This window comes from Lolium perenne, chromosome 3 (genome assembly GCF_019359855.2).
Source record: "Lolium perenne isolate Kyuss_39 chromosome 3, Kyuss_2.0, whole genome shotgun sequence".
In the NCBI taxonomy this organism is placed as follows: Eukaryota; Viridiplantae; Streptophyta; class Magnoliopsida; order Poales; family Poaceae; genus Lolium; species Lolium perenne.
Window position 1 is genome coordinate 276,957,887 of NC_067246.2, and position 141,471 is coordinate 277,099,357.

At 44.9% G+C, this 141,471-nt stretch overlaps 11 protein-coding genes across 15 annotated transcripts; 5 read left to right on the forward strand and 6 right to left on the reverse strand.

Annotated features, from left to right (window-relative positions):
* Positions 1-1,396: 1,396 nt before the first annotated feature.
* On the reverse strand, positions 1,397-5,830 carry LOC139838182 (uncharacterized). Its single transcript, XM_071827555.1, has 4 exons — positions 4,717-5,830; positions 4,117-4,386; positions 2,546-3,891; positions 1,397-1,876 (listed from the first exon to the last, which is right to left on the reverse strand). The coding sequence occupies exons 1-4, from the start codon at positions 5,828-5,830 to the stop codon at positions 1,397-1,399; spliced, it is 3,210 nt and encodes a 1,069-aa protein (XP_071683656.1).
* Positions 5,831-20,831: 15,001 nt separating this feature from the next.
* LOC127340026 (uncharacterized mitochondrial protein AtMg00860-like) lies at positions 20,832-21,272 on the reverse strand. Its single transcript, XM_051365811.1, has one exon. It carries the CDS (start codon positions 21,270-21,272, stop codon positions 20,832-20,834), a length of 441 nt encoding a protein of 146 aa, XP_051221771.1.
* Positions 21,273-45,209: 23,937 nt separating this feature from the next.
* On the forward strand, positions 45,210-47,850 carry LOC127344438 (laccase-8). The gene is made up of 6 exons (XM_051370709.2): positions 45,210-45,335; positions 45,426-45,577; positions 45,648-45,895; positions 46,330-46,452; positions 46,542-47,459; positions 47,544-47,850. The coding sequence occupies exons 1-6, from the start codon at positions 45,243-45,245 to the stop codon at positions 47,672-47,674; spliced, it is 1,665 nt and encodes a 554-aa protein (XP_051226669.1). The 5' UTR covers positions 45,210-45,242; the 3' UTR covers positions 47,675-47,850.
* A 15,509-nt stretch (positions 47,851-63,359) lies between these two features.
* On the forward strand, positions 63,360-65,896 carry LOC127344439 (protein FAR1-RELATED SEQUENCE 5-like). Of its 2 annotated transcripts, XM_051370710.2 has the most exons (5): positions 63,360-63,465; positions 63,585-63,719; positions 64,309-64,512; positions 64,600-64,825; positions 64,919-65,896. In XM_051370710.2, exons 1-5 carry the CDS (start codon positions 63,452-63,454, stop codon positions 65,606-65,608), a joined length of 1,269 nt encoding a protein of 422 aa, XP_051226670.1. In that variant the 5' UTR covers positions 63,360-63,451; the 3' UTR covers positions 65,609-65,896. The 2 variants fall into 2 exon arrangements, 1 of the variants encoding a protein (XP_051226670.1); XR_011754273.1 differs by lacking the exons at positions 64,309-64,512; positions 64,600-64,825; positions 64,919-65,896 and adding an exon at positions 64,139-64,277.
* A 5,009-nt stretch (positions 65,897-70,905) lies between these two features.
* LOC127344440 (heme-binding-like protein At3g10130, chloroplastic) lies at positions 70,906-71,864 on the forward strand. The gene has a single exon (XM_051370712.2). It carries the CDS (start codon positions 70,997-70,999, stop codon positions 71,696-71,698), a length of 702 nt encoding a protein of 233 aa, XP_051226672.1. The 5' UTR covers positions 70,906-70,996; the 3' UTR covers positions 71,699-71,864.
* Positions 71,865-76,637: 4,773 nt separating this feature from the next.
* On the reverse strand, positions 76,638-78,714 carry LOC127340025 (uncharacterized). The gene is made up of 6 exons (XM_071827556.1): positions 78,526-78,714; positions 78,272-78,445; positions 77,810-78,178; positions 77,514-77,729; positions 77,324-77,445; positions 76,638-76,644 (listed from the first exon to the last, which is right to left on the reverse strand). The coding sequence occupies exons 1-6, from the start codon at positions 78,637-78,639 to the stop codon at positions 76,638-76,640; spliced, it is 1,002 nt and encodes a 333-aa protein (XP_071683657.1). The 5' UTR covers positions 78,640-78,714.
* Positions 78,715-78,753: 39 nt separating this feature from the next.
* On the reverse strand, positions 78,754-79,700 carry LOC139838183 (uncharacterized). The gene is made up of 3 exons (XM_071827557.1): positions 79,114-79,700; positions 78,858-79,020; positions 78,754-78,762 (listed from the first exon to the last, which is right to left on the reverse strand). The coding sequence occupies exons 1-3, from the start codon at positions 79,665-79,667 to the stop codon at positions 78,754-78,756; spliced, it is 726 nt and encodes a 241-aa protein (XP_071683658.1). The 5' UTR covers positions 79,668-79,700.
* Positions 79,701-89,411: 9,711 nt separating this feature from the next.
* LOC127344436 (uncharacterized) lies at positions 89,412-92,299 on the forward strand. 3 transcript variants are annotated; one of them, XM_051370706.2, is made up of 2 exons: positions 89,412-90,150; positions 90,540-91,167. In XM_051370706.2, the coding sequence occupies exons 1-2, from the start codon at positions 89,482-89,484 to the stop codon at positions 90,966-90,968; spliced, it is 1,098 nt and encodes a 365-aa protein (XP_051226666.1). In that variant the 5' UTR covers positions 89,412-89,481; the 3' UTR covers positions 90,969-91,167. The 3 variants fall into 3 exon arrangements, with proteins under 3 accessions (XP_051226666.1, XP_051226667.1, XP_051226668.1); XM_051370707.2 differs by lacking the exon at positions 90,540-91,167 and adding an exon at positions 92,011-92,299 and having other exon boundaries at positions 89,413-90,150; XM_051370708.2 differs by lacking the exon at positions 90,540-91,167 and having other exon boundaries at positions 89,413-90,401.
* A 1,802-nt stretch (positions 92,300-94,101) lies between these two features.
* On the forward strand, positions 94,102-100,403 carry LOC127344435 (fructokinase-like 1, chloroplastic). Its single transcript, XM_051370705.2, has 3 exons — positions 94,102-95,085; positions 96,223-97,051; positions 100,042-100,403. The coding sequence occupies exons 1-2, from the start codon at positions 94,189-94,191 to the stop codon at positions 96,913-96,915; spliced, it is 1,590 nt and encodes a 529-aa protein (XP_051226665.1). The 5' UTR covers positions 94,102-94,188; the 3' UTR covers positions 96,916-97,051; positions 100,042-100,403.
* LOC127344434 (O-fucosyltransferase 19) lies at positions 97,496-101,962 on the reverse strand. Of its 2 annotated transcripts, none has more exons than XM_051370703.2 (8): positions 101,233-101,961; positions 99,701-99,764; positions 99,526-99,596; positions 99,348-99,436; positions 99,140-99,272; positions 98,792-99,021; positions 98,218-98,694; positions 97,496-98,143 (listed from the first exon to the last, which is right to left on the reverse strand). In XM_051370703.2, exons 1-8 carry the CDS (start codon positions 101,626-101,628, stop codon positions 97,939-97,941), a joined length of 1,665 nt encoding a protein of 554 aa, XP_051226663.1. In that variant the 5' UTR covers positions 101,629-101,961; the 3' UTR covers positions 97,496-97,938. The 2 variants fall into 2 exon arrangements, with proteins under 2 accessions (XP_051226663.1, XP_051226664.1); XM_051370704.2 differs by having other exon boundaries at positions 97,883-98,139; positions 101,233-101,962.
* Positions 101,963-109,314: 7,352 nt separating this feature from the next.
* Positions 109,315-116,673, reverse strand: LOC127344433 (putative ataxin-3 homolog). The gene is made up of 2 exons (XM_051370702.2): positions 116,253-116,673; positions 109,315-110,308 (listed from the first exon to the last, which is right to left on the reverse strand). The coding sequence occupies exons 1-2, from the start codon at positions 116,520-116,522 to the stop codon at positions 109,583-109,585; spliced, it is 996 nt and encodes a 331-aa protein (XP_051226662.1). The 5' UTR covers positions 116,523-116,673; the 3' UTR covers positions 109,315-109,582.
* Positions 116,674-141,471: the final 24,798 nt, after the last annotated feature.

The following is a 141,471-nucleotide window of genomic DNA, read 5'->3' on the forward strand; positions in this document are numbered from 1 at the left end:
GGGCAGCCTGGGACTTACCGGCGGCGTCTGCTTCCCGGCGGCGAGGTCGAGGGTGGTCGGCGGCGTCGCAGAACGGGCGGGCGGCGCCTTCTTCTATTCCCTGGCCTCCGGCAGCACCGTCCTCTTCACGGCGTCCGGCGGCAGAGCTTGGAGCGGCGGCGTCCGAGCGTCCTGGAACGGCGAGGGAAAGGTCAGGGCGACGTAGAAAAGGGCAGGGAGGGGCTGAGCGGAAGAAGAGAGGGCGGTGGATGGAGCTTCTGCAGCACCTCCCCGTCTTCTCCGACGGCGGTGATCACCAGGGCAGGGCTTCGCCGCTGCAGCGAGCAGCAGCCTAGAGCAGGGCCCTGGGTGCTCTCCTGAGAGCTTGTGGGGGTGGAGAGGAGTGTGGAGTGGGGTGTGAGGGAGAGGCAGGGGTGCGGTGCCCCTTTTATAGGGGAAGGAGGGCAACGGGCGGGCGATGGGCGGTGGCCATGGCCAACCAGGGCGCGCGGGATGGCGTCAGCAGGGTGGGGCCGTGGTGACGTAGGGCGGGATGGCGTCAGCAGCGAGGGAGTCGAGGGGGTGAGGGCGACGATCGAAGCGTCGGGAGGCAGTCGAGGCGCGCGCGTGCGTCGCCCCGCGCGGGAGAAATTCCTCTCTGGCGCACGCGTCCTCCAGGCTAGGGTTAGGGCGGGCTGGTTGGGCTGCTGGGCGTTGGGCCAGAGGGAGGGAGAAGAGAGAGAGGTCCAGGGAGTCCAACAGAGAGGGAGGGATGCGGGCCAGGCTGAGGTGGGCTAGGTGGTGGTACATGGGGCACCAAGTCCCGGCCATGCATAAGAGAGAAGGGAGAGAAAAAGGAAAAGAAAGGGTGGTCTCACACCCGGCCATGTACAAGAGAAAAGAGAGAGGTAGGAGAGGGGGTGGTGTCCCTCTAGGGTTTGCAAAAAGAGAGAGAAAAGAAAGAGAGAAAAGAGAGGGGTGCAAAAATGGAGGGGTCATGTGACCATGGACATAGGAGAGAAACCAATGTTGAGGAGAAAAAGAAAGGCTTTGGTGAGTGGAGGGATAAAAGGTGGCATACAAATGGATGTGCATAAGTGTGCTCCCATAAAGATGAAAGAGGAAAAACTTAGGAGTTGCCTTACTAGGGTGTTGAGAAAAAAAAATTCCCTCTTCTAAATTTTTGGTACTTAACTTGACACTAAGGGTAAGTAGTGATCTTAGTGGGTAATGATCCATGCACATACACATAACCAACAAATTTGAGCAAACCCCACTAATTATGCAACACTAGGTGGCAATTTAAGAAAAGTTTTTGTTGGCCCAAATTTTCAAAACTAGAAAATATGCAGGGTATAAAAAGTGGGTTGTGACAGACCTTCCCCCCTTAAAAGAATCTCGTCCCGAGATTCCGGATCTAAGAGCTGAAGAGATATGGGAACTCGCTCCTAAGATAATCCTCCCGTTCCCAGGTGGCTTCCTCCTCAGAATGGTTACTCCATTGCACCTTGAAAAACTTGATCTTTCTTCTACGAGTGACCCTCACGGCCTCTTCCAGGATTCGGAGTGGTTTCTCGCGGTAAGTTAAATCCTGGCTTAGGTTGATAGAGCGGTGGTCGATGTTCTTGAATACTTCGGGCTTGTCGGGTACTTGGAGGCATTTCCGGAGTTGGGAGACATGGAAGACATCATGAAACTCTGACAGTTCTGCGGGTAGCTCTAGTTGATATGAGACTTCTCTGCGGCGACCAAGGACCTTGAAAGGACCAATGTACCTTGGTGCCAACTTGCCCTTGACATGGAAACGTTGCATTCCTTTGAGAGGGGTGACACGGAGGTACGCAAAGTCTCCGCTGTTGAATGTCACTTCTCGACGTTTGGGGTCAGCGTAGCTCTTCTAGCAGGATTGAGCAGCCTTCAAGCGATCTCGGATGAGTTGGACTTGTTCTTCCGCTTCTCGAAGTATATCAGGCCCGAACACTTGACTTTCTCCAGTCTCGGACCAATTGAGAGGGGTGCGACACTTGCGCCCATAGAGTGCTTCAAACGGTGCCATCTGGAGGCTGGCCTGGTAGCTGTTATTATAAGAGAACTCCGCAAAGGGGAGACAGTCTTCCCATTTTGTCCCATAGGCTAGAACACATGCGCGGAGCATGTCTTCCAAAATCTGATTCACTCGCTCAGTTTGTCCTCCGGTTTGTGGGTGGTAGGCGGTGCTGAAAGAGAGTTTGGTCCCTAAGGCTTCATGCAATTTGTTCCAGAATCTAGAGGTGAATTGTGCGCCGCGATCAGATACAATTCTCTTGGGAACTCCATGGAGACTGATGATCCGAGAGATATAAAGATCTGCCAAGCGATGTCCATTGAAAGTAGTCTTGACGGGAAGGAAATGAGCGACTTTGGTCAGTCGATCCACTATGACCCAAATAGAGTCATGCCCACGGCTGGATCGGGGAAGTCCAGTGATGAAATCCATTCCTACTTCTTCCCACTTCCATACAGGGACCTTTAATGGCTGAAGCAAACTTGCCGGGCGTTGATGCTCTGCCTTGATTCGCTGACATACATCACACCTAGCGATGAAAAAGGCAATGTCGCGCTTCATCCCATGCCACCAGAAAATCTCCTTGAGGTCCTGGTACATCTTGGATCCGCCAGGGTGAATGCAGTAAGGAGTATTATGAGCTTCCTCCATAATCAGGTTCTTCAGTTCAGGGATAGTTGGTACACAAAGACGTCCATTGTACCACAGGATTCCTTCTCCGTCCACGGAAAATCCAGCCACTACCTCTTTGTCCATACGGCGTTTGATACCTTCAATACTCTCATGAACTTTCTGAGCTTCCTTGATTTGATCCCGGAGGGTCGGCTTAACTTCCAATGTGGCTAGAAAACCATGGCTAACTAGTTCCAGGCCGAACTCTTCAAACTCTTGGTATAGCATGGGTTGTTCAACTTTGAGACGGGCATTCAGCGAACATGGTTCGCGACTGAGAGCGTCGGCGACTACATTCGCCTTCCCCGGGTGATAGTGAATACTCAGATCATAGTCCTTTATCAGCTCTATCCATCTCCTTTGTCGCATATTCAGCTCCCTCTGAGTGAATATATACTTGAGACTCTTGTGGTCGGTGTAAATGTCACACCGATTTCCGATGAGGTAGTGACGCCAAGTCTTGAGTGCATGAACTACGGCGGCTAACTCCAGATCATGGGTTGGGTAGTTCATTTCATGTGGCCGCAGCTGTCGGGAGAGGTAGGCAATAACCTTCCCTTCTTGCATCAGAACACTACCAAGTCCGAGCTTGGAAGCGTCGCAATAAATTACAAAGTCCTTGGTGACATCAGGCATGGTGAGGATAGGGGCAGACACAAGACGCTTCTTGAGTTCTTGAAAACTGGCTTCACATTGTTCTGTCCATTCAAATTTCTTACCCTTCTTGAGCAACATGGTCATGGGCTTGGCGATACTTGAGAACCCTTCGACAAACTTGCGGTAGTAGCCTGCCAATCCGAGGAAGGATCTCACCTCGGTTGGGTTAGTTGGCGGCTTCCGATCCATGATAGACTTGATGAGAGAGGGGTCGACGGAGACTCCTCCAGCGGACAGAACATGGCCAAGAAATCCAACTTCCTTGAGCCAAAACTGACATTTGCTAAATTTAGCATAGAGTTGGTGCTTTCTCAAGGTTCCCAAAACGAGTCTTAGATGCTCTTCATGTTCTTCTTCACTCTTGGAGTAGACTAAGATGTCATCGATAAATACTACGATGAACTTATCGAGATAATCCATGAAGACTTTGTTCATGAGGTTCATGAAGTAGGCTGGAGCATTGGTTAAGCCAAAGGACATTACGGTGTACTCAAACAATCCGTAACGGGTGGTGAAGGCTGTTTTGGGGATATCCGACTCTCGTACTTTGAGCTGATGGTAACCAGTACGGAGGTCAATCTTGGAGAAAACTCGGGCTTCATTCATTTGATCAAACAAATCTTCGATCTTGGGAAGGGGATATTTATTTTTGATGGTCACCTCATTGAGTTTTCGGTAATCCACGCACAGGCGGATGGTACCATCTCGCTTGTCCACAAATATCACGGGAGATCCCCATGGCGAGGCACTAGGTCGGATTAGACCTTTACTCAACATATCGTCCAATTGTTTCTTGAGTTCAATCAGCTCTTGGGGGTTCATGCGATAAGGCCTCTGTGCTATGGGTGCTGTTCCAGGGATAAGTTCGATGATGAACTCGATATCCCTATCAGGGGGCATACCGGGCAACTCTTCTGGGAAAACATCTGGATACTCACAAACAATTGGGACAAGATCGATGGGGGTTCCAGAGATACTTTGCTTACAGAAGGCTTTAGATGATGGCATAGAAGCGGTGTATTTTATTTGGATCCCTTCACTATTGGTTAAGGTGATAGACTTATGGGCACAGTCAATGTGGCCTTGGTATTTAGTCATCCAATCCATTCCCAGAATTACTTCCAATCCTTGGGCTCCTAGGACGATGAGGTCAGCTTGGAAGGGGACACCTAAGATTTCTACCGGAACTTGTTTACAAGATAAGCGAGTTTTAGCGGTGGATCCAGGTATTTGAACTAACATGAGTCTATCCATTAGGGTGGGTGTCATTTTACTTTTCTTGACAAAGGGTTTGGTAACAAAGGAATGTGATGCACCGGAATCAAAAAGAACTCTTACGGGGGTGAAGTGGACTAGGAACGTACCCAGCACAATATCAGGAGATTCTTCAGCTTCTTCGGCATTGACATGATTCAGGTGTCCTCTAGCAGTATTTGCCTGCTTCTTTGGTGGGGGCTTCCTCCCAGTTGCAGCACGAGCTTGGCCTTGATTTGGTCTTGGTGCATTGGGGCGTTGACCCGGGTTCATCTTAGAGGGGCATTCACGAGAGAAATGTCCAGGCTGTCCACAAGCGAAACATCCTTCTCCTTGAGGGCGAGCATTCGGGTTGTTGCGGGGGTTGTTGTTGAAGTTTCCTCCTCCAGAACGAGGCTGCACAGTCTGGCGGTTGGTATTGTTGTTGGAGGGGCGATAAGCGGGGGCTGGTGCTCGCTGAGGCTGGGGCGCCGGCCTTGGTGGAGGCTGGCCGCGGAACCTAGCATTGCTGGGTCCACTCTGCTGCTGCTGCTGCATCTTGCGCTTGCGGGTCTCATAGGCTGCCTTGCGCTTTGACTCCACCATGATGGCGGCATCCACCAGAGATTCCAGATCAGGGTAGGGAACGGCCACGAGAATACTCTGAATCTCCTCATGAAGACCATTAAGGAAACGGTCCCTCTTCTTCTCATCAGTATCAGTGTCCTGAGGTGCATATCTAGCCAAGGTGTTGAACTTGTCCAGGTAGTCGATCACACTACCATTGTTCTGCTTAAGGTTGAAGAACTCATCTCTCTTGATCTTGATTAAACCTGAAGGGATGTGGGCTTTGCGGAACTTAGCAGTAAACTCCTCCCAAGTGATCACATGATCTTCAGCTTGCATTGCCTTGATATTCTCCCACCAAGCTCTTGCGGGTCCGGCGAGAAAGTGAGTTGCAAGAACCACCTTCTCATTCTCGCCAACAGCCGCGACTTCCAAATTGTTCTCGATTGTACGGAGCCAATCGTCCGCATCAAGAGGGGCGGTGCACTTGGTGAATACTGGTGGATTAGTATTCTGGAAGTCCCTAAGCTTGGATCTTGGGCCGTCTTCACCATCACCTCCATTGTTGTTGTTTCCTGCGGCAAGCTGCGCAATATTCTGCAGGGCCGCAATGTTTGCTTGGCTTTCAGCGCGGGCGGCTTGACGGTCTTCCATAAGGATGCGAAGGATTTGAGCCATATTGGGTTCAGGTGGGGGTGGAGGGTCGTTCTGGTGCGCTCCGCGGCGAGTGTCAACCATCTGATGAGATGAAGACATGAGACAAAAGGGAACAACTTTGATAGGCGAGTTCTTTCTAAGGGGGAGGGGTGACATGATGCATAAAAACTTGTTCAAAAACTCGAAAGATGAAGAAAGCATGAAACCAAAAGCAACCATCATCATAACATAGTCATCACCAAAAGATCAAAGTTCACCACATCAAGGTCACCATAGGACCAACATCGTTCTACACGATTACATAAGGGGCATCATACATAACTAGCGATGGTGCGAGTGCTCAAACTAGTCGTCGTCAAGGATGATGGTGTCATCCTTGGTCGGCGGCTCCTCAAACGGTGGCTCCTCGGGGTCTTCCTCCTCGGACGACTCGCGAGGGGTAGAGGGTGCTGGCTCTTCTGGCTCATCATTGATGAAGTTCAGGTCATCCTCATCTTCCTCGCTCGGGTTGTTCCAATCATAACCTTCCTCGTCCATATAGTCATCATCGTCACTAAGGAGGGCAGCATTCTCCTTACGAAGGTCCTCGCCATCATCCTCCAGCTCCTCTATCTTAGTTTCAGCCTCGCGGAGCGCCTTCTTAAGGTGTGCCACCTTCACCTTAAGCATGTACTTGGCCTCTCTTGCCCGAAGCTTGAGCTTCCGCTGACGGCGAGCTCTCCTCCTCATCTCCTCAAGGTCCGTCTTGGTCTCGTCCAACTCGTGCTTCAGCATCTCCTGTTCCATCCGGCTGATATCGAGGCTGTTCTGGGTCTTGCCGAGGATGAACTCCATTTGGGCAGCGTGGCGTCCGAGGGGGCAGACGTACGGCACGATGGTGGGAAGGCCCTCCTCGTCACGCCACCCAAAGTGAGCATAAGGGAGGTTCTTCTCCTCGAGCTCGGCATGGTGGTGGTAGGTGAGGCGTGCCAGAGCCGCCTGGAGCGCACGGATCAAACCGTCCTCCCATGTGCGCTCGAACAGCTGGATCTCGAACTCCGGGAGCTGCTTGACGTGGGAGCCCCGGATGGTGCAGACGATCATCCAGGACAAGTCCCCGTCATGAGGCTCCATCTGCCCGCCCTTCACCTCGGGGCGGAGGTGACCGACGGCGTGACATACGTCGATCAGGGCAGTCTCAAAGAGGAACAAGGGCTGCGACTCTCCCACCTGACGGCTCCGGGTGTACATAACTTCCTCCATCTACACAAAATTTTAAGGTTAATACAAGTAGTAATATGTCAAGTGTGCAAAATTTTAAGGTACATAATAATAAACAGTTTAAGATTAATGCAAGTAATTTATCTCTAAGGAGAAAAATTTAGGGGAGAGACAAGGCATTCTTTCAGCTTAGAGTCATCTCGTTTTTGATATTGAAAATAGTTTTGCCCTAACATTAACGTCCATGCTAACTAAGGCTTTCCCTAGAGTCGGGATGGCTCTGATACCAGCTCTGTGGCACCCCGGACCAACTGTCCGAAATACCTGTTATGCATTCACTCATGATCCCATGATCAGTGTAACATGAGCACATAACCGAACTGATAATCAGAGTTACAACATCCACTACATAGTACCGACACAATAAATAGTCTTACAAACGGTCTCATGACCAAGTCTTACACAAATGGCCACATCGGGCTGAATTCAAACATCCAAAAGCAGCGGATACAAACAACTTCGTCGGGCCCAAGTCATGCCTTAAACCCTACAGGCAGCTGACCGGGAAACGTCCGAAGTCGCATAGTCGTCCTGATAACCTCCATCATCTTCAAAATCCTCCTCATAGTCTGGCCAAGTAAATAGCCAGGGACAAAGCCGTGAGTACATTTTGAATTGTACTCGCAAAACCATTTACAAAGTAACATAACAAGGAGAACAAGGTACCGAGGCCTAACTAGGAGAATCAAGAGGGAATGACCACTTATATAACAAGAATATGTTATGGAGACGAGAAGAAGTGTTTTAGTGGAGTTAGCATCTCAACTTCATGGGTGAAGGAGATGGGAGAATATATCTTAAGACATCACTACTAGACTTAATTTAGGAAGATCTTTCACGACATAAACACTTAGGAAGGGTAGACCTCAATTTTTATCAATTCCTCTACGACCACCTCATGGTGGTCATCAACCATTCTTCCAGTACTCCAAGTACTCCAACACAAATCCTGTTTCTTTCCTTTGTCAAACATTTTCATAAACAAAACACATCAGGCTAAGCAACAGCCAATCCAACCGTCCATGACCGCGGACACGGCTATTCGAATAGATTTAACTCTGCAGAGTTTGCGCACTTTACCCACAAGATCTGATAAATCAGCCGGGATCATCCCCGGGCCATCATACGAAAGTATGTGGGTATCGGATAACCAGTCGAAGCCTTTCGCCCATTCTAATTAGCAAGAGGTCCTACCCTATGGATTATGTACCTCCCCGGCACCGTGGCAGCTCACATCCTTTTGAGCGTGGCTCCACCGCCAAGCCAGGAGACCCATAGTGTCTTCCGGATGGGTCAGCCCCGAAGGCCTCCCGTTATACTATTGTCCCAACCTCGACAACCCGGACTCGGGGGTAACCGTACCCTTGTATAGTTATGCGGTGCCTCATGCTAAAGAGAACAAACGTCGAGCTAAGCCCCGTGCCCATGTTGGAGTAATGTGGTTGCGCTAGTTTGTTGTCATGGGTGAGTACTTAGGCGCCAAAGTTTTCGTAATACCCCAACCACTTTATCACCCCCACCATTTTTACCAAATCCTTTCCTTTCTCAAATTCTCACTTGGGCATAACATTATACCCAAGGTTTAATAAAAACTTTTACAACAAGGTAAAACCTTGAGGGTTTTCCCAACCTAAAGTTTATGTGTGAACTAAGATGTATAATAGCATAATGATTGCCATCATAACATGAAGGGGTGTCAAGGACATCCATACTCCAATTGAGCATGAATGGAGATAATCAAAAAGTAGGGCAATTTTAATGATATTATCCCAAGTGTTTACTAGAATTAGGGTGTCAAAAGGTGGTGAAACGTGATTCACATACTTAGAGTAAGTACGCAAAACATCGAGAGGGGACATTACACACTTGGTAGCAAGTATGTAAAAGAATCAAATTAAGCAAACCCAAGGAAACGCAAGAAATCAAGAGACCAAGGATAGAAAGCTCTCAACCAAGAACATGGAATCAAGGAGTCAAAGTAAATGGCTTGCCTTGGCCGGCTAGTCCCTGGTCTTCTTCAACACCTTCTCCAAAATCTTCCCCTTCGGCTTCTCCCACGTTCGTTTCTATCGTTCGTAAAAATAAAAGAGCAACATACAATCAATCACATAACTCAAGAGTCAAGTTTTTAAAAGAATAAGGTATGCAGGGGCACATGTTGTATTAGGGTGAAAACATGAATTGACCAAATATTTAAGAAAAGGTTTGGGGTGGAAAATAAACACAAGTACTAAATGAACAACATTTTATGTGACATAGCCAATTTTATAAATGGAGTAGAAATGACATGGATAGGGACCAATATTATTTTTCCTAGATGGACATTGTTAAAACAAAAATAACACAATTGGAATTAGTCGAAAATATTAATTCTAAGATTTTAAATCTACCAAATAGTGTGCAGAAAAGCAGCAACTTGATTAATTCACCATAAATTGCAGAAAAATCCTAAAAATAAGGGACCGGTGGCATATGAAAGGTATTCAAATTCTCTTTCTAACGTCACTAGTTTCACTTCATTTGGATTTATAAATCTCGAGATAAAAGCAATTTGGTGCACAGGTGTTAATAGAAACAGGAAATTGTTTAAATAAAATATGAAGGGGGAGTTTGGGCGGGAATCGCTGGGCCGTTTTTCGGAAGGAGATGGGCCGGCCCAGGGAATTGCCACGCGGGCTGAGAGAAAAAGAAAGGAGGAAAATAAAAGGAAAAAGGGAGAGGGCCCGGGGCGGGCCAGGCCTTGCATGGCCACGTTGGCATGCATGGGCCATGCAAGCGTCGGATGGGGATCCGATGGCCCAAGGCCATCGTCTCCTCCACGCGAATGCGCGGCGCGGCCAGGGCGGCCGGCTCTGGCAGAGAAGGGGGTAGGGGCGGCCTGGGACTTACCGGCGGCGTCTGCTTCCTGGCGGCGAGGTCGAGGGTGGTCGGCGGCGTCGCAGAACGGGCGGGCGGCGCCTTCTTCTATTCCCTGGCCTCCGGCAGCACCGTCCTCTTCACGGCGTCCGGTGGCAGAGCATGGAGCGGCGGCGTCCGAGCGTCCTGGAACGGCGAGGGAAAGGTCAGGGCGATGTAGAAAAGGGCAGGGAGGGGCTGAGCGGAAGAAGAGAGGGCGGCGGTGGATGGAGCTTCTGCAGCACCTCCCCGTCTTCTCCGACGGCGGTGATCACCGGGGCAGGGCTTCGCCGCTGCAGCGAGCAGCAGCCCAGAGCAGGGCCCTGGGTGCTCTCCTGAGAGCTTGTGGGGGTGGAGAGGAGTGTGGAGTGGGGTGTGAGGGAGAGGCAGGGGTGCGGTGCCCCTTTTATAGGGGAAGGAGGGCAACGGGCGGGCGATGGGCGGCGGCCATGGCCAACCAGGGCGCGCGGGATGGCGTCAGCAGGGTGGGGCCGTGGTGACGTAGGGCGGGATGGCGTCAGCAGCGAGGGAGTCGAGGGGGTGAGGGCGACGATCGAAGCGTCGAGAGGCAGTCGAGGCGCGCGCGTGCGTCGCCCCGCGCGGGAGAAATTCCTCTCTGGCGCGCGCGTCCTCCAGGCTAGGGTTAGGGCGGGCTGGTTGGGCTGCTGGGCGTTGGGCCAGAGGGAGGGAGAAGAGAGAGAGGTCCAGGGAGTCCAACAGAGAGGGAGGGATGCGGGCCAGGCTGAGGTGGGCTAGGTGGTGGTACATGGGGCACCAAGTCCTGGCCATGCATAAGAGAGAAGGGAGAGAAAAAGGAAAAGAAAGGGTGGTCTCACACCCGGCCATGTACAAGAGAAAAGAGAGAGGTAGGAGAGGGGGTGGTGTCCCTCTAGGGTTTGCAAAAAGAGAGAGAAAAGAAAGAGAGAAAAGAGAGGGGTGCAAAAATGGAGGGGTCATGTGACCATGGACATAGGAGAGAAACCAATGTTGAGGAGAAAAAGAAAGGCTTTGGTGAGTGGAGGGATAAAAGGTGGCATACAAATGGATGTGCATAAGTGTGCTCCCATAAAGATAAAAGAGGAAAAACTTAGGAGTTGCCTTACTAGGGTGTTGAGAAAAAAAATTCCCTCTTCTAAATTTTTGGTACTTAACTTGACACTAAGGGTAAGTAGTGATCTTAGTGGGTAATGATCCATGCACATACACATAACCAACAAATTTGAGCAAACCCCACTAATTATGCAACACTAGGTGGCAATTTAAGAAAAGTTTTTGTTGGCCCAAATTTTCAAAACTAGAAAATATGCAGGGTATAAAAAGTGGGTTGTGACATGGCAAGTGGATCTCACTCCTGGGCCCTTGAGGGTTTCTATTTGTCGCATGAGCATTGGCTTGCCCTGCATACCTTAGCATTGCCTGAAAATTTTGACAATCCTTCTGCAGGTGTCCTGACTGTCTCTTTCCGTTGCTGTCGAGATAGAAGTGCATCTGACACGGCCCGTTCATCATATCCTCGGGAGACACGAAAGGTCTCTGGAACCTTGGTCCACTATTTTGCCTGTTGTTTCGGGAGTCATCTCTATTGTCACCTCGCTGCTCGTTGCTCCTTTGATAGTCATCTCTATTGCTTCCTCCAACGCTTGCTCGAAATCCAGCCGAGATTTGGCCAGGAGCATCGTAATTCGAGAATTGCCGAGAAAATCTACGTCTATTTTGATAATTTCGACCACGGTCATCCTCTGGTGACCTATGTCGTTTGTTGTGAATAGCATCTTCTCCATCTGCCCATCTGTTTGCTATCTCCATCAACGCTGATACTGTCTTTGGGTTGGTTCTCCCCAAGTCCTCGACAAAATCTCCTCGTCGGATTCCTGCGACGAACGCATCTATCGCTCTCTCGTCAGATATATTCTCTGCCGAGTTTTTAATGATATTCCACCTTTGGATATACTTTCTCATTGATTCATCCTATTTTTGTCGACATGCTCTCAGCTCTTCTAACGACGCAGGTTTTTTGCAGGTAGATCGAAAGTTCTTGACAAACACGTCCTCGAAACTGTCCCAGCTGTCGATAGAACCCGGAGGAAGCTTCTTTATCCAAGATCTCGCGGCTCCACTTAAATGCACTTGGATGCTCTACATGGTTGTTGCTCTAGTTCCTCCTATCAGCTTCATCATCTCGAGATAATCGACTAGCCAATCCTCTGGATCTTGCAAGCCGTCGAACTTTTTGAAGTTATCGGGTAATTTGAACCCTGAAGGAACTCGAGTTTTTCGGACCCTCCTTGTGAAGCACGGTAGCCCACACATATCCTCGTCATCTATCTCCGGGGAGTGCCGATGTTCCCTTCTGCTTTGTCGTGCTCTGTCCGCCTGTGCTTGAGCTGCTGTATCTCTTGCTCCACTTGCTCTCTCGGGAGCTGGTGCTGCTGCAGCAGGTCGTGGACTATTTTGCCTTGCTGATCCTTCGGGAGGCAAAGTTACGAACGCCGTCCCAGTGGCCCCAACTCCTGCCATGGCCATGTTGTACAATGCTTCTCTTGGATCTCCAGGAGGTGGCTTCGATGCAAGGATAAAGGCTTGCGTCGCCATATACCCAGCTTCCGGTGTCTTAGGGATAATGTTCCCTCTCGTGTCTATCGACATAAAGGACATATCGAGGTTTTGAACCAAGTTCTCCCTATCAGCCTCAGGTATGTTTTGCAACCTAGATCTTGCTCTATTCCGAGCTTCTCTATGGCTATCTCCCGAAGTTCCTGAATGTCGACTTAACTCCGCCCTTCGCATGCTTGATGCGGAAGCTGCCTCCCTTCTTCTGTTCAGAGCAGCTGTCTGTTTTTCCAATTCCCTTCCAGCTCGGGCGAGCCTATATTGATATGCTTGCAACTCTTCCGTCGTAGCGGTTGTGGCCATTGGTTCTGAACCATCCATAGCTCTTGCGGCTCTATCCCATGCTGCTTGTGGAAGTTGAACTCTAACACGTGGTGTAGGTCCGACATATTTATTGCCTAAACCTCACGTTAGGTCAGAGGAATCGACGTATGGATTTCCCAAATCGTCGAAAGCCTCCGATGTTTCCTCCTGATCGCGACTTGTTTCTCCAATGGCATAGATCTGATGATATTTTGAATTTTGAACCTTGATGGGTTTGGTGACACCATCATAGAGATTGGTGAAGACCTTGCCAACGGTGGTGGATCTGTCGATGAAGTTGAAGCTGTCGATGCTGCTCGAGTCATCGCTTATATCGGAGTCCGCAGATGACTCGAAGGACATGTCGCTGAAGATCTTGGCGAGCTTTTCGCTTTCGCTGGTGCTGATGAAGCGTGGCGATGAAGTCTCCTCGTCGCCTGACTCGATTGATGATTTTGAGCTCGAAGAATCGGAATCGACCGCCGATAATCCCGACGAGATCGGAATTTCGAGACGATACGCTCCTTCTTTCTTGACGCGAAAGTGGAACCTTCCGAACGTCATCTCCATAGGCTCCTCCAGATACGCATATGCATCCAAACGGGAGGGCGGGTGAGGAACAAAATCGACAGGGCCAGTTTCGATCTGTTTACCTCCATCCATCGGGTTGCTTGCTGTTGACGAAGTCGACGATCTTGAACGTGCCATTGAGATCAGATCCTTGACGCCTCTAATCCCCACAGACGGCGCCAATTGACAAGGGATTAACTTGTCAATGCCTACGGGTTGTAGACTAGGGTTTTAGTCGGAAGTAGAGGGCAAGTAGATCTCGAAGGTTTCAGCCGAAAAGTGCTCGACGATATGAAAACTAGGGTTTGTGAGACAATGAATCGATGCTTTATTTGTCCCTCGACTCCCCCTTATATAGGAGGTGGAGCCGAGGGATTCGTGATACACAAGTTACAGAGTTCGGGAGGGTTTCCAACTCATCCCGCAATATTACAAGTGTTTTCTCCTAATACAACTCTAGCTTTCCTTAACTAGCAACTTGGGCTTCCGATTCTTCTTATCCTTCGGGTCGTGGGCCTTCAGTAAACCCCGGGTACCATCTTCGGCAGGCCCATTGGGGATGCCTATGTCACTTTCCCCACAAGAACTGACAAATCCGTCGGGATCATCCCCGGATCGTCATACGAAAGTATGCGAGTCTCGGATAATCAGTCATAGTCTTTCGCCCGTCTCCCTTGACATGAGTCCTTCCCTGCGGGCTTACCCCTTCCCGGCACCCCGGCAGCATACCTCCTTTTGAGCGTATCTCCGGCGACATGACAGAAGACCCTCAGTAATCGTCCGGCTATAGACAACTACAGTGTATTGCCTCCTCCAGAGCGCAACCCGGCGTCAGAGGTCGTCGTGACCCTCCCTAGAAAGTTGTGAAGGGTGCTCATGCCAATTTCAACAGACTACGGACTAAGCCCGTGCCCACTTTGGATAATGTGGTTGCGCGAATTAAAGTTGGGACGGCGAACACTTATACGCAGTGCTCCTTTGAAAAACAAAACCCACACACTTCCATTGTTTACCAACAAACCACCATATTTCTCCGAACAACCTTGTTGAAAACCTTTGCTTTTCCATCGAAAACATACACTTGGGTAGAGTTAACTTACCCAAGGTTTTCGTAAGCATTTACAACAAGGTAAGCCTTGAGGGGTTCCCAACCTATAGTTTCATGATTTTAACTAATATTGCACTATGGCCGAGATGAGAGTCATCACGCCATAGATGGTGTGAAAGGGGGGTAATGGAGTGGATCATACTTGCTTAAGGTAAGCATGTATTAAGACAACATAAGGAGGAATGTATTCTCAGATTTGAGGGGCTAATCATCAAACTTAGCTAATGAAGTATCACTATCCGACATACTCTCCCATGGGGTACACGGCATACTCCTCTCAAGTTGAGAATACACCAAGATCATGACATTGATACCTTTATACAACAAAGGGAGTGGGTGTGGTGTAAGTCACTATCTTGGAATGAGACATGCTCATGTTGAGCATACAAGATAACCAAGAGGAATAGCATGACCACGATGCCATGCATACCAAAATCACAAGGACAATAGTGGGGTATCACCACTAGGGAGTACTCCACTAGCAACCATACATAGACAACAAATATAGAGAGAATAACACACATAGAATCAAGGTGCTTTGGGGATCAACAAACGACACCCAACTAGACACCAAATCAGAGATCAAATATGGCTTGCCTTGGTTGGCTTGTCCCTGGTCTTCCTCAAATCCTTCTCCAAAGTCCTCCCCTTCGACTTCTCCCTCGTTCGTATCTAGCGTCGCAAAAGTAAATGATGCATACAATCAATAAGCAAATTATGAACCAAGGATAAATAAATAAAATGTGAAAATATGCAGGGGAGTTGTTTGGCAGTAACAAATTATGGTTGGGCCATTTTGATAAAAGAAAAGTAACAAGGTTTAATTAAAACAATCAAACTTTAATCCTATCATTGCATGTGACACACATACAATCATAACCAGAGACAAAATATCATGAACAGAGACTACTGGTATTTTTCCTAGATGCACAGTAACAAAACAAAACCAACACAATTGGATTCATTCAAAAATATTTATTTTTCAATTTTAGGAATTAGGAATACTAACCAGAATACAGTGATCATGTTTTATTTATCAAAAATCGTAGAAAACTCCTAAAAATATGAGGCCAGTGGCATCTTGTAGATATTTTCAAACTAGTTCTAATGCAATTGGAATCACATCAATCGGAGCTACCAAACTAATTTTATTAGCAAAATAGTACACTGGCAGATTTCAATTTTTATTTTCTGTTTTATCAAATTTTAAACAAATATTTGGGCGGGAATGCTCTGGGCCGTGCGGGTGTTGCCAAGATGGGCCGGCCCAGTGGGGCTCTCCGGTGGTTGGAGAAAAAGAAGAAAAAGAAAAAGGGCCGGGGCCCGTGGCGGGCCAGGCCGGCGGACGTGGCCATGCACGCCGACGTGGCCGTGCATGCGCCATGCGCCCATCCGATCTGGATCCGACGGTCCAGATCCGGCGCGTGCTCGACGTCTGCGGCGCTCGCCGGCGCAGGAGAAGAAAGGGGCGGCGCGGCGGCTTACCAGCAGTCAACGGCGACTCGGTGGCGTGCAGACGTGAATACGGCGGGGTCGTGCGGCTCGTGGTCATCCAGGCGGCGCTCGGACACGTCATCGTCACCTCGTTCCGCGGCGTATGCGTCACGGGCGTCGTCGTCGCCATCGCCTCGCTGCAGATCTGCGTGGCAGGGGCAAGGGAAAAGGGTTTGGGTTGCAGGGGACGGTGTTGGCGATGAGAGAAAAGGGAGGGAGGCGTCGCTGGCGTCGCGGCGGTGACCACCTGCGCGTCACCCGCGCGGTGACCGCGCTGAGCGTCTCGGGCGGCGGCAGCAGCAGCTGGAGCTGCTGCTCGAGCAGCCAGGCGAGAAGTGGAGCAGCCTAACGGCGTGGTGAGTGGGGAGCTGAAGGGAGAGGGGTGGCGCTCGGGCGGGTTTTATAGGCGGAGAGGGAGGGGTAGTGGAGTGGGCGGTGCGGGTGGCCAACGGGCGCGCGAGGGCTGGCGTCACCAGCCGGCCCCACGGTGACGTCGCCCTGGTGGCGTCAGCAAGGGGAGGGAGTCGAGGAGGCGCGCGGCAGACTAGGGTGATGGCGCGTCGAGCGAGGCTCCGCGCCATCATGTCCCTGCCAGCGTGGCGTGCGCGTGCGTTTTAGGGCTAGGGTTTTGGCGCGGGAGAGGGGGTGCTGGTGGGGTTTGGGCCAGAGAAGGAAGAGGTGGAAGGGGCCAGGGTTGGGCCAGGGTAAGAGAGGGAGTGGTGGCGTCGACCTCGGCCCAATCCAGGGAAGAAAAGAGAGAGAGTGGAGAAGAGAAAAGAGAGGGGGAGGTTCCCCTCCTCTTTGCCTCTCGGCCAATCTCCAAGAGGGAAAAGGAGAAAAGGAAAAAAAAGGGGTAGGGGTGAAAAGAAAGAAGGGAGCCATGCCAAGTGCATGTGCCAAGTTTTGGTACCAGGTGCATTAGCACATGTGTTGAAGAAAATAAATGGATAAATAAGGGGGTGTTGGTGTTGGTGGTGTAACCCTAGGTGATGAGGTGGCATCAACCAAAGAAGAGAGGGGAGTGTTCCCTCTTATCAAGATGGTGATGATCAACAAGAAGAACTAGGGTTTTTATAAGTGAAGAGAAATAATTAAGGATGTTGTCACATACATAAAAGGGCAAACCGTAATGATTCTATGTGAGGTACTAATATAACACTCAAGGTTATTTTCCAAAGTTAAACTCTTAGTGAAAATTTTAAATCTAGACCAAGCATGAAACACAATTAAGTGCTCTCACAAACATAAAATGAAAGTTTTTGTTGGTTCAAAATTTTAAGCAAGAGGAAAAATGCAGGTTCTGAAAAATGGGGTGTTACAGACCTTCCCCCCTTAAAAGAATCTCGTCCCGAGATTCCAAGGCTAGGAGCTTGAACAGATAGGGAAACTCCTGTCTTAGGCAATCCTCTCTTTCCCAGGTGGCTTCATCTTCAGAGTGGTTACTCCATTGGACCTTGAAGAACTTAATCTTTCTCCGGCGGGTAACTCTAACGGCTTCCTCCAAAATACGAATGGGGTTCTCTCGGTAGGTTAAGTCATGATTCCGATCGATTGCCCGATAATCGATATCCTTGAAGACCTCTGGCTTGTCCGGTGCTTGAAGACATTTACGAAGTTGAGAGATATGGAAGACGTCATGGAACTCCGACAATTCAGGGGGCAGTTCAAGTTGGTAAGACACTTCTCCTCTTCGGCCTAGTACCTTGAAAGGGCCAATATATCTTGGCGCTAGCTTGCCCTTGACATGGAAACGTTTCATTCCTTTAAGGGGTGTTACCCGAAGATAGGCGAAATCTCCGATGCTGAAAGTCAATTCCCGACGCTTGGTGTCGGCGTAACTCTTCTGGAGGGACTGTGCAGCTTTCAGACGGTCATGGATGACCTGAACTTATTCCTCGGCTTCTCGAAGTATATCAGGCCCGAACACTTGGCTTTCTCTGGTCTCGGACCAGTTGAGAGGGGTCCGGCACTTCCTTCCATAGAGGGCTTCAAAAGGTGCCATCTGAAGACTGGCCTGATAGCTATTATTATACGAGAATTCGGCGAATGGCAGGTGATGTCTACGCACGCTTCTATTCCTGTAGACAGTGTTGGGCCTCCAAGAGCAGAGGTTTGTAGAACAGCAGCAAGTTTCCCTTAAGTGAATCACCCAAGGTTTCGAACTCAGGGAGGTAGAGGTCAAAGATATCCCTCTCAAGCAACCCTGCAATCACGATACAAGAAGTCTCTTGTGTCCCCAACACACCTAATACACTTGTCAGATGTATAGGTGCACTAGTTCGGCGAAGAGATAGTGAAATACAAGTAATATGGATGAATATGAGTGGTAATAGCAATCTGAAATAAAAATGGCAGCAAGCGAACATGTAAAAGAACTTGTTGGAAACGGTGTTTCAATGCTTAGAAACAAGGCCTAGGGATCATACTTTCACTAGTGGACACTCTCAACAATGTTATCATAAAGGAATATAAATATAAGCACTTCACTATGCTATTCTGAATTACTCTCTGGCAGGATAACGAACACTAATTCGCCGTGTAGGGCTGCAAAAGCAAACCTTAAAGATGTATTCCCAAGTACTAATAAACACCCCACACTGTCACTATGAGCATTCATAGGAGGTACTAACACACCACAATTTCATAGAGACATCCAACTCAAATCATAACCCAGTGAACAAGTATTCTGTGAAATATAGCCTAAGAGACCCACATGGTGCACACACTGTCACCTTTACACACGTGGGACAAGGAGTCTCCGGAGATCACATAAGTAAAATCCACTTGAATAGCATAACGACATCTAGATTACAAAGCTCATCATATGGGTCTCAATCATGTAAGGCAGCTCATGAGATCATTGTATCGAAGTACATGGGAGAGAGAGATGAACCACATAGCTACCGGTAGAGCCCTCAGCCTCGGGGGAGAACTACTCCCTCCTCATCATGGGAGGCAGCAACGGCGATGAAGATGGCGGTGGTATCGACGGAGATGACTCCGGGGGCAGTTCCCTATCCCGGCGGCGTGCCGAAACAGAGACTTCTGTCCCCCGAAACGGAGTTTCGCGATGGCGGCGGCGTCCCTGGAGTCTTTCTGGAGTTTCGTCAATCCGTGTCGAAGATTTAGGTCACGAAGAGTCTTATAGGCGAAGAGGCGGAGTCGGAGGGGGTCTGGGGGACCCACACACCAGGGGGGCGCGCCCCCCCTCTGGCCGCGCCGCCACCATGTGTGGAGGCCCTGGGCCTCCCCTCTGGTCCGTATTCGGTGTTCTGGAAGCTTCGTGGAAATATAAGATCGTGGGCCTTGATTTCGTCCAATTCCGAGAATATTTCCTGTGTAAGATTTATGAAACCAAAAGCAGCAGAAAATAGGAACTGGCACTTCGGCATCTTGTCAATAGGTTAGTTCTGGAAAATGCATCAAAACGATGTAAAGTGTGTATAAAACATGTAGGTATTGTCATAAAACAAGCATGGAACATCAGAAATTATAGATACGTTGGAGACGTATCAGCAGACAATCTTCCCATTTGGTTCCATAAGCAAGAACGCAGGCTCGGAGCATGTCTTCCAGAATATGATTTACTCTTTCGGTCTGTCCTCCGGTCTGAGGGTGATAGGCGGTGCTGAAAGATAACTTGGTTCCCATAGCTTCGTGAAGCTTTTGCTAGAAACGGGAAGTGAACTGAGTGCCTCGATCTGACACGATAACCTTGGGAACTCCGTGAAGACTAACAATACGGGAGATGTAAAGGTCGGCTAACGCTCTTCCGTGATCGGTGGTCTTGACAGGCAGGAAGTGAGCGAATTTTGTGAGACGATCGACTATTACCCAAATTGAATCATGTCCACGGTTAGATCTGGGAAGGCCGGTGATAAAGTCCATTCCCACTTCGTCCCACTTCCACACCGTTATCTTCAAAGGTTGCAGAAGTCCAGCAGGGCATTGGTGCTCAGCTTTAAACTTCTGGTAGATATCACATCGAGCGATAAAGAACGCAATATCCCGCTTCATTCCGTGCCACCAAAAGGTGTCTTTCAGATACATTTTGGTCCCTCTAGGGTGAATAGAATAAGGAGTATTGTGGGCTTCCTCCATTATTAGGTTCTTTAGAGCAGGAATGCTTGGTACGCAAAGGCGTCCGTTGTACAACAGAATTCCCTTAGGGTCGATAGAAAATCCAGCTACTCCTTCCTTGCTCATAGGGCGCTTGATTCCTTCAATACTCTCATGTCCCACTTGGGCTTCCTTGATCTGATCTTGTAAAGTAGGTCTGGCCTCCATGACAGCAAGAAATCCGTGGCTAACCAATTCTAATCCGAATTCTTCAAACTCTTGATATAACAAGGGTTGTTCGACTTTCAGTCGGTTGTTGAGGGAACAAGGTTCTCTGCTGAGGGCGTCGGCGACTACGTTGGCTTTTCCAGGGTGATAATGGATACTGAGATCATAGTCCTTGATTAATTCAATCCACCTTCTCTGTCGCATGTTCAACTCTCTCTAAGTGAAGATATACTTAAGGCTTTTGTGATCAGTGTAAATATCACACCGATTTCCAATGAGGTAGTGGCGCCAAGTCTTGAGGGCATGAACTACGGCGGCTAACTCCAGGTCATGGGTGGGGTAGTTGGCTTCATGAGGTTTAAGTTGTCGGGGGAGATAAGAGATTACTTTACCTTCTTGCATTAAGACACTTCCAAGACCAAGCTTGGAAGCATCACAATAGATCACGAAGTCCTTGGTGACGTCGGGCATGGTCAAGATGGGAGCTGAGACAAGTCACCTTTTTAATTCTTGCAAACTCTCTTCACACTTATCCGTCCATTCAAACTTCTTATCCTTTTTTAGCAGAAGAGTCATTGGTTTGGTGATACTTGAGAATCCTTCAACGAACTTGCGGTAATATCCTGCCAATCCGAGGAAGGATCGTACCTCCGTAACGTTCTTAGGGGGTTGTCGTTCCACAATGGACTTGATCAGGGAGGGGTCAACAGAGAGTCCTCCGGCAGATAAGACGTAGCCAATAAATCCAACTTCCTTGAGCCAAAACTGGCATTTACTGAACTTAGCATAGAGTTGATGTTGCCTAAGGGTACCTAAAACAAGTCTCAGATGCTCTTCATGCTCCTCTTCAGCTTTGGAGTAAACCAAGATGTCATCGATGAACACCACAACAAATTTGTCGAGGTATTCCATGAAGACCTTGTTCATGAGGTTCATGAAGTAGGCGGGGGCATTGGTGAGTCCAAAGGACATTACGGTGTACTCGTACAATCCAGAATGGGTAGTAAAGGCAGTCTTGGGAATGTCTGATTCTCTTACCTTGAGCTGGTGATATCCGGTGCGAAGGTCTATCTTGGAGAAAACCTTGGCTCCATTCATCTGGTCGAATAGATCATCAATCTTGGGCAGGGGATACTTGTTTTTCATGGTGACATCATTGAGCCTCCGGTAATCCACGCATAAGCGAATGGTTCCGTCTCTCTTGTCCACGAAGATCACAGGTGATCCCCACGGTGAAGCACTAGGTCGGATCAGACCTTTCTCTAACATGTCATCCAATTGTCTCTTTAATTCAATCAGCTCTCGGGGGTTCATACGATATGGTCTCTGGGCTATGGGTGCGGTACCCGGGATTAGCTCTATGATGAATTTGATATTGATACGTCTCCAACGTATCCATAATTTCTGATGTTCCATGCTTGTTTTATGACAATACTTACATGTTTTGCTCGCACTTTATAATGTTTTTATGCGTTTTCTGGAACTAACCTATTAACAAGATGCCACAGTGCCAGTTCCTGTTTTCTGCTGTATTTGGTTCCAGAAAGGCTGTTCGGGCAATATTCTCGGAATTGGACGAAATCAACGCCAAAGATCTTATTTTCCCCGGGAGGCTCCAGAACACCGAAGGGGAGTCAGAGGGGAGGCCTGGGGCCCCCACACCATAGGGCCGCGCGGGCTGGCCTCTGGCCGCGCCGGCCTATGGGGAGGGCGCCCTGGTGCCCCTCCTGCGCCGCCTCTTCGCCTATAAGACCACTTTCGACCTAAAAACGCGATACCAATTGACGAAACTCCAGAAAGACTCCAGGGGCGCCGCCGCCATCGCGAAACTCCAATTCGGGGGACAGAAGTCTCTGTTCCGGCACCCTGCCGGGACAGGGAAGTGCCCCCGGAAGCCATCTCCATCGACGCCACCGCCTCCATCATGCTCCGTGAGTAGTTCCCCTATGGACTACGGGTTCTAGCAGTAGCTAGTTGGTACTCTCTATCCCATATACTTCAATACAATGATCTCATGAGCTGCCTTACATGATTGAGATCCATCTGATGTAATCGGCGTTGTGTTTGTTGGGATCCGATGGATGATACATTATGATTAGTCTATCTATAAAGTTTGTGAATTTATTGTTGCTGCAATCTTGTTATGCTTAATGCTTGTCACTAGGGCCTGAGTGGCATGATCTTAGATTTAAGCTCTATATTATTGCTTAGATTGTATCTACAAGTTGTATGCACATGTCTATGTCCGGAACCAAAGGCCCCAAAGTGACAGAAATTGGGACAACCGGAGGGGAAGGCGTAGGTATGAGGATCACATGTTTTCACGGAGTGTTAATGCTTTGCTCTGGTACTCTATTAAAAGGAGTACCTTAATATCCAGTGGATTCCCTTGAGGCCCGGCTGCCACCGGCTGGTAGGACAAAAGATGTTGTACAAGTTTCTCATTGCGAGCACATATGACTATATATGGAAAACATGCCTACATAATTAATAATCTGGATGTTCTGGCTTAATGCTTTATCAATCCTGTCAACTGCCCAACTGTAATTTGTTCACCCAACACTTGTTACTTGTTATTGGAGAGTTGCCACTAGTGTAGATCGCTGGGAACCCCGGTCCATCTCTCATCATCATATACTCGTTCTATATGTCATTGGAAGTAGTATCAACTATTTTCTGGTGCCATCGCCTCTGTGTTCATCATTTCTTTGTGTTACTATTACTATTGCTCTCATATTACTGCTGCTTTCACATCACCCCTGTTACTAGTGCTTTTCCAGGTGCAGCTGAATTGACAACTCAGTTGTTAAGGCTTATAAGTATTCTTTACCTCCCCTTGTGTCGAATCAATAAATTTGGGTTTTACTTCCCTCGAAGACTGCCGCGATCACCTATACTTGTGGGTTATCAAGAATGTTTTCTGGCGCCGTTGCCGGGGAGGCATAGCTCTACTCATAAGTTCACCTGGGTAGTACACTCTACCTCTCTCTCTGTTTTTGTTTTATTTTATTTTGTTTTGCTTAGTTTACTTTTGTTTAGTTTATTTGTTCTTAGTTTATTTTTGTCTAGTATTACTTTGCTTAGTTTCTTTTTGTCTTGTTTTACTTTTCTTATATACCCAAAAATCCATAAAAATTTGAAAAACCTAAAAATTAAAAACTGCTGTTATGGGAGAACCTACAACCTACTTGGAGCTTATAGAATATTATAATAATTATAGAGAATCAAGAACTGGTAAAGTAATGAGTGCTGTGATAGAAAAATTGAATACAATTGCTAAAATTTTGCTTAAACGCCATGATATAAATTGTTGCTCTCGACAGGATACTAAACATCTGAAATTTCAATGTCGCTTTAGTGAAGAAGTTTTAATTAAGAACTATAATTGGAATAGCTATATTCATCTTGGGTTCGAAGAGGTAGAACAATTTGTCTTATTTATGGGAGCCTCTGAGATAGAATCCTTCATGGCTAAAAATTATGAAACTTGTGTTGTTTGTAAGGACCTTAAAGATTATGTCTCTTCTATCCTTAATTTTTGCAATGAAAGTTACACTGATAATCCTTATATCATTGATTATAAATAGAGACTCATTAATGCACAAGAATGCACTCACAATTTGCAGGAACCTGTGGAAGAAGAAATTGATGAACCTGAAGGCTCATTGGATGAAAAAGAGGAGGAAATTGATGAACCTGAAAGCTCATTGGATGAAAAAGAAGAGGAGAGTGATGAACAAAAGGAGGAAGAATGGATTAGCTACCCATGCCAACCTTCTAATGAGAGTAACTCTTTATCTCTTACACTATTTGATTGTCCTCCATGCTTACCGAAAGAGGTTGAATGTTATGTTCCTGTGGATTCTCTTGAAATACTACCTATGAGTAATACTTGTGAGAATAATTATGCTACTGTTATCTATGATAATCCATGCTACTTTGATAAATCTTATGATAATGCTTTGTTTGTGCCTGATGTCGAAATGCATGGTACTAAAGAGTTTTGTTTCGCAAATGTTTATGATAAAGCTCTAGATGATGGTCATATGTTACTTGATACTATTAATTGTACTACTAATGAAAATGGGATTGGAGAGTTCTTGACTTCATGTATGAGTCCCATATCTCTTGAGATTGATCAATCCTCCTGTTATATTATTGATAAAAGTGGATTTGAAAGTTTTAATCCCACTATTTTTGAGCTTGATAAAAATTATATGTCTATGGATCATGAAAAGAATGCTTTATGTGATAGTTATATTGTTGAGTTTGTTCATGAAGCTACTGAAAATTATTATGAGAGAGGAAAATATGGTAGTAGAAATTTTCATGGTACTAATACACCTCTCTATATGCTGAAATTGTTGAAGTTACACTTGTTCTATCTTCCTATGCTTGTTACTTTGTTCTTCATGAACTTGTTTATTTACAAGATTCCTATGCATAGGAAGTGGGTTAGACTTAAATGTGTTTTGAATTTGCTTTTTGATGCTCTCTTTTTCTTCAACTCTTATTTCTTGCGAGTGCATCATTAAAACTGCTGAGCCCATCTTAATAGCTATAAAGAAAGCACTTCTTGGGAGATAACCCATGTGTTTATTTTGCTACTATTTTGTTGTGTCTTGGAAGTTGTTACTACTGTAGCAACCTCTCCTTATCTTTATTTTATTGCAATGTTGTGCCTAGTGAAGCCTCTAATCGAAGGTTGATACTAGATTTGGATTTCTGCGCAGAAACAGATTTCTATCTGTCACGAATCTGGGTTGTTTTCTCTGTACGTAACTCAGAAAATTCTGCCAATTTACGCGCGTGTTCCTCAGATATGTACGCAACTTTCATTAGTTTTGAGTTTTCTTATTTGAGCAACGGAAGTACCTCTTTAAAATTCGTCTTTACTGGCTGTTCTGTTTTGGCAGATTTTGTCTCTGTTTTTTGCATTGTCTCTTGTGGACTTTAAGCAAGGCTTTCTAGACGTGGAGAGCTGTAGCTAATGTTTTATTGAGTTCTTGCAATGTGTCACTATAGGACCAAGGTGGATTCAAATTTTTTGAGTACTAACCCCTCTAATGAAGTTTATGAGAAGTTTGGTGTGAAGGAAGTTTTCAAGGGTCAAGAGAGGAGGATGATATATGATCAAGAAGAGTGAAAAGTCTAAGCTTGGGGATGCCCCCGTGGTTCATCCCTGCATATTTCAAGAAGACTCAAGCGTCTAAGCTTGGGGATGCCCAAGGCATCCCTTTCTTCATCAACTTATCAGGTTTCTTCTATTGAAACTATATTTTTATTCGGTCACATCATATGTGCTTTACTTGGAGCGTCTGTGTGTTTTTATTTTTGTTTTTGTTTGAATAAATTCGGATCCTAGCAATCCTTGTTTGGGAGAGAGACACGCTCCGCTTTTTCATATGAACACTTGTTCTTCGTTTTACTTTTAATGTTCAACGATAAAAGTTGGAAGCTATTGCATTTATGGTTATTTGGTTGGAAACAAAAAATGTCTCATAATGTTTTGAATAATTTGATACTTGGCAATTGTTTTGAGCTCTCAAGTAGATCATGATTAAGTTTTTTCATGTAGTTTAAACCTATTAGTGAAGAACTACCGTAGAGCTTGTTGAAATTGGTTTGCATGATTGTTCTCTCTTAAGGTCTAGATATTTTCTGGTAAAAGTGTTTGAGCAACAAGGAAGACAGTGTAGAGTATTATAATGCTTGCAATATGTTTTTATGTAAGTTTTGCTCTACCGTTTCATACTTGTGTTTGCTTCAAATAGCCTTGCTAGCCTAAGCCTTGTATCGAGAGGGAATACTTCTCATGCATCCAAAATCCTTGAGCCAACCACTATGCCATTTGTGTCCACCATACCTACCTACTACATGGTATTTCTCCGCCATTCCAAAGTAAGTTGCTTGAGTGCTACCTTTAAACAATTCAAAATTTATTACCTCTGATTTGTGTCAATGTTTTATAGCTCATGAGGAAGTATGTGGTGTTTATCTTTCAATCTTGTTGGGCAACTTTCATTATGGACTAGTGGCACATCCGCTTATCCGATAATTTTGCAAAAAGAGCTGGCAATGGGATTCCCAGTCCCAAATTAATTAACCTAAATGGACACTCCTCCATGGTATGTGATTGTTGGACGGCACCCGAAGGATTCGGTTAGCCATGGCTTGAGAAAGCAAAGGTGGGGAGGAGTGTCATCTAAATAAATCTAAAATAAAAGGGCACTCCTTCATGGTATGAGATTGTTGGCAGGCACCCGAGGATTCGGTTAGCCATGGTTTGTGAAAGAAAGGTTGGAAGGAGTGCCACCCAAAAATAAAATAAAATGGGAGCCGCTCTTTGAAGGTTTGTCTGGCAAGGGGGTTAGAGTGCCCACTACCATTCGTTGACAACAACAAACACCTCTCAAAACTTTACTTTTATGCTCTCTTTATGTTTTCAAAACCAAAGCTCTAGCACAAATATAGCAATCAATGCTTCCCTCTGCGAAGGGCCTTTCTTTTACTTTTATGTTGAGTCAGTTTACCTACTTCCTTCCATCTTAGAAGCGAACACTTGTGTTAACTATGCATTGATTCTTACATACTTGCTTATTTGCATTCATCATATTACTTTATGATGACAATTATCCATGAGATACGCATGTTGAAAGTTGAAAGCAACTGCTGAAACTTAAATCTTCCTTTGTGTTGCTTGGATGCCTTTACTTTGAATTTATTGCTTTATGAGTTAACTCTTATGCAAGACTTTTGATGCTTGTCTTGAAAGTACTATTCATGAAAAGTTTTGCTATATGTTATCTATTTGTTAGCAACTATAGATCATTGCCTTGAGTCACTTCATTCATTTCATATGCTTTCTAATAGTATGATCAAGGTTATGTAAGTAGCATGTCACTACAGAAATTATTCTTTTTATCGTTTACCTACTCGAGGACGAGTAGGAACTAAGCTTGGGGATGCTGATACGTCTCCAACGTATCCATAATTTCTGATGTTCCATGCTTGTTTTATGACAATACTTACATGTTTTGCTCGCACTTTATAATGTTTTTATGTGTTTTCTGGAACTAACCTATTAACAAGATGCCACAGTGCCAGTTCCTGTTTTCTGCTGTTTTTGGTTCTAGAAAGGCTGTTCGGGCAATATTCTCGGAATTGGACGAAATCAACGCCAAAGATCTTATTTTTCCCGGGAGGCTCCAGAACACCGAAGGGGAGTCAGAGGGGAGGCCTGGGGCCCCCACACCATAGGGCCGCGCGAGCTGGCCTCTGGCCGTGCCGGCCTATGGGGAGGGCGCCCTGGTGCCCCTCCTGCACCGCCTCTTCGCCTATAAGACCCCTTTCGACCTAAAAACGCGATACCAATTGACGAAACTCCAGAAAGACTCCAGGGGCGCCGCCGCCAACGCGAAACTCCAATTCGGGGGACAGAAGTCTCTGTTCCGGCACCCTGCCGGGACGGGGAAGTGCCCCCGGAAGCCATCTCCATCAACGCCACCGCCTCCATCATGCTCCGTGAGTAGTTCCCCTATGGACTACGGGTTCTAGCAGTAGCTAGTTGGTACTCTCTATCCCATGTACTTCAATACAATGATCTCATGAGCTGCCTTATATGATTGAGATCCATCTGATGTAATCGGCGTTGTGTTTGTTGGGATCCGATGGATGATACATTATGATTAGTCTATCTATAAAGTTTGTGAAGTTATTGTTGCTGCAATCTTGTTATGCTTAATGCTTGTCACTAGGGCCCGAGTGGCATGATCTTAGATTTAAGCTCTATATTATTGCTTAGATTGTATCTACAAGTTGTATGCACATGTCTATGTCCGGAAACAAAGGCCCTAAAGTGACAGAAATTGGGACAACCGGAGGGGAAGGCGTAGGTATGAGGATCACATGTTTTCACGGAGTGTTAATGCTTTGCTCCGGTACTCTGTTAAAAGGAGTACCTTAATATCCAGTAGATTCCCTTGAGGCCCGGCTGCCACCGGCTGGTAGGACAAAAGATGTTGTACAAGTTTCTCATTGCGAGCACGTATGACTATATATGGAAAACATGCCTACATAATTAATAATCTGGATGTTCTGGCTTAATGCTTTATCAATCCTGTCAATTGCCCAACTGTAATTTGTTCACCCAACACTTGTTACTTGTTATTGGAGAGTTGCCACCAGTGTAGATCGCTGGGAACCCCGGTCCATCTCTCATCATCATATACTCGTTCTATATGTCATTGGAAGTAGTATCAACTATTTTCTGGTGCCATCGCCTTTGTGTTACTGTTACTGCTGCTGTGTTACTATTACTATTGCTCTCATATTACTGCTGCTTTCACATCACCCCTGTTACTAGTGCTTTTCCAGGTGCAGCTGAATTGACAACTCAGTTGTTAAGGCTTATAAGTATTCTTTACCCCCCTTGTGTCGAATCAATAAATTTGGGTTTTACTTCCCTCGAAGACTGCCGCGATCCCCTATACTTGTGGGTTATCAGATATCCCGATCTGGGGGCATACCGGGCAACTCTTCAGGAAAGACATCAGGATACTCACAGACAATAGGAACTTGATCTAGGGTGGGTCCAGAGATGCTTTTCTTGCAGAAGGCTTTGGATGAGTGTATAGTGGCGGTGTACTTTACTGGCAGGCCTTGATCATTGGTTAAGGTAATGAATTTTTGGACACAGTCAATGTGTACCTTATACTTGGTCATCCAGTTCATTCCAAGTATTACCTCTAAGCCTATAGCCCCTAAAACTATAAGATCAGAGTGGAAAGGTACACCTTGTATGATTATAGGAACGTGTTTGCAAGATAGGCGGGTTTTAGCGGTGGATCCGGGAATTTGAACTAACATGAGGCGTCTCATGGTAGTCGGTTTCATCCCACTTTTCTTAACGAAGGGTTCGGTAACGAATGAATGAGATGCTCCAGAATCAAAAAGAACTCGGGCAGGAGTGGAGTTGACTAGGAACGTACCCATCACAATGTCCGGAGCTTCCTCAGCCTCTTCAGCGCTGGCATGGTTCCGGTGTCCATGGGCGGCATTGGCTTGTTTCTTGATAACATGCTTCTTTCCTGATGCAGTTCTAGCTTGAGCTTGGTTGGGCCTTGGTGCATTGGCGCGCTGAGGCGTCTTCATCTTGGTAGGGCACTCACGAGAGAAGTGCCCCGGCTTCCCACAAGCAAAACATCCATCTCCTTGAGTACGAGCAGGGGGATTAGGGCGAGAGTTGTTGTTGTAACCTCCTCCTCCGGTATGATACTGTGGAGCTGAACGGTTGGTGTTGAAGGGGTTGGGACGGTATGTAGGAGCTGGGGTGGATTAGATGATCTGGCAGGAGGTGGGCTGCGGTACTTGGGGTTGCTGGGTCCACTCTGTTGCTGTTGCATCTTGCGCTTCCTGGTCTCATAAGCAGCCTTGCGCTTGGATTCCACCATGATGGCAGCATCCACTAGCGCCTCCAAGTCGGGGTAGGGTACAGCCACAAGGATACTCTGGATCTCTTCATGCAGAACATTCATAAAACGGTCGCGCTTCTTCTCATCAGTGTCGATGTCCTGAGGGGCGTACCTTGCTAAGGTGTTAAACTTGTCGAGATAATCCACCACATTGGAGTTATTCTGCTTTAAGTTGAAAAACTCATCACGCTTCATCTTGATCAATCCCGTAGGAATGTGGGCCTTGCGGAACTTGGCGGTGAACTCTTCCCAGTTAATGACACGATCAGCAGCTTGCATAGCTTTGACGTTCTCCCACCAGGCTCTTGCAGGGCCGGAAAGAAAATGGGTGGCTGATACGTCTCCGACGTATCGATAATTTCTTATGTTCCATGCCACATTATTGATGATATCTACATGTTTTATGCATACTTTATGTCATATTTATGCATTTTCCGGCACTAACCTATTAACTAGATGCCGAAGAGCCAGTTGCTGTTTTCTGCTGTTTTTGGTTTCAGAAATCCTAGTAAGGAAATATTCTCGGAATTGGACGAAATCAACGCCCAGGGGCCTATTTTCACACGAAGCTTCCAGAAGACCGAAGGGAAGACGAAGTGGGGCCACGGGGCACCGCCACACTAGGGCGGCGCGGCCCAGGGGGGGCCCGCGCGGCCCTAGCGTGTGGGGCCCCCGTGACGCCTCTTGACCTGCCCTTCCGCCTACATATAGTCTTCGTCGCGAAACCCCCAGTACCGAGAGCCACGATACGGAAAAACTTCCAGAGACGCCGCCGCCGCCAATCCCATCTCGGGGGATTCAGGAGATCGCCTCCGGCACCCTGCCGGAGAGGGGAATCATCTCCCGGAGGACTCTTCACCGCCATGGTCGCCTCCGGAGTGATGAGTGAGTAGTTCACCCCTGGACTATGGGTCCATAGCAGTAGCTAGATGGTTGTCTTCTCCTCATTATGCTTCATTGTCGGATCTTATGAGCTGCCTAACATGATCAAGATCATCTATATGTAATGCTATATGTTGTGTTTGTTGGGATCCGATGGATAGAGAATACTATGTTATGTTGATTATCAATCTATTACCTATGTGTTGTTTATGATATTGCATGCTCTCCGTTATTAGTAGAGGCTCTGGCCAAGTTTTTACTCTTAACTCCAAGAGGGAGTATTTATGCTCGATAGTGGGTTCATGCCTCCATTAAATCTGGGACAGTGACAGAAAGTTCTAAGGCTGTAGATGTGCTGTTGCCACTAGGGATAAAACATTGATGCTATGTCCGAGGATGTAGTTATTGATTACATTACGAACCATACTTAATGCAATTGTCTGTTGTTTGCAACTTAATACTAGAAGGGGTTCGGATGATAACCTGAAGGTGGACTTTTTAGGCATAGATGCATGCTGGACAGCGGTCTATGTACTTTGTCGTAATGCCCAATTAAATCTCACAATATTCATCATATCATGTATGTGCATTGTCATGCCCTCTCTATTTCTCAATTGCCCAACTGTAATTTGTTCACCCAACATGCTATTTATCTTATGGGAGAGACACCACTAGTGAGCTGTGGACCCCGGTCCATTCTTTTAATCGAATACAATCTACTGCAATACTTGTTCTACTGTTTTCTGCAAACAATCATCATCCACACTATACATCTAATCCTTTGTTACAGCAAGCCGGTGAGATTGACAACCTCACTGTTTCGTTGGGGCAAAGTACTTTGGTTGTGTTGTGCAGGTTCCACGTTGGCGCCAGAATCCCTGGTGTTGCGCCGCACTACATCTCGCCGCCATCAACCTTCAACGTGCTTCTTGGCTCCTACTGGTTCGATAAACCTTGGTTTCTTACTGAGGGAAAACTTGCCGCTGTACGCATCACACCTTCCTCTTGGGGTTCCCAACGGTCGCATGCTGTACGCGTATCAGTGGCGAGAAGAACTTTCTCATGATCTCCCACGGCAGCGACTTCCAAGTTGTTCTCGATGGTGCGGAGCCAATCATCCGCGTCAAGGGGAGCGGTGCACTTGGAAAACACGGGCGGATTGGTGTTCTGGAAATCCCTAAGACGTGACCTTGGTGCTTCCTCTCCGTGTCCATCTCCTTCTTCATTGCCGCGGTTTCCCGCAGCAGCTTGAGCAATTTGCCGAAGTGCGGCTATGCTGGCTTCACTTTCTGCGCGTGCGCGCTGGCGGTCTTCCATCAAGAGGCGCAGGGTTTGAGCCATGTCAGGATCCGGGGGTGGTGGTGGGTTTTCAGAATTGGAACCACCACGGCGAGTCTCAACCATCTGGGGAGATAAGGGTGAGAGGCAAGGTATGAGATAACGGAAAACTTCGGGAGTTCAAGTGCTTGCCAAGAGAAGGAATGTATATGCATGAAAGAAAAAAAGTTCCGGAAAGTAAAAGAAGCAAGCAACACAAAATCAAACATCCAACCCACAAACGTCGGTACTACCAAAAGCTTCAAGGTTCACATCCAACAAGGTCACATAAGGACCAACATAGTACGGCATTACATCAGGGGCAACATCTCATAACATAAATCTCGCAAGTGCACAACTAGAAGTCATCAAGAGGCCGGGGTGGAAAGGCCTTCAAACGGGGGCTCCTCGAGGTCTTCCTCCTCATCATCTGGGGTGGCCTCGATGGTGCGGAGAGGTGCGGGTTCTTTAGCCTCGTCGTTGATGAAGGCGCGGTCATCGTCGTCCTCTTCATCAAGCCCGTCGAGTCCTTCTTCCTCCATGTAGTCCTCATCATCACTAACGAGAGCGGTGCCCTCCTTACGGAGATCCTCGCCCTCGTCCTGAAGGCCCTCCAGCTTTTCTTCGGCATCACGAAGAGCGGACTTAAGGTGCATCACCTTCACTTTGAGCATATAATTGGCCTCCCGAACCCGGAGCTTCTTTTTCCGCTGGTGGCGGTACTTCAGTTTGGCAAGCTTCATATCCAGCTTGAGTCCCTCCATCTCATGCTTCAGCACTTCGTTCTCCATTCTATTGGAGTCAAGGCTGAGCTGAGTCTTGAACAACATGTTCTCCATCTGGGCCGCCTGGCGTCCAAGGGGACAAGTGTAGGGAGTCATAGTGGGAATCCCTTCCTCGTTGCAGCGCCCCAAGAGAGCGTGAGGGAGCCCCTTTGCCTCCAAATCGGCACGGTGGTGGAAGCAAAGTCGTGCGAGAGCTGCCTGCAGCACCCTCACAAGACCCTCCTCCCAAGTGCGGTCGAAGACCTGGACCTCAATCTCCTCGATGTTCCTCACATGAGAGCCCCGGAGTGTGCAAACCACCATCCAAGACATCTCGCCTTCCTTGGTGCACTCCATCTGTCCTCCCTTCACCTCGGGCAGCAGTCATCCAACGGCCCGCGACACCTCGATGAGGGCGGTCTCAAACAGAAAGCGGGGCTGGTCATAGCCCAGCTGGCGGCTCTCGGTGAACATCGGTGGGTCCATCTACACAAGATTTTAAGTTGATAATTAGTAACAAGATCATAAGTGTGCAAAATTTTAGATACATAAGGTAAAAACATTAAAGATTAATGCAAGTAATATTAAGTCTAAGAGAAATTAGGGGAGAGACTAGGCATTATTTTAGCAATTAGTCATCCGTTTTTGATATAGAAAAATAGCTTTTGTACTATCTTAACGTCCATGCTAACTAGGGTCTCCTAAGGTCAGGATGGCTCTGATACCAGCTCTGTGGGCACCCCGGACTAGCTGTCCGAAATACCCTGTTATGCAATCAACTCACGATCCCATGATCAGTGCACCGTGAGCACATAACCGAACTGAATATCCAGATTACATCATCCATTACAGTACCGAATAAATAAGTCTTACAACATCGGGGTCACATGCCCCAGTCTTACATAAATTCCACAATGGGCAAGATCACAAACATTGCAGCGGATACACGTCAATGTCGTCGGGCCCAAGTCATGCCTTAGACCTACAGGCGGCTGACTTGGAGATCGTCCTAGGTCGCATAGTCGTCCTGGTATCCTCCATCATCTTCGTAGTCCTCCTCATAATCTGGCCAAGTTAATAGCCAGGGACAAAGCCGTGAGTACATTTGGAATTGTACTCGCAAACCAGCAAGAAGGTGATAACAATTCTATCTAGAGAAGACAAGAGAGGAAGAACAGTTTCGCTTGTGGATATAGCATGCCGACATCTCAAGTGATGCGGACACTATGGTGTTTCTAGGACATCCTTGCTAACTTTATTGAGAAAGAAGTAGCATACCGCCATCTCATTTGATGGGGATACTAGGGAAGTCCTATGACATCTCTATATCTTTATTGAAGAAGATACTTCAAAAGATAACTATATGACATCTCTATATCTTTATTGAAGAAGATACTTCAAAAGATAACTATGACATCTCTATATCTTTATTGAAGAAGAGGTAGCATACCGCCATCTCAATTGATGGGGATACTAGGGAAGTCCTATGACATCTCTATATCTTTATTGAAGAAGAGTTCCTCTACATGAAACACTAGGAAAGAGTTCCCCACTTTGTCTTAGTTTTTCCACGACCATCTCCATATGGTCGACACACGCCCTTTTTCCGTACCTTTCCGGTACATCCAACACAACATTTCCTTTGCAAAACATTTGTCAAAACAAAACTCAAGCCCAGGTTAAGTATGGCCATTTCAACTTTTCCATGACCGCGGACACGGCTATTCGAATAGATTTGACTCTGCAGAGTTTGCGCACTTTCCCCACAAGAACTGAAAAATCCGCTGGGATCATCCCCGGATCGTCATACGAAAGTATGCGAGTCTCGGATAATCAGTCATAGTCTTTCGCCCGTCTCCCTTGACATGAGTCCTTCCCTACGGGCTTACCCCTTCCCGGCACCCCTGCAGCATACCTCCTTTTGAGCGTATCTCCGGCGCCATGACAGAAGACCCTCAGTAATCGTCCGGCTATAGACAACTACAGTGTATTGCCTCCTCCAGAGCGCAACCCGGCGTCAGAGGTCGTCGTGACCCTCCCTAGAAAGTTGTGAAGGATGCTCATGCCAATTTCAACAGACTACGGACTAAGCCCGTGCCCACTTTGGATAATGTGGTTGCACGAATTAAAGTTGGGATGGCGAACACTTATACGCAGTGCTCCTTTGAAAAACAAAACCCACACACTTCCATTGTTTACCAACAAACCACCATATTTCTCCGAACAACCTTGTTCAAAACCTTTGCTTTTCCATCGAAAACATACACTTGGGTAGAGTTAACTTACCCAAGGTTTTCGTAAGCATTTACAACAAGGTAAGCCTTGAGGGGTTCCCAACCTATAGTTTCATGAGTTGAACTAATATTGCACTATGGCCGAGATGAGAGTCATCACGCCATAGATGGTGTGAAAGGGGGTAATGGAGTGGATCATACTTGCTTAAGGTAAGCATGTATTAAGACAACACAAGGAGGAATGTATTCTCAGATTTGAGGGGCTAATCATCAAACTTAGCTAATCAAGTATCACTATCTGACATACTCTCCCATGGGGTACACGGCATACTCCTCTCAAGTTGAGAATACACCAAGATCATGACATTGATACCTTTATACAACAAAGGGAGTGGGTGTGGTGTAAGTCACTATCTTGGAATGAGACATGCTCATGTTGAGCATACAAGATAACCAAGAGGAATAGCATGACCACGATGCCATGCATACCAAAATCACAAGGACAATAACGGGGTATCACCACTAGGGAGTACTCCACTAGCAACCACACATAGACAACAAATATAGAGAGAATAACACACATAGAATCAAGGTGCTTTGGGGATCAACAAACGACACCCGACTAGACACCAAATCAGAGATCAAAGATGGCTTGCCTTGGTTGGCTTGTCCCTGGTCTTCCTCAAATCCTTCTCCAAATTCCTCCCCTTCGACTTCTCCCTCGTTCGTATATAGCGTCGCAAAAGTAAACGATGCATACAATCAATAAGTAACTTATGAACCAAGGGTAAATAAATAAAATATGAAAATATGCAGGGGAGTTGTTTGGCAGTAACAAATTATGGTTGGGCCATTTTGATAAAAGAAAAGTAACAAGGTTTAATTAAAACAATCAAACTTTAATCCTATCATTGCATGTGACACACATACAATCATAACCAGAGACAAAATATCATGAACAGAGACTACTGGTATTTTTCCTAGATGCACAGTAACAAAACAAAACCAACACAATTGGATTCATTCAAAAATATTTATTTTTCAATTTTAGGAATTAGGAATACTAACCAGAATACTGTGTTCATGTTTTATTTATTAAAAATCGTACAAAAAAACCTAAAAATATGAGTCCAGTGGCATCTTATAGATATTTTCAAACTGGTTCTTTTTTTTGAGAAAATTCAAACTGGTTCTAATGCAATTGGAATCACATCAATCGGAGCTACCAAACTAATTTTATTAGCAAAACAGTACACTGGCAGATTTCAATTTTTATTTTCTGTTTTATCAAAATTTAAACAAATATTTGGGCGGGAATGCTCTGGGCCGTGCGGGTGTTGCCAAGATGGGCCGGCCCAATGGGGCTCTCCGGTGGTTGGAGAAAAAGAAGAAAAAGAAAAAGGGTTGGGTCCCGTGGCGGGCTAGGCCGACGGACGTGGCCATGCACGCCGACGTGGCCGTGCATGCGCCATGCGCCCGTCCGATCTGGATCCGACGGTCCAGATCCGGCGCGTGCTCGACGTCTGCGGCGCTCGCCGGCGCAGGAGAAGAAAGGGGCGGCGCGGCAGCTTACCAACGGTCAACGGTGACTCGGTGGCATGCAGACGTGAAGACGGCGGGGTCGTGCGGCTCGTGGTCGTCCAGGTGGCGCTCGGACACGTCGTCGTCGCCTCGTTCCGCGGCGTCTGCATCATGGGCTTCGTCGGAGCATCGTCGTCGTCGTTGCCTCGCTGCAGATCTGCGCGGCAGGGGCAAGGGAAAAGAGTTAGGGTTGCAGGGGACGGTGTTGGCGACGAGAGAAAAGGGAGGGAGGCGTCGCTGGCGTCGCGGCGGTGACCACCTGCGCGTCACCCGCGCGGTGACCGCGGTGAGTGTCTCGGGCGGCGACAGCAGCGGCTCGAGCTGCTGCTCGAGCAGCCAGGCGAGAAGTGGAGCAGCCTAACGGCGTGGTGAGTGGGGAGCTGAAGGGAGAGGGGTGGCGCTCGGGCGGGTTTTATAGGCGGAGAGGGAGGGGGTAGTGGAGTGGGCGGTGCGGGTGGCCAACGGGCGCGCGAGGGCTGGCGTCACCAGCCGGCCCCACGGTGATGTCGCCCTGGTGGCGTCAGCAAGGGGAGGGAGTCGAGGAGGCGCGCGGCAGACGAGGGTGATGGCGCATCGAGCGAGGCTCCGCGCCATCATGTCCCTACCAGCATGGCGTGTGCGTGCGTTTTAGGGCTAGGGTTTTGGCGCGGGAGAGGGGGTGCTGGTGGGGTTTGGGCCAGAGAAGGAAGAGGTGGAAGGGGCCAGGGTTGGGCCAGGGCAAGAGAGGGAGTGGTGGCAACGACCTCGGCCCAATCCAGGGAAGAAAAGAGAGAGAGAGAGAGAGAGAGAGAGAGAGAGAGAGAGAGAGGAGAAGAGAAAAGAGAGGGGGAGGTTCCCCTCCTCTTTGCCTCTCGGCCAATCTCCAAGAGGGAAAAGGAGAAAAGGAAAAAAAAGGGGGCAGGGGTGAAAAGAAAGAAGGGAGCCATGCCAAGTGCATGTGCCAAGTTTTGGTACCAGGTGCATTAGCACATGTGTTGAAGAAAATAAATGGATAAATAAGGGGGTGTTGGTGTTGGTGGTGTAACCCTAGGTGATGAGGTGGCATCAACCAAAGAATAGAGGGGTGTGTTCACTCTTATCAAGATGGTGATGATCAACAAGAAGAACTTGGGTTTTTATAAGTGAAGAGAAATAATTAAGGAAGTTGTCACATACATAAAAGGGCAAACCCTAATGATTCTATGTGAGGTACTAATATAACACTCAAGGTTATTTTCCAAAGTTAAACTCTTAGTGAAAATTTTAAATCTAGACCAAGCATGAAACACAATTAAGTGCTCTCACAAACATAAAATTAAAGTTTTTGTTGGTTCAAAATTTTAAGCAAGAGGAAAAATGCAGGTTCTGAAAAATGGGGTATTACAAGAACATCTTCCGGTACTGCGCTACTATGATCTATGAGAGAAGGTTCATTAACCTCGTCGAGTTGTACTTTCCTTCCAGTCACTTCTTTAGTGAGAAACTCCTTCTCAAGAAAGGCTCCGTTCTTGGCAACAAAGATTTTGCCTTCGGATCTGTGATAGAAAGTGTACCCAATTGTTTCTTTAGGGTATCCTATGAAGACGCATTTCTCCTCTTTGGGTTCTAGCTTGTCAGGTTGTAACTTCTTTACATAAGCTTCGCAACCCCAAACTTTAAGTAACAACAACTTAGGTTTCTTCCCAAACCATGATTCATACGGTGTCGTTTCAATGGATTTAGATGGTGCCCTATTTAAAATGAATGCGGTTGTCTCTAATGCATAACCCCAAAACGATAACGGTAAATCAGTAAGAGACATCATAGAACGAACCATATCTAAGAGAGTTCGATTACGACGTTCGGACACACCATTGCGCTGTGGTGTTCCCGCCGGTGTCAACTGTGAAAGTATTCCGCATTTCTTTAAATGCATGCCAAACTCATAACTCATATATTCGCCTCCGCGATCAGAACGCAGAAATTCAATCTTCTTGTTACGTTGATTTTCTACTTCACTTTGAAATTCCTTAAACTTCTCGAAAGTTTCGGACTTATGTTTCATGAAGGAAATATACCCATATCTATTCAGATCATCTGTGAAGGTTAGAACATAACGATAACCACCGCGAGATGCTACACTAATTGGTCCGCACACATCGGTATGTATGATTTCCAATAAGTCTGTAGCTCGCTCCATTGTACCAGAGAATGGAGTCCTAGTCATTTTTCCCATTAGACATGCTTCGCATCTATCAAGTGACTCAAAGTCAAGTGACTCAAGAAGTCCATCGGAATGGAGTTTCTTCATGCGCTTCACTCCAATATGACCAAGACGACAGTGCCACATATAAGTAGAATTATCATTCAATTTAATTCGCTTAGCATCAATGTTATGAACAAGTGTATCACTACTATCGAGATTTAACAAGAATAAACCATTTATCTCAGGCACATGACCATAAAAGATATTATTCATATAAATAGAACAACTATTATTCTCTGACTTAAATGAATAACCGTCTTGCATTAAACAAGATCCAGAAAGAATGTTCATGCTCAACGCATGCACCAAATAACAATTATTAAGGTTTAAAACTAATCCCGAAGGTAGATGTAGAGGGAGCGTGCCGACGGCGATCACATCGACCTTGGATCCATTTCCAACGCGCATCGTCACCTCGTCCCTCGGTAGGCTTTGTTTATTCCGTAGTTCCTGTTTCGAGTTACAAATGTGAGCAACCGAACCAGTATCAAATACCCAGGCACTACTACGAGAACCAGTAAGATAGACATCAATAACATGTATATCAAATATACCTTTCTTCTTGACAAGGCCGCTCTTCAGATCAGCCATGTACTTGGGGAAATTATGCTTCCAGTGCCCTTTCTCCTTGCAGTAATAGCACACAGTATCAGGTTTAGGGCCAGCCTTAGGCTTCTCAGGAGGCGCATCAACTTTTTTGCCGCCCTTCTTGAAGTTGTCCTTCTTAGGTTTGCCTTGCTTCTTGAAACTTGTGGTCTTGTTGATCATCAACACTTGGTTCTCTTTTCGTATCTCTACCTCAGCAGATTTCAGCATGGTGAAGAGTTCAGGTAACTCTTTGTTCATGTCATGCATGTTGTAGTTCATCACAAAGTTCTTGTAACTAGGTGGCAGTGATTGGAGTACACGATGAATACCCGACTGGTTAGGAATCACTATCCCCAAGTTACTGAGCTTCTTCTCATGCCCGGACATAGCGAGCACGTGCTCACTAACGGAGCTACCGTCTCCCATCATACAGCCAAAGAAGTGTTCGGAGGCCTCATAGCTTTCCATGGCCGCATGAGTTTCAAAGATAGCTTTTAGATCATGGACCAACTCATAAGGGTCGTGGTGCTAAAAACGCTTTTGGAGCTCCGCCTCTAGGCTGCACAGGATGGCACACTGAACTTGAGAGTACCGAGTTACCCGAGTCTCGTAAACATTCTTTACATCCTCAGATACTGCAGGTGGTGGTGGGGGACCTAGCGGTGCTTCGAGCACAAATTGCAGATTTCCACCACTGAGGAAAATCCTCACATGAAGGAACTAGTCGGTGAAGTTGCTACCATTTCTTTTAAGCTTTTCTTTCTCTAGGAACAGGTTAAAATTGATGGAGGGGGACGCCATGATCTACAACATATTTGCAAAGAGTTTAGACCAAGTTTATTATAAATTGAGTTCAAATTTTAATTCTTAAATTAACTAGGTGAACTCCCACTCAAAACAACATCCCTCGCATTGTCTTAGTGATCACACGAACCAAATCCACTACACCAATTCCGATCATCACGAGAAAAGATGTAGCTTCAAAGGCGAACACTCAAAGTGTTCATCATATCATTCATATGACTCATGCTCTACCTTTCGGTATCCCGTGTTCCGAGACCATGTTTGTACATGCTAGTCTCGTCAAGGCAACCTTAGTATCCGCGTGTGCAAAACTGGCTTGCACTCGTTGTATGCACATATAGAATCTATCACACCCGATCATCACGTGATGCTTCGAAACGACAAGTCTTAGCAACAGTGCATACTAAGGATGAACACTTTATTATCTTGATATTTTAGTGAGAGGGATCATCTTATAATGCTACCGTCGTGATCTAAGCAATACAAGATGCATAAAAGGATTAACATCACATGCAATTCATATGTGATATGATATGGCCCTTTTGTCTTTGCGCCTTTGATCTTCATCTCCAAAGTACGGACATGATCTCCATCATCAACGGGCATGATCTCCATCATCGTCGGCGTAGCATCAAGGTCAATGGCGCCGTCTTCATGGTTGTTCTCCCATGTAGCAACTATTACAACTACTTTGAAATAATACCTCAACATGAAATATAAAGACAACCATAAGGCTCCTGCCAGTTGCCACAATACAATAATGATCATCTCATACATATTCATCATCACATCATGGCCATATCACATCACCAAACCCTGCAAAAACTAGTTAGATGCCTCTAATTTGGTTTGCATATTTTACGTGGTTTAGGATTTTCGAGTAAGATCCAATCTACCTACGAACATGAACCACAACAGTGATACTAGTATTGTCAATAGAAAGAGTAGATTGAATCTTCACTATGGTGGGAGAGACAGACACCCGCAAAGCCACTTATGCAATACAAGTTGCATGTCAAGCGTGGAGAAAATCTCATGAACACGGTCATGTAAAGTTAGCCCGAGCCGCTTCATCCCACCATCCTGCAGGATGCAAAGTACACGAACTAAAGACAACAAAAACATCAACGCCCACAAAAACATTGTGTTCTACTCGTGCAACCAATCTATGCATAGACACGGCTCTGATACCACTGATGGGATTCGTAGCATAGAAAACAAAAAAATTCCTATCACAAGAACGAATAACAAGTCAAGATCCAATCTAGAAGATGGTAGCAACGAGAAGATCATGAGACTAACCCTCGAATATTTCCAAAGCCTACGAGATTAGATCTCGTTGTTGTTGTAGTCGATCACTTGCCGCTTTCAAAAGCGCGTAGACGATCTTGACGGTGCCACAGTCGGGCAGCACCTCCGTACTCGGTCACACGTTCGGTGTTGATGACGACGTCCTTCTCCCCGTTCCACCAGCGGAAGTAGTAGATCCTCCTCGGAATCCTAACAGCACGACGGCGTGGTGTCGGTGGCGGTGGAGATCTCCGGCAGGGCTTCGCCTAAGCTCTACGGGAGAAGTTGGATGAGGGAGGCGGCTAGGGTTTGGGGAGAGGGGGTGCTGGCCTGGCAGCCCTTGGGGGGTGCGGCTGGATTGTTATGTCCGGCCCCCTCCCTCTCCTCCTCATTATATAGGTGGAATCCCTAAGGCTTGCCCAAAGGTTCGAATAAGACCCAAATTCAAAACCTTCCATATGGACGAAACCTAGGGGGACAGGGACTCCTCCCTTTCCCCCCTTGTTGGCCGGCCAAGAAGGTGGAGTACACCATGGACTCCACCCTCCCACTTGGTTGGCTAATTAGGGTTGGTGGAGTCCAACCGGGACTCCACCTTCCATGGTGATTTCTTTCGGAAGGTTCTAGAACATTCTAGCGCCTTCCATAAATGCACCGGATAATTTCCAAACTTGGAAAATGACTTCCTATATATGAATCTTATTCTCCGGACCATTCCGGACCTCCTCGTGATGTCCTGGATCCCATCCGAGACTCCGAACAAAATTCGAACTCCATTCCATATTCCATATCTACTTAAAATGACATCAAACCTTAAGTGTGTCACCCTACGGTTCGTGAACTATGTAGACATGGTCGAGACTCCTCTCCGACCAATAACCAATAGCGGGATCTGGAGATCCATAATGGCTCCCACATATTCAACGATAACTTAGTGATCGATTGAACCATTTACATACGATACCGACTCCCTTTGTCACGCGATATTTTACTTGTCCGAGGTTTGATCATCGGTATCTCCATACCTTGTTCAACCTCGTCACCGACAAGTACTCTTTACTCGTACCGTGGCATATCATCTCTTGTGAACTAGTCACATGCTTGCAAGCTAATCAGACGACATTCCACCGAGAGGGCCCAGAGTATATCTATCCGTCATCGGGATGGACAAATCCCACTCTTGATCCATATGCCTCAACTCATACTTTCCTAATATTTAATCTCATCTTTATAACCACCCATTTATGCAGTGGTGTTTGATGTAATCAAAGTACCCTTCCGGTATAAGTGATTTACATGATCTCATGGTCGAAGGACTAGGTAACTATGTATCGGAAGCTTATAGCAAATTGAACTTAATGATGTGATTTTATGCTACACTTATTTGGGTGTGTGTCCATTATATCATTCATCCAATGATATAACCTTATTATTAATAACATCCAATGTTCATGATCATGAAACCATGATCATCTATTAATCAACAAGCTAGTTATACAAGAGGCTTACTAGGGACTCCTTGTTGTTTACATAACACATGTATCAATGTTTCGGTTAATACAATTATAGCATGGTATGCAAACATTTATCATAAACACAAAGATATATAATAACCACTTTATTATTGCCTCTTGGGCATATCTCCAACAGAAACATGACATCTGACCGGTCCCAATAGGACGACGAGAGGAACCAGTGCACAGAGCGGACGTCCGACAACCGGAGTACAGTAGTAGCCAACTAAGTTTAGATATAATGAAAAAACTGAGATAAATATATGAGGGAGCACTTCCCAAAACCCTAGAACTTATTCATTGCAGCCTTACTGTAGCATCAAGCATAAGCCCCGTAGAACTCAACATATATAGGTCCCGTCATGGAGTAGTCGACGAATTGCTTCTTCTGGATCCTGGTTGAAAAGGAACTTACCTGCCAAGTTCGCTCTGACATGGAGGTTCTAGAGATCTCTTGTAGAGGATCTTTTGTGATGAGGTAATATGGTTGGACACCTTTAGATCCAAGATGTTTTTGTTGTCACTCTGTTGGGTGTAGTGTCCATGGAACCGTTTTCTGAGAGTGTTATACCAATAAATTGTATACTACAACATGCAGTAGTGTGCGCAGTTACTATAGTTGGTTCCTATTTTACCTAATTAATTAACTTGTGAATGAGAGTTCAGGTTGTCAAATATTGTGACCCCGCTTCGAGTATCCAAATGCTTGACATGTCTTTGTTTTTCTGCAGGGATCCCATGCCCCCTATCCTCGCCGAGCTTCCCTGCCCCCACCATGTCTCTCTTCATCGTGTGTGGTGGCCAGAAGGCCCGCTTTACTGGAGGTACCTTTGCTCATTATTAACTTCTCTTGCAAGGATCACATTTGCACCGTTTCTCAATTTTCCAAGAGTTTGAATGTGAATCATTAAGCTTGGTGATTCAACATGCATTTCTATGCAGTATGATATTATCTAAACGATTGTTCTTTGATTTACCACATTATTGGTGCGAATAATCCTGATAACTTATCATCTAATTTGCAGTGGACAATAATACATTGGTGGCTAGCTTTTTCTACAGCGCATTTTAACCCTGGTACTTCTGTGAGTTGCGTCACTTTGGCAAGGACAGATGGATCCTTCCACTTGGGCAAAGATGTCACAATGTATCTGTGTAAAGATATAGATCTTTGGTACGAACTGCGCATTTTTCAGCATTTTGTATTTGTATGTATTTTGATATGCCACATTGTAAGGCCTAGATTGGATTGTTCAGTTGAAAATTCATGTATTTTCCGCTTTCAACTACCATGCTCAAGCCTTATGGGCGTATCCATGTGCATGAGACTGCAGCTAAAGGTGACTAGTTCTCTGGCTGCTATGAGTCAAATGAAGATGAGGCAATCAATTGAAACTTTGAGGACTTCGACTATGACTCTAACTGATTGTCCTTTGTGTTTGTTGTTTCATCTCAGGCTATATGTGTAATATATACATATTGTGAAAACGACTAGGTTATATGAGTATTCCGAAATAACATTTTATCCATTATTTGTATAAATGCTAACATAGCGTTTTTCTTAGCTTATTATCAAGTGTATTACAAAATGACCATCAGTGCGGAATATCGGGGCCGTGGTCAAGGCGCGCATCAAAATCTAGTAATCATCATAACTCATAGCCTAGCTAAATTGAATAGGCTGTTTCTGGTAGCGCACAATCTAGTGTTAGCACGGACGCGTGCCGAACTGTACACTGATCTCCTTGCAAAATGCAAGAAGAATGATACACTTGTACGTTTAATATTTAAAGCAAACCATAGGAACTTCCTGAAGGAACATAAACACGAAAGATGATGATGATGATTTGCTTCAACAAAATGATCATGATCAAGTAAAATGCCGGTCCAATGCATACGGTTGGTGGCGGGCACTTTTGAGTGAGCATTTGAAATCGCCTGGAACAATGGCAGACTTTACCTGGAACAATCGGGGACTTCACGAAGATCCTAAAAAAAAGGTCAAGCAGTGCATGCGACATGGTACCAACTCAGGGTTATTATATGTATGTCGCGCGCCGTCGCAGTCTGTTTACATCGTTAGGGAAAGCTCTCACGCTATTGGGTCATTACTACTAGAGTAGAAAGTAGTAGCACGTGTGGGTATGTGTGTATATATATAGGACATTCAAGAGCTTATAGTGTAGTAACTAGTACTGGCTTGTTTATTCGATCTGCCGATCGAGGAATTGGGAGATGGAGCCGGCGGCAGCCATGATCGTGCTGGCTCTCTGCGCGGCCGTAGCGATGGCCGGGGCGCGCGCGGCGGTCGTGGAGCACACCTTCAATGTAAACTTCTGGTACCCAATATATAGCTGCTTGATATATAGTGTGGCATAACAGTTGCAGCTGGATGGTGTTTCATCTTGATTATTTCAGGTGGGCGCCACGAACATGTCTCAGCTTTGCACGGAGAGTGTGATATACACGGCCAACAAGCAGTTGCCCGGACCGACCATAGAGGCCAACGAAGGCGATACAGTGGTCGTCCACGTTGTGAACGAATCGCCGTACTCGTTATCAGTGCACTGGCAAGTTTCAAAGCTTCATCATCCTGCTTGCAAATTAGCTCGCGTCTAATTATTCTTTCGTTAATTGCAGGCACGGCATATTTCAGTTGCTGAATGGCTGGGCCGACGGGGCGTACCTGATAACGGACTGCTCCATACAGCCTTCTGGCAACTTCACTTACCAGTTTAACATTACGGGCCAGGAGGGCACCCTGTGGTGGCACGCCCATTCCTCGCTCCTCCGAGCCACCATCTATGGCGCCCTCATCATAAAGCCCAGAAATGGCACCGCTGGCTACCCCTTCACGGCGCCGTATGGAGAAATCCCAATTGTATTCGGTATGATGCATCCTAAATTCCTAATTCCTAACTTGATAAACATGTATATAAATGTTTATTTCAAAAAAGAGAGTAAGACTACGACCTCTGCATCAATTAATGCAGACATACTATTTTGTTAAAAAGTTCAGTATCCAGAAGAATATAACATCTCAAGAATCACATAAGATTGAAATATTTATTAACCAACGAAAATAGAAGTAGTAGCATATAGCAACTATGCATGCCGCTAATATGATGTCAACCAGCCTGGCTAAAAATACTTTCAACTACCGTCATAAGCTCTCACTTATACGGTTGAAGGAGAAAAAACCACAATTGTATGCAATGAGTGAACATGTAGCAACCTGCAAACTACTGAAAGAACTGGCTTTGTTAAAAAATATATTGTTCCTGCAATTACCATGAAATGTTTGCGTACAATTCTTTGACAGGTGAGTGGTGGAACAAAAATGTGAACGATGTGGAGATTGATGGGCACTTGACCGGCCTAGGACCGGCTATTTCGGACGCGCTCACCATCAACGGCATGCCAGGGGACCACACTTCCTGCAAAGGTGCAACGCCGCGGATCTAGCTTACAATTTACAAGTGAAATTGAACACAACTCAAATCGTAACCTGCTGAAACCGCGAGCATATACTAGGTGCCGGTGTCTATGAAGTACAGGTAGCATCCAACAAGACCTACCTCCTCCGCATCGTCAACGCTGCTCTCAATGTCGAGCTCTTCTTCAAGGTGGCCCGCCACAACTTCACTGTGGTGGCCGTCGATGCGAGCTACACCGACCCCTACACCACTGACGTCATCGCCATCGCACCGGGGCAGACGGTGGATGCCCTCATGACCACCTTGGCGCCTCCGAGACTGTACTACATGGCGGCCACCGTGTTCGACAGCAATACTGCCTCGATCCCCTTCAACAACGGCACCGCCACCGGCATTATCAAGTACGAAGGAGCACCGAACGAAACCATTGCCTCCATGCCATCCATGCCGGCCCACAATGACGTGGTTACCGCCAACAACTTCTACTGGTCTCTCACCGGCTTGGCTCGATCGGACGACCCAGCCGTGCCAACAGCTGTGAACCATAGCATGGTTGTCGAGTTCGGTTTGGACCAGGAGCCATGCGCACCGGACCAGACGAAATGCAAGGGGTACGCGCTCGTGGCGTTCATGAATGGGTACTCGTTCCAGCTCCCGAAGAAGGTGTCGCTTCTCAATGCGCTCTTCGATGATCTAACGGATGTGTACTCGGAGGACTTCCCGATGTCCCCGCCGTCATTGCCGACGATCAGGAAGGCGACGTCCGTAAAGAAGGTGATGTACAACGACGTGGTGGAGGTGGTGCTGCAGAGCAAGAAGTACAAAAGCAAAGTTGGCACGGAGAACCACCCGATACACCTCCACGGGTACAACTTCTTCGTGTTGGCCCAGGGGCTCGGGCGCTATGACCCGACGGAGAGGAGCACATTCAACCTCGTGAACCCGCAGGTGCGCAACACGGTCGCCGTGCCAGGCGGCGGATGGGCTGTGATACGGTTCAAGGCAAATAATCCAGGTGAGCCTTCCATCCATTATTTCATGAAATTAATGCAAAGTTATGGTTAGTAACTGAACCTAGTGCGATGATTGTTTTGTGCAGGTATGTGGTTCATGCACTGTCACTTGGATGCTCACGTGCCCTTGGGGCTGGGAATGGTATTTGAGGTGCTTGACGGTCCGGCCCCCAATATACTTCCTCCGCCTCCCGATGGCTACCCGAAATGCTACTGAGCGCAACCCTATTGTATACTCCTAGTTGTGCGGTTATTTGTCTGTCTAGTTGTGTGAGCGTGTCTAATTTGATACATCTGTTGAAAGCTTTGTACATTCCTCAAAGCTTTCAATCGATTCTGAATAAATCCCCTCTTATTGGATAAATCTCGTGTTTAATCTCGCCGTTGACAATATGGATAAAATCAATGCTATGCTCAACATGATCATGATCAACAATGTGAAGCTCACCGAAGCCCATCTTATTGGACATACATATGTTTCTTGTTCAGAGGCACAGAAAAATGTCGCTAATTCAAGGAAAAGTGTCGGCAATGCTATTTGGAGGCGGAAATATGCTACATTTAGTGGTGTCAAGGAATATCATTGTCGTCACTTTTTCAAAACTGCCTCAAAATGTACATGTTTAGGCACTTCAAAAACTGCCTCTATTTTCTTTTAGCGACACTTTTCTAAAAATGCCTTTGATTTTAGTCTGAGGCACTTTTCAGGTCCGCCTCTAGTTTCATTTTGGGGAACTTCTTCTAAAAAGCCTTTGATTATAATTTCAGGCAGATTTGAATAGTACCTATGTATACTAGTAATAGCAGTACAAAAAGTTCTTCCAAAAAATAGAGGCACTTTTTTAGTTTTTGTTTAGAGGCAGTCTTCAATATGCAAGACTTCAGTAAATAATGCCGGCAACAAAATTTCCATACTCGGTTCAAAAAGCCTGAATTACTACAACATACAAACAACACTCACACTAGTACTTCATAGATCTTAAAATTACAGTGAATTCCAAAAATTAATTACAATGACAGGAATAGTGGTATATTCTCTAATAACATACTTCCTTAGGTCGAAATACCTATCGCCATTTCTGTAGTATGTTCAATTTGCAAAATCAGCCAGAATCGATGTACCCATGTGACTGCCAAAGTACCGAAAGCATAATTAGCAACATATAGAGGAATGAAGCACTACACCAACTAGAATGTGCTAGCTGCTGTTGATTTCGATGCCAAGTTCACTTATGTGCTAGCTGGTTGGCAAACAACATCCCATGATGCAAACATTCTTAATGATAGTCTGTCCGGACCAGGTGTCGTACAACTCTATGATGGTATGTTCTACCTAGGATATGCAGATTATGCTTGTCAGCTAGGTATCCTACCGCCCTTCAGAAAAATAGGGTATCATCTGAATGAGTTCTCTCCAAGGAACATACCACAAAATGCAGATGAGTTGGTCAATCTTAGACACTCTAGCTTCAAGGTCACCATCGAGAGGGCTTTTTTTGCATTACAAAATAGGTTCAAAATCCTTGACTAGAAGCCACTCCACATTTTTCCCACTCAAGTAAAGCTTGTTCTTCCATGTTGCATCCTTCACAACTAAATCATGGGGTGGGCCTCGATGAGCATGTCCCAGATGATCTTGATGTTACTCCTAATGATGTTGAGAGGATGGTCATGGTGTCGAACAGGGTGACACCCAAGCTTGGAAGAACAAGAGGAATGAGCGGGACGAGGAAATGTGGGTGGTAGAAATGAAGTCTACGGCTGAGAAGGAAGCAAAAGAGTCAAAAAGAATAAGAAGGTTTCCACACACCTTGGTCGCCATTGATGAACCACCACTAGTATGTAATGATAAATTGATATTCTTAGGTAGCTCGGGCTCGGTTTACATGCTCGTAGTCGCGATGAACTGATAAACTACTAGTCTATGTCTGTGATGAACTGATTAGCTTCTAGTGGATGTGTAGTTCATTACTACTCGTTGTGTTGATGATGGTGTGCTTTGTGTGATGGTGGTGTGGTATGTTTAGGGTCACCATTAAAGAGAAGATGTGGCCACAAACATAGATTGCACACCACCAAGCATACCAGTTTGCATCATCATACCATTTTGTGCATTGGCACCACCAACCAATCACCAACCACAAAAATAACCAAATGATTCGGCCGGGTTACCAAACAAAGTCCACATCATGGTTTTTGCCTCATTTCCTCGTGGCCATGCGCCAGGAAGCCCCAAAAGCGATGTGGGCTACCAATCACGACCTTAACCACACGTGGGTGTGATCTTGCTATATAGGCATAGCCGTATCAGGTGTGAGAGCGCCAATCTTTCCCAACGGATACTAACATGTGTTTCTGAACCAACTTATGTTCAGGTCATTATGAGGCAAGTGACACCCTGGCCTAGCATGGATCAAATACAAGGTTTGATGCTTTAGGGCGTGTTTGGTTACCTGGGCCTGATTTCTGCACCACTATGCCAGGGAGAAGAAACACACTTCGCGTTCCATGTGGGCCGCAATCCAGAAAAGGCCCATCGTTTGGTGTCCTGGGTTGCATCAGTTGGTACCAAGTGCATGTTTGTTTGAATGCCTGGGAAAAGTGTGCCATCTATTATCAGCCAAAGCACATGCATTTGCTTGCCATTTTGGACACACAGCTTTTGCTTCTCTTCACCACATTATAATATGGTAGCCTTACCATCACACAACAGCACACAAAAGCACACACACGATCATAAGCACACTACACATATATACACATGCAACATAGTAGTCATTATCTAATCCCTAGCTTCAGAGTGGTAAGACGCCTACTTAAACCTGAGGCTGACTACGGACGTCCAAAAGCAATGTTCAACATCCTGTAAAAGCCAACATTATAGGCATGTATATGCACAGAAAAAGGTGTTCAACAGCCTCCTAAGGCCAACACTACAACTAGAACTTCACAATAGCACAAAAGAGAACAAGCAGACAACCTTAATGGTGTGGATCTGCCCAAGGGCCCTAGCGATGCTTCTTGGAGCTCCAAATGCTCTCCACGGAGGTTTCTTTCCTGTACACTAGACCTGGAAGCCGTCGTCGACAGGGGTGAAGACTAGTGTTGTCTTCGGCCTTAAGCAGAGTCTTACTTGTGAACTTGCTCCAGGAATTGATGAAGCCAACTCGCTTAGACTTCCACTGGTGATGCACCTTGTGCTCGCAGTAGTCGCCCATGTACGATGCCACCTTCACAGGCGGCCCATTGTTCTTCAGATTGTATTTCTTGATGAGGAGCTGCTCCATGGCGGGCGGCACAGTCAGGGCAAGGAGGTAATGGCTCTCCAGCTTTACGAAGAACGCATGAAGCCTTTCCCTAGGACCATGCCCCAAGTTAGCAGGACGGCCAGCATGAACCCTAGGCTCGTAGACCTGGCAGTAGGCATCCATGAAGCCTTCATTGGGGTCCCGAATCTTCACCCGGACGACAATATCGCGTGCCTCCCCTATGGCCCATCCGGGAAGGTTTCTAGGAAGAACCAGTTTTGCAGATACAATGCAAATGAGAAGCGTGCGCTATAGTTGCCATGGTGAGCTCCAATGGCATGCTTGCCATTGGCATGCTGATTCTAACATCAGCATACCAATGAAAAGCTCTTCATCCACATGATAATGACAATCTAAACATCAGCATGCCAATGACAAGTTCTTCATCGGCATGCCATTCATCCTACTAATCATTGGCATGCTTGTCATTGCCATGCCGATGCACATTGGCAATGACAAGCATGCCATTCATCCTACTGATGATTGACATGCTTCTGACTAACATGCAATACACATTGACATCAATTGAATCTACATTAGCCTACATTGACATTAATCAGATCTACATTGACATCAATCAGATCCACAAACTGATATGGAAGGGATGGAGTACTTACAATGGGATGGAGCGCTAGTGGGCCCGTCATAGGAGGAGGCTGTGCACCAGCGCCAACATGTGCTCCACGAAGTCCCAACCCAAATCCCGGAGGAGGCGGCGACGGCACCGGAGCAGCGGTCGGAGGATGGGGCACTGATGGAGCGGAGGGTTGCCGACGTGTCTATAGTCGGCCGAAGGGCAGCGCGACCGGCGGCACGACATTGTGAGCACGCGGACATGGTTGGCCCCATGGCATCGGCGCATGCATCGAGGTAATGGGGAACCCAGGTGGAGGCTCCCTCTCCCGGTTGGAGCCTTCTACACCCGCCGCCATGGCCACCACCCTAGCGGAAGCAAACCCTAGGTTGAGGGGGAGAAAACCCCCAACACGGGATCCACTGATCGAATCCCGATGGCTGGTAGTGCGGCCACAGCCGCAATCCTCGTACCCATCCCGATGAGCCTCGAAGTGATGGTAGATGGCAGATTCGAGACCTGTACTTGACCGGGATCGATTGGCACCGCCGCATAGCGGTCGCCTGCCTCGTGCTCCCGGACCATGCGCAGCCGCGCAGAGTTCGGCTAGGTGACCGTCGGAGTGGCGGGATCCATCGGCGCTGGGGTCAAGGAGTCGAGGAGGCCATGGGCGGCGGTTGATGTGATGGTGATGCATGTAAAATGCATACATGAACTTTTTTCCTTTATCATATTGAATTCCCACATATTTGCAACATATATGATGATAATACCATGTTTTACATTGATTTATATGGATTTACCAATGATCCCCTTTATTTAGTTCATAACGCTGCAGAAAAGGAATTCCCTATTTTGTGTATTTTGCACTTTCAGATACCTATACGGAATTAAATTGATTTGGGATTTTTGGAGCGGCATTTTTCATCGGGAGAAGCACCCTGGAACCTGGAATCACACCTGGATGGGCCTGAGGCCCAAAAGAGACCAGGTGGCACGCCCAAACATGCAGGGCACGCCACCTGCACTATTTCGGCCGTCGGTCGTCCAAATCACGTGATCTTTTCGTCCACCGATGTATTTAGACCTAAAAATCAATATATATGGCCCCGAAGAGTTCTTCGGAGGAGAGCGCCGCAGAAAGATAGAAACACGAAAACGGAAGCAGCAACAGAGAAGATTGGAGGGGGAAACTCCACTAGGATCACCGCCGGAGGGATCTCCACCTTCTCCAACGTCTTCATCATCATCACCATGATCAAGGGAGAGTAGTCCACCTCTGGACTGCGGGTTTCTGGCAGTAGCTTGATCTATTTCTATCATGTTATTCATAGTTCTTAGTGCCATATGAGCTGCCTCACATGATTATGGCCATATTTGTAATACCAATGTGGTGGATTGAGATCTGATCGTATAATATGTAAGATGTATTGATAGATGCATATCATGTACCCCGCTCTTAAGTATTTATTCTGACCCAACATCTATGAAAAAGCGTGTGTGGGGTGATGTGTGTATTAGATGGAGTAGCATGGTTTTAATGATTGAATAGTGTCAACAAATTCATGATCTATTATGGCTTTGCCTTTTCTTTTCCTACCTCACTAGGGATAAAGTGAATGCATGTGTTATGTTCGTCACGTGCCAAAAGTGATGATCTTGTTTGGTCAAGGTAGCATATTTGATATTCAAACATCATGTCAAAGTACTTATGGCTATACTCTGTTAATTCTTAATACAAGATTGCATGAAGTTTTCCCTTTCTTGTGGAGTATAAGAGAGATGTGTTGCATCATCTCTATGTTAGGATGTGATTCCTATATGAATGTGTATCTTACTCATATTATTGTTTTGCATCCTCGCATCTTATTGATGAATTACTATTTGTCTACTACAACTTAAAAGAGAGAATAGTCAAGTGAACCCATGAACCCAGGTCCACTTTCTATCATAAGAAACACCTTTATATTGCTTTTATCTTGTTTTCTATTTGCTGCACCATTTTAATCCGAAAATACAAAAATATTTACTTTTTTTATTTCCCCGAGAGTTCGATTTAAACCTTTATATTGCTTTTATCTTGTTTTCTATTTTACTTACATGATTGCTAGAAGAAGAGAGAAGAGAATACCCTTTGACCAGTTCCCCGAGAGTTCGATTTAAACCCTTGAGTCAGCCTTGTGGGGAAAACACTCTGCTGACACAACACTCTGCAGTTGGAGTCTCAACGTATCAAGATTCTTTTTAGCGTTGTTGTTAACCGTCATCAGGAAGTATTTTCTGGCGCCGTTGTCGGGGAGCTGAAAAGAGTTACATCATAGTGGTTGCTGCGTAAGAGGTATTTCCTACAAAAATATTCTTAAACTGCATCTCACCAAAGCTTTGGGAGGTAGCACCACTATAAGCTCTCTTATCTCTTTTATATTTTGCATCGTATTTTATTTGTCTTGTTTTGAGTCTTTGTTTACTTGCTTTTAGTTTTTGCTTGTTACTTCTTTTTCATAAAAAATGAAAAACGCAATAAAATTAGTAGTAACTATCTTCTAAAAATCATGATGGAAAGAAATACTAAGTTGTGTGATTACACAAACATTCCTAATGATCATTTTACTGCTAAACATATCACTACACATGAGATAACTACGCAAAGCTTTGAATGGGTTATTAAACCTTATAACTATGTAAAAATTTGGTGGTAGTGCTAGTGAAGATGCCTCTATGCATTTACATTATTTCTGTGAAATTTGTGATATGCAAGAGTATAAATGCGGAAAACAATATTGTCAGCTCAAATTATTCCCATTTTCTCTTAGAGGAAAAGCTAAAGAATGGTTATTGTCATTACCTGCTGCTAGTATTAATTCTTGGGTTGATCTTAAAGAAGCTTTCATTAAAAAGCATTACCCACATGTTAAGATCTTACAAAATTGAAATAGTATCCTATCATTTAGAAAAAATGATAATGAACATGTAGCAACAGTGTGGGAAAGAATTAAAAACATGTTTAGAACTTTCCCATCACATGGAGTTAATGAATGGACTATCTTACACTCTTTCTATAATGGGTTAAACATAACGTCTAGAACCATGATAGATTTCGCTGCGGGAGGTGCTTTTATGGGTAAAATTATGCCTGAAGCTAAAACCATATTACAAAGCATGTTACATAATCATCGTCAATGGCACACTGAAAGAGCACCTAATCCCACTAAGAAAGTGCATTCAATTGAAGAAGAAAATCATGTATCTAATAAAATTGATGTCATACTTTCCTACATAACCAAGCAAAATAACTACAAGCATTAGTTGGAAACAACAATGAAAATGTGGATTTTAATTTTTTAAGAAACTTTGGCAACAATGGGTATAGGAACAACAATAATAACTATGGTTGGCCACCTTATGTGCCCAACAAATATGCTAGTGGTAGTAACTCTAATGAATTAGAAAACACCATTAGATCTTTTATTGGTACACAAAAGGAGTTGAATAAATAATTCATAGAAAAATTTGAAAGGAAAGGTGCTTTGATTGATAAATTTGATCTCTTAACACAAGAAGTTGTGTCTCTCAAAAATCTATTACAACAAAAAAGCCCTGAAGAAACAATTAAATATGTGCAAGAAGTTATAGATAAATCTTGGGAAGCATTGAATGCTATAGATGAAAAAGAAACTATTATGCTTGCTAATGATAAACAAATTGAAGAAATTAAAATTCTTAGTGGATCTAGGGAACCACTCTTGAATCTTGCTAAATGTAGCTTTCATGAATTGATTGATATACTTGAGAAATTTGCTAAAGATCCCACTATTAATGTCAATCAAGCTGGTTTTGGTTCCTATATTGCTAAGTATGTCATTAAAGAAAAGATTCAGAGATATAATAATGAGGCTATGATAGCACCTAAGCCCAAGGGTGCGTGGATCCCCAAGATCTTAATATCTATAGACAAAGAAACACATCATGCCATTCTAGATTTAGGATCTAGTGTTTCTGTCATATCAACGGAGCTATGTGAATTGCTTAAATGCTCTATTGATTTGTTACTTGCTGATGATTCAGCCAAAAAGGATTTAGGAAAATTAAATTATGTAATGGTTGATTTTCATATGACATATGTGCCTATTGATTTCATTGTTATGGACATAGGGAGAAATACCTCTAGTATTTTATTTCTTGGAAGACCTTTTCTGAGAACAACATGAGCTATTCTAAAGAAGGGAATGTTAAGTTTAAATTCCCACACAAGAAGTGTATGGAGCACTTTCTGAGGAATAAGGAGGTAGCATCATTCATGCTACCACATAAGTTCCACACTTGAAACAAGTAAGCCTAGCTATATGGCTATAAAGAAAGCACTTTCCGGGAGGCAACCCGAGATGTTTTTATATTTAGTTTTTATTTCGCGTGCTTTCTGTATCATGTAAGTTTTCTTTTAGTTTACTCTCTGGTTTTTAAATAATTGTTTTACCTATTTGAATATTTAAAGTTGCAAACATAATATGGAGTTGATGTTTTCCACGCTACACCTTTTAGGGCACGATTTTTGTGTTTTTTTGTAACTCCTAAAATATTGATAAATTCACAGTAGATGTAAATTTGCATCCTCTATATGTATGTAAATTGGATAAAATTTCTGATGTGTCTAAGCCGTGCTAAAAATTCAGTTTTGCTGCAGCAAAAATTCTGGACAGATTATGTCTTACTATGTTGAATCCATTCTTTTGAGTATCAAAATGATTTTTACTTGGAACTTTTGATATTATATAATGAGTAGAACATTATGTGATCTCTGGTTCATTAAGATATAATTTTATTCTTGAGTAAAATAGGAGAAGCATGATTTCTTTGTACCTCTAATGTCACCTCATAGAAAAGAATGGAAAGAAAAAAATTGTGTTGAAGTTTTTTCACAGGAAATAGTGGAATATCACACTAATATAATTCAAGTATGATGAATATTACAAGCTTGGGGATGCCCATGACATCCTACTGAACTCATTTAAAAACTCCTGGTTTGAGCACCTCTAAACTCTGTTTTTGTAGCAACATAGAATTTTCGCAAAAACTTGAAGCGTCCTTGTTTTATTTGTGTCTAGTTTTATTTTTTAAATGAAAGGAACGTCATATTGAGTGTCTATAATGCATATGCATGAGCTACTGTACCAAAATATTTATCTCTGAATGTTCAAAGTAAATTAAGTTGCATGATTATAAAAGAAAAGGAGAAATGCCTAAAAGCTGAAATTTATTTTGTGTATGGTATTTCAGTTTCACATGCTCTATTGAGTGATGATTTGTTATGTGCCTTATTCTATGCTACTTCTTTCTAGTATACATAGATGTTTAATTTTAAGAATCATTGTTTTATGATGAATGAATAGTCTATAAATACTATTGCAGCTTTTAGACCTCCTGCTAGCCAAAAGATTTGAATTCTTACACAAGCATAGACTTGTTTCCAAGCTCAACTCAAATCCAATATCTATCATACCTACCTACATAGAACTTGCTATTCCAAGTATAATGTGTGTGTTTTACCTCCAACCTTTTCAAAATATCCTTTTTGTGTAATTTAAAGCTCATAAGAAATTAAGGTGTGGAAGGAAAATACCACTACGCATGTTGTGGGTTTGACTGATTATGTCTAATGAGCTAGAACGTAACCACGTTTACTAGGGAAGTCTTTCAACATTGCACCTTCAGGGTGTTGCACCATGCGTTGATCATCATTTCTTTTGTTTTGTTGATGGCTATCTCTTGTGGAATAAGTGAAGGTTATTAAAGAGTAAGTATGCGTACATTGTTAGAGAAGAGCAATGGGCCGCTAACCGAAGCCATGCTTAATCATGGTGAAAGTTTTAGCAACGAGCATCCTTAATAGGGAGAGTGAAAAAGTAAAATAAAAATATTTTTGAAAAGAGAGAGAGAGAGTGGAAAAGGAAAGGAAAATAAATACAAAGAAAAAGGAGTTAGAGAAAAAAGTGAGAGAGAATTGGAGAGGATGCTCAATGTCTGTTGTTCATGTTGTCCCGGTATGGATAGGGTATAGTTGAGGTACCCATATCCTTTGGTCTTTTGTACATGCGGCATGAAGGTACCCCATTGTGATACTTGGTTGAAACATGTATGTTGAAAGGTCTTGGTAACCCAAAATTGAGGAACGAGAGGTGTAGTCCTTAGCATTCAAGAAAATGAGAACACTTACTCATAAGAGGTCAGACTCATGATACATAGATATCTTCTTACATGAGATACTTGGTACCCCATCCTTATTACTATTGTTGACATGAATTGCATAGCTCAAAACCATATGTTATAATCTCTACTTTTTATTTTTTTTTGGAGGTTTAGCACATACATTCCCTGCTTACTTTCTTGTGTTCAAGAGTCAAAAGAAATATTCATGAAACGAGAGGATAAAGAGTCTTCTAACAATTCTATAGGATTCTCCTAAGCATGCTTTATGATTCATATTACTTATCATTCATGTTTCTTACAATATTATTTACTATTATGCATGCTTTCTAGAATGTAAGATTTGTCACTTGATGAGTTCATATTACTTATTGTCATTCTTTACTTGCTAAACCTTGTGATACTTTGCATGATTATGTATAAGCTATATATAATGAACTCCAAAATTCATGTTAGTTTTATGACCTTTATGCTCGGGACGAGCATAGGTTAAGCTTGGGGATGTTGATGCATGTAAAATATGCATACATGAACTTTTTCCTTTATCATATTGAATTCCCACACATTTGCAACATATATGATGATAATAGCATGTTTTACATTGATTTAAGAGGATTTATCAATGATTCCCTTTATTTGGTTTATAACTCTACAGAACAGGAATTTCCTGTTTTGTGTATTTTTCACTTTCAGAGACCTATACGGAGTCAAATTTGTCTGAGATTTTTGGAGCGTCATTTTTCCATCGGGAGAAGCACCCTGGAACCTGGAAGTACACCTGGATGGGCCAGAGGCCCAAAGGAGACCAGGTGGCGCGCCCAAACATGTAGGGCGCATCACCTGCACCTTTTCGGCTGTCGGTCGTCCAAATTATGTGATCTTTTTGCCCACCAACGTATTTAGACCAAAAAATCACTATATATATGGCCCCAAAGAGTTCTCGGGAGATGAGGGTTGCAAAAGACAGAAACCCGAAAACGAAGGCTACATCAGAGAAGATTTGAGGGGGAAACTCCACCGGGATCACCGCCGGAGGGATCTGCACCTTCTCCAATGTCTTCATCATCATCACCTTGATCAAGGGGGAGTAGTCCACCCCTGGACTACGGGTTTGTGGCAGTAGCTTGTTCCATTTCTCTCATGTTCTTCATAGTTCTTAGTGCCGTATGAGTTGTCTCACATGATTATGGCCATATTTGTAATACCCGTCTGGTGGATCCTTATTCTATGATATTGTGCTATGAGATCTGATCGTATTATGTGTATGATGTATTTATAGATGCATATTATGTACCCCGTTCTTAAGTATTTGTTCTGATCCAACATCTCTGCAAGAACGTGTGCGGGGTGATGTGTGTATTAGATGGAGTAGCATGGTTTTAATGATTGAATAGTGACACTAAATTCATGATCTTTTATGTCTTTTCCTTTCTTTTTGCTACCTCACTAGGGATAAAAGGAATGCATGTGCTATATCCGTCACGTGATAAAACTGATGATCTTGCTTGATCAAGGTAGCATATTTAATATTCAAACATCATGTCAAGGTACTTATGGCTATACTCTGTTAATTCATAATACAAGATTGCATGGAGTTTTCCCTTTCTTGTGAAGTATAAGAGAGATGTGTTACATCATCTTTATGTTAGGACGTGATACCCATATGAATGCGTATCTTACTCATATTATTATTTTGCATCCTCGCATCTTATTGATGAATTACTATTTGTCTACTACAACTTAAAAGAGAGAATAGTCAAGTGAATCCATGAACCCATGTCCACTTTCTATCATAAGAAACACCTTTATATTGCTTTTATCTTGTTTTCTATTTGCTGCACCATTTTAGTCTGAAAATACAAAAATATTTACTTATCTTATTTCCATCCAAAACACCAAAAACAAGTAGGGTGTGCCTATGTCTCAGTAGGCTGAGATTTTCTTAAGTCCCAGTCAACTCAGAAAAGTGCAACTACAGTTCAAAGAAAAGTGCAACTCGGTTCAGTTGCACATTTCTGTCAAAAAAGTACAATTGCACTTTTTTAACAGAAAAGTGCAACTCAAAGCACATTTTTGTAAGTGACTTAGACTTAAGAAAATCTCAGTTGACTGAGATATAGCAAAACCGAAACAAGTAACCATTTTACCGTTTTTACTTAGTTAGTATATTTTATCTAATTTTACTCATTTTATTTTTACTTGTGTTTTATTTACTTACGCGAAACCTTGTGGTTGATAACCACACAGTAGAGTTGGGGACACAAGGCTTTTATTTTACTTGCAGGATTGCTAGAACAAGAGAGAAGAGAATACTATTTGCTTAGTTCCCCGAGTGACGAGGGATCATCTCGCCAATGCCTACGTATTGTAGACTTGGGTTTCGGGAGAGAGCGACGATGGAGATTCCGGGAGCGAGATTAGGCACACGACGTACCCAACTTCGGGTCCTCTCGGTGGAGGATCCCTACGTGCTGCTAGCAATCCAATATATGATCATATGTATGTTTACAAGGGGTTGCCCGTAGGCGTAGCTATGTTGTCTATGTGTTGTCCCTCCTCTATCGGGTGCCCTGGCTGGCTTTATATATGCAACTAGCCTAGGGTTTTACAAGAGTCCTAGTCGACTACTTTTTCGGGTTGCCTTGTTGGGCCTTCTCCATATTGGGTACCCGAAGGGTATACCCATGTCAGTAGCCCCCGAGTGTCTAGGGAAGTCGAAGACTTGCGTAGAGACTCCAAGCATAATCATCTCCGAAGTCGAAGAAATATAAGGCGAGGCCATTGATCGGAAAAATACATCAGGTCAATGTCATAAATCATGTGTAGCGTAGATGATGTCGACGATTCTCGAAATTATTTTCCTATCGGGTGCGCGGTAGCGCTCCCGATGGGAGTAGCCCCTGAGTATATGGGAAAGTGCTTGCACTTGGGCATAGACTCAAGTTGTACTACTCGATGAAGAACTTGACTATATTTCTGGGCTCCGCCCCTCTTTTTTTCAACTCATGTTCGAAGACTTAAAGAAATCCATGCACTCCCAATGGAAGTAGGATCCACTCGAGTCGCAGAGTCGAGTTGAGTCTACAAACCTTTATATATTTACATAATTGAATGAAATTTCCGTGCTTTTTCTCTTTTTCAAATTCTTCGAGACCGAAGAGACACTATATTTTCTTCGTTAAATATATTGTACATGGATATTGGTAAATGCGGCTAGTTCATCTGACGGATCATGTACCAGTTAATTGCTCTAGTGGCAAATCCGGATAAACCTACTTCAAACTCGCGTCCCCGGACACGAATTCGGGATACTGGCGTAATTCAGAATGTGCCGCTTTAGGACTTACCGAAACTGAATTCCAGCAAAATTATCGGGTCCACAGCGCGTCCGCTGGGATTTTTTTCACATCTGTTGATGTGGCTAAAGTAGCAGAGCGCATTCGGGTGCGATGCTACGCCACACAGGACGGATCCTGGGGTCTTACCTTCGTGACCTTTTTACGAGTCACGACATTCGGAGTTTTTACCGCGGCGGACGCGCTCCGAGAATATGTTGTCTAGGGCCTTGATCGGATGATGTAATGACCCATTTTTCGGCTCTTCTATATTTTTCGCGGCGTGATGGGATAGCCGAATATGTTGGGTTCTTCTATATTTTCGTCAGGTACATCGCCGATGCTCTTGATCGGAATAAATGACGAGTCAATGAACCCGAAGATTATTCCATCTTTTTTTTTGGTTCCTCCTTGATGAAAATTTCGTCGAGTTCCTCCTTGAAGAAAATTTCTTCGAGTTCCTTCTTGAGAAAAATTTCTTCGGGTCCTCCTTGAGGAAAATTCTGCGGGTCCTTCTTGAAGAGAATTTCTTCTGGTTCTCTCTTGAAGAAAATTTCGTCGGGTCCTCTCTTGAAGACAATTTCGTCGGGTCCTCTCTTGAAGACAATTTCATCGGGTTCTCTCAAGATTTCGTCGGGTTCCTCCCTGAAGAAGATTTCGTCGGGTTCCTCCTCGAGGAGATTGTCTTTGGGTTTCTCTTTGAAGAAACTTTTGTAGGCGCAGTTCTTTTGTCAACCTGAGATGTACAGAGAAGCAGTATGGCGCAGCCCCCGAGTGTTGGGTGCGGCGAAAGTAAATGATAATCAACTTTGTGTAAAACAAAGAAACACTTAGCTTATTGGGCATGACGGAGTTAACGGAGATATGCCGTGCAGCTAAGTCGATGAAGCATTGGAATGCAATGAAGAAATCGAACCGAAGTAGAAATCACCAAATAGCGAAAATAGATGGCGCCAAATTGTTGATGAAAAAATAGCCGAGCCCCCGAGCATTGCTGGGGTGACATCATGATTGTTGCTTAGACGACGTGTCGGAGTTGTGACCCGTAGCGAAGTCGTTGTCGAGCCCCCGAGTGTTAGCCGTGATGTCGGAAGAAATTGACGGAGTCGCGGCGTCATATAAGGTGAAGCCATTTAAGATGAAGGCATTGAAAATAATATAATACAAATCCAACCATCAAATATGAAGCATACATTTAAGATGAATCCGCTGATATCATAGATGATGAATTCATTGATACGAAAAAAATAAATCCCGTAATAATTATAAGATGAATCCGACGAAGACAAAATCCAGTAAGCCGAAGAAGATGAATGCACTGAGCCAGGGGAGATAAATCCACTAAGCCGAAGACAATAAATCCACCGAACCAAAGAAGATATGTCCAGAGCCAAAGCAGATAAATCCACTAAGCCAAAGAAGATAAATCCATTGAGCCGAGGAAGATAAATCCACTAAGCCGAAGAAAATAAATCCACGGAGCCGAGGAAGATAAATTCATCGAGTAATTGAGTGTATTTGCAGTTACAATGTAATGGCGCAGCCCCGAGTCTCGGGTGTATTTGCTGTAGTATTGTAATGGAACAGCCCCGAGTATTCTGGTGTGGCGAAAGTAAATAATAATTGACTCGTGAAAGAGGAAAACTTAGCTTTTTTATATCGGCTGCAGCAAACCGACGACGATGCCAGTCATGTGGCGGACGAAGTCGATGTAGTCGCGCAGCGCCTAGCCGAAAGTAGTTGATGAAGAGGACGTAGTCGATGTGACGGATCCGCGACGGGTGAGCCCCCGAGCATGGTGTGATCCCCCGAGCGTGGTGATTGCGCAACGACGAGTCCGCGACAGGCGAGTAGTCGAAGTTTTATTCCGATCTGCAATTATATTAAGGTGCAAAAATCTGCACGCAAATAACAGTACGAGCATAAAAAAATATTTGACCCAATTAATGTACGAAGAATAATCAATTGGAAAATACCATCCGATGGTTCCAGTATCTGATGGAGTCGCGATGAAGAAGATGAATTTGCAGTGTCGCGAGCCTCCATAATCGTCGGCTTGTTTTGTCGGCCATGAAGATTTTCTAGGTTGTGTATACGTGCAAAAATACATACAATGGATTGTAAAGTAATATTTAATCGATTAGATGATCACAGAAAAGAAAGGAAAAATAAAAATATCCCACGTGAACGAGCGTGGCCTGCTATCCTTGTGGGATCTCATGACCATGATACTTGATACCCACGACGCGGTTTTTCTCGCGGCACCGTGGCCTACCGGTCACGTTGGGACCGTCCGCTTCTCTGTTCGCGATTCGCGCTGCTCAAGAGCTCAATTTGTTTTTTATTCGATATATCTGCACTACCTGTATATGGTCCTGCCAATACGTATCGAGATACCTGTACTGGCCGGCTCGAAATAAACATACCTGTACCTGTCCCGCGCTTTGGTTGTTGGCCCGTTTTATTGCTCTAGATCTGATGGCCGGGAGCTTCACTTTCGCCCACTCCCCACAATGGCGTCGCTCTGCCACCGGTGATGGGCAGCCTTCTTCTCCAGCGCCGTCGAGTCCATTGGAATGCCTAATCCTAGGTATGATTTACTCAACTGTGCATATTTACCTGTAGATTAAATATCTGGCGGCGAACGGCATCCTTTCCTTTGATTCCTCTCCTGCTGATTGTTGGAAGCCACGGACCGCGGACGTGTAGGGGCAGTGGCGCCAGTGGGGATGAACTTGGGTGTTCATCCGTGATGTTGTTAGGAGATGAACAGTTCAAATCCAATGAGTTGTCGTACATGGAGCTTTTGAGCAGAGTCGAGCTTCAACCAATTCCAGAACAAGAGTAAGCCATTTCTCTTGTTAGCACATAGCTGAAATTGTTAGGTATAGTATGAATATAGCAATACACAGCTGCAGTCATTTATAGAAATTTCTCGTTTCCGGTTGTAATCAGTATGATTACCATTTTTCTCCTAACATTACCTTGTAATGGTCTGCATATAATTACCAACCTGTCCAGATTGCTATGGTATAGTACTAAAACATGTTGTTCCATACAGAATGAAACTGCACACTGATATATATATTTCTTGTTCTCATCTGTAGTGTTTTGTCTATGTACGCATGCTTGAACTCCTTAATTTTATCAAACCTCTTCAAATACACAGAACTTGGAGTGTAGAAGTAAGATCTAACAAATGTATTTTTTCAAAACTGGAGCTTAGAGTATAAGCAACTAAATTTCTTAATTTTCACTTGCAGCCTTCATAACCTGGAGATATTCTTATTTGTACCTTTTCCTTCTCATATGTCGAAAGCCTATGTCTCGAGCCTTTACTGTTGATACACTTAGGGTAATATCACAGTGAAACATTTTTTGTTAATTAGAGGCCGATGTTTCCTTAACACTGAGTTTTTGTTATTTCCATTAGCGAGGTGGGTGAAATGGATTTTATTCCCCCAAACCAATTACCAGAAGAATCAATTGAACCAGATGCTTTCTACAATAGCTATTCAAATAAAAATGATGGTTGTTATTCTGAAGCTGGAAGTGCTTCAAACACGTCAAGGTGTTTTTCCTCTTTCAATCAATCTGATGCAGAATCAGTCCCTCAGGAGGTTTCCTCTGCAAAAAAGTATGTATTTCTATTGTAATTTAATTGTGTCGTTTCAATTGCATATCCACAACTAGAGTAAAATTGGGTTCTGGGGAATATTTGTAGTGACAATCTATCAGAAACAATAGAAGTTTCCGTGAGGAAATACTGCGAAGACAAGTCCTATGACATGTTCAAACCAGAAGTCGGGATGAGATTTGATACTTGCGAGGATGCTTATAAGTTTTACAATATGTACTCCTGGGTTCTTGGATTCAGTATCCGCTGCGGTGATAACTACACAAACACAAAAAAAGTTCGTACCAATCAGGAATATAAATGCCAACGAGAGGTATTTTTTTATCATATATCCGGTTATAACTAAATAAGTGTTGATCCACGGTTAACAAAGTACATCCTTGTGTGTTTTTGTATTGATTAATAGGGTAAAGAGAAAGCTGCTAAATTGTCCACAACTAGATGCGGCTGCAAAGCGATGATACGACTTGCAATCTGCGATGACTCCACTTGGTATGTAAAAGCATTCGTTGGTGAACACAATCACCAGTTGGTAGAAAGCTGTGGAGAAAAGAAACACCTATCATCTCACCGTCACATTGACAAGCATACAAAGGAATGGATACGTCACCTAAGGGAGAACAATGTCAGTCTAAGTAGGGTGAATTTGGTTTTGGGCAGTGTATTTGGGTCAATGGGAAATGTACCCTTCAGCAAGAAGACACTCAGGACTTTTTGCTCTTCTATTACATCTGATGCCTTAAAGGACGATGTCAAGAAAACAATGGAGAGTTTCAGAGAAATGATATCAAGTGATCCGAGATTTGTCTTCTCTATCCAGCTAGATGACAACGAAAATTTGAAATCTCTTATGTGGACAAGCGGCCGGAGCAGATCTTTATATCAGTATTTTGGAGATGATGTTACATTTGACACCACATATGATACTAACATATACAAAATGCCATTTGGGATGTTTGTTGGCGTGAATAATCACTTTCAGAGTGTAATTTTTGCTGGAGTTTTGCTTACCAATGAGACAAATGCTGACTTCAAATGGGCTTTTGAAGAATTTATTGCAATGATGGATAACAATGTAGTAGAAATACATTGCTAGAATAACAGAGCTTATGCATCATCAGTAGCCCAGAACGGCAACCATCACGGTGCATTTATAACTGATAACGTGATCACGAATCTATTTACAGACCTTAGGAACAAACTTGGACGAAGAGCTGATTTCTTGAGGTTTGGTCCCAAGGAGTTGCAGTTCTCAAATTACACAAACATCAGATATATTGAAGACCACGTAACTAAGTTATAATTAGGCTACTGGAGTACTTCCTCGTACAACATTCTGTAACTTCCTAACCAAACTGATATACAGTATTACATTTGAAAGTTTGACAAGGTTAATCTCATTCAGGGCCAGCTTTGCTGAATTCGTGGCACCGTTTACTCATATCAGCTGGATGTTACGAAGTTTGCTGCAGTTAAGCCTCAAACTTCTTCCAGGAATTGGATTAACCTGATATTCACTGCAACATATGCGGCAGCTTGCTCCAAGCAGATCTTGTCAGCTCTCGCAAAAAACCTTATCAAGCTGATAATAAAGCAATCTGTCGTTACACCCTTGACAAATATAGATTGGTTAGAAGCAACACGGTAATTCAACCAGCACATAGCTACCATGGAACAATAAATAGGGCAGCAGCGACTTGTGGCAAATAGTTAACAGAACAGTTCAATGTTAATCAGCTACATTGTCCATAAAAACTAATTCACACAATTTGTATTAAATAATCTAGAATATAAACTAGAAGCGCATGTGTTTAGTAAACAATAAAAGAAATTAGTTATGCTTGGTAAAGAAAAAACCACTGTTCATACAGCGACAATCCTTGCAGCTCAAAACCAAGGACTACCTATGCAAAAGAATGCAGTTTTAAATTAAGAAATCAAGAATAATTTCTTAAGGTTATACTAAGTTCCTAAACAAATATAAGTGAACTACAATATCAAGGGAATTTTCTGTACACCTCAGTATGAACATTAGAGTTCAAGGCAGTAAGACAGGAACAGACAATATACATAAATCAAAATCAAAATCACTAAATATAACAAACAGGAACATTAACTTTACCATTTGGTAGCGATGATTTAAATGCAAGCAACCTGTGGTGCATGACAGATAAAAACTAATTCACACAATTTGTATTAAATAATCTAGAATATAAACTAGAAGCGCATGTGTTTAGTAAACAATAAAAGAAATTAGTTATGCTTGGTAAAGAAAAAACCACTGTTCATATAGCGACAATCCTTGCAGCTCAAAACCAAGGACTACCTATGCAAAAGAATGCAGTTTTAAATTAAGAAATCAAGAATAATTTCTTAAGGTTATACTAAGTTCCTAAACAAATATAAGTGAACTACAATATCAAGGGAATTTTCTGTACACCTCAGTATGAACATTAGAGTTCAAGGCAGTAAGACAGGAAACAGACAATATACATAAATCAAAATCAAAATCACTAAATATAACAAACAGGAACATTAACTTTACCATTTGGTAGCGATGATTTAAATGCAAGCAACCTGTGGTGCATGACAGATTAACACAGCACACGTTGGCAATCTTCAAAGAAGTAATAAATCCATCCTTAGTAGAGCAAAAAATGACCCACCTAAGAAATGGCCTACAGTAACGCCAACGATGAACGCTGACATTGGCTATCTGCATAGGCATCCCATAATCTTGTAGCTTGGACAGCAAAGGAAAAGAATAGTGCTCTGAACAGCTCAAGCCTCTAGCCTGGGGCATTGTGAGAGAAGATTTTTTTCCGGCTAGGGTGCTAATTTGTTCACTCCTGGAGACCTGGACTGGTATGTAAGGCATGGCCTAAGAGGGAGATTTGAACGCATGTACTTCTGTCAGTAGCATATAAGCTTAAGTTCTCAATTGTGTGTACGCAACTCTTTGTAAGTTGATCCTTAAATTTCCCGAGTCTCTATATGGAACAGAATACGGACACAAGTCTCTGAACATATTGCGCTCTATTCGAGATGTGTTCATGTTCTTTGTCTAATGGGAACCTAACAATGGCAACCGGGACCATAAACAAACAGATTTCGCTAATACAAGAAAAAGTACTGACCAGAACAGAATAGATTTTGGCAATTTCCACTACGCCTGTTCAAACACTAAATAAGCGCTTCGGCACCTGGGGCGGCGGCGGCGTCGGGTGAGGGCGGCGCGGATCCTGGCGGCGGGAGGCGCTCGCCGGTGCTGCTGACCATCCTCCTGGGTCGCGCGGGCGGCGTGGGGATGGTGGACGGCGGTTGCAGCGCGAGGGTCACCCCGGTTTGACCTCAGCCAGATCTGAAGACGGCGCCTCCGCAACGCATGGATCCCACTCCCTTGGCTCCGATTCTCCCGGATCTGGAGCTCTCTCGGGGTGGTGGGGCGGGGGCTCTGTCCGGGAGAAATCCCCGGCCGGCGGCGGCAAGGATCTCGCGGCTCTGCTCTCGGGCGGAGCGCTTCGGCACCTGGGGCGGCGGCCTCGTCGGGTGAGGGCGGCGCGGATCCTGGCGGCGGGAGGCGCTCGCCGGTGCTGCTGACCATCCTCCTGGGTCGCGCGGGCGGCGTGGGGATGGTGGACGGCGGTTGCAGCGCGAGGGTCACCCCGGTTTGACCTCAGCCAGATCTGAAGACGGCGCCTCCGCAACGCATGGATCCCACTCCCTTGGCTCCGATTCTCCCGGATCTGGAGCTCTCTCGGGGTGGTGGGGCGGGGGCTCTGTCCGGGAGAAATCCCCGGCCGGCGGCGGCGGCCCGGCGTCGGCGACGTCTTTGACGCCGCTTTCCTCCTTGGGGGCTACGTCGAGGTACATCCTTTACCCCTCTTTCCCTTACCCGGGTGAAAACCCCAAGTCCTTCGGACTGGGCGGCGGCGGCGCTTTGGCGTCGTTCTCCTCCTTGGAGGCGCTGCCTTGGGTATGTGGAAGGTGGTCGGTGCCAGTGTGCGGTTTGGTCTGCCTGTTGCGGCAGCTACAGAGGAGCTACGGTGGCGTGGATCTTCTTGCTGTGTCTTCGGTGGTGACCTGGTCCAAAGCTTGTGTCTTGCCGGCTGTCTGGTGTGGTGGCCGGCGAAGCTGTTGGTGGAAGCTCGCGTGCGGAGGTGGTCGTGCTTAAGTCTTTCTTCCCGGGCTACTTGGCCTATGTTGTGCATCTGTGCTCTCGGGTGAGCGTCTCTACCTCTCGATGGTGCGGCGCCCTACGAGCCAGGGCGAGAAGGCAGGGGCCTTCTTCGGAGGTGGAAACGGATTCCACATCGGCGGTGTCGCGGTGGAAGGTGACGAAGGCCTGATCTTCTTCCGGCGGTGTGCTCGTCTTCACAGCATAGTCTACACCCTCTGTTCATGTCGGCAGTCTATGGCCTTGAAGCCCAATCTGTACTCCATGTTTATTTCTTTGCTTGCTTGTGGCTTTGAAACCTGTAAGCTGTTCGTTCAGCACCATGTACTTGCCGTTGTGGCGTTATTAATTTAACGCAGGGCTACGGCCTACTGTTTAAAAAAAAAAACACTAAATAAGCAAGAAACTTACCAGATTGAAGCCCAGATCTAAATCGGAAACGATGACCTAGACGGCCTACCCAACGAAGCCATCAAGCTCCAGCACCCCGTCGTACCACTCGCCTCGCCAGACCACGCCGACGACTCCGTCACCACCGTGGAGCAAGCTATTGCACATGTCGCCTCCGTCAAGCTCCCACTCACCTGACCTCTCGAAGAAAGGGGGAGGAGACGAGGAAAAAGGAGGATGGCCGGTCGCTGGTTCGCCGCGGATTAAATTCGTTGCTGGGCCCGCATTGGACCCACTACCAAATACCCCATCAATACTACTTTAGCTCGTACGAATACGGTGTCGGGCGTATTGGAAGAGCACCAATCGCGACGGTTTCGGATGGTCGATCCATGACCGGTAGGTCACGGTGCCGCTAGATTGGCATTTTCGTTGATACCCACGCGTGTATGTAGATCCTTGTGTAGATCGACCATGAAGGATTGATCAACTTAGCCTGGCCAGTCCTTTCTTTATTTGGTACGTGATACCCACGCGCATGAAAGTCGGCCATGACGGAGAAAAATTGGCGGCGGCCGCGTCGCATGTGATTGGGCTAATGAAACTGATTTCGCGAGTTGCTCATCAAGCACGCGCTGCGGCCACCAGCGATGACTTCTGTTCAGATCCAAATCGCGGCCACGGCGATGACTTCTGTTCAGATCCAAATCACCAGATGTTATTCGTCTGCCGAGGTAGATGAGGGATCCCACGATCATGATGAAGTTGCAGCTTGTTGGTGACGAAGTTCAGCTCCACGGACGAACTAGCTCATGACGAACTCGACAATTTGCTGATGATGATGAACTCAACGGATCCCGCCCGGATGATAAAATCCAGTCGTCGTGATCCCCATAGACGGCGCCAATTAACGAGGGATCACCTCACCAATGCCTACGTATTGTAGATTTGGGTTTCGGGAGAGAGCGATGATGGAGATTTCGGGAGCGAGATTAGGCACACGACGTACCCAGCTTCGGGTCCCCTCGGTGGAGGATCCCTACGTGCTGCTAGCAATCCAGTATATGATCATATGTATGTTTACAAGGGGTCGCCCGTAGGCGTAGCTATGATGTCTATGTGTTGTCCCTCCTCTATCGGGTGCCGTGGCTGACTTTGTATATGCAACCAGCCTAGGGTTTTACAAGAGTCTCAGTCGACTACTTTTTCGGGTTGCCTTATTGGGTCTTCTCCATATTGGGTCGAGCGGAGCCAGGTATACTAATAATGGGTACCCGAAGGGTATACCCATGTAACCGAGAGTTCGATTTAAACTCTCGAGTCATCCTTGTGGGGAAAACACTCCGTGGGGACAGTCCCCACAAGCGTTTGGCCTACCAAACGGACTATTATTGAAGACACTATTTGCTTATATTTTTATAAGACACTAAGGGTGCCCTTAGAGTCTTATAAAAATATAAAATTTGTATATTCTTTCATGGTAGGCTAAACGCTTGTAGGGACTTTCTTAATTTCAACATTTGGAGGCTCGTGAAAAAAAAATCTGGACCTGCACACTGTTTGCTCGATTTTCTCAGAAATGGAACATGGCTCCGGCTCGTCTGTACATCGCGTGCAAGTCAAAGACTCAACAAAGCCTGCGAGTTGCGGAACTTTTCTTCCAAGCCAAAAACGGAAGGAGGAACGAAGAAGGAAGGGCCGGAGGAGACGAAAATTCCTCAAAGAAAATGTGCCAACAACGAAACGCATCCGTGGAGCAACTCGCGCCGCAGCTCAGCCACCAACGTCGTCCACTCATCCGAATCTATCACCGCTTCTTAAACCCAGAGACGCCAAGGCAAATCAACACCCACCGAAAGAATCCACCAGCCGCTCGATCGACACCTTTCTTTGTTGACCTCTCGCTCCAAGTAAGCCATGGGTTTGGCAATGGCCAAGCTGATGCTTGGGAAGATCATCGTGGAGACGCCGAAGCACGAGGTGCTCCGCACCGGCGCCGGCTACGAGATCCGCAAGTACCCGCCGTGCGTCCTCGCCGAGGTGACCTACGACCCCAAGGACATGAAAGGCGACCGCGACGGCGGGTTCCAGCTTCTTGCCAAGTACATCGGCGTCTTCGGCAAGCCGCAGAACACCAAGCCAGAGAAGATCGCCAGCGGTGGCGAGCCCGAGGAGATCGCCATGACGGCGCCGGTCATCACCTCCTCCGGCGGCGCCAAGCCCGAGGCGATCGCCATGACGGTGCCGGTCATCACCTCCTCCGAGCCCGAGCCGGTGGCGATGACGGCACCCGTGATCACGGCGGAGGGCCGCGAGGAGCAGGCGGGGAAGGTGACGATGCAGTTCCTGCTGCCGTCCAAGTATGCCAAGGCGGAGGAGGCTCCGCGGCCCACGGACGAGCGGGTGGTGCTGCGGGAGGTGGGCGAGAGGAAGTACGGCGTGGTCAGGTTCGGCGGGCTGACGGGGGACAAGGTGGTGGCGGAGAAGGTGGAGGGGCTCAAGGCCGCGCTGGAGAAGGACGGGCACACAATCACGGGCCCCTTCGTGCTCTCCCGCTACAACCCGCCATGGACGCTGCCGCCACTGCGCACCAACGAGGTCATGATCCCCGTCGAGTGATCATCCGTCGAAGTTGTGTAGTTCAGTGACCAGGACCCCGGATATTATTTCATTATGTATACTCCGTAGGCCGTAACAGTGTTTCCATTCAAGTTGTTCTTCTAATGATCGTTTGTGATAGACACGTGCTCGGTTGGAGCGATAAATAAATGAATGATCTACTGAATGGTGATAGCTTTAGTTGATACGAATTGATATTGACATGTCCTGGACGAAGTAACGAAGATTTATACGTATCGCTGCAAATCGCAAACGCCTTCAGAGTTCAGACACCACACTTCACTAGTTCAATCAATCGGGATCAGCAACTCTCAAACTTGATGGAAGATTGGCCTAGCAGAGTTTCTGCAGCCTCGCGCGATGATAAAGGAGATTGGCCACTTCTTTTGGGCTTCTCAGGTGGCTTCTGGGAGAAGCTGGTGGCCAGAACATATTTGAGGTTCGGGCTTCTGGGAGAAGCTGGTGGGGAGAAGCTTCTTCCAGAAGCCGCTGAAGAAGCCGAAAAGAAGTGGCCCTTACAGAGTAGAGTACTCTGCTTTTTTTCTTCCAAGGAAGAGTATCACATACGAGATCATGATACAACACGGCTATATCGGGGGAGTATATCGATTGAAGAAGGTAAACCAAACACGAGATAGCAGAGGCCATTCCATGCTAACAAAACAATAATTATCGTCAATCTAATTCAGCTAAATCGAACCTCGAAGTCCTCTAGCTCCATCTTTCCAATCTCAACATTCATCCCTAATGTCACCCCGGAGGTGGCTGAGGTGTTACTCATCATTGCCCATCTCATCAAACTGAATCGATGTCCGAGTGGCAAAAGGTATCCTTGTTACAGCAGTTGAATTATTTGGCACAACTAGGTCAAAGTAAAACGGCATGTGCAAGTCACTTGTCCAACCGCCTAATCTCAATGAACCATTTGGCACAACTAAATCTAAGCAAAGCGACATGTGCAAGTCACTTGTCCAACCATCCGATCTCATTGTGAAATCTATGTTTCAGATGCCTCCCACTCTCACGGTTCCTCGTCTAGATTGGTCATATGTAATCTATTCCAAACCTAAATTGATGCATACATCTCTTTTCATCTCTCTATCTCCCTCTAAGCATGCCTCATTCTTCCACAAATCTTATTACTGTTTTTTCTATTGCTAAGACATGGCCTAGTTGTAATGTTAAAAGGGAGGAGAGAATAACATGATGCATGTGTTGAGACTGTGGGTATTTATATGATACAATGTATGGTCTAAGAAAATCAAGGAGCATGTTTACTACTACTACAACAACATGGAGGTGGTTGAAAGCTTGAAGGCATAAGATATATATAATGAAATGAACATGTACATTGTTGTTAGAGTAGTAAAAGGTGTTGGGGTATAGTGAGAGATATAAGAGGGACTTGGATTTGAAAGAAAGTTGGAAGATTTTACTCTTAAGTAGAACGTACAAGATACTCTCTCTCTCTCTCTCTCTCTCTCTCTCTCTCTCTCTCTCTCTCTTCAATGTAGCCTACTTTATAGATTTCTCTTTGTTACAAAAATGATTTTGTTGTAACTCTATGAAGGAGGAGAAACTAGGTGTTAAGACTTCATAATATGTTGCTCTTTGATGCGAGAACATGAAAGAGGTTGGAGCGCTGCAAAAATAAGAAGGCGAATGTTTAAGGCTTGAACCCATCTTCGTTAGATAAGATATTGACTTGTTTGCTTGGCGTCATCCAGAAGGTGGTGAATAGGCATTTAAAATAACTACAGATTTGGCTTAAATAAAACAGAGTTACACTAACATTTATTTTTCAAATAATCTAGTCTCAACTAAGTACACCAACAAATTAACTAATATAAACAAGATGAGGGTACAAGATATCGCATAAGTGATAAATAAGATATATAAAACTTCAAGCTCGAATGCTATCACAAAAAACTTGGGTGAGATAACTGAGGAGCATAGAGGCGAAGTGTATCCCGATGTTGACTCCCTTGAAAGGAAGATGTGTCGTCGTTGGAGAGGTACGGTTATGTACCACGAAGGACCCTCAAACGCTACGAAATCTCACCTTCTTCTCGAAGACGCCTTCATGAAGTTATGCATCCTTCTTATGGTTAGCCTTTTCTTCACCCTACAATACTAGGGAATCTCCACAACCTCTTCATAAATCCCATGAAGGTAATACCCTGGCCTATTCATAATCTTCCCCAAAGAGGTCACCACGGCACCAACCACGAAGCCAGCTCGGGTGGTCACCCTCCAAGAGTAACAAGCTCTCGGGCTCTCACTCGATTAAATCAAACTGAAGATCTCAAACCTATGCAATGAATTCAAAGAAAGGACACCAATGATGCTCAAATAATTCACTCTCAAGTCCAATCAAAGCAACAAATGCTAGGGAGTAATTGGTTATGAAAAATAATGGAGGAGGCCAACCAATGAATCTAAGATCTAGACCACAAAGCATCCCCTCACATAGAAGGGAAATAAATTGGTGAAAACATAGATCCATATCTTCTTACTCTTTTCTTCAGAAAGGATGCAAGAATTATAGAAAGGATTTGGAGATGAAGCAAGCTTTCAAAGATTAAAATGGAAGGAGAGAAAACTTGCACAAGAACCCTCAAAACTCATTGGAAAAAAGGAGTATATAAAGCTCCAAAGAAAACTGTCAACTGGGATCCAACTGAGTGCTACCGGCCGGCCAGCTAGCCAGGAGATGCTAGAGAGCAAAGTCCACAAGCCTAACTAGAGCCAGTCAGCTGGACTAGAGCCGATATGAAGCTGGGAAGTCAGCTAGCTGGCTTCTAGCAGGGCTGCACCCAAAGGCACTAGACTTGAGCCGGCTGAGCAATAGACGCATCCAAAGAGAAAAGGCATGAACCACAAGGAGATCACTTAATCCCACATGGTACATTATTTATGTTTCATGAGTTAAACTGGAATCCAATCTTTGCTCTTCATCTTGGTCAACCTTGTATCTTTTATTCACCATACATCTACTCTTCTTGATGACAATACTCAATGTATATCTCACCTTTCATGGCTACATGTGGAAGGTTCCTTCCTATAAAACACAATGAAAATATTAGTCCATATAAATTTTCATTAATTGCAAAAAAACACAATTAGAGGCAATATGCACTTTCACTAACGATACGGAATGATCGAAGAGGGGGACACAAACATGGATATCATGCTGGATCCCTACAGCGCAAACCGAATAACGAGGCTGACACCGTGTGGGCCACCTACGGCGCAAACCCTTTCTAGGATTTGCATTTAGTATAATTATTTTAATGATCTCATGTCATTTTTTCGTCTGCATATGTATAATTATTTATAATGAATATTATGAGAAAAATGCGCCCAACTGTTGGGTGCACGGGTCCATTTGTGTCCTCCCGAGATCTAAACGGATAAACTCAGATACTTTTTGTTTTTTTCTTCTAATTTTAGGTTATACGATTGGAGTAGCTAGGTAAAAAGATGTACTACTTTACTAATATATGACTCATTTCTCACTCTTATAATATGCCTAGAAACACGTGCTAGAACTCACTTTTACATGAGAACCCATTTACCTTCTCCCGCATCCAACTAAGCACAAACATAATAGTTAAATCCTTACAGTTTGGTGACTAGGTCTTTTTATACTTGCTCTAATAGTCCACGTTAGTAAGGTTATCAATATCGAGATATTAGACAGTATTATTTTTTTGTAGTATTGTATCGTAGTATCACGATACTATAAGATTTTTATTTTTATTAAAAAAATAGATGTATCAATAATATATATGAAATATATTTAATATTTAATAATCAATTTGAATTTTGGGTATATTCCATGTCTTTCATAGAGTCATGTCATGTAAATGATGTATATAAATAATATAAATGTGAGTTAATTCATCCAACGCGTAATACAAGATAAATAACTAAGATCACGCAAAACAAAATACCGGGTATGCTTGACAATTGGTACAACTTCTATTCTTTAGCTTGCCACACCGTTGGGCTTATATTCTTTTAGCATTTATGTGGGATCACACAATATCGCTTTTATACTAGGATATTAAAAATATCACGATACATATCAAGATACGAGTAAGACATTATCACGATATGTATCGATCTGCTACCGTAGTATCGTAAAACCGTACTGTGAACCATGCACATTAGCCATTGGCGTGAAGACTTTACTGTAGAACTGGTACGACTAGTTTTTGAAGGGCTTCTGTGTTGTCTGCTGGCTCTAGCACACTGCCATATCATGTAACTAATCTTCTGGTCAACACGTATAATAGAGAGATACAAGAAACTACTACTTTAGTAGTGATATATGGCCCATCATTCACTCTCACAAAATGTCTGGAAGCATGTATGAGAGCCCACTTACACTACGGCACAACAGTGCTTTGCCGTGCAGCCGAAACGCACGGCAAAGGCCAAAATCTGCTCGGCAACGCCTTTGCCGTGCGGGCTTGCACGGCAAAGACTGCACGGCAACGAGCCGCCCGGCAAAGAGGGCTTTGCCGTGCGCCGCGGGCAAGTGGCACGGCAAAGGCCTTTGCCGTGCAACCATGCTTTGCCGTGCGCTATCCCTATTTTGCCGTGCAGATTTCTTTGCCGTGCGTCTGAAATGTTTGCCGTGCGGCGTTCTTTGCCGTGCGCTCCGCCTCCAACCCGCACGGCACAGGGTCGGCTTTGCCGTGTGCTTCGCCAACACCCCGCACGGCAAAGAAACAGACCAGCACACAGGGCGCAGCGCAGTGCACAGCTGGAGGCTCTTTGCCGTGTGTGTGTGCATGGCAAAGAAGGCCTTTGCCGTGTGCCGTGTGTGTGTGCACGGCAAAGAAGGCCTTTGCCGTGTGCTTTTTTCTTTGCCGTGTGCATATGCACGGCAAAGATGCTGCCAAAATTCCAGAATTTCCCTGCTTCCCCATTAATCCCTGCATATGCAATTCACAAATAGCAATAATCATCCAGATACACATATAGCACAATATATAGAGTATTTGCATCATCAACAACAAAGTTCATACAAGAGTAGTCCAACAAAGTCCATACAATAGTTCCAAATCACATAATTAGTTCATACAACAAGTAGTCCAACATCAACAACAAAGTCTCCAACATAGAATGCGGCAAGTCGCACAACAAGTTCATACACAAGCAACATCAACCTTCGCCACTTCCTTGTCCTTCTCCACTTCCTTGTCCTTCTCCACCTCCTTGTCCTTCTCCACCTCCTTGTCCTCCTACAAGTTCATAGATGCATAAGTGGCATGGAATGGCTAAAATTGACATGTAAGAACTAGGATTGACATGGAAGAAGTAGAATTGACATGGAATGGCTAAAATTGACATGGAAGAACTCGAATTGACATGGAATGGCTAAAATTGACATGGAAGAACTAGAATTGACATGGAATGGCTAAAATTGAACATAATCGCTAGAATTTGGATGAAATGGCTAAAATTCAACATAATGGCTAAGGATGACATGGAATGGCTAAAATTAACATGGAATAGGTAAAATTGAACATACTGGCTAAAATTGACATGGTTGAATGGCTAAAATTCACAAGTGACATGGTATGGAAGAATTAGAAGTGTAGGAGAACTCACCTAGAAAGCTGCTGCAGGCTCCGGATGATGCCCGTATTGTTGACGGTCAAGCCAGGTGTCGGCGGGCTCGACTTGGCGCTTCTTTGGAGGAGCGCCATCACAGCCGGATCGGGCGTGGGGATCTGCAATATCCAAAGTTCGGTTAGACAACAAACAAGATTGAGACGGAGATATTAAGTTAACCACTTACAAAATGTGGGAACATAGGAGGACACGACGTGCTAGGACCACTACTCCCCGGTGGTGAAGTCAGCACGGTCTGGTTCATGAACATCTCTTGGAACATCTGCTGCTGTTGTTGCATCTGTTTGCAACATCTGCTGCTGCATCTGCATGTTCTCCCTAATTTCTTCTGCATCTGCATCTGCTCCTCTTGGTGCCTCCGTTCCCTTTCTTCCATCTCCGCCTACGTTGTGTTGCCGCGATGTCAGTAACATTGCAATGGAAAACATGTAATGAAGCGTAGAGGATCGACGAAGAACTTACCCGTAACTTCTCGATAGCTAGGTCCGAAGCCCGTGGGCGGGTCTCTACCCGAGGCTGCTCGCTCGTACGCCCACGACGGATCTGGCGTAGAGATGGAATGGTACTTGGGTCGACTAACCCGTCAGCAATCCATAGGCGGCCACCCTTCTTGCCTTGTCCCGCAAGCACCGCAACCTCAACGTCAAACTCTTCGGTGGTTGGGTCGGCGTCTTCGCCGTGCTTGTCCTTGAACTTCGAGCGGTACGCGCCACACTGGCCCTCCGCTAGGTCGTTGACCCACAAGGACCCCGTTTCAGGATGCGGCTCCTTCCTGGTCTTCGACTTTTGGAAAAAGCCAAACAAGTTTGGTGCCACGCCTGTCTTCACTTCCTGCAAAAGAGTACATGCAATTAAGTGAAGAGGGAGACACTTGCGGGGCTAGCAATAACATAAAACGAAAGAATGAAGAAACCACTTGCTCACCTCATCCTGCAAGGTAAGGGCCAAGTTCTTGCTGCCCAGGACATGTGATCCACCTCCCATCTCTGAACGCTTCTGCTTGCCCTCCTCGTGCTTCCGGGCGTACTCGCGGGATGTCCACCATATGACCATCGCAAGAAAGCACGCCCTGTCTTCCCCGACGTACTGAGGAGGGTGCTACATACACAAGATAGACCCATTATTAGAACATAAACTACATGAAAATGCGGAAATAAATAACACATCGATGCTAATACCTGCATGTACTGCCACGGTGCCATGAGCGTATCCCGACAATCAGCCTTACTCATCCAAACTTTGCGCTCGGCGTGCCAGTCGCGGACGCACTGGACACGTGCCTCGTAGTGCATGCCAGTCACCCTCACCCTGCACAACTCGTGTAAGATAACGTCGCACGCAATTTCCTTGCCCTCAGCCCTCTTGAAGTATTTACGCAACCATGCACATAGGTAAAATAAGATGAATTAGAGCAACTATTGGTAGCCAAGAAGTGTTTGAATGCTAAGAAGCCAAAAGTCACGTACCCAGAAGTGGCGGACAACCCGCTCTTGCATGTTTTCGTACTTGCCGCTAGGATCTTCCGCGTAGCTGTAGTGCTTCCAAGTCCAAGCCACGTCGCGGCCACGGTAGGGAGATTGACAATCCCAGGGAAATGCTTCCTAATTATGCCTCCAAGGATGTTCGGGTACTCACGTGTCGGCTTCCTCCTCGGGTCGCCATACTTGAACATGCTGCACAACGAAATGCCAAAATCAGTATGCATGTGATAAAAATATGTATAATGATAAAAATTTCAATAATGGAATGCCAAAATCAGCATGTACCTCTTTCCAGCGGGCACGAGAACAACATCGCGGAAGGCCCAAGTTTTTAGCTTGGGGAGTTTCGTAATCCCGCGCCTATACGGCTTCTTGTCCCGTGGTTCCAGCCTCTCCTCGGCTGCAACGTACACCTCCTCCACCGGCGGAGACCAAACTAGGGTCGGGTCTAGCTCCTGCGGCATACCCCCCAGCCCCTCATCCTCCTCGAGGTCCTCCCCACCGTCCTCCCCACCGTCCTCCCCACCGTCCTCCCCACTGTCCTCCCCACCGTCCTCCCCACCGTCCTCCCCACCGGCCTCCTCGTCCTGCCCACCGTGCTCCTCACCGTCCTCCTCGTCCTCCCCACCCCACTGCTCCTCGTCATCATCCTCGGCTGGGGGAGGACTAGGAGAAGGGGTACGAAGTCGCCGTGGCTGGGCATTCTTCCTCCGTGGTGGAGGGCTAGGAGGAGCGCTAGGAGGACGTGTCTGCGACGACGAACCACTCGAAAGTCCCACAAGCTCAGCCACGGCCTTGATCTTCTTTTTGAAACCTCCCTTTCTTTTTCTTGGCGGCATGTTTCAATCACCTGCAAACACAATGAAAAGAGTGGTTTATTAGTATGCAATGTAAACAGATGAATATTAGTGAAATCAACAATAAATAGCACATAGTTCAGTACATAGATCATAGTTTATTACAAATAGCACATAGTTCAAGACATAGGATAGCCTCACAATTACAACTACATAGATCATAGTTTATTACAAATAACACATAGTTCAGTACATATATAGGATAGCCTCAGAATTACAACTACATAGATCAGTAGCCTATGTCGACATCCGTATTTGGACCACATGTTTCATCATCATCAGGCTCAGCGAACCAATAATCATCGATGAAACCTGGAGGTGGTCCATTTGGATCTAGGTCAATGCCTGCTTTGAACGCCTCGAGCAAACTTAGGTCTTCTACGGCACACACATCCTCAGCTTCATATTCTTCATTGTCTTCCTCCATAACCGCATCTTCTTCTTGCTCATCGTCTACGACCATGTTATCAACAACGGCCGACAAGTCGATAGTGAAATGACCGGGGAGCCCTTCTTCTTGATAAAAATCAACAGTCCTTGTTGAGGGGTCTACGCGTGGCGGTAATCGTCCTTGTTTGGCGGGGGTGGCCTAATGCGTGAAGGAACCGTCATCACAACATCCCATCCATGTAGACGTTTGGTCGGGTTTCGGCACGCGTACGGGAGATAGAATACTTGGAAGGCTTGGGTGGCCAAAATGTACACGTCCTCTCCCTTATAAACAGAGCTTCTTTCAACTTCGACCAATCCAATTTCAGGATCCCGTCTCACGCGACGTGGGTCGAACCAATGGCATTTGAATACGACGGGATTTAGCCCTTTGTCAAACCCGTAATTCAGCTCGTATATACCCTCGACTCTTCCATAGTAATGGAGTCCATCATCACCTTGACATACCACCCCGCTATTTATTGTCTTCTTGTTTGGACGGCTTGTTGTGTATTGATGGGTCAGGCGATACCCGTTCACGTCATAAGAATTGAACGAGTCGACGGAATGGTTGAAGCCCCTAGCAATTTTTCGTAGCAAGGGATTCATGTCTTTGTCGATTCTTGCCTACAAGATTAGGACGACAAGTTTAGAACAAGAAATGTCGGCCGAAATGTCGACAGTGTACAAACAAATTTGGATAGGATAGTACCAAACCACAGAACCAGCTACTGAAACCGTGACCGCCGCCCTTATCGAAAATATCCTTGGATTCTTCCGAGGTAGGATCCCTGTGGGTATACCTCCAATATTTAGCCGTGAATTGTCTATAAGAATGAACGGAGGAAGAGTTAGCCACGAACATACGATGAATGTTTGCGAATAACTAAATGGTTAGCACTTACTTGATGTACGGCTTCACTTCCACCATGGTGTTCAAGACATATGAGTGGATCAACTCCCGCTCATGTAAATTTGTTGTGTACGGCTTCGAGCCACTTGACTTGCCGCCAAGCCCTATGAAGATGCTAAGCTTGGGTACATCTTCATTGTTGGCGGCATTGTATATGAGAGGACCGGGTTGTGCTTTGTGGGAATGTTGGGATCATAGTGCTTAGTGGTGAAGTTTGCCACCTCCACGTTCGGGACTGCCTCGGCTATGGATGCTTCGATCTTGCATTTATTGCCAGTCATCTGACGAAGCTTTTGTGTTTCTCTCTCGGGACCAAACTGCCAACGGCCCCAATTCGGCCCCCCCTTTAAGCATTCCTTCGCGAGGTGGAGGATCATATGTTGCATCGGATTAAAGAACGCTGGAGGAAAGATCTTCTCTAGATCGCAAAGCAACATGGGTGCCTGTTCATCCAGCTTCTCAATCACTTTAGTGTCTAACTCCCTAGCACAAATCTGGCGGAAGAAATAACTCAACCTCGCTAGCACTCGCCAAGTCTTCTCAGGGACATAGCCTCGAATCATCACCGGCATTATCCGCTCAATCCATACGTGGTAGTCATGACTCTTCAGTCCTTGTACTCGCAATGTTTCAATGTTAAGACCCCTCATCCAGTTGGCTGCGAACCCATCAGGGAAAAACAAGGAGTCCTTCATCCATTGGAAGACCTCCCTTTTTTGGGCCTTTGTGAGGCAGAACGGAGCGTGTGGCTTAGTCCAAGTTTTTGGCACCATGAGGTGGCTTCATGTTCAACTCGGCCTATCGCACAACTTTTCTTGGTCAATTCGAGCCTTTATGTTATCCTTCGTCTTCTCAGTGTCCACTATGGTGCTCCAAATGGCTTCACTGATATTCTTCTCGGTGTGCATTACATCAATGTTATGCGGGAGCTCCAGAAACTCAAAGTAAGGAAGCTTCCAGAAGCACGGCTTGTGGGTCCATTGGTGTGTCTCCCCATATCCCAAGAAACCATTCCCATCAGGGTTAGGCTGGAGAGCGTCTAACTCGGCCTTGGTTTCCTGTCCGGTCTTCGGAATTGGCTTCGGTGCATGGACAACACGGCCTTTTTGAAGCTCTTTACATCACTCCTGTATTCATGATTCTCGCTCAAGGAACTGTCGAGCTTCATCAAAGCAGGAATACTTGCCACCCTTGTTTAGCCGTAAGAAAGTCACGGCTTGCACACTCCGGACAAGGCCACTTCCCATGTGTACACCACCCGCAGAACAAAGCACGTGCTGGCAAGTCATGCAGAGACGTGTGGTACCAGACATACATATCGAAGTGTTCCTTCTTTGCCGCGTCATAAGTTCGGATCCCGCGATCTTCCCAGCCAAGAAGCAAGTCATCAATCAGTGGTTCCAGATACACGTTCATGTTCTTACCCGGGTATTTCGGTCCTGGGATTATCATCGACACAAACATGTACTACGATCTCGTGCGAGACGCCGGGGTAGGTTCGGGGGAATAACAAACAACGGCCAACAATCGTATACCGCAGCCGACATACCATATGGATTGAACCCATCGGTTGATATCGCAATTGCTACGCTCCTCGGGTCACCGGCTTTCGGGGATATTTCTTGACAAAGTTCTTCCATGCGGTACCATCCGACGGATGTATCATCTTGCCACCGTCTGGTCTGATCCCTTCTACAGCCCACCTCATCTGCTGGCGTATCCTCGGTCATGAAGAGCCGCTGGATCCTCGGTAGGACTGGAAGATAGCGGAGGATATTCTTGGCAACCGTGGTCTGCCTCTTCTGACCATCACCATTGGTGTCAACCTCAAAGTACCTAGAGCTTTTGCAATGGATGCAATAATTTGTGTTAGCATGCTCCTCTCTGAATAGCATGCATCCCTTTGGACAAGCGTGTATCTGCTGAGATGACATCTTGAGGTCACTGAGCAATTTTTTCGAATAGTAGAAGTTTTGCGGCAAGAGGTGCCCTTTCGGCAGAATGCTGCCAACGAGGACCAGAAGTTCATCGAACCCATCTCTGCACAGATTCCTGTGGCACTTAAAGGCCAAAAGGCGAGCGATGGCATCTAGTTGGGTGACATCTGTATTTACGTGTAGGGGTTTCTGCGAAGCAAACAAAGCCTCGTAATACTTCTTTGTGTTTTCCTCCGGCTCCTCACTTGTCTCCGCATCCCTAGATGTCTCCGCCTCTACATGAGGGCTTTCAGGCACATTACCATTAGCCAAGTTCTCTAGGCACCTATCAAACCCAGTATCATATTCTCTCCTAGGCTGAATCTGCCGCACCTCCTTCCTAGCACGTTTCTTCGCCTTTTCTCCATGAAAAGTCCAAATCTTGTAGGACGGTTTGAACCCAGACTTGATCAGGTGAAGACTCATAGTTTCCTTGTCCTGTGTTTTTTGGTTAGCGCACTTACTACAAGGGCAAAAAACTGTCCTGGGTCTGCTAGGGATGTCAAACGCTGTCCACGAACTGCTTGGTCTTTTCTCCCCATTCCTCAGTATATTTCCACGGACCGATTCTGCCATCGTACATCCAGTCACGGTTATCCATCCTCTAATCAGCACCAAAACAGACGAACTTAGAATTTATATCAAACATGATCCACATTTTCTTTTTTTTTTCTTTTTTATGCATGCATCAACCTGAATCTCTACTAGGTGGGCTCCTAGCAGCCGCCGGATCCGTAGATTGAGTACGTTCTCCCTGCTCTACCCTGATCCGAGACAGAATTTCGGCAGCACCTCCCCGCTGCTCTCCCGATACACGTCTCGCCAAAAAGCCGAGAGGGGTGTGCATCCGGAGAACAACGGGGAAGCGCTGCCGAAATCCTGACTCGGATCGGGGTAGAGCAGGGAGAACGTACCCAACTACGCATCCGCCGACTGTCCCGATAAATGCCGTAAGAGTTACGGTTCATAATATGCGAGACCACTAATGCATATTTATCCGCGTAACCCTTACGGTCGGGAAAAGACGCCTAGGTATCGCGACATACTTGGTGATCTGGACCCAAAAAAAAACCTAGGTACATAGGGGCGAGATTTTTACCCTTGACGCGTGAGCGAATCGGCGAAGAAGATCCGGGACGCCCCCTCAAAGACCCCCGCGACGCCGCCCCCCGTGTCCACCTCGAAGAAGATCCGGGACGCCCCCTCAGAGACCCTCGCGACGCTGCCCCCCGTGTCCTCCTCGAAGCATCGTCTGAAATGGAGAAAATGAATTACTAATGGAAGCGAACACAAATTTTTTTTTGACAACTATTACTTATAATTTGCTTGCAGCACATTATCTTTTTTTTTCTACATTGCCCTATTTTTAACCTATTTTTAAAAATCCTACACTAAATCCTATTTTTAAAAATCCTACACTAAATCTAATTTTAAAAATCCTACACTAAATCATAAACTAAACTACACTAAATCCAATCAATCCTAAATACACTAAATCCTAAACTAAGCTGCAGGCCGGGTCCTAAACTAAGCTGCATATATGCAGGGACGAAATCGGGGCCGGGGTGCACGTACTCGATCTGCCGGCGTGCCGGAGGAGGGGATCTGGCCTGGGGCGGCGAGGTGGGAGGAGGACGCTGCCGGTGCGTCGGCGAGCCGGGAGGAGGGGCCGGCGAGCGGGGCGGCGAGGCGGTGGCGGCGCGACGGTAGGAGGTGGCCGGGAGGCGCGTCGGGGGCGCGGGTTTGCAGGAGGGGAGGCGGCGAGGCGCGGGCGGGGCGGGGGCCGGGAGGCACGGCGGCGAGGCGGCGGGGGCGGCGGCGCGATGGTGGGCAGGGCGAGGCGGCGGCGCGCGCGGGGGGCAGCAGGCCGGGGGCGAGGGAGACGGGCGCGTGTGCGTGTGTGTGGCTCAGAGTGGCCTGTGGCCGGTCGAGCTGGCAGATAATGATTGGCTCTTTGCCGTGGGGCTGGCCTTTGCCGTGCGCCTGTACACGGCAAAGAGCTCTTTGCCGTGTGCTCCACCTTTGCCGTGCGCCTGTACACGGCAAAGAGCTCTTTGCCGTGTGCTCCACCTTTGCCGTGCGCCTGTACACGGCAAAGAGCTCTTTGCCGTGCAAAATCACCTTTGCCGTGCGCTTTGGTACAATAAATTTTTTTTCTTCACCATTTAAAGATTCAAATCTATTTCAAAATTATATGAAACCTGTATTTTAACATGTGTATTATTTAATGATATTTTGAAACTACACGGATTCATTTTGTCGCCGGTGCAGCATTCCTTGCTGGTGCGCCGGCAATGTGCCATCATCGCCGGCGCGGCGACAAAGTGGTGCGCCGGCACCACTTTCCACCGGCGCGGCAGAATCATGGTGCGCTGGCAAGGTGTTTTCCACCGGCGCGGCAGAATCATGGTGCGCCGGCAAGGTGAAATCTAGGGGGGTAGACCCCCCGATGCACGCAGACCGCCGTTTTCGGGGGGGAACTACCGCCGGAGCACCGGAATGCCACCAACACTTGCATGTGGACCTAGGATATGTGTGAAAGTGTGTTGGAAGGTGTGATTCACCAAATGGTGCAAGGCATTGCTCCCATGTGTGAGATTCCTCTCTTTCGGGCGACAGCACTTGGAAGATTCCTCGACTTGTAGGCTGAAGTGTCCCGCTGCGGGTATACCGGTGGCTACAATGTGCCAAAGTGTGCCAAACCTACCTTTACATGTGTATATGGCCTAAACAAAACTAAACCTACCAAAAAGTATGTTGGTGGAACCTCGCGCGGTGAAATCTAGGGGGTAGACCCCCCGAGGCACGCAGACCGCCGTTTTCGGGGGGGAACTACCGCCGGAGCACCGGAATGCCACCAAAACTTGCATGTGGACCTAGGATATGTGTGAAAGTGTGTTGGAAGGTGTGATTCACCAAATGGTGCAAGGCATTGCTCCCATGTGTGAGATTCCTCTCTTTCGGGCGACAGCACTTGGAAGATTCCTCGACTTGTAGGCTGAAGTGTCCCGCTGCGGGTATACCGGTGGCTACAATGTGCCAAAGTGTGCCAAACCTAGCTTTACATGTGTATATGGCCTAAACAAAACTAAACCTACCAAAAAGTATGTTGGTGGAACCTCGCGCGGTGAAATCTAGGGGGGTAGACCCCCCGATGCACGCAGACCGCCGTTTTCGGGGGGGAACTACCGCCGGAGCACCGGAATGCCACCAACACTTGCATGTGGACCTAGGATATGTGTGAAAGTGTGTTGGAAGGTGTGATTCACCAAATGGTGCAAGGCATTGCTCCCATGTGTGAGATTCCTCTCTTTCGGGCGACAGCACTTGGAAGATTCCTCGACTTGTAGGCTGAAGTGTCCCGCTGCGGGTATACCGGTGGCTACAATGTGCCAAAGTGTGCCAAACCTACCTTTACATGTGTATATGGCCTAAACAAAACTAAACCTACCAAAAAGTATGTTGGTGGAACCTCGCGCGGTGAAATCTAGGGGGTAGACCCCCCGAGGCACGCAGACCGCCGTTTTCGGGGGGGAACTACCGCCGGAGCACCGGAATGCCACCAAAACTTGCATGTGGACCTAGGATATGTGTGAAAGTGTGTTGGAAGGTGTGATTCACCAAATGGTGCAAGGCATTGCTCCCATGTGTGAGATTCCTCTCTTTCGGGCGTAAGCACTTGGAAGATTCCTCGACTTGTAGGCTGAAGTGTCCCGCTGCGGGTATACCGGTGGCTACAATGTGCCAAAGTGTGCCAAACCTAGCTTTACATGTGTATATGGCCTAAACAAAACTAAACCTACCAAAAAGTATGTTGGTGGAACCTCGCGCGGTGAAATCTAGGGGGGTAGACCCCCCGATGCACGCAGACCGCCGTTTTCGGGGGGGAACTACCGCCGGAGCACCGGAATGCCACCAACACTTGCATGTGGACCTAGGATATGTGTGAAAGTGTGTTGGAAGGTGTGATTCACCAAATGGTGCAAGGCATTGCTCCCATGTGTGAGATTCCTCTCTTTCGGGCGACGGCACTTGGAAGATTCCTCGACTTGTAGGTGAAGTGTCCCACATTGCGGGTATACCGGTGGCTACAATGTGCCAAAGTGTGCCAAACCTAGCTTTACATGTGTATATGGCCTAAACAAAACTAAACCTACCAAAAAGTATGTTGGTGGAACCTCGCGCGGTGAAATCTAGGGGGGTAGACCCCCCGAGGCACGCAGACCGCCGTTTTCGGGGGGGAACTACCGCCGGAGCACCGGAATGCCACCAACACTTGCATGTGGACCTAGGATATGTGTGAAAGTGTGTTGGAAGGTGTGATTCACCAAATGGTGCAAGGCATTGCTCCCATGTGTGAGATTCCTCTCTTTCGGGCGACAGCACTTGGAAGATTCCTCGACTTGTAGGTCAAGTGTCCCGCTGCGGGTATACCGGTGGCTACAATGTGCCAAAGTGTGCCAAACCTACCTTTACATGTGTATATGGCCTAAACAAAACTAAACCTACCAAAAAGTATGTTGGTGGAACCTCGCGCGGTGAAATCTAGGGGGGTAGACCCCCCGAGGCACGCAGACCGCCGTTTTCGGGGGGGAACTACCGCCGGAGCACCGGAATGCCACCAAAACTTGCAAGTGGACCTAGGATATGTGTGAAAGTGTGTTGGAAGGTGTGATTCACCAAATGGTGCAAGGCATTGCTCCCATGTGTGAGATTCCTCTCTTTCGGGCGACGAGACTTGGAAGAGTCCTCGACTTGTAGGCTGAAGTGTCCCGCTGCGGGTATACCGGTGGCTACAATGTGCCAAAGTGTGCCAAACCTAGCTTTACATGTGTATATGGCCTAAACAAAACTAAACCTACCAAAAAGTATGTTGGTGGAACCTCGCGCGGTGAAATCTAGGGGGGTAGACCCCCCGAGGCACGCAGACCGCCGTTTTCGGGGGGGAACTACCGCCGGAGCACCGGAATGCCACCAACACTTGCATGTGGACCTAGGATATGTGTGAAAGTGTGTTGGAAGGTGTGATTCACCAAATGGTGCAAGGCATTGCTCCCATGTGTGAGATTCCTCTCTTTCGGGCGACAGCACTTGCAAGATTCCTCGACTTGTAGGTGAAGTGTCCCGTCGCGGGTATACCGGTGGCTACAATGTGCCAAAGTGTGCCAAACCTAGCTTTCCATGTGTATATGGCCTAAACAAAACTAAACCTACAAAAAAGTATGTTGGTGGAACCTCGCGCGGTGAAATCTAGGGGGGTAGACCCCCCGATGCACGCAGACCGCCGTTTTCGGGGGGGGAACTACCGCCGGAGCACCGGAATGCCACCAAAACTTGCAAGTGGACCTAGGATATGTGTGAAAGTGTGTTGGAATGTGTGATTCACCAAATCTAGGGGGGGTAGACCACCGGGGCCCATATATAGACCGATGTGTTGGGGGGGGAGACCTCCGGAGCACTTTCAATCCCAGCCAAACTTTCATGTGGACCAAGAATATGTTTGGAAGTGTCGTGTAAGGTGTAAAGCTGCAAGAAATTGCACCAAATATGTGGGGGCGATAACACTTAGCAGACACCGAACCCCCGTTAATTTGCTCCGAAACCCTGATATGTTGGGGGGAGGGGTCGATGAAGATGTAGATTACTTGTTTTATCGGTATACAGATTGTATTAAGTAACACTAACAAACAGTCTACAAAAAGTAAAAACTAATTTTACAACAAATATAAGTATTAATATAAATATGAATACTACAAAAGAAGGAAAATAAATGAAACTGCCCTCTGTGCCGTGCAAAAACGCACGGCAAAGGGTTGCCACGCACGGCAAAGGCATCTTTGCCGTGCCCGCGGCTTTGCCGTGCGCCTTCGTGGCCTCTTTGCCGTGGGGGGTTACTTTGCCGTGCGCCGTCTGGCTGCTTTACCGTGCGGGTATGCTTTGCCGAGTGCCGAGCTGTAGCTTTGCCGTGCGCCTTTTGTTTGCCGTGCGTCGTTCCCCTGCTGCACGGCAAAGCTGTCATTGCCGTGCGCGCGGCGCACGGCAAAGAACTGCCACACGGCAAAGGGTCGAAGAGGCACACGGCAAAGAGGCGCGCACGGCAGTGAGACTTTTTCCTGTAGTGTTAGTTTTTCTCCACTTCTTTTTCCTCCAACCTAGCTAAAATAACAGTTGATCTCTTAGAGTCACCTAACTAGGTTTTATTGTACATACTGTTATGAGCTGTATACACTAATTGTTGGGAAACGGAGGAGTAGCTGAACGGAAGGAGGAAGGAAAGGAAACGCCGGAGGGGAGGAAAATTCCTCGAAAGAATGTCCCAAAAACGAAACGCGTGCGTGGAGCAACATGTGGCGCAGCTCACGCTTCCACCTCGTCCACTCGTCAGAATCTCTCGCGGCTTCTTAAACCCAGAGTCACCAAGCCAAACCAACACTCCAACAACGAGCCCATCACCAGCTGATCAAAGGCTCTGCTTACCATGGGTTTGACGATGGGCAAGATCATCTTTGGGAAGATCACGGTGGACACGCCCAAGCACGAGGTGCTGCACATCGGGAATGGTTACGAGATTCGCAAGTACCCGCCGTGCGTCAGCGCCGAGGTGACATACCTCTCCAAGGATATGAAGCGCGGCCGCGACGGCGGGCTCGAGATTCTCGCAGACTACATCGGCGCCTTCGGCAAGCCGCACTACACCAAGCCCAAGAAGATCGCCATGGCAGCACCCGTGATAACCTCGTCCAACAGCGGCAATGCAGAAGCGACCGCCATGAAAGCACCGGTAATCACCTCCTCCAGCGGCGCCGAGGCAGAGGCAATCTCCATGACGGCGCCGGTGATCACGGGCGAAGGGCGGGATAGACATGCTGGGAAGGTAACGATGCAGGTCCTGCTGCCGTCCAAGTACACCAAGGTGGAGGAGACGCCGCGGCCGACGGACGAGCGGGTGGTGCTGCGGGAGGTGGGGGAGCGGAAGTACGGGGTGGTCAAGTTCGCAGGGCTCACTGGGGAGAAGGTGGTGGCGGAGAGGGCAGCGAGGCTAAAAGCCGCGCTGCAGAAGGACGGGCATGTCGTCACGGGACCCTACTTGTTCTCCCGGTACAACCCGCCAAGAACGCCAACGCTCCCGCCGCTCCGCACCAACGAGGTAATGTTCCCCGTCGAGTGATCATCGGGCTGTCCGGGCCACCTTAGGTTGTAGTTTAGCGTTTAACCTTCAAACAAAATTGTACAGTAGGAGTAGTTCAGTAGCTCGAGGAGTGACCAGTGTGTTCTTCCGTTAGCTTAGCAAGTAATAGTTTAAGCTGTTTAAACTGGTTTTGCAATAGCCATGTGTAATCATCTTCTGTTTGGTCCGTACAATAAATGATGGAACGATTGACCTATTGGTTGTTGATAGATTCAGTTGATACACATTGATTCTTGATACTGACATGTGCGATCGAGATGCGATGAGAAATTCAGTTGATACACATTGTAACCATTTCGAGAAATAGACACATGATGAGAAATTCCTCACCTTTGGGCTGGAGGCAGATGCTGAGGTGGCCGGGATGGAGCAGGGCGAGCGGCGAGGAAGAGCAGCTCCTCGATCTTGGAGCGGAGGCGAGGGGCGAGGAAGAGCGGCACGCGGCGGCCAGGATGGAGTGGAGGCGAGCGGCGAGGAAGAGCGGCAAGCGGCGCACGGCGTCGCAGCGTGGGGCGAGGCGCAGAAGCCTGTCGCGGCGGCCAGGCAGCAGCGGAAGGAAGGCTGATTCCCAACGCCGAGCCACCGACCAGAAGAATCCATTTTTGATGCGAAAAATAGGCCTTGCGGGAGCCTGGGCTAGGGTTTGTGGTGGGGCTGCCGACAAAAGCTTACACGCCATGGGGTCTAGACTGGAGGATGAGGTGGATCCATGGCGGTGGTCGCGAGGCGTCAAGAGAGCGCCGAGATCGACCGGCGACGATGACGGGAGGAATTAGGATTTGGGGACGGTGACGGAAGGACGGGAATTCTCATGTGAAAAAACGCGGGAGGCTTTCCGCAAAATCGACAGCGCGCAGCTTTTTACAGAGGGAGTACTAGCAATAATAGTTTAAGCTGTTTAAACTGGTCTTGCAATAGCCATGTGTAATCATCTTCTGTTTGGTTGGTACATTAAATGATGGAACAATTGGCCTACTGGTTGTTGTGTTGATAGATTCAGTTGATACACATTGATTCTTGATACTGCCATGTGCGATCGAGATGCGCGCGAGAGTAACCACGAAGCAACTTCGAACGTTTGCAAATTCTCTGGCAGGAGTGTGCATACCTCAGACATCAAACTTCGTTAGCTCATTCGACACCAGGCAAAGTAAGTAAAAAAACATCAACCTGCTGTTCCATCTAGCAGTGGACCGGCTACGTCTATGCTACCTCGGAGAAGAAGAAACAGAGTACTCTGCTATCTTTTGGGATCTAAAAAGGATAGAAATATATTTTGAGATCCTACAGGTGTTTCAAAAAAAATGTCAGATACTAATATAAGGGCATCAGCAATGGTAGCAGTAGGATACTAGTGCCCCATAAATTCCACCTAGGTTTGAAGCTATTGAATCTCACCTCAACCCAACATCTACCCAACGCTCATTTCGTATTGGACCACCGCTCATCGTCAGTTCGTCACCAACCGATCTCACATAGCGATGCAGCCACCATCTTTTCTCTCTCCTTTTTTTTCCCTCTCAGGGCGTGAGCAATGGAGGCAACTGTTCAACTAGGTTTGGATAAAACTTTTGACATATGCATTGCCACCCATTAATATATTTTTCTCTCAAAAGCTGATTTAGTTTTTCTCTTTCTCTCTCACATTTCTACTCAGTTTTTACTTTATGGCTGAAGAAGTTGCCTCCTGATGAATAGGTTACCTCCTTATCCGAACCTAATTTAGACCACCCGAACCAATATAAAGCTGCGAGGCAACGCCCCTAGAGCTATGCATTGGCCATGTCCTCACTCTCTCTCCTTTCCTTTTTCTCCCAGGAGTCAGCCTCATCTGCAAGCATTACCTGGCACATGCAGGCTATCGCCCTACCTCCACCATAGCTTCGGAACCAAGCTGTCTCTGTGAGGATGTAGGATGAGGCGACCCATTGATCATGCCCTAAATTTTCTTCCAAAAAAGATTATCAAAAGAAGAAAAATAAAGAAGGGGCTTTCGGGGTGGAAAAGAACAAGGCACCTGTCCTCTATGGATCCAATGTAGTATTTTATTAGAAATTCTAGTAGTAGTTAGTCTTTCCCTACTTTATTTATGTTAAAAATAATATTAAATTTTATCAGAAATTCTAGCAGCTTGTTTAACATTAATTTGTTTCAAATTCTAGATGATTTTGATGGTGCCAATCTGGATGTAGACATGCTTAATAATAGTGTCATCACCCTTGTGTCCAAAGGCAAATATTCTGATAAGTGAGAAGATCCAAGAACATCGGCCTATCTTTCACCTTAATGTAATTTTCAAGAACATTACAAAACAATTCTAGTGAATTGACTTGTCAAGATCATTTGTAGTGCGACCAGGGCCTCTCAAACGTCTTTCTTAAAAGGAAGGCATGCTTCAAGAAACTCTAAGGGCCTCTATGATTTAAAGAAAAATGGAGGATAAAAATCAGCTTGTGTTTGGTTGGTACAATAAAGAACCTAATGATCGACCTACTGGATGTTGATAGATTCAGTCGATACACATTGATTGTTGATACTGACACGGGCGATCGATACGAGCGTGACCACAAAGAAACCTCGAACATTTGTTAAATTTATGATAGAAATGCGCACACTGATACTGCTTACACGTGTTAACACCTCGGGCATCAAACTTCGCTAGTTTAACCAGAAACGTTCAAACTCAACTACAATAAAAACTAGTCAACGTGCAATAAAGATTTAAATATTATATTATGCTTATTGCTTAGTTAGATGAGAGAAAAATATGAGAAAGATGGTATGCAAGAGTCAGCTGTAACACGTGCTCTTAGTCACATTGTGAGAGTGAGGATCATGTTTTAGTAAAGTAGTACTCTCCTGACACTTATTATGAATCTGAGAGAGTACATCTTTTCACCTAGTTATTGTACATATTAGTTATAAGCCTCTTTATAGATAATATGACAATGTCGGCTATACTATTGAATATACTCTACGAGCAAATCTAGCATACACTAAACCGTGAGTTGCAGAACAGACCCCGCAAAAGACACCGTAAATTCTAACTATGAACGTAATATATGAATAGGTCCCACAATTTTGATTGTCTTTTTTCCTCCCTTCTCCCACCTTCACTTTGAGATTTTTCCTGCACCTCGAGCTCGAGCACTCACACGGCCGCGCCCTCACGGTCGCGTATGGGTTCCATCATGCGTTGTAACCTAAAGGTCAGCATCAGTATTCAGGAGACATCAGATTGGTTTAGATCAAACAGAATCGATGATTTCACATCACCTATACTATCTCTTGAGCATCCAGAGATGTTGAATTCTACCGAGAACAGTGCAGGGTGGGGGGGGGGGGAGCTCGATTGCATGCTTCGCCTCCTGCTACGCCATTCTGAGAATCTTCCTATTTTCGGTCGGTGCGGGGAATTTGGCAGGACTCCGTTGAGTATATCGACCAAAGGCGAAACTGAAATTTTACGACCGCCAACGTAGACATGTACTAAAAAATTAAACGTATTTTCACAAAAAAAAAAGGTAGATAAAAGAGCCGTGGGTGCGAACTTTCAGTACCCTTTTAACAAATTAAAGCTGGAACGATTTTGATGCATCTGTTATGGTCACTCTAATAACGTCAACCTGCTATTTTCGTTATTGGCTCGGACAAGAAGGAGAGTACTCTGTTTTTTGTTACTCTGCTTTTTGTCTCTCTTTTTTAGTGCTAGTGTGCTACTCTGCTTTGTTGTCTGAAAGAACAGAGTTGTACTGCTGGGCTGAAGCAGGCTAGATGGGATCAACTGAGAAATGATCGTGAGCAGAAGCCCGGGTAGAAGTCCGACGTGCTGCCTCTTTTCAGCCCAGCCCGCGAAATGCTCAGATCCACTTCGCCCGTTAAGGGACGTTGTTAACGGTCGCTAAACCCTTACCGGGTCTCAGCGGATAGAGTCGAGCACTCACTTCTCCCCCCACCTGCTACCGCTCGCCACCGGCGAGTTCCCGGGCAATCGCCATGGCCGCCGCCTCCCCGTTCGTCCTCCTCCAGCCGCTAGCCCCCAAGCCCTATCTTCCATTCGGGCCTCTACACCCCAGCCTCTTCCGGACCCGCCATCTCCGTTGCTCGCCCAACGGCGCCGCCGCGCCGGAACCCCCTCCTAAACCCACCCCACGCCGCGGCCGGAAGAAGGCCTCGGAGTCGGACTCGTCGCCGCCAAAGGCGAAGGTTACGCGCCGTAAAACCAAGAAGGCGGGCCAGGCGTCGGATTCGGAGAGCGACGGTGAGCCGGCGAAGCCGAAAAGCCGCCGGACCAAGAAGTCCCCGAAGCAGGAAGCCAAGCAGCAACAACAGGAGGAGGAAGCGGTCCAGGCGGAGGAGCCCAAGAAAGATCCCAGCAGCAAGGAGGAGGACTCGGGGAGCGACTCCGACTCCGACGCGCCGGCAGCGGACCTCCCGTACGAGTGGCCGCCGCTGGTGTGCTGCTTCGGGGCGCCGCGGTGGGAGTTCGTGCCGACGGTGCGGGTGTCGGACCACCAGATGCACCCGGACCAGTACTCCACCTGGATCCACCTGCAGTGGGAGCCGCCCGAGTTCGCGCGCGCGCCCGGGAGCGCCGCCAGCAACGTGGCTATCGCGCTCGCCCGGCTCGGCGGCCGCGCCGCGGCGCTCGGCAAGGTCGGCGACGACGAGTTCGGCCACGAGCTCGTGTACCGCATGAACCGCGAGCGGGTGCAGACGCGCGCCGTCAGGTTCGACGGCGCCGCGTCCACGGCCACCGCACGGATGAAGGTGGGGTTCCGGAGCAGGGAGGACGGACAGGGCGGGACGACAAGCCTTGTGGCCGAGACGGTGAAGAGCTCTGCTGAGGACTCGCTCGGTGAGGACGAGATCAATGCCGATGTGTTGCAAGAGGTGAGTCCGTGCTCTTGTTTAGATTTGATAGAGGCTCCATGAGTAAGCTGATATTTCTCGGCAACCTAGGCTTCTATATGGATAGCTACCAATGTGCATTGTTGTGTTGTGTTGCATTGAACCAACTCTTAATTAAACACAATACTATAATCCATTATCTGACCGCATAGCCTGGATTGCTAGATGCCGCTTTGGTGATATATTTGATTGATTCCAGTCGAATATCCAACTGGCATTCCATTTGATGTTACTGTGCAGCTTAACTGAGATAAGTCAGAGAACCTCCGGATAAGACTGAAACCCCATTAAATATCCTATCTCATGTGTATTTGGCTTGCTGCTAATTTATATCTATTTTGGAAGATTTGTTTAAAAGATAGGTTGTGAGAAAAATTGCTTAGTCATTGTTTGTGTGAACAATTATTCGTATCGAACTAGGCAAGCAAATAAATGTTCTGAAGTCTATAAGCACTCTAGACTTCTTGACCCATGGACTACAACTTTTAGGGAATATAGTCCTCATTGGATAGCAATCAAACGGCAAGGAAAAAAATGAAATGAAGTGGCGCTTCCCCCCCCCCCCCCCCCCCTATTGCCCTCAACTTTTGGAAAGAAAAAACCAGTCCTTCTGAATCCTCTCTTCTTATTTGTATCAGATAAGTTAACAGTAAATGACGATGTGATAGATTTCAGGGGTTGCCAATTTTCGAGCTGCATTTGAATAAATGTTAGAACAGTCCATGAAAGTCAAGTTACATTGCATAACTGAACTGTTTGTACTGTATATGTTTTTCCTTAAGGTCCTTTTGCTCCCACCACTATTTTCTTTTCTTGATATATAGTTATTATCACCTTAACAGAAACATCTTCCATGACTAATATGACTATTAAACTGAACATACACTAGTGCCTTATGTTAAAAAATAGCAAGTGTGCAAGATTGAAATCACAGGAGCTTTACTTAGAAGTACATTGCTCAGATTCACATGGATACAATGTAAAAAACAGTGTGTATCTCTTGTTGTTAACTTCTCTCCTTGAAATTGACTTTTATGCGCGGTCCAGAAAGTTAACTGTAAGCCATATTTCTTATAAACACAAACTGGTGTTCAGATCTAATCGGTGGTAATTGCACAGGCCAGAATGTTGCATTTCAATTCAGAAGTCCTGTTGACTCCGTCAATGCACAACACACTCTTCAGAACCATTGAGCTGTCCAAGAAATTTGGGAGCAAGATATTCTTTGATCTCAATTTGCCCTTGCCTTTGTGGAAGTCAAGGGACGAGACAAAAGAGTTCATAAACAGGGCATGGAACGAGGCTGATATCATAGAGGTGTCAAGAGATGAGCTAGAATTCCTCCTCGATCACGAGTATTACGAATATAAGCGAGCCACCCCACCTCAGTATTATTTGGAAGGGTTCCATCTAACAAGGAACTGGCCAGAGTACTACCACTATACCCCTGAAGAAATTGCTCCAATTTGGCATGATGGGATAAAACTATTGCTAGTGACCTATGGAACACTTCGTATCCACTACTACACGCCCAAGTTTCATGGCTGTGTGGTTGGAACAGAGGACGCACTGATAACTCCAACCACAACTGACCGGACAGGTTCTGGGGATGCTGTTGTTGCTGCTGTTATTAGGAAGTTGACAACTTGTCCTGAGATGTACGAGGACCAGGATACATTGGAGAGGGAGCTAAGATTTTCTGTTGCTGCTGGAATCATTTCACAATGGACTATTGGGGCTGTGCGAGGATTCCCCACTGAGAGTGCTGTCCAGAACTTGAAGGAACAAGTATACGTGCCTTCTATGTGGTGATTGCTGAACTAGTAAGTCAATTCTGGTAATTGGAATTTATGGTCCAAGTGTGATTCTTGAGTGGTACAACAAAAGTGAACAAGGATACTATTTTACCACAAGAGTTGACAGGTGCCTGTGCCTACCATTTTATCAGGTATTTTTATCATCCAATTCTTATCATAACAAATTTAAACTTCATTTGAAATTTTTATCTGCCGCTGAAGGGCTTATTTTGCTTGACAAATGATTAAAATTGATTACTCTTGACTTTAACCTGTGTATAGATTCCATATTTGATTTATACAAGTGATGCCATATTTGATGTGCTAGTGTTATAGTCACCTCTTGATTCTTTTTTAAGTGTGATGCATATCCTAATCATAACCGATATGCCACCAGAGGAAATGGTATCGAATGCACAGTAGCTGCAAAATCTAGGAAAAAACGCTACAAAAAGTCAATCATTTTAATAGCAGCTAAGGCATATTAAATCAAATGAACTAGGCTAAAAAAGAAAAATCATTCATCGCATGCCGGTACACATTAATCGGTAGGTGATAACTATTGCATATAGCCATATACACAAGCACATCCAGAGTAAAGTTGGACTTCTTGAAAAAATCAAAATTTCCAAAGAGGAAAGGCTGTACATTCATAGTATAAACGAAGTACAAACATGTATCGGAAGTTTTCTGTCTCGCTAATCATATCCTCTATTGTACATTTGTCCTCTAATACTACTTGAAATCTCTGTGACTTTCCCATGGGTCTCTCGACTTGATTAAACAATTCATTGTAAATGCACATCTTTGGAAGACAATGAGTGAACCTCCCTATCCCACCTCTATATGTAAGAACGAGTATTACATACATTGTCAGACTAGGAAAATAATCTGTGGTATGTTGGTGTCAGTTTACTAGGACTTGCACTATTTGGTGTATCTCAATCATTCTAAGAGATGTCTACCTATTTCACTGTCACATGCAGTTAAGAGGGCAGTTATCTTTGAAGTATTCCCACCTCTTAAGAGTACATCCATGTCACTTAATCATTTTTGTTCTTTTGCACAAGCACCCTGGGAGAGGATTTGCATAAAAATACTCCTCTTGCCTTGGACTTTGACCAGACAACCTCTGATATGGACCTCCAAGTCTGTTTTCATGATGCATCTTCACTGTGCTTTGGAAGTCGTTCCAAGTTACTGTACCTTCGTCAAGCTTGTCAATGAGCTCCACAAGCTTCTGTCTATAAACAGTGAAATAATTAGCACTTAGAATTGAGATGTACTAATACTTAAACCGACATTCCCAGAAATGTACCTGTCCGGGTTAAGGGTTGTCCGGAATCCTTCAAATTTTCTGTGTCCTTGTACTGCTTTGGCCATATTTCCATCATATGTATATACAAAAACATCACTCTGAAGGGCTACATTGTAATCCACTGCAGCTAACCTGTTTTGGTACAGCTTGAGGGGCTCTAATTCATCTGCTGTTGCCAGACTATAATGTGTGTAGATATTTGGATATTCAGCCTTCAATTCATCCATACTATGTCCACCATATATTTCACCTGCTACAATGTAGATATTGGTTCTGGAAGGATAACCCATAGCTTTGAGAAAAAGTGCTGCTTCACGAGGAGTCATAGGACAGCCTCCTTGAAGTCGCCTCTCCTTGCTATTAATTTCCTTTTCTTTCCAGTGCTGCACGTTTAGTCTCATTTCTCTTAGCTCCTCTGCCTCCTGGTGTGTTAGATTATGGCTACAGCCAGTAAATGAGAGCATGTCCTTCTCATATCTGTCAATTGATAAGGACAACAAATATTTTACTGATCTGCAAATTCCTCTGATGCAAAAAGCTATCTGCTGTATTCAACATTTATAGTTGCAGTTACCTTAAGTGAAGTGCGATATAATGGTTGGACCCATTCCTCAGTCTATCAACTAGAGTATTACCTAGATCTTCAATCTCTTTCTTGTATTTTAGTGCCTCGTAATTTGTCCGGCAACGGAGTCGTTGGATATGAGGAGCGAGACCATTGTTGACGATTCGTGAATCTGTATGTGTAAATTTAACAACTTTGGCCTTCTTTAGTGTTCGTGCGAAAGCTCTGTAGTAGGAAGCCTGCAAAAAGGAACTAGAAACCCATCATCGTTCAGCCGTACTGAGAATTGTTCTGAGTTCTAAGCAACTGTGATGACTGATGTCTATTTGAGTAGTTCTTGGAGTAGTTTGTTCATACCCTGGACCAGGAAGATGGTGCCCTACTATAGGGTTTCAATTTTTTGTAAGCTGGCGGCAAGGAATCCACAATCAAGATATCATCCTCTAAAGTTTTCTTGAAGTGCTCCACATCAAATATATCTTTGAAATCACTACACGCCAAGAACAAAACATCAGTCACCCGAATAGTTTGAAAGGATCCTCTTTATTGTCATGAAGAGAAGAACCTTGGATCAGTCCAGAATGATCGGTGATCCAGTGTAGGGATTACCAGTATTGCATTCATGAGCTTAGCAACTGCAACCATATCGCTTATCTGCAAGGATGATTATGTAAGTGGACTGAAAGGTAACTTCAGATTCTAAATTTAGTCTTTGTGAAACAACCACATAAATGTGCACATACTCCCATTCTCATCTGGTTCAGTCCACCATTGGCATCGACCATTATATAACCAGCTGTTGCATTGTTTGTTCCTGGGAAGAAGCATAGCAAATTTGGTCAAGTTAACCCACTCAGTTCAGGCTAATATTAAGTTCAAACTACAGTTTACTTGAAAGATGGAGAAATGGGGGCTTACTGTAGTGGTTTTTCGCGCGTTCAATGCATTTGCTGTGACCCTCACTATCTGGCATCATCCATATCTGGGGCATAAATGTGTGTTACAAGTGAACTTCAGTACAAAGCTATCTGATATCATTTGAACCAATATTTGAATTCATGTTTGAGTAAAAGCTAGCTGAACAAAGTTTGAAGATCTTGATTGTAAAAGGAACATCAGTATTTTTTTTCTAGAGAATGAACGTCAGTACAACAACAACATACCATTTCTAGAGAATGAGCATTAGTATCTGACTTCTCGAAAGAAAAAAAGAAAAACATCGGTATCTGACAAAATTCATTCTGCTACATTATTTGCAGGTTTGTGGATGCTTTCATCTGCGTGTAACACAGGCAAGGAGCCACGCTTCATACGTCCAATCAACAGGGAACTCTTTTTTTGGCAGTGTTTTGAGTCATAGAAGCACTATTGTAGCACTACGTGCGGGGTAGGATTGATTGATGTGAAACCCTCCCTTTTTTTCTCTCCTTTTCTTTTCTTTTTGTAGACCAGAGAATGCAGCACTCGAATTCTCCCTTTCCTAGAGGCTTATGTAGAAATTTTGTAGACCAAGCAACACTAGGAACCCCCAGTAATTTGCTCATTTGTGAAATTCAGCTGGTAATTTCTATCTTGAATATCTCCGTGGCAATTATATTGTCTACGCTGGTTTTCTTTGCAACTGCTTTATGCCAAGGAAGGGAGTGTGTATGGTAGATTGTTGGCCCATGCTTATTTTACTTCAGCTTCCACAGCTGTGCTATAGTAGTTCTGGTGGCCATGAACATGACCATGGGTTTCTACAGGTTTTATTGCGAATCCAGGCTATGGCAAACCTCAACTTCAGAATCAACATCATCCATTGTCTTAACCACGGGAGCCACTGTCCCGACTTGAATTTTCCACAAATCATAATAACAACAGGAAAAAAGAAGAAACAGCGATGTGCCGGAGAATACCGGCATACGGCGACACCACGGACGAAAGTTATTCACCGACAGAGACGCGGACGGGAATGCTGCCTCTGCAACTTCTGATAAGCAGGAGTACTAGTAGTATATTATTTTTCAAGGGGATTTTGAAAAGTATTCTCTACTTTTTTAAAAAAATTATTCTGTACTCGGTTTGATTCCACGGCAAGAATACAAACTGGGCAACTACGACCTGAAGAGGCTGTCAACGCCCGCCAAGAAACTTCTCAAATACTCCTGCGTACAGACACACATACACGGAGACGCGATTTTCCAGCACGTCTCTGCATCTGCAGCGATTTCGTACCCATATTTGGTCCCATGCATGCATTGACATTTGACAAGTTCAAAAGGAAGCTGTCTCTAAGAGTTTTCCCGTTTAAACAGTCGAGATTAGTGCATGTTCAGACATGCATGTTTTATCTTTGGGTTATTTGCGCGGACAAAATAAAATAACTTGGCAAGTACCGGCAGTTTGGCTGGTGTATGCATGATCGGAGGCATAAACCGCGCGAGCAGTCAGCGGCGAGGCGCACTTACCGGCGAGTCAGGAGACGAGCGGCGAGCGAGGGCCGTGAGATTCTCCTCCCTCCATCCCAGCGCGTCCTGCTCGTCGCGGACGTCCACCCTCCGCAGGAGCCTCCCGCCGCTGGCGCCGCCGGCGCGGTGCGAGCTCACGAGCCCGACGACGACGGCGAGGCCGAGCAGGGACGCCACCACGTTGCGCACCCACGCCTGGTCGACCACCGACGACGCCCTCTTGCTGCTGTAACTCCTCCTGGCCGAGAACAGCGCCCTGACCCCGCGGTGCCTCCCGCCGCCGGCCCCGTCGAGGTCGTCGTCGCGCTCGACGTCCGCGAGGCGCCGGCGGTGCGCCACGGACGACAGGTCGTGGCAGCAGGAGGACGTCGACGGCGCCGCCGCCGCCGCTGCCATGGCCGGTTGGTTCTGTCGGCCTAAGAATATGTAGAACCTGATTGATCGACGCGCGATCGGCCACGAGGAGGAAAGCGCGCCAAGGAATCAAACGGGGGACCGGCGGGCCGGCGCTTTGCCCGGTTGCCCTCGCCGCAAGCTTCTCGTCAGAGCGAGGTGGCCGCCGTGCAACTGCGCTGGCGCGCGCGTGGGTGGGGTTTGCGCGAGCGAGAGAGCGAGGAGTCGTGCGTTTCGTGGCGATCGATCGATCGAGTTCGTGCTGGTGGCAGGGAAGAAGAAGGCTGGGAAATTAAAAAAAGTTATAATTGGGCGCTGGCTTAGAGTTCGCGCCTCGCACGTTCGTTGGCCATCGCTTATATGGGTCGCTTTTGCCGGTGCGACGCGTGGGCAGCTGCTAGCTGGATCGTCCACGGAGGCAGGAAAAAATAATCCGGTCGCTAGTTAGGTTCGTTCCAAGATTGAGTGACCCAACCGGAAACGTGAGTGCGGGAGCTGATCTTCAAAAAAATGCTGCACTACACAACAACAAATTCATAATCTATCACTTAAAAAATGAATTGCTAGTTGTTAGACGGTGCTTAGTAGACTCGGATTTGCGTCGTGTGATTCGTGCACTTGAGTTGTAAATTTAGGTGCAACTGATTTTTTTTCAATTACAAGTGGAAATGCAGCTGACTTTCTTTTAGTTGCAACTCTACAAAAAAATGATTCCAAACTGTCATATTTGCTTCATGAAAAGATGTAACTGAAATTCGATGATATTATTCCACTCAGAACAAACCCTAGACAGACCATTAAGAAAAGGAGTTTTACGACACAATAGGTGATCACTATTTGTCGATCAATGGTTACCAAGACACACAAAGTTATTACAAAGAGCTAGTATATGGCACTATACTTAAACGACTGTAGGTCCAACCAATAAGGATAGGAAGCCTGAATGATTATGATTTCATGTCCACTTGAATCATATGGAAAGACCAATTTTTATTATCGTGAAAGAATTTATCAAGAGATCTAATCTAATGTTTTTTCCAATAAAATTTACACTACAAGAATTTTATGAGATTATTCCTTATGAGATATGATCTTTTCAATCAAATGGGTTTTCGCAGGATCTTAATTCTACACAAACCTTCTAAAAATCCCAAGGAGCCGTGAGAACTGGACCACGAATGCACAATGTATAAACCAACCGCACTGAGATGCAATGTGCGTTCAATTATATCCATTAGGATGCATCAAATTGTTTTCACAACCATCTACGCCACGCAAACAACTTAGGAACACCACACGCACCTTGTCTAGAGTGCGCCCAACGAATATCATACATGCATCAACCTTAAAGACAACACGTTCGACAAGGACGACATACACACCTCATCATTTTTGAAAGAAACTAGTGAATCACTGATTGTTCACCATGGAACCCCGTGTCAGTATTTAAAAATAAAATTGATGTCAACTCCAACCGATTAACATTAGGTTGGACTACCCATACATCATCCTAAACCACCATGAAATACCCTTGGGCTAGTCATCTGACGGTCCAAGAGTGTCATGGCAGTTCCACCTCAGCGGTTATACATCTGCTTGATGCGGTTGTACAACCCACCCCGTCACGAGGCAAGAGGAAGTACGTCTAAGACCCTGCCCAAAGCGACCGAGTAGAAGCATCACTGTCATCGATAACAAATCAGGGATGGCCATTGATGGCAGGAGAAACCCTAGGTTGCTCCGATCACACGCGATTTAAGATTACCAAGTCCTAATGGAGACTAACTCAGATAAAAAGGTTGAAGGAGAAAAGTTCATATATCTAGGCGTGGCACTTGTCTACATGCTACATGCCTTTCCTTGGCCGTACTTATAAGGGCATGTACAATGAGGTGACATCAGCGTTCTATTAAAGTTGTCACGTTAGATTTTTGCTGAGTTAGAGCGGAGAGAATGAAGAAAGAGAATGTTGCATTCTCTTATCTTTTTTTAATAAAGGGGGCTTTATTACTTAAAATATTTAAATATTACACCCGGTCTATACATAACTAAGATGCACACAGCCGTCCAACACTAGTTGACCTAAGTAAAAAAAGTGTGCATTACAAGTAGTAATCATAGATACTACGACTGCGTCGTCTAAGGTGATGGAGGTCCGATCGGAGATTACGATGTCATCCATGTAGGATAAAATATCCCTCGTCGTGTCCTCCAACCATGTAGACACCTCCATAAATATGTCGCGATTGTCCACGAGTTGTAGATACGGCCATGAACTGAGCAAAGATGTGCACTAGTAGATAACCTACACTAGAGAAGAATTTTCATCCTTAAAAACTTTGTCATTTCTAAATAGCCATAGAGACCAAATAATGGCAAGTGCTTCTATCCTAATAAGTAGTTTAAACCTATGATCCACCCATTAAGCCAATTGCCAAAAAAAATATTAGCAACACTACGTGGGGGATATGAGCGAATTTACACATGAAGAACAAGTGTTTAATTGTCTCATCATGATGACATAATACACACGTTGTATTTCCGTGCCAATTGTGTTTCGCAAGGTTGTCCTTGGTTAGGATTACTCTTTTATGAAGGTACCATGCAAAAAAAACCTTTGTCTTTAATAGGATCTTCATTTTCCATTTTTTTAAATTATTATCAACTGGCACCTTTTGCTGGATTAATCCTCTACACATGGAATCCACCGACAATTTACCACTCTCATGTTGGCTCCATCGAAATTCATCATCCTCTTGCGTTAACTAGACCGAATCCAGGCGTTCCATGATGCAAGCCTATGACCTACTAGATCACTTCTGAACGACACATATGGTGGTGAACTCTTGGATATTTTCTCGGAGTGTAGCATCACCTATCCACTTATCCTCCCAAAGCCTAATTTTCGAGCCATCCTTAATTGTGAAAGAAGCATATGGAAAGAAGTATTCCTTCGTTGTCATTATGCGAGCCCAAAAAATGCGAGTCTCCAAGTTTTCAATACACCTGAGAGAGTGCAGATTAGCCAACGTACTTCCTTTGTAGAAGAGTTTGCCATACCACATCTTCGGTAAGAAGGTTAAAAAGCATTTGCCTAAGAGAGCTTTATTCTTAATCTCAAGGTCATGAATTAAAAGTTCTCCTTGCTCTTTAGGGCGGCATACTACATTCCATTTGGTTAGTCGTTACTGAGATAGTAGTTCTTCTTTCCAGTTACTTAATTTTGTTTGTAGTATTTTCCCAACGTGGCCTTCTGGCTAAGAGACGATCTCTTAAAAATAAAAGATCATTTTCTTCATTGTACTATATGTCTTCACGTATTAACACAATTTTCTACTGCATAGTAATTGATTCTCATTATAAGAAGTGGCAATAACGGTTTATGCATTGTACGACTTTTAATAGCTTTTGCTTCCTCTACATAATATGAAGGTCTAAGAAAAAAATGGGAGGTGGCAATTTGGCTCATAGGAGCAAATGCTCTCATTATATAAAATAAATAAAAAATAGTTTTAAAAATTCTGATATAAATTTGTTGGTGTACATCGTGACATTCTATGTTAGTGCACAAATTTTCTTGGAGAAACAACATTTTATATGGCGTGTACAAAAAAGAAACAAAAAAATATCCTGTACGTAGTCGTGTTATAGCATCAAAACTTGTCTTTTTTACAGGAGCCACAATTGTTTTTAGTTTTTTTTAAAACTTGTGTACGAACATAAAATATGTATATGTACATGGAAAATTTTATTTTACAATTTTTTGACACTTTAAAATGTTGATTCACACAACGAGAGCAAATGCTCTTATGAGCCAAAGTGAATATCCCAAAAAAAATGTGCCTTCTCTACCATTGTGGATGTGCTGATGGCATCGATCTCTCTTCATTTCGCCGGTCCGGGGAGTGGACAAAAGAAACGCCGTGGAGGCCGGGGGAGTCTGAGAACGACGGGCTAAGCCGGCTATCATCTCATATAGTTGCAGGCTTGCGGCGTCCTATAGTCATATTTCCCCACAGGATTGGCTGATCGGCTGTCGTTGCTAAAGACAATTTCGCCGATCTGATCATCAATTACCTACAAAGTACTGAAGCTGTAGTACACGTACGACCCGTCCGACGGGCGCATGCACACGCCAAAAGCCTGGGTGATCGATATCAAGTGCGAATCGACCAAACGAACGGGGATGATGGCCGCCGGTAGACGTCGCTCTCGCGGTCCGTCTCCGGCTGGTTTCATTAATCGTGGCAGCTTGAGTATACTTAGCTCGACGACGGGGTCGAGCCCACGCATGCGCCATCTCGTCTCCCACTACGTACGAGCTGACTAGGCATCGAGTTTCTTAGTCAGTGTGGCGCTGAATTTCTTAGTTCTTACACTCGCATGAGTGAGCACTAGTGCACTACCCATTTCCCTCCTTTCTCCGAGTGGAATAGCAATATTCTACCACGAGCCAAGACACGACGGATCGAGGATGCCGTGTTTACGGAATTTTATGGAGATGATACTGCTTTCAAGAGAGATATGATGAATCTCCTGCTCGTAAGAAGAAGAAAAAAAACGCGATGGGAGGTCTGTCGACTTACGACAGTGATTTGGTGAAGAAGAAATGTTCTAGTCACTCTACAACCAACCACACCTTGAGAATTTGCGATACGGTTGGATGATGGCCAGTAGTAGACTAGCAGTAGTGCGATTTATTTTCAATCTAATCCATGCAGAAGAAGTCGCACCGCACAATTAGGCAGTCACATGAACGAAGTGGATACGGCCGGACCATGTTGTAGCCACGGAATGGAGAAAGGGATCACACGTATAATGGTGGATTCCTTTTCTCCGCGTCAACGTTGCCCTCGATTGAGTCCATTTTGTGCGACAAGGACGGAACACGATCGTATATTGTGACCGTGAGTAAAGCAAGCACCACATGGGCGTATGTTAATGCTCCGTCTGCCGACCTGTCAATGAACAATCTCTCATCTTGGAAAAATATGAAATAATCTCTACTCCATCCCGAACATGAGAAATGAGCTTATCCCATGCATGGGACATGTGGTGCATTCATCGACCCTTGATTTTCTCGTTTCAGTTCTGAGATTTGGAGAGTGGGATCTTTTGCATACATATTCTCACACCTCACACTCTCTCCCCCATATATCCACTTGCCAACTCTTTTTTTTATTACCAAGCTTAATAAATTTAAAAGTCCACATACGTTGGAATAATTATAAAAATAACAATCCATTTGGATCTGTATTTTTATTTTGATCATATCTTTTAAACAAGCCCAAAATTAATGATTTTTTTAAAAAAAATTCCAAAACACAATGAAACATCATGATTCACAACAAAACAAATGTTTTTAGAATAAAGTTTCATCAAAGTTTGAAACACAAGTTCAAAGTATGGTAAAACACAACAATCACAAACACAATGAAACAAACTGTTTCACAAAAAAAATCAGCACGTGTCATCAAGTTTTTTGAAGTTTCATTAGGTCTCAGAAGTTAATCTTCAAATATTGCCAAAAAATACATTCAATATTAGCCTTCTTGTTTTGAAGCTCTCTTCACTAGCAGTGGCGAAGGACGGAAATTTTTTGAGGTAGGGCAAACTAAAAAAATGATGCAAATACCAAAATAGTCGTAAAACATGAACGACATATATGATTCTAACAAAATAACTTACTACGATAAAAACAAAGACATATTTGATATATGTAGAACCCAAAAATATAACAATAACGCCACCTCAATGCGAAAGCTTTACCTTTTTTGTAAAAAGAATAATTTTACCGATTAAGACTTCTAAATATCCATCGTGAGCAACTAGGTCTTAATGATCTTTGTCGCCAAGAAACCCTTCCAAGTCACCATCTCAATGAGGTGATAATGTTTTTGACGAAACCATGATGTGTCTTTCAAATATCAAGAAATCTCTAAATTTTCAATTCTACACGTTTGAATAATAAATATCACAAAGTTATCCTGCATATACTAAGATTCATGATAAATCTCTATAACATAAATATAGAATCATTGTTATTTACATTGAACCTAGAATACGAGTCTATGTTTTCAGTTCGAAGTTGATTTTACACAATATTCACTAAAACAAGCATAACTTTTTCATACGGAGTCTGTTTTCGATGCACGAGTCATAAAATATTCAGAAAAAACCTGTACATATAAATGTATTCATCAAAACTCAAGGTATGGCGGCTGCCCTGCCTTGCCCTAAGGGGAGCTTCGCCCCTTCACTAGGAACTCAGATATTCAAATAGTTTTTAAATCAAAATTTTAGTTTAAAAGCGGCATAAGTTTTGAATTGTGAAAGGAGAGAGAATGATGAGTTGACACAAAATTCCTAAAGTTTGGAAAAGTGGCAGGGTGGGCCATGCACGGGATTTCATGCGCATGGGACAATCGCTGCTCTCACCCCAACATGGATTTCTTTGATCCAAATGGTTCTTTGGCAAACTTTTAACTGCAGGGAAAGTTTTAAACTCCTATAGCCTTTTGTAGTCACGTCATGTTGGATGGGTTGTTTGAGTCAGTAGCTAGACTCTGCCCATTTTTAGTCCTGTATAGGCAAAAATACACCCGTTCGTTTGGCTACTTCAGTCATCCAAGATGGCTGAACTCAACGATGACAGATCACTCGAAAATAAATCTCGAACCGTCTAAGCCAAGAAGAAAACAGCTAGGTCACACCGTCTTAGATGGCCAGACTTAAGTAAACTTGCCAAACCAACTGGCCAGACTCAAAGAAACCAGGGAAGCCATCGCAACATGGCGTGAGTGCGTGACTAAGAGGGGCCATGAATTTTTCAAAGCTTTTTTAAAAGATCGAAAATGGTTAAAAGTCTTTATACCAAAGAAGTCCCTACCATGCCATATTCTTCCTAGGCCCTACCCCCTCAACTACGCTCCAATCCGACCAGCGACGGCGCGTCATTGCAAAGCACCCAATGACCCAACGCCATGTCGTCATCCCGTGAGGCATCAATCGATTCGCACGCGCCGGTGTCTCTTCCTTCCCTGCCCAACACTCCAAGACCCAGCTGCTGCTGCCTAGCTCCTGACCGGCTAGGGAAGGCATCCGATGGAGCGAGCGGCACGCTGGGCTCCCGTGACCGGCCGACCTGGATACGTCGTACCTGACGGACGGTTAGGAGGCCACATCACGCGCTACTGCTGCTCCGCAGCACGGGCGCGTGCACTGCAGCCAGGCGTGCGTATGCCGACTCCATAGGTGGCGTTCGTCGTTCCCAGCTACGCACGCCCAAGCTGGTGGTGCCAGCTGATGTGCCAAACGTCGGCTGTGCTGTGTCCTGCCCAGACTGGTAGCTTGTCACGACGGTGTTCTCCAAGCCCTGACCGGATGTATCACCCTGCACAGCCTTCTCCGAGCTACTGCACGTCCACATTGCCTCACCATCTTTGCCGCCGTGATGTTGGGTTGCGACGTCCCTTTCACCGGAGGGCAAAACAAACCTGTGCCTGGAGTACACATACTTACATATTTCCACTAAATTTGGCGAGGAAAAAGAATCAAAACTATGATCCAACCCGGGGGGAGATCAGCATTTTCGCTAACCTGTAGCCCAAAAATGTGACCCTTAATCATACAATCATCATCGTACATTCAAATGAGAAGCTGCCAGATATGTAAAAGAAGAAACATATATAAAAACGAAGCAAAATCTCCATTTCTAGTTCTCTATGCAGGGTTCCACATAAACGACACACATGTCATCAAGGTTTTAACATCCAGACAAGGTTCAGACTCTGTTGTATACGGCGCTCCCAGATCAGGAAGTTCGGAACAGCATCGCCCCCCTCATGGCGAGGGCACAAGTTTAAACCACTTTTCACTTTCTGTCTCTATAGTTTCAACAACACAAGTTCCAGCCCCAAGGGAACATGTCATCCTAAGCATCTTTTTATCATCATCATTATTGTTGCCTTCTCTCTGAAGGGGGAGACCTCTCCCTTGGATAGCTGACTGGAGCAGACTCCTCAATGCTACCGCTGCCGCTTGCTTCCGCTTGGTTAGCTCCTTGCTCCTCCAGATTGCTATCTTTGCTCGCTACGTCAGATGCAGCTTCACTTGGAAGAAGAGCCTGAGACCTGCTTTCTTCTTCAGCTGCGCTGCGGCTGGCAAATGCACCCACGCTGTCCATCAGGCTAGCGGCTATAGCTGCATTCAGGTCAGCTTCTTCCTGCTGTGCTGCAAACAGCTCCATTTCGCTCATGCCTTCTGATTGACCGCGAAGAGGAGACACCACTTGCTGCCGAGTGGGCGTTTGCACCTGGTTACAGGAGGCTGTAATCCTCTGGGCATCGTCGGGAGTCAGCCACTGCCCGAAACCATTGGAGCCTTCTGTTGACATCGGGCACTCTTTAGGGAAATTACCTCTGACCGCAAAGATGCTCCAGCCTGACCCCTTCAGGGTGTCAATGTAAGCTGAGAGGTAAAACTTTGACAGATGCTCCGGAGCAGGGTACAGACTGTTGAAGTTATACCACTCTCCATTCACCTTCCTAATGCAGAACCAGTGGTCCTGGAGGTGGCAAATGAAAGCAATTTCTAGCTCCGGGTCAAATAGGGATGACCCAGCTGCTGGGGAGTCAAGGGGGACAACTTGGAGGTCCCAGACTTCCAGTGCCTTCTGCAGCACCTGTTGATTAAACTATTCAGGTCAGAAATATCAACATGGGAGTGCAATTGCAGCAAATAATAATAGATTTAAAATCCACATTACATACGACTCTGGTGCTAGAAAACCTAATTTCCTTACTACTCCAAGCATCAAAACCATTTCATCTTAGATCTAACTTGTTATAAAGCTAAACTATAGTCAATGAAGCACATGAGCCGTACACATGGGAATACATATAGATGATTTTCACCATGTAATATTTTTCCTAAGGGCTCCTTTGATTTGAAGGATAGGAAAAACATAGGAATAGGAAAGGTATAGGATTGGAATGGCATGTCTACTTGAATCCTATAGGAAGATGAAGTTTGTTTGATTGTAGCAAAGGAATTTTTCCATGAGGTATGGGCTAATGCTTTTTTCCTATAGGAATTACACTACAAGATTCCTATAGGAATTTTTCCTATAGGCTATGTTCCTATGAATCAAACATGTATAGGAAATTTTCCCATAGGAACCAAATCCTACACAATAAATCCTTTGAATCAAAGGAGCCCTAAATAGGCGCCCATACGGGAAATCTAAATTCAACACAAAGGTAGAGGAGGACTAGTACACGAGGGAAAACTTATTCAGATGAAACATGATCACAAAGCCATAGAGAAAAATCAATACGAAGAAATAGAAAACCTAACTTAGGTTACAAGACACTGCTAGTTCAATAAGATATACTTATGGAAACAAAGATGTAAATAATTCACAAAAAAATATGTAAATCTATCGACTGTAGGTGGCATAATGGCATATGAGGTTCTTAAGATTCAATCAGTACACCACAAATGCAAGATAACATGTAACTTAGGTTTATCGTAGACAATAACAAAGAAATTGATCACTAGAATGGGAACCAAATATCCATGTTGGATGAACTAATGCATAATGGTAAATCTTTAAAAAAGGGTATATACTTCTTGCAAAATTTTAACTGTGCCAACCACTGAGAGTGCAAGTCCCACATGTATGCAACTGAAAAAAATTTGTGCAAAATCGAACAATGTCCATGAATTGGTCAGCGTTTTGTGCTATTCTATCATTCCTTCATAGAAAGACAGAACATTCGTCTAAGATAAATATTATGTCAGCCAGATGAGGAAACAAAAGGATTTAAAAATTAGCGATTAAATCAAACTGTACGGTAGTCGTACATTTTCAAACCATGACAACTTCAATGAAATGCATGGAGGATAAATAAGAGCTGATAAAAAAAACAGTATCATGTTGAGTCACTAAATCCTTAGTGCTGTGTAATGTAAAAAAATGTTCCTTCAATAAAACAAGTGGTAAAACATTCACCACTATTTGTACATGCATTTGCGATCATATCATGTTCCAGTAACGGGTTTATACGGCAGCATTTCTCTTCCTTCCATGCTTTTATCTTTACTTTTTGCATAAAATGGTGTGGTTCCTAGTAATGGGCACTGAGACGAAACAGTCATCTGCTTGTGTTCTTGACTATAAAATTCCTTCCCAATTGGTATGATAATAGCAGATTCATATCACGCCAGCTACATGATATAACGGGCAATGGCAAGGCTTAATCTCGATTAATTGACTTGGCAAATTACTAACATTTTTTGTTGTGTCATCGCATAATTTGTCATTGTATACTTTTTAGTTGAATTATAAAAAAAAATTGTGGTTATTGATAGAACTTGATATATAACAGAATACAAATGCAATCGCATCTCATGTCACATATGTGATGCCTGCACACTTTTATGATATATTAACAACCCTTAGAAATTCATACGATAAGTTTTTCCTTTCAGAATTGATTCTAGACAAGTTAAATTTAGAAAACCTTAATGTTACCTCAAGCTTGCTCATTATTTTTCTTGTACCAATTCAATTTTCCATGGAGAAAATCATTAGACTAACAGTTAAAGAACTGGTCATCGAAGGTCAAACCATTTAGCAACTTCAATACTAACCAACACACTTGATTTGAGGACTCTTTACGGATAAAGTGAAACCTAGACAGCTATAAGCTTGAATTTCTCAGTACACGACAGAACTCAAATAGCAATTACATAAATGTGGACAAGTGTAATCATAGCAGAATTAATAACTAGAAATCTGCTTGAGTTTATTCTCAACATAAGAAATTCAGTACACGACAAAATTCAAATAATAAAAATGGCTAAAAGCGCGGTGTACGGAAAGTACATAAATGTGGAAAGTGCAATCACAGCAGATAAATAGAAATCTGCTTGAGCTTATTCTGAACGTAAGCAATTCGTTACACAGCAAAATCTAAGATAACACAAACGACTAAAAGCGTGGCGTACGGAAAGCACATAAATGCAGAAAGTGCAATCACGGCAGAATCAGTATAATGCAGACACTTGCATTTACGTATGCCAAGTACGTAAGTACAAACCATTACGAAATCTCTTGCCATCGCTAATAGAAATACCTAAAAAAAAACTATAGAAAGCCTTCTCTAGCAATGCTGAAAAGAGCAAGCCTATAGGCTATAGGAGATATCTTGCTCACAAATACAGGGTACTCCAAGCCTAACATCTGCATGTAAATTGGCCAAGTAGCCAATCTGTGCCATAAAAGGGATATCATGGATGGCTATAGTATGGTATGGGTTCGCTTACGTTCATGGACAAAGGTTCCAACTATAGTGCATCTACCATCTATGTGTGCAAGCTTTCAAAAAAAAAAAAAACTCACTTATCCTTTTCCTAGAATTCTAACTGGTATTACATATGAATAAATACCTCTTCACCATGGCTAGGATCAAGCCTGTCAAGATTTCCCATCATTAAGAAGAATACACATTTTAGATTCAAAACTATATGCTGCCCACTTTTCTAGACTCAAAAAACATCAGGCGTCTATCTACAATGATATATTTACTGAGCACTTAACAATTTGTATGACCATAAAGATTTTGCTATCAGAATTGATTCTAGACAAGTTTAATTTGCAAAACCTTAATGTTGCCTCAAGCTTTCTCATATATATTTTTTCTTGAGAAAATCATCAGACAAAGAGCTACAGAACTGATCATCGTAAGGTCAAACCATTTACCAACTTCAATACTAGCCCTCTTTATTGGTAAGGTGAAACCTAGACAGCTATAAGCTTGAAGTTCCCAGCATAAAAAATTCAGTACAAGACAGAGCTCAAATAACAAGGCATATTTATAGTAAATAAATGTAGACAAAGTGTAGTCAGCACAGAATTAATAACTTGAAATCTGCTTGAATTTATTCTTAACATAAGCAACACGACAAAACTCAAATAACAGAAATGACTAAAAGCGGGCTTACGGAAAGTGCATAAATGCGGAAAAGTACAATCGCAGCAGAATCAATAACTACAAATTAATAATTGCATGCAAACACATGCATTTACGTACGCCAAGTACGTAACACCACAGAAGTACAAACCGTTACGAGACCTCTTGCCATCGCTAATACAAATACCTAAAAAGAACTATATGCAGCCTTGTCTAGTAATGCTAGAAGGATAGCAAGGCTACAGGAAATATCTTGCTCGCAAAAAAACAGGGTGCTCCAAGCCTAAGATCTGCACGCAACTTCACCAAGTTGCCGATCTGTGCCATAAAGAGAATCATAAAAATGTGAATGGCTAAAATGGCTATGAATCCATATGGTGTATTGTTGGGGCTTCCGTGAGGATGATATGGCTTCGCTTACGTTCATGGACAAAGGGTTCCAACTATATTGCATCTATGTGCGCAAGCTTGCAGCAGAAACTCAGGGATCCTTTTCCTAGAATTCAAAAACTAGTATTACATGTGAATAAACATCTCGTCACAATGGATAGGATCGTGCATATGAAAACGCCTGATGGAAAAGAAAATACACATTCCTGATTCGAAACTATAGGTTGCAGTAGACTCAAAGCAATCTTCCACATCAGGCAGGCGTCTATCTCCAACGAAATATCTTGCTGACAAATACAGGGTACTCCTAACATCTGCACATAACTGGCCAAGTAGCCAATCTGTGCCATAAAAGGGATATCATGCAAATGCCAATGACTAAGATGTCTACTTGTTTGGGCTTGGCTAAGGATTCCAACTACAGTGCATCTACCATCTATGTGTGCAAGCTTTCAAAAAAAAAAAAAAAAAAAACTCGCTGAACCTTTTGCTAGAATTCTAACTGGTATTACATATGAATAAAAAGCTCTTCTCCATGGCTAGGATAACCATGTCAAGATTTCCGACCAAAAAGAAGAATACACATTTTAGATTCAAAACTATATGCTGACCCCTTTTTCTAGACTCAAAAAAAATCAGGCATCTATCTCCAATGATATACGAGTACTACTTAGGGTTTTTGCTATCAGAATTGATCCTAGACAAGTTTAATTTGCAAAACCTTAGTGTTGCCTCAAGCTTGCTCATAGGTACTTTACAAATTCAATTTTCCACATAGAAAATCATCAGATAAAAGAGCTACAAAACTGATCATCGTAAGGTTTACCAACTCCAATACTAGCCAACACACAGAGACCGGGAGCTCCTTATGGTTAAGGTGAAACCTAGACAGCTATAAGCTTAAAGTTCCTAGCATAAACAATTCAGTACACGACAGAGCTTAAATAACAAGGCATACGTACAGTATATAAATGTAGACAAAGTGTATCAGCACAGAATTAATAACTAAAAGATCTGCTTGAATTTATTCTAACATAAGCAACACGACAAAACTCAAATAACAGAAACAACTAAAAGTGCGCGTAAGGAAAGTGCATAAATGCGGAAAAGTGCAATTGCAGCAGAATCAATAAAACTAGAAATTAAAAATTGCATGCAGAGACATGCATTTACGTACCCCAAGTACGTAACACACAGAAGTGCAAACTTTTACGAGACCTCTTGCCACCGCTAGTACAAATACCTAAAAACCAACTATAGGCAGCCTTCTCTACTAGTGCTAGAAGGATAGCAACGCTACAGGAAACATCTTGCTCACAATAAAACAGGGTGCTCCAAGCCTAAGATCTGCACGCAACTTCACCCAGTTGCTGATCTGTGCCATAAAGGGAATCATGAAAATGTGAATGGCTAAAATGGCTATGAATCCATATGGTGTATTGTTGGGGCTTCCGTGAGGATGATATGGCTTCGTTTACGCTCATGGAGAAATGTTCCAACTGTAGTGCATCTACGTGTGCAAGCTTGCAATAGAAACTCAGGGATCCTTTCCCTAGAATCCAGAAAGTAGTACTACATATGAATAAACATCTGTTCAAAATGGATAGGATGATGCATATCAAGATGCCCCAAGAAAAGAAAATACAACATCCCAGATTCAAAACTATAGGTTGCCTCTTTTTCCAGACTCAAAGCAACCTTCCACACATCAGGCAGGCGTCTATCTCCAACAAAATATCTTGCTCACAAATACACAGGGTACTCCAAGCCTAACATCTGCACATAACTTGGCCAAGTAGCCGATCTGTGCCATGAAGGGGATATCATGCAAATGACAATTACTGGGATGGCTATATGTTTGCGCTTCCCTAAGGATTCCATCCAACTATAGCGCATCTACCATCAGTGCGTGCAAGCTTTCAAAAATAAAACTCACTGATCCTCTTTTCCTAGAATTCTAACTGGTGTTAGATATGAATATGAATAAATAGCTCTTCACCATGGCTAGGATGAACCCTGTAAAGATTTCCAATCAAAAAGAAGAATACACATTTCAGATTCAAAACTATACGCTGCCCCCTTTTCTAGACTGAAAAGCAACGCTCCACATCAGGCAGGCATCTGAAAAAGCAGGCGTCTATCTCCAACGGAATCCCTAAGTAGGAGTGTGGAGCCATCTGGGGCCTAGGCAGGGAATCTAACCTAGTAGTAGGAGAAACGGGCGCGGAGGGAGGGAGGGGGGGCGGGAAATCTACGTACCTGGATGCTGAAGTCTCCGCCGAGGGAGACGTTGTGGGAGCCCTCGCCCTCGGCGAGGAAGTCCCCCGCGGCGGTGGCGGCGGCGGCGGCGGCCTCGACGCCGTGGAGCATGACCTGGCGCTCGCGGCGGTCGAGGTCGGCGGCGAGCGCGGCGAGGTCGAACTCGGAGAAGAAGGGCCCCTGCAGGGCGGTGTTGACGCAGTGCACGGCGCAGAGCTTGCCCTCCTGCACCTCGTGGTACAGCAGGCCGCCGTTGCTCGCCGCGTCCATCCCTGTCTCCGGCGGTTCCTCCGCTCGTCTGCCTCTCCTTCCGACAGATTCGAGCGATTCTTGTGAGGGAAGGAGAAAGGGAAACCGAACCGGAGCGGAGCGGTGGGGGAAAGGGGCGGAGAGAGAGCGAGTTTTGAGTGGCGATGCAGATCGATTTCCGCCGCGGACAGACGCGCACACAAAAAGGCCGACGACAAGGCTGCAGCCCGGCTACCGGCTAGGCTACCACGTGGATTTTCTCCCAGAGTTTCTTGCGTCACGCGGCTTTCGGTTTCGGTCTACTCTACAGCACCACCGTAGCTGTACTGCTCTGCTGTATGTTTGTTTCAGCGAAATTAATACAGTACCCTAAAACAAGCGAACTTAATACGTTTTGATCTCAAAAAGATCGTATTCATAATTGAAGGACTACCCAAGTAAAATGGTGCTCTGATCAAGTTTTAGGTAACAGATGGTGCGCCTTCTTCACCTGTCCAAAAACAAAAAATTGGTGTGCTGCTCCTTAAGTTGTTTTGTCGGGTCTGGCCCATGTATTCTTCTCTAAACAATGGGCTTTTCGGTTAGGTATTTCTTCAGACTGGCCATCTTACACTTGTTTTGCTTGCAACAAATGGGATTGCAAATTCTCAACAAAAAATAAAAGGTCAGCATATAGGTGAAGCAAGAAACATTCGGCATTCGCATATTACCATCATAGAACCACAACAAATCATAAACTTTACCAAATACTCATAGATACCATATAGAAATCACAACCAATTCATCATATGCCACTAGGAACATGGGTAACTACTCACACCGGAGAGAAATTACAAATATCAGTAGCTTGAGGGAGATGTTGATGGAGAGGTGCAGCTTGGTGAAGAGGCGGCGATGATGGAGATGGCCACGGCGGCGTCCCGCCACGGGCAGTGGCGCGCCCCTTGAGAGGGCGGCGCCCTCTTAGCCCACCTTATTCCTTGGAATTGGTGCTAGTGTGGAGAAGCTTCTCCCCCTCCTTAGCGTATTTCAAGAAGAGGAATTTTAGTCACAATGGCTTGGGGCTTCCAAAAGTAAGGTTTCCTTTCAATATATAGAGGTGAACATGCAATCTATAGGCCACGGGATAAATGCCCCTTTGATCCAAATTTCTAGAAGCTTCCTAGGACTTTCTTATGTCCCAAAGAGTCCAACAAGCCTTTCATGGGTCGAGTTCGTCAAGTATGGTAAGGGTTATGGTCAATCCCATTACAAACTTTCGGAATCTGAAAATTGCTTTAGTACCCTACAGTAAAATCGGATTATGTAGAGCATCCGAACTTGGAATTTCCTGAGAAAATTTTCTACATCTCTGTCAATTGTTTCATTTCCATTTGATTTCATCTTCGAGAGTCCACGTAATGATTTTAAAAAAAAATCTGCAGAGACAAATTTTAGGAAACCATAATGAGAGATGTCCTTTCATATTTGTGCAATTTGTACACAGTAAAGTGTAAAACAAGAATTTGTGCACTTTTTAACCTATTAATAAGTTGGTCCAAATAAGTATAAAAAATCCTAATTATTAAAAGTTTAGCATAAAAACTACAAATAACATGTATGCATTTTACATGCACCACCATTGCAGTGTGGCCTACCGTACGTGGTCGTGTATCGTGATATCGTAGATGAATACATCATAAAGGGTACCTCATGGAGTAGAGAGAGAAGAGGCTTGCAACATAGTGTACGGGTGATGTCAACAACTCTGTGTGTACTAACTTGTTGGGACTCCAAAGTGTAGAGTATTGTAGCAAGCATCTTTTTTCGATAAGGGTGACTCGAGGGCTTATATCGAACTCTAGGGGAATTGGCTTAGAGTTACCTTTTGCTTCTCCTCTTCAAGCAACTTACAAAACAAAGAAATTGCCTTGTGTCCCCATCTCCACCATGTGGTTGTCAAACACAAAGTTTTGTATTAGTAAAACTGAAACAACTTGTAAATAAATAAAGTAAAACAATCTATGACTAACTAGGAAGGTCTTTTTGGGTTTTGGTTGTGTTTGCTAATAGTAGAAGTATTTTTTGTATTTTCAGATTTAATTAATATAGTTAATATTAATGATAGAAATGGTGTTGGAAAGTTGTTTCTTATGATTTGTTCATATATTACTATTGCCTTTGAGTTCTTTGTTTTCCTCTCCATATCATGTGCATTCATCTATAATTGAACCATGTCCTAAGTTGTTGCCACAGATTTGATAAAACCCTCCGATTCAAAGGACTGGATTCTAGGAGTTCTTCCTAGAATTTTTCCTAGGTTTTAAAACATCAATTGCCTCGCCATTTGCAAATGCAAACATTTAAACCCTAGCACAAGTATCCTTTCTTGTCTTTGTGTGATTTGCAAGGCACAAGATGATGAAGAAGAAGGTCAAGATGTAGATAGGGCATTTCCTCTCTTCTTCTTCTTCTGCCGTTTCTTCTTCTTATTATTTATCTTGTAATTGTAATTTTATTTTTATTTGTGTATTTTAAAATAATAATGTGATATTGTGATATAATCAATAAAGAAATCATTTCCTTTATTGCACTTTGTCTTTTATTTTTAATATATGTCTTGTCTTGTATTTCAAATTCCAATTTCAAATATGGTTTGAATTTCATGAGTTCTATTTGAAATTTGAATTCAAATTCACCCCACCCAAAAAGAATATCATCAAAGTTCATGCCGAAACTTATCGCACCCATGGGATGGCTAAACCCTAACTCATCAATATAAGAGAAGTCTTGATCTCTTTGTATTTTAGTTGTAAGCGTGGAAATTCCTCATATTTTCAAATGCAAATGCACAATTATAAATCCACCCCATGTTTGGTCTTAAATGTTGGGATGTTACATCCTATATCATCGTTGCAATGCCCAAAGCTCCCCACGATTCTTGTGTTGTTGGGCTTTGAAACAAAAAATGGCCGATATGTTCAGGTCCTTGAGTGCACATGGGGCACTAGCCACTCAAGCCTATATGTCGGCTCACCAAGATAAATTTTAGAGGTATTATTCCATGTAGGGAATGACAAATGATTTTTAAACCATGCTTGGAATTTTTAGATGCCACATACTCTTCCACACTGGGAGATATAACTAACCAACTGTTAGTCCAAACTTGTGCTTCCATTGCAGGTAGTAACCTGACCAAACTATGTATCTCCCATGCTTAGTAAAATTCCAAGCAACAAAATCATCAAACTAGTGAGTGTTTAGTGGGTTCTAAAGGATCTGATTGGCATCTATTGTAAAGAAGAGAGAACAGAGTAGCACCTCATCCCACTGGTAGGATTAATCAATGCTGCCATTTTTGTGTAAACTACTTCTCCTCTTGGGGAAACAATTCTCCTATTGGTACTTGAAGGAATCCAATGATAGTCATATATATATTAATACTTTCACCATTACCTACTCTCCATATGTATCCCCTCTCGAAAGTTGGTAGATCAGCTAGGATATTTTTCAACTTAAAAGAAGATCTATCTTTAGGGTCAACTTCTAAAATATCACAATGAGTATAGTATTTTGGCTGAAGCACTCTTGCGCATAATTAGTCACGTTCATCAATTAGCCTCCACACCTTTTTGGGTAATATGGCCAACTTAAAAGAGTGAAAGTCTCTGAAGCACATACTTCCTTCTTTCTTTTGGTAGCATAATTTCCAGCACGCCAACCAGCGCATTTTTATTGTTCTCATCATCTCCCATTAGAATTCTGAAATAGCATTAGTCATTCTTTTACATACTCCCTTTGGAATTTGGAATACTGACATAACATACACTGGGGCGGCTTGTACCACCGCCTTCAGTAGAATCTCTATCCCTCCAATCGATAGTTGTTTTCTTTTTTCCTTCCAACCATTAATCTGAGTGAGTCTCTCTATAAAGTGCAAGAAGCAATCACTCTTATCATCTCCAACAATCGTCGGGAGGCCCAAGTTCTTATGTGAGAATGCTTCTATATCAATATGAAGTGTCTCACAAATCTCTCCTCTTATGAGAACATTTCTATTAGAAGAGAAATAAATACTTGATCTCGCCAAACTCACCAACCGGCTAGAATTAGCACAACAGATATCCATTGTAAGGAAGTTGTATTATGCGTACTAGCCTTCATGAGGATCAAGGAATCATCAGTGGAAAAAAGATGTGAAACTGACTTCCCATTGATGCCACTAACTTCTTCCACAACAAAAGATCGGATAAACCCTACACGCATAAGAGGAACAAATAAGTGGGGAGGGATCCTCCTGTCGTAGACCTCATGTTGGAATGAGCACATTGGTCTCCTCCGAATCAAACCTTGCTTGATATCTAACTGAGCTAACACAAGCCATCACCAAAGAGATCCATCTTTGAGTGAATCCTAGTCTCATCATCATATTTTCCAAGCACACCCGCTCAACTTTGTCGTATGCCTTGTACATATCAACTTTCATCACACAAGCCCCGGTGGAACCAGGTTTCTTATTTTTAATGGTATATGCACACATTCACATGCCACGCAGACATTATTTGTGACCAAGCACCGTGAAACAAATGCATTTTGAAGAGAGAATTCCTTATTTGGCCCTAGCTAAAGTTTGCCTTCCCTTTTTGGCCCTGGCAAAAAAATTCTTCCTTTCTTGACCCACAAAGTTTGGTTGGTTCCTTATTTGACCCTTTAGTGCAATTCAAACACTAACGGTGTTAAGTACATATCTAAGATGACATTTTTGCCCCTGCTGTAATCTTTGATCAGATTTAAAAAAAAAAGGAAAACGCTCCAGTGTACGCGACATTCCCATCTCCATGCGGGATCCACTAAAACTCATCTCGTGTGCACAGAAAATCAAAGGCCAGAAGGGCTTGCTGTTGAGATTAGACGAAGACAGCGGCCGGCAATGATCGCACGTTTGATACGCGTACAGCACGCGTCCGTTGGGAACCCCAAGAGGAAGGTGTGATGCGTACAGCGGCAAGTTTTCCCTCAGTATGAAACCAAGGTTTATCGAACCAGTAGGAGCCAAGAAGCACGTTGAAGGTTGATGGCGGAGAGATGTAGTGCGGCGCAACACCAGGGATTCCGGCGCCAACGTGGAACCTGCACAACACAAACCAAGTACTTTGCCCCAACGAAACAGTGAGGTTGTCAATCTCACCGGCTTGCTGTAACAAAGGATTAGATGTATAGTGTGGATGATGATTGTTTGCAGAAAACAGTAGAACAATTGTAGTAGATTGTATTTCAGATGTAAAGAATGGACCGGGGTCCACAGTTCACTAGAGGTGTCTCTCCCATAAGATAAATAGCATGTTGGGTGAACAAATTACAGTTAGGCAATTGACAAATAGAGAGGGCATGACCATGCACATACATGATATGATGAGTATTGTGAGATTTAATTGGGCATTACGACAAAGTACATAGACCGCTATCTGTAGGGATTCGTTGCATAGAAAACAAAAAATTTCCTACCGCGAGAACGCAATCCAAGCCAAGATGCAATCTAGAAGATGGGAGCAACGAGGGGATGAACGAGACTAACCCTTGAAGATTTCCAAAGCCTATAAGAGTAGGCTCTTATTGCTGCGGTAGATGATCACTTGCCGCTTGCAAAAGCGCGTAGAAGATCTTGATCATGGTGCTACAATCGGGCAGCACCTCCGTACTCGGTCACACGTTCGGTGTTGATGAAGACGACGTCCTTCTCCCCGTTCCAGCGGGCAGCGGAAGTAGTAGCTCCTCCTTGAATCCGGCAGCACGACGGCGTGGTGGCGGTGGCGGTGGAGTTCTCCGGCGGAGCTTCGCTAAGCGTGCGGGAGAGGTGGAGGAGAGAGGGGGCGGCTAGGGTTTGGGAGAGGGGGTGGCCGGCCTCCTTGGGTACGGCCAAGGTGGGGTGGTTGTGGTGGCCGGCCCCCTCCCCTATGCCCCTCATTATATAGGTGGATCCCCAAGTGTTGGACTACAAGTCTTCGAATAAGACCCCAACACAAGAACCTTCCATGTAGTAGGGAAACCTACCCAAGGTGGGAATCCCACTTGAGGTGGGATTCCCCCCTTCCATGTGGGGGGGTGGCCGGCCCCCTTTGGTGGAGTCCACCTTGGACTCCACCCTCTAGGGTTGGCCGACCATGGGGAGGTGGAGTCCCTCCGGGACTCCTCCTTCCTTAGTGATTCCTTCCGGACTTTTCTAGAACCTTCTAGAACCTTCCACAAAATCACCGGATCATTTTAAAACTTATAAAATGACTTCCTATATATGAATCTTATTCTCCGGACCATTCCGGAACTCCTCGTGATGTCCGGGATCCCATCCGGGACTTCGAACAAAACTTCGAACTCCATTCCATATTCAAGTTCTACCATTTCAACATCAAACCTTAAGTGTGTCACCCTACGGTTCGCGAACTATGTGGACATGGTTGAGTACTCTCTCCGACCAATAACCAATAGCGGGATCTGGAGATCCATAATGGATCCCACATATTCAACGATGACTTTAGTGATCGAATGAACCATTCACATACGATACCAATTCCCTTTGTCACGCGATATTTTACTTGTCCGAGGTTTGATCATCGGTATCACTCTATACCTTGTTCAACCTCGTCTCCTGACAAGTACTCTTTACTCGTACCGTGGTATGTGGTCTCTTATGAACTTATTCATATGCTTGCAAGACATTAGACGACATTCCACCGAGAGGGCCCAGAGTATATCTATCCGTCATCGGGATGGACAAATCCCACTGTTGATCCATATGCCTCAACTCATACTTTCCGGATACTTAATCCCACCTTTATAACCACCCATTTACGCAGTGGCGTTTGATGTAATCAAAGTACCTTTCCGGTATAAGTAATTTATATGATCTCATGGTCATAAGGACTAGGTAACTATGTATCGAAAGCTTATAGCAAATAACTTAATGACGTGATCTTATGCTACGCTTAATTGGGTGTGTCCATTACATCATTCATACAATGATATAACCTTGTTATTAATAACATTCAATGTTCATGATTATGAAACTAATCATCCATTAATCAACAAGCTAGTTAAGAGGCATACTAGGGACTCTTTGTTGTTTACATATCACACATGTATCAATGTTTCGGTTAATACAATTATAGCATGGTATATAAACATTTATCATAAACATAAAGATATATAATAACCACTTTTATTATTGCCTCTTGGGCATATCTCCTTCAGTCTCCCACTTGCACTAGAGTCAATAATCTAGTTTACATCTGTAAAGATATAACACCTTGGCCTTCCGGTGCTTTATCATGTTTTGCTCACGGGAGAGGTTTTAGTCAACGGATCTGACATGCTCAGAACCGTATGTATTTTGTAATTCATTTGCGTCTCAACGCATCACTCATTTCCAAATGAGTCGGCATTAAATATGTTTGGTCTTCTGGTGGAACCTTAATTCCGCGGTCTGAAATATGTCACTAATATTGTCATACACAATATAGCTTCAAAGTTCTGACACTATCGGAACTACACCAAGTTCTCAAAGAACCTTTTGACTTAACATCCTTTGTCATTGTCAAAACAATGACATACTCTGCCTTCTTTCGTAGAATCCGTCACAATATTTAGAACTCTTCTAAATCTAGCATAGACAACTTCTATCTCATTGTGCTACCTTTTAAACAACACTTAGCCTAATTGAGATTGAAATTTATTTTATATGCGACCAAACTAATATCGGTGCAACACATTACATCGATTTGTTTGTCATTACACCATATAAAATTATATATATATCCTTGGATCTTCTAAAGTACTCAAGGATATTCCTACTGTTTGTCAAATAATCATCACATGAATTATTCTGGTATAAGCTCCTAACTCTTTAGAGCACAGGACATCTGATTTTGTACATATTCTTCGTGATCTAAAATCACTCATGTGTTTTTACTCATCGAGTGTCAAATACACTCAAGTCTTGTTAAACCTTCACATGAAAAGAACACCTTCTTAATATTTCTATGTACTTTGACTTAAACTTATTATGTATTCCAATCTATCTTCATAGATCTTGACACTAAATATGTTTCAGTCCATATCCTTTCATTGAAGTTAATTCTCAATGAAATCTTTTAATCAAGTATATAATTACATCATTTATAACCAACTATATGTCATCTACATAAAGTATTGTAAATATGTCTCAGCGCTCCCACTTAATTTCTTGCAAATGCAAGCCTCTTCATCGTCTCTGATGAAATCAAAAACTCTTTGAAGATTTCAACTGGTGAAGATTCCAACTCTGCGATACTTACTTCATCCAATTGAAGTTCGTATACCTATCTAGTATTCCACGGAGCAGCAAAACTCTTGGTTGTATCTTGTATACACCTTTAATACATACTTCTGATAAGTAATGTATTTTGCCATCCTACTAGCATATTTCATAAAAGAAATATGTAGTGATTACTAGAATAATCCACATAGACTATAAGCATTGCTACGGAAGATATAATCTTATCGTAGTCAACTCTTTGAACTTTGTCGTAAACAATTTTTCGACAAGTCAAGCTTCTTCAAGGATATTTCATCCAAGTCCATCAATTTTATAGATCCATTTACTTTCAAAAAGTATTCATCTATCTTGGATTTTATGGCGTATAGCCATTTTAACGGAGTCAGGGCCCATCATAACTTCTTTGTTTGTAGTTGGTTTATCATTGTTCAAAATCAATCATTTGTCCACAAATCATTTATTTGATCACAAAGTAAACCATACCTACAAGGTTCAATATGTACTTCGATCTCCATGGCTAAAACACTTTGTAGTCATGGGAGTCATGATCGTTGTGGCCGCTTCCGGAACCAATTCCAATGCTGCGCTACTCTGATCATTATGCTCAAGTTCATAAACCTTATCAAGTTCTATTGTCCTCCCACTCAAATACTTCGCTAGAAACAATTTCTTGGAAATAAGAAACATTGACAAACACTTTTGTCTTTGTCTCCATAGTGGGAAGAATTCCCAATCAATTCTCTGGGATAACCAACAAAGACATTCATCCGATTTTGGTTGTAAACTTATTTACTTATGCTATGCATACCAAAATTTAAGAAAAGACTATTAGGATTCATACCCATGCCATAACTCGTATGGTGTCATTTCAACGGATCATGATGATGCTCTATTAAGTGTAAAAGCGGTAGTCACTAAAGCATAATCCACAAAAAATATAATGGCATCAATATTTTATCTCATCATTGATCCAACAAGGTTTGGATACATCTCTCAGATACTGTATCATCATTATGATACTCCAAGAAATGTGAGTTGTAGAACAATTTCATGACTCTCTTAGATGTTCGCTAAAACTCGTAATTCAAATATTTTCCCAATGATCCAATCATAGATATTTGATTTTTCTATTACGATGATTTCCACTTCATGCTGAAATTTATTTGAATCCATTCAAATGTTTCAAACTTCTTCCTTATCGAATATATCCACATATATATACTCAATTTATTGTTGGAAGTTTTCATGAAGTAGAAGAATCACCCGTGCACAACTATGCCCAGTGAACCACATATATCATCATGTATGTTTTCACTTAAGTTAGTTGCCCGTTCAACTCTTGGCCTATGAACGGTATTTTAATCATTCTCTTTAGAAAAGATTTGCAAGCGCCAAATGATTCAAAAATCAAATGACTCCAAAAATCCATTTGCATGGAGTTCCTTCATGCGTTCCTTTCTAACATGACCTAAATGGCGATTCCACAAATAAGTGGAATTCAAATCATTTGCCTTATGGTATTTTAGCGTCAGTGTTATGTATGTGTGTTTCACCATTAAGATTTATAATAACTTATCCATCGTATATGGAGTTATGTCAACAACTCATTGTTTTCATTTGACCAGAGCAAAATAACAATTATTAAGTTCTTTATTATAAATTCTAAGGGCTAGATAGAATGCTAACGACGAACATAATAACACTTTATTTTGTTCCAGTCGTGCATTCCTATCATATTCCTTGTCAGTCACTTAGGCCATTGTATTCTTGTATTGCGTTGTTTTGTATGACACTTCATACCAACCAATATGGTACAAATACCCAAGAATTTCATTGTGTGACCTAACTAGGAATATAACCATAACATGTATATCATTTATATACACCTGAGCTAGACATTCTAGTCTTTTCTTTCTTTCTGCCAATAATCTTTTGTAGTTTCTCTTTTAGCTTTCCTCATTATTCAGAAAAACACATCAACTTCAATAACTTCTCGGTTTGTTGGTCAAATACCAATAACCTTGAGGTTCTTACTTTGAAGTTGATCATCATATGACAAGTGTTCCGGATTTCACTATTAGTAACCTTGTAATATGATGAACAATTTCACTCATAATTTTATCCATTGTATCATGATGACTTTCTGAGACCATGTCTATACATGCTAGGCTCATAAAGTTTTAACCTTGGTATTCGCATGTGCAAATCTGGCTTGCACCCGTTGTATGCACATGTAGAATCTATAACACCCGATCATCACGTGATGCTTCGATACGACGAGTCTTAGCAACGGTGCATACTAAGATGATAACTTCATGGATATGCGAATATTGTTAGTGCCCCAATAGTTGGAGGATTGGGACGCCTTGCGTCTTCAACCTTCGTACATTCCCATAAAACTTATGAGTTTATGTAGTCTCACCAAATTATATTCTATCATCTTGCAATAAGTTCTTAGATATCACATATATCTCATACCTTGATTATTTCTGAAAACTAAATTTTCAGCTCCTTACTTTTCAAACAGATTTGAACTTCAAGTTTCACGGAGACAAGATAACTTTAGGTACTAATTGAAACCATAGCTCTTTGAATCAACAATGTGAGGTCTACTAAAAGTTTGCAATAGGACTTAATCAATTCTTAATTCTTTAACAATACGGTACCAATCCGTAAAGTTTCTTGTCAGATTTTAACAGTATTTCTATCTCAATAACAAGACTAGCGCATGGTAGAAAACGGATGCCAATACTACAAAATTAATTCAAAATACTACTCAGACTATGTTTATGATAATTAGTTCATGTTTTAATCTAATTACTAATGAACTCCCACTTAATACAACATCCCTCATAGTTGTTAAGTGGTACACGATCCACATCCACTACACCAAAACCGATCATCACGTGAGATGATGTAGCTTCAATGGTGAACATCAACATGTTGATCATATCATCCATATGACTCGTGTTCAACCTTTCGGTTTCCGTTGTCTCGAGGCCATGTCTGTACATGCTAGGCTCGTCAAGCAAACCCAAGTATTCCGCGTGTGCAACATGGCTTACACCCGTTGTATATGAACGTTGAATCTATCACATCCGATCATCACGAGATGCTTTGAAACGACAAACTTTGGCAACGGTGCATACGAGGGGAGAACACTTTATTATCTTGATATTAATGTGAGGGATCATCTTATAATGCTACCGTCGCGTTCTAAGCAAAATAAGATGCATAAAGGATTAACATCACATGCAATTCATATGTGATATGATATGGCCCTTTTGTCTTTGCGCCTTTGATCTTCATCTCCAAAGCACGGACATGATCTCCACCATCAACGGGCATGATCTCCATCATCGTCGGCGTAGCGTCAAGGTCCATGGCGCCGTCTTCATGGTTGTTCACCTCATGTAGCAACTATTACAACTACTTTGAAATACTACTCAACATGAAATTTAAAGACAATCATAAGGCTCCTGCCGGTTGCCACAATACAATAATGATCATCTCATACATATTCATCATCACATTATGGCCATATCACATCACCAAACCCTGCAAAAACAAGTTAGACATCTCTAATTTGGTTTGCATATTTTACGTGGTTTAGGGTTTTCGAGAGAGATCTAATCTACCTACGAACATGAACCACAACGGTGATACTAGTGTTGTCAATAGAAGAGTAAATTGAATCTTCACTATAGTAGGAGAGACAGACACCCGTAAAGCCTCTTATGCAATACAAGTTGCATGTCGAACGAGGAACAAGTCTCATGAACGCGGTCATGTAAAGTTAGTCCGGGCCGCTTCATCCCACTATGCCACAAAGATGCAAAGTACTCAAATTAAAGACAACAAGAGCATCAACGCCCACAAAACCATTGTGTTCTACTCGTGCAACCATCTATGCATAGACACGGCTCTGATACCACTGTAGGGATTCGTTTCATAGAAAACAAAAAATTTCCTACCGCGAGAACGCAATCCAAGCCAAGATGCAATCTAGAAGATGGGAGCAACGAGGGGATGAACGAGACTAACCCTTGAATATTTCCAAAGCCTATAAGAGTAGGCTCTTATTGCTGCGGTAGACGATCACTTGCCGCTTGCAAAAGCGCGTAGAAGATCTTGATCATGGTGCTACAATCGGGCAGCACCTCCGTACTCGGTCACACGTTCGGTGTTGATGAAGACGACGTCCTTCTCCCCGTTCCAGCGGGCAGCGAAGTAGTAGCTCCTCCTTGAATCCGGCAGCACGACAGCGTGGTGGCGGTGGCGGTGGAGTTCTCCGGCGGAGCTTCGCTAAGCGTGCGGGAGAGGTGGAGGAGAGAGGAGGCGGCTAGGGTTTGGGAGAGGGGGTGGCCGGCCTCCTTGGGTGCGGCCAAGGTGGGGTGGTTGTGGTGGCCGGCCCCCTCCCCTATGCCCCTCATTATATAGGTGGATCCCCAAGTGTTGGACTACAAGTCTTCGAATAAGACCCCAACACAAGAACCTTCCATGTAGTAGGGAAACCTACCCAAGGTGGGAATCCCACTTGAGGTGGGATTCCCCCCTTCCATGTGGGGGGGTGGCCGGCCCCCTTTGGTGGAGTCCACCTTGGACTCCACCCTCTAGGGTTGGCCGACCATGGGGAGGTGGAGTCCCTCCGGGACTCCTCCTTCCTTAGTGATTCCTTCCGGACTTTTCTAGAACCTTCTAGAACCTTCCACAAAATCACCGGATCATTTTAAAACTTATAAAATGACTTCCTATATATGAATCTTATTCTCCGGACCATTCCGGAACTCCTCGTGATGTCCGGGATCCCATCCGGGACTTCGAACAAAACTTCGAACTCCATTCCATATTCAAGTTCTACCATTTCAACATCAAACCTTAAGTGTGTCACCCTACGGTTCGCGAACTATGTGGACATGGTTGAGTACTCTCTCCGACCAATAACCAATAGCGGGATCTGGAGATCCATAATGGCTCCCACATATTCAACGATGACTTTAGTGATCGAATGAACCATTCACATACGATACCAATTCCCTTTGTCACGCGATATTTTACTTGTCCGAGGTTTGATCATCGGTATCACTCTATACCTTGTTCAACCTCGTCTCCTGACAAGTACTCTTTACTCGTACCGTGGTATGTGGTCTCTTATGAACTTATTCATATGCTTGCAAGACATTAGACGACATTCCACCAAGAGGGCCCAGAGTATATCTATCCGTCATCGGGATGGACAAATCCCACTGTTGATCCATATGCCTCAACTCATACTTTCCGGATACTTAATCCCACCTTTATAACCACCCATTTACGCAGTGGCGTTTGATGTAATCAAAGTACCTTTTCGGTATAAGTGATTTATATGATCTCATGGTCATAAGGACTAGGTAACTATGTATCGAAAGCTTATAGCAAATAACTTAATGACGTGATCTTATGCTACGCTTAATTGGGTGTGTCCATTACATCATTCATACAATGATATAACCTTTTTTTTTTGAAGATTCAATGATATAACCTTGTTATTAATAACATCCAATGTTCATGATTATGAAACTAATCATCCATTAATCAACAAGCTAGTTAAGAGGCATACTAGGGACTCTTTGTTGTTTACATATCACACCTGTATCAATGTTTCGGTTAATACAATTATAGCATGGTATATAAACATTTATCATAAACATAAAGATATATAATAACCACTTTTATTATTGCCTCTTGGGCATATCTCCTTCACTATCCAGCATGCATCTATGCCTAAAAAGTCCACCTTCAGGTTATCATCCGAACCCCTTCCAGTATTAAGTTGAAAACAACAGACAATTGCATTAAGTATGGTGCGTAATGTAATCAATAACTACATCCTCGGACATAGCATCAATGTTTTATCCCTAGTGGCAACAGTACATCCATAACCTTAGAGGTTTCTGTCACTCCCCCAGATTCACGGAGACATGAACCCACTATCGAGCATAAATACTCCCTCTTGGATTTAAGAGTAAAAACTTGGCCAGAGCCTCTACTAATAACGGAGAGCATGCAAGATCATAAACAACACATAGATATAAATTGATAATCAACATAGCATAGTATTCTCTATTCATCGGATTCCAACAAACACAACATATAGCATTACAGATAGATGATCTTGATCATGTTAGGCAGCTCACAAGACCCGACAATGAAGCATAATGAGGAGAAGACAACCATCTAGCTACTGCTATGGACCCATAGTCCAGGGGTGAACTACTCACTCATCACTCCGGAGGCGACCATGGCGGTGTAGAGTCCTCCGGGAGATGAATCCCCTCTCCGGCAGGGTGCCGGAGGCGATCTCTTGAATCCCCCGAGATGGGATTGGCGGCGGCGTCTCTGGAAGGTTTTCCGTATCGTGGCTCTCGGTACTGGGGGTTTCGCGACGAAGGCTATTTGTAGGCGGAAGGGCAGGTCAAGGGGCGTCACGAGGGGCCCAGGAGACAGGTCGGCGCGGCCAAGACCTGGGCCGCACCGCCCTACCTCCTGGCCGCCTCGTGGTCCCACTTCGTTGACTCTTCGGTCTTCTGGAAGCTTCGTGTGAAAATAGGCCCCTGGGCGTTGATTTCGTCCAATTCCGAGAATATTTCCTTACTAGGATTTCTGAAACCAAAAACAGTAGAAAACAACAACTGGCTCTTCGGCATCTTGTTAATAGGTTAGTTCCAGAAAATGCATAAATATGATGTAAAGTATGCATAAAACATGTAGATATCATCAATAATGTGGCATGGAACATAAGAAATTATCGATACGTCGGAGACGTATCAACGTTCTCGGCGTAGAACTTGTTGAAGTCGAGCGCGTCGCCGGCGTCGTTGACACGCGTACAGCACGCGACCGTTGGGAACCCCAAGTGGAAGGTGTGATGCGTACAGCAGTAAGTTTCCGTCAGTAAGAAACCAAGGTTTATCGAACCAGTAGGAGCCAAGAAGCACGTTGAAGGTTGATGGCGGCGGAGTGTAGTGCGGCTCAACACCAGGGATTCCGGCGCCAACGTGGAACCTGCACAACACAACCAAAGTACTTTGCCCCAACGTAACAGTGAGGTTGTCAATCTCACCGGCTTGCTGTAACAAAGGATTAGATGTATAGTGTGGATGATGATGTTTGCAGAAAACAGTAGAACGAGTATTGCAGTAGATTGTATTCAATGTAAAAGAATGGACCGGGGTCCATAGTTCACTAGTGGTGTCTCTCCCATAAGATAAATAGCATGTTGGGTGAACAAATTACAGTTGGGCAATTGACAAATAAAGATGGCATGACAATGCACATACATGTTATGGTGAGTAGTGTGAAATTCAATTGGGCATTACGACAAAGTACATAGACCGCTATCCAGCATGCATCTATGCCTAAAAAGTCCACCTTCAGGTTATCATCCGAACCCCCTCCAGTATTAAGTTGCAAACAACAGACAATTGCATTAAGTATGGTGCGTAATGTAATCAACAAATACATCCTTAGACATAGCATTTATGTTTTATCCCTAGTGGCAACAGCACATCCACAACCTTAGAACTTTCTCATCCTTGTCCCAGATTTAATGGAGGCATGAACCCACTATCGAGCATAAATACTCCCTCTTGGAGTTACAAATAACGACTTGGCCAGAGCCTCTACTAATAACGGAGAGCATGCAAGATCATAAACAACACATAGATGATAGATTGATAATCAACATAACATAGCATTCATTATTCATCGGATCCCAACAAACGCAACATGTAGCATTACAGATAGATGATCTTGATCATGTTAGGCAGCTCACAAGATCCAACAATGATAGCACAATTAGGAGAAGACGACCATCTAGCTACTGCTATGGACCCATAGTCCAGGGGTGAACTACTCACACATCACTCCGGAGGCGACCATGGCGGTGAAGAGTCCTACGGGAGATGATTCCCCTCTCCGGCAGGGTGCCGGAGGCGATCTCCTGAATCCCCCGAGATGGGATTGGCGGCGGCGACGTCTCTGGAAGGTTTTCCGTATCGTGGCTCTAGGTACTGGGGTATTCGCGACGAAGACTTTAAGTAGGCGGAAGGGCGGAGTCGGAGGGCTGACGGGGGCCCCACACGCTAGGGCCGCGTGGGCCCCTCCTGGGCCGCGCCGCCCTAGTGTGGCGGCGCCTCATCGCCCCACTTCGGTTCCCTTTCGGGGTTCTGGAAGCTTCGTCGAAAAATAGCCCCCTGGGCGTTGATTTCGTCCAATTCCGAGAATATTTCCTTACTAGGATTTCTGAAACCAAAAATAGCAGAAAACAGCAACTGGCTCTTCGGCATCTTGTTAATAGGTTAGTGCCAGAAAATGCATAAATATGACATAAAGTATGTATAAAACATGTAGGTATTGTCATAAAACAAGCATGGAACATAAGAAATTATCGATACGTTGGAGACGTATCAGCATCCCCAAGCTTAGTTCCTACTCGTCCCGAGTAGGTAAACGATAACAAAGATAATTTCTGAAGTGACATGCTATCATAATCTTGATCAATACTACTGTAAGTACATGTAATGAATGCAGCGATCCAAAGCAATGGTAAAGACAATGGTTAAACAATTGAATCATGTAGCAAAGACTTTTCATGAATAGTACTTTCAAGACAAGCATCAATAAGTCTTGCATAAGAGTTAACTCATAAAGCAATAAATTCATAGCAAAGGCATTGAAGCAACACAAAGGAAGATTAAGTTTCAGCGGTTGCTTTCAACTTGTAACATGTATACCTCATGGATATTGTCAACATAAAGTAATATAATAAGTGCAATATGCAAGTATGTAGGAATCAATGCACAGTTAACACAAGTGTTTGCTTCTTGAGATGGAAGGAAATGGGTAAACTGACTCAACATAAAAGTAGAAGAATGGCCCTTCGCAGAGGGAAGTATGGATTGCTATATTTGTGCTAGAGCTTTTATTTTGAAAACAAGAAACAATTTTGTCAACGGTAGTAATAAAGCATATGTATTATGTATAAGATATCCTACAAGTTGCAAGCCTCATGCATAGTATACCAATAGTGCCCCGCACCTTGTCCTAATTAGCTTGGATTTACATGGATTATCATCGCAATACATATGTTTTAACCAAGTATCACAAAGGGGTACCTCTATGCCGCCTGTACAAAGGTCTAAGGAGAAAGCTCGCATTGGATTTCTCGCTTTTGATTATTCTCAACTTAGACATCCATACCGGGACAACATAGACAACAGATAATGGACTCCTCTTTAATGCATAAACATTCAACAACAAATAATATTCTCATAAGAGATTGATGATTGTTGTCCAAAACTGAAACTTCCACCATGGATCATGGCTTTAGTTAGCGGCCCAATGTTCTCCTCTAACAATATGCATGCTCAAACCATTCAACTCATGGTAAATCGTCCTTACTTCAGACAAGACGAACATGCATAGCAACTCACATGATATTCAACAAAGGGTAGTTGATGGCGTCCCCAGGAACATGGTTATCGCACAACAAGCAACTTAATAAGAAATAAGATACATAAGTACATATTCAATACCACAATAGTTTTTAGGATATTTGTCCCATGAGCTATATATTGCAAAGACAAAGAATGGAAATTTAAAGGTAGCACTCAAGCAATTTACTTTGGAATGGCGGAGAAATACCATGTAGTAGGTAGGTACGGTGGACACAAGTGGCATAGTGTTTGGCTCAAGGATTTTGGATGCATCAGAAGTAATCCCTCTCAATACAAGGCTTAGGCTAGCAAGGTTATTTGAAACAAACACAAGTATGAACCGGTACAGCAAAACTCACATAAAAGACATATTGTAAGCATTATAAGACTCTATACCGTCTTCCTTGTTGTTCGACCCTTACTAGAAAATATCTAGACCTTAGAGAGACCAATCATGCAAACCAAATTTAGCAAGCTCTATGTATTTCTTCACTAATAGGTGCAAAGTATATGATGCAAGAGCTTAAACATGATCTTTATGAGCACAACAATTGCCAAGTATCAAATTATTCAAGACATTCTACTAATTACCACGTGTAGCATTTCCCGTTTCCAACCATATAACAATTAACGAAGCAGTTTAACCTTCGCCATGAACATTATGAGTAAAGCCTAAGGACATATTTGTCCATATGCAACAGCGGAGCGTGTCTCTCTCCCACACAATGAATGCTAGGATCCAACTTTATTCAAACAAAACAAAACAAAAACAAACAGACGCTCCAAGTAAAGCACATAAGATGTGACAGAATAAAAATATAGTTTCACTAGAGGAACCTGATAATGTTGTCGATGAAGAAGGGGATGCCTTGGACATCCCCAAGCTTAGATGCTTGAGTCTTCTTGAAATATGCAGGGATGAACCACGGGGGGCATCCCCAAGCTTAGAGCTTTCACTGTCCTTGATCATATTGTATCATCCTCCTCTCTTGATCCTTGAAAACTTCCTCCACACTAAACTCAAAACAACTCATTAGAGGGTTAGTGCATAATAAAAATTCACATGTTCAGAGGTGACATAATCATTCTTAACACTTCTGGACATTGCACAAAGCTGTTGAAAGTTAATGGAATAAAGAAATCCATCAAACAAAGCAAAACAGGCAATGCGAAATAAAAGGCAGAATCTGTCAAAACAGAACAGTCCGTAAAGACGATTTTTTAGGTGCACCAGACTTGCTCAAATGAAAATGCTCAAATTGAATGAAAGTTGCGTACATATCTGAGAATCACTCACGTAAATTGGCAGATTGTTCTGAGTTACCTACAGAGAATTCAACCCAAATTCGTGACAGCAAGAAATCTGTTTCTGCGCAGTAATCCAAATCTAGTATGAACCTTACTATCAAAGACTTTACTTGGCACAACAATGCAGTAAAATAAAGATAAGGAGAGGTTGCTACAGTAGTAACAACTTCCAAGACTCAAATATAAAACAAAAGTGCAGAACTAAAATCATGGGTTGTCTCCTATAAGCGCTTTTCTTTAACGCCTTTCAGCTAGGCGCAGAAAGTGTGTATCAAGTAACATCAAGAGACGAAGCATCAACATCATAATTTGTTCTAATGATAGAATCAAAAGGTAACTTCATTCTCTTTCTAGGGAAGTGTTCCATACCTTTCCTGAGAGGAAATTGATATTTAATATTACCTTCCTTCATATCAATAATAGCACCAACAGTTCGAAGAAAAGGTCTTCCCAATATAATGGGACAAGATGCATTGCATTCAATATCCAAGACAACAAAATCAACGGGGACAAAGTTATTGTTAACCGTAATGCGAACATTATCAACCCTCCCCAAAGGTTTCTTTGTAGAGTTATCAGCAAGATTAACATCCAAATAACAATTTTTCAATGGTGGCAAGTCAAGCATATTATAGATTTTCTTGGGCATAACGGAAATACTTGCACCAAGATCACATAAAGCATTACAATCAAAGTCATTGACCTTCATCTTAATGATGGGCTCCCAACCATCCTCTAACTTCCTAGGAATAGAAGTTTCAAGTTTTAATTTATCTTCTCTAGCTTTTATGAGAGCATTTGTAATTACCTTATCAATCTTATCACTCAAGGAGGAGGTTTCTTCGACAGAATTTACCTTCTTACCTTGTGGAGCTCTTTCCGTGTGCCATTCAGAGTAATTAATCATCATATTATCAAGAAGCTTTGTTGCGGCGCCTAGAGTGATGAACATAAAAGTACCTCCAGCAGCTGAATCCAATAGGTTCCGCGAAGAAAAATTCAGTCCTGCATAAAAGGTTTGGATGATCATCCAAGTAGTCAGTCCATGGGTTGGGCAATTTTTAACAAAAGATTTCATTCTTTCCCATGCTTGGGCAACATGCTCATTATCCAATTGTTTAAAATTCATTATGCTACTTCTCAAAGATATAATTTTAGCAGGAGGATAATATCTACCAATGAAAGCATCCTTACATTTAGTCCATGAATCAATACTATTCTTAGGCAGAGATAGCAACCAATCTTTAGCTCTTCCTCTTAATGAGAAAGAAAACAATTTTAATTTTATAATGTCACCATCTACATCCTTATACTTTTGCATTTCACATAGTTCAACAAAATTATTAAGATGGCGTGACATCATCAGAACTAACACCAGAAAATTACTCTCTCATAACAAGATTTAGTAAAGCAGGTTTAATTTCAAAGAATTCTGCTGCAGTAGCAGGTGGAGCAATAGGTGCGCATAAGAAATCATTATTATTTGTGTTTGTGAAGTCACACAACTTAGTATTTTCAGGAGTACCCATTTTAGCAACAGTAAATAAAGCAAACTAGATAAAGTAAATGCAAGTAACTAATTTTTTTGTGTTTTTAATATGGAGATTGCAAACAAGACAGTAAATAAAGTAAAACTAGCAACTAATTTTTTTGTGTTTTGTTTTAGTGCAGCAAACAAAGTAGTAAATAAAATAAAGCAAGACAAAAACAAAGTAAAGAGATTGGAAGTGGAGACTCCCCTTGCAGCGTGTCTTGATCTCCCCGGCAACGGCGCCAGAAATCGTCGTTGACACGCGTACAGCACGCGACCGTTGGGAACCCCAAGTGGAAGGTGTGATGCGTACAGCAGTAAGTTTCCCTCAGTAAGAAACCAAGGTTTATCGAACCAGTAGGAGCCAAGAAGCACGTTGAAGGTTGATGGCGGCGGAGTGTAGTGCGGCACAACACCAGGGATTCCGGCGCCAACGTGGAACCTGCACAACACAATCAAAGTACTTTGCCCCAACGTAACATTGAGGTTGTCAATCTCACCGGCTTGCTGTAACAAAGGATTAGATGTATAGTGTGGATGATGATGTTTGCAGAAAACAGTAGAACGAGTATTGCAGTAGATTGTATTCGATGTAAAAGAATGGACCGGGGTCCACAGTTCACTAGTGGTGTCTCTCCCATAAGATAAATAGCATGTTGGGTGAACAAATTACAGTTGGGCAATTGACAAATAAAGATGGCATGATAATGCACATACATGTTATGATGAGTAGTGTGAAATTCAATTGGGCATTACGACAAAGTACATAGACCGCTATCCAGCATGCATCTATGCCTAAAAAGTCCACCTTCAGGTTATTATCCGAACCCCCTCCAGTATTAAGTTTCAAATAACAGACAATTGCATTAAGTATGGTGCGTAATGTAATCAACAAATACATCCTTAGACATAGCATTGATGTTTTATCCCTAGTGGCAACAGCACATCCACAACCTTAGAACTTTCTGTCACTGTCCCAGATTTAATGGAGGCATGAACCCACTATCGAGCATAAATACTCCCTCTTGGAGTTACAAGTAACGACTTGGCCAGAGCCTCTACTAATAACGGAGAGCATGCAAGATCATAAACAACACATAGATGATAGATTGATAATCAACATAACATAGCATTCATTATTCATCGGATCCCAACAAACGCAACATGTAGCATTACAGATAGATGATCTTGATCATGTTAGGCAGCGCACAAGATCCAACAATGATAGCACAATTAGGAGAAGACGACCATCTAGATACTGCTATGGACCCATAGTCCAGGGGTGAACTACTCACATATCACTCCGGAGGCGACCATGGCGGTGAAGAGTCCTCCGGGAGATGATTCCCCTCTCCGGCAGGGTGCCGGAGGCGATCTCCTGAATCCCCCGAGATGGGATTGGCGGCGGCGTCTCTGGAAGGTTTTCCGTATCGTGACTCTCGGTACTGGGGTATTCGCGACGAAGACTTTAAGTAGGCGGAAGGGCGGAGTCGGAGGGCTGACGGGGGCCCCACATGCTAGGGCCGCGTGGGCCCCTCCTGGGCCGCGCCTCCCTAGTGTGGCGGCGCCTCATCGCCCCACTTCGGTTCCCTTTCGGTGTTCTGGAAGCTTCGTGGAAAAATAGGCCCCTGGGCGTTGATTTCGTCCAATTCCGAGAATATTTCCTTACTAGGATTTCTGAAACCAAAAACAGCAGAAAACATCAACTGGCTCTTCGGCATCTTGTTAATAGGTTAGTGCCGAAAAATGCATAAATATGACATAAAGTATTTATAAAACATGTAGGTATTGTCATAAAACAAGCATGGAACATAAGAAATTATCGATACGTTGGAGACGTATCAGTCGTGAGCGAACTCGGGGGAAGCCGCAGAGCAGCACGTAGAGGACACCACATGCTCGGGGGAAGCCATCGTAGCCGCGGCCCCGTAGGACTTCGGGCGCCACGTACGTCTGGGTGCCTCACTGCGTGTGGAGCAGCCCGTCCTGCCGCAGCTGCTCGGGCAGCGCGGCGAGGCCGAAGTCGGTGACCTTGAGCCGGCCCTCCTCGTCGAGGAGCAGGTTCTCCGGACCTGGAACGGCGACGCGCGGCAGAGTCCCCGGGTTGGGGAGTGGCGGGCCAGCGGCAGCTCATGGGAGGGGGAGATTCGGGACAGCTCCTACGGCGGCGAATCCTGGGCGTGGGGGCGGTGAGGACGGCAAGGGTTGGTGGTGGTGCAGGAGGCGCCGCTGCGAGCGGCCTCCATCGCCACCTCCTCGCCCCGCACCTTGTTCTTCCGCCGTCGGGGTTGGGGTTGGGTTTGGTGGAGCCGTCGGGGTCGGGCCTTGTTTCTTTTTTTCTTATTTTCTCTGTTCTTTCTAATCTATCGATGCACTTAGGGGCATAAAAGTCCAGCAAAAAAACTGTTTGACGGGAGTGCTAACGGAATTAACGGAAGGACCAAATAAGAAACCAACCAAACTTTGTGTGTCAAGAAAGGAAGAAAAAATTTGTCAGGGACAAAAAAGGAAGCCAAACTTTATCGAGGACCAAATAAGGAATTCTCTCCATTTTGAATAGGAGATATAGTACGGAGTAGTAGAATTTCTCTTAATCGAAGAGCCAACATCTTCTGTATGATCTTGTCCACATAAACTTGATTCAGCTTGTGGGACTGATTGCGATGCTCCGATTGATTAAAAAAAAAATCGTGTGTGTTACGGCTGCTAAGCTGTCGACGCTCGCGTACCCGATGAATCGACTGTAACGGGTGAAAATTTTGATATAAATTTGCTTTCACTTAGTAGAGGTGGAGCACTTGACAAAATCAGCCGGCCTGGAAAACCTATAACAAAAGCGGGCGGCGTCGAAAGGTACCATAACACCACGTTGGTGGATCATCTATTCACGTGGCGTCCCCCTTTCCGCAGTTTTTCCATCGGATCACAGCGGTACAACCATCTTTCCGGCGCGGGGCCGGCGCGCCATCATTGAGCCCACGACCCAAGCCGTCCGTCCCATAGATCACCATCGCATCTGCGCCGCCGGTTTCACGCATCTCCAACGCGGTGACCCATCCCATGCTCGCGCGTCTGGATGGGTCGAATCGGACAAATTCGCGGCCCAGCACAACCACGTATCACAAATACGGATCGTCACGGGTGTCCGGGACGACCCAAATCTGGCCCAATCTGGGACAGGTTTGCGTGGCCGCGGATGGCACGCGGCGTCCTCACGTATCCGCCTAGCTGGCCCAGCTATCGGTACCCCAGTCCTATTAAATGTGGACTGGGGGATGGGGTTGTTCCTATCCAGTCTCCACTCTCCATTCCGGCCGCACGCACGCACGAGCTTCCGCGCCGCCAAGGCCCCGAAGCGGGAGTTCCCGCCGTCCACCAACGACCACGAGGTCGGCAGCAGCCGGCGAATCGTGCCGCCGGCGTTCGACATGGGGCCGTCGGCTCCTCCCATCCGCGACCGGATCTACGTCACCGTAGCGGTGGCGCAGATGTTCTGGGATGCCGGCGTCCCAATGCCGTGGGGGGGACGTGCACCTCCCCCATGGCTAGCACCTGAGCCCAGATCGGGTTCCGGTGCCGCCGATCCCGGGCTCCGCCCGCGCCCGCATCGCGGAGATCCGGAGGCGCCGCGCGTAGCTGCCGGCGGACCTCCGGGAGCACCCCGCCTACGGCGACACAAGTCCCAACTGGGACTTGTGGTTCGAGGTGGAGCACGATGCGCGCCGGCGCACGTGCTTCACCTCGGCGATGACGCTGCCTCGCGGGCAGCCGCGCACGCCTGCTAGGCGGGCTGGCCGCCTCCCCGACGACCTCTACATCAACGAGCCCGCGGCGGCGCCCCAGCCACAGCCCCAACCGCAGCAGGAGTCCCAGGAGGAGGATGACCCCGAGCTGTAAGCAGCGTTCGCGGTGTCCCGCGTGCTCAGCGACCTCGAGGAGCTGGCCAAATGGCCGCACCTCGTTGAGACGATGCGCGCCTCCGCGCTGGAGGAGATGGCCAGGAAGGCCCAGGAGGACGCGCAGGCGGAGGTGTGGGCCTTCCTCGAGATGACTCGCCGGGAGGAGGAGGCCACGCGCCAGGCGGCGCTCCGGCAGGAAGCGGACCTGCATGCCGCAGCGGCGGAGCAGCTCCGGAAGGAGGCCGCGCGGAGGGTACGCCTGCGCAGGCCGGTGAGCCCTCCGGACCCGCACTCCGCCTGGGAAAGGCGCAGTGGTCGCCCTGGCCGGAGTCCCCGGCACCCTCCGGCGTGTCCAGCCGGAACAGCGCGTCGCCGCCAGGGGCGTCGTCCTCATCGACGGCGACGACGACGAGTACTATGGGAGTAGTACTGCGCACCGGCGGCCACCGTGCTCCCAAACCCTGGCCTA

What these genes read in the sequence shown, in the direction of transcription:
- LOC127344433 (XM_051370702.2), bottom strand. Translation starts at nt 116,522, where the DNA reads ATGGACGCGGCGAGCAACGGCGGCCTGCTGTACCACGAGGTGCAGGAG. An exon ending in GCGGAGACTTCAGCATCCAG is followed by an intron (nt 110,309 to 116,252) that starts GTACGTAGATTT and finishes TTTAATCAACAG; the next exon opens with GTGCTGCAGAAGGCACTGGA.
- LOC127340025 (XM_071827556.1), bottom strand. Translation starts at nt 78,639, where the DNA reads ATGCACTACGAGGCACGTGTCCAGTGCGTCCGCGACTGGCACGCCGAG. An exon ending in CCCTTACCTTGCAGGATGAG is followed by an intron (nt 78,179 to 78,271) that starts GTGAGCAAGTGG and finishes ACTCTTTTGCAG; the next exon opens with GAAGTGAAGACAGGCGTGGC. An exon ending in TAGCTATCGAGAAGTTACGG is followed by an intron (nt 77,730 to 77,809) that starts GTAAGTTCTTCG and finishes AACACAACGTAG; the next exon opens with GCGGAGATGGAAGAAAGGGA.
- LOC127340026 (XM_051365811.1), bottom strand. Translation starts at nt 21,272, where the DNA reads ATGAACCTCATGAACAAGGTCTTCATGGAATACCTCGACAAATTTGTT.
- LOC127344436 (XM_051370706.2), top strand. Translation starts at nt 89,482, where the DNA reads ATGGGTTTGACGATGGGCAAGATCATCTTTGGGAAGATCACGGTGGAC. An exon ending in CGCCGCTCCGCACCAACGAG is followed by an intron (nt 90,151 to 90,539) that starts GTAATGTTCCCC and finishes GGCTGGAGGCAG; the next exon opens with ATGCTGAGGTGGCCGGGATG.
- LOC139838183 (XM_071827557.1), bottom strand. Translation starts at nt 79,667, where the DNA reads ATGCCGCCAAGAAAAAGAAAGGGAGGTTTCAAAAAGAAGATCAAGGCC. An exon ending in CTCGTGCCCGCTGGAAAGAG is followed by an intron (nt 79,021 to 79,113) that starts GTACATGCTGAT and finishes TTCGTTGTGCAG; the next exon opens with CATGTTCAAGTATGGCGACC.
- LOC127344439 (XM_051370710.2), top strand. An exon ending in CAACCAATTCCAGAACAAGA is followed by an intron (nt 63,720 to 64,308) that starts GTAAGCCATTTC and finishes TATTTCCATTAG; the next exon opens with CGAGGTGGGTGAAATGGATT. An exon ending in AATATAAATGCCAACGAGAG is followed by an intron (nt 64,826 to 64,918) that starts GTATTTTTTTAT and finishes ATTGATTAATAG; the next exon opens with GGTAAAGAGAAAGCTGCTAA.
- LOC127344440 (XM_051370712.2), top strand. Translation starts at nt 70,997, where the DNA reads ATGGGTTTGGCAATGGCCAAGCTGATGCTTGGGAAGATCATCGTGGAG.
- LOC127344438 (XM_051370709.2), top strand. Translation starts at nt 45,243, where the DNA reads ATGGAGCCGGCGGCAGCCATGATCGTGCTGGCTCTCTGCGCGGCCGTA. An exon ending in TCGTGGAGCACACCTTCAAT is followed by an intron (nt 45,336 to 45,425) that starts GTAAACTTCTGG and finishes TGATTATTTCAG; the next exon opens with GTGGGCGCCACGAACATGTC. An exon ending in TACTCGTTATCAGTGCACTG is followed by an intron (nt 45,578 to 45,647) that starts GCAAGTTTCAAA and finishes CGTTAATTGCAG; the next exon opens with GCACGGCATATTTCAGTTGC.
- LOC127344434 (XM_051370703.2), bottom strand. Translation starts at nt 101,628, where the DNA reads ATGGCAGCGGCGGCGGCGGCGCCGTCGACGTCCTCCTGCTGCCACGAC. An exon ending in ACGCGCGAAAAACCACTACA is followed by an intron (nt 99,597 to 99,700) that starts GTAAGCCCCCAT and finishes GCTTCTTCCCAG; the next exon opens with GAACAAACAATGCAACAGCT. An exon ending in TGAACCAGATGAGAATGGGA is followed by an intron (nt 99,437 to 99,525) that starts GTATGTGCACAT and finishes TCATCCTTGCAG; the next exon opens with ATAAGCGATATGGTTGCAGT.
- LOC139838182 (XM_071827555.1), bottom strand. Translation starts at nt 5,830, where the DNA reads ATGGCTCAAATCCTTCGCATCCTTATGGAAGACCGTCAAGCCGCCCGC. An exon ending in ATCTCCTGATATTGTGCTGG is followed by an intron (nt 4,387 to 4,716) that starts GTACGTTCCTAG and finishes CCAATAGTGAAG; the next exon opens with GGATCCAAATAAAATACACC. An exon ending in TTTTCATCGCTAGGTGTGAT is followed by an intron (nt 1,877 to 2,545) that starts GTATGTCAGCGA and finishes CAATCCTGCTAG; the next exon opens with AAGAGCTACGCTGACCCCAA.
- LOC127344435 (XM_051370705.2), top strand. Translation starts at nt 94,189, where the DNA reads ATGGCCGCCGCCTCCCCGTTCGTCCTCCTCCAGCCGCTAGCCCCCAAG. An exon ending in ATGCCGATGTGTTGCAAGAG is followed by an intron (nt 95,086 to 96,222) that starts GTGAGTCCGTGC and finishes GTAATTGCACAG; the next exon opens with GCCAGAATGTTGCATTTCAA.